General features: G+C 36.5%; 1 protein-coding gene, 1 non-coding gene and 1 pseudogene across 3 annotated transcripts; 1 reads left to right on the top strand and 2 right to left on the bottom strand.

Annotated features, from left to right (window-relative positions):
- Positions 1-35,658: 35,658 nt before the first annotated feature.
- On the bottom strand, positions 35,659-134,036 carry LRCH2 (leucine rich repeats and calponin homology domain containing 2). Of its 2 annotated transcripts, XM_060086622.1 has the most exons (23): positions 133,676-134,036; positions 101,585-101,729; positions 97,627-97,753; positions 93,807-93,912; positions 93,587-93,723; positions 88,426-88,559; positions 84,240-84,327; positions 83,823-83,934; positions 83,522-83,619; positions 83,367-83,425; positions 81,606-81,713; positions 77,729-77,785; positions 75,849-75,914; positions 67,126-67,174; positions 66,931-67,047; positions 57,819-57,863; positions 54,712-54,762; positions 52,398-52,455; positions 51,522-51,634; positions 51,205-51,342; positions 50,974-51,051; positions 37,925-38,404; positions 35,659-36,613 (listed from the first exon to the last, which is right to left on the bottom strand). In XM_060086622.1, the coding sequence occupies exons 1-22, from the start codon at positions 134,034-134,036 to the stop codon at positions 38,285-38,287; spliced, it is 2,367 nt and encodes a 788-aa protein (XP_059942605.1). In that variant the 3' UTR covers positions 35,659-36,613; positions 37,925-38,284. The 2 variants fall into 2 exon arrangements, with proteins under 2 accessions (XP_059942605.1, XP_059942606.1); XM_060086623.1 differs by lacking the exon at positions 77,729-77,785.
- Positions 54,252-54,382, bottom strand: LOC132482804 (small nucleolar RNA SNORA35). The gene has a single exon (XR_009530970.1). It is a non-coding gene; the product is annotated as a small nucleolar RNA SNORA35 (small nucleolar RNA).
- Positions 60,679-60,912, top strand: LOC132481816 (ATP synthase subunit f, mitochondrial-like; annotated as a pseudogene).
- Positions 134,037-144,179: the final 10,143 nt, after the last annotated feature.

Raw genomic sequence — 144,179 nt, 5'->3', positions numbered from 1 at the left:
ATTTCTTTGAACAACTGGAGGAAACTGTCAGCATTCCAAAGGCAAAACACACTAAAAGGCATTTATTTTAATTTTCAGGACATAGTTAATATTTTTCTCCTCTGTCATTTTCTTTTTTAAGTTTTTGATGATATTAAGCTTCCAAAGTAGTTTATATTTGAAAAATAGTATAAACACATCAGAGCTGTACATGGCTTTAAATTTTATATTTATTTTTACATGTGAGTTTCATAAGAAACCATTGAGATACGAAGAACAGGAAGTATTCACCCCATTTTCTAGATGAGGAAAATAGTGCATTTTCCAAGATCACATAACAAAAAATTGTCTCTGTTAACAGAGATCAGGCTGCCTTTTAATGTTGTCTGTATTCCTATATTCTTCTATTTCCGTTTAGCAGATATTAATTGAGCACCTAGCACTTAGCACTAAAAAACCAAGAGCTACATACTCTAGATACAAACATAAGACACAGTCTCTCTCCCCTCAAGGAAATTAGTATTTAGTATAGAAAACAGACATGTAAATAAATATTGCTAATACAGTAAGAGGTTGTATTAAAATGGTGGTCTCCAAACTTTGTAGATAATAAAATTCACTGTTTTCTTATTTTGAACACATCATCTCAGTAGATGTATGTTCATTTATAAATTATACACCTACAGTGTCATAATTAGCTAATATCTTAAGGCAAAAAACATTTTCAAGGTGAAGTTCACTATTACTATACAGGATATAAATTCATATATCAAAGTCTTGTTAACTTTGAACACTGTAGGCCAACATTTTAGTAGGTCTTATTAGATCATCATGTTTTTTGGATTTCTTTTGTTTTGTATTTAAACTAATAATGTAGTTTGCAAAGAATGCTGTCAATTTCTTATTCAGTCATTCTTACATTATTAGTAATATCATCAATATTCTTTGCAGGAATCTTTTAGAGTCATTTTGTGAGAGTTAGTTTAAAATTTGATGATGTGATTGAGAAATCTAACTGGGAACATGTAAACTGCAATATCTTGCACTATGGTGAAATTTAATAAATGAGTGTTTTGGTCCATTCCTCTACACTTTTGCTCTGGGATACCTCAGAGACATTATATGACATCACATGTGACCCTCTGTTATCAAACAGGCTAAGTGATGACAACATTGTTTATATATATATGCAATTATATATAATATTTTGTTATATATAATAAAAGATTCATTATTTTTGATTAAAATAAATATAAATAGACATTCTTACATGTATACTCAACAACAATGTCCACCTAAAACAACCCCTAGAGTGTATTTTTCTAGCTTGACATACCACTGCACCAGTCCGTGCAATGGTCAGAAAATGAATTTATAAATTTTGAAGTATTTTCCAACAAGGACTAAAAATGTTTTCTGTTGCTTTCTGATCCCTAACCAGAAAATTGTCTAGCCATGGTGTCTCAAATTCAATCCCCATGCCTTCTAGCTGAGCTTTTACTATATTTACTCTATAATTTTAAAGATCACTTAGGAAGAAAGAGTGTAAGAGACGGTTGTAAACTGGTTACCAGACTAATTAAATGGTTCTATTAATAGGCTAAGATTATCTCATGTGTTATTACTTTATTTAGAGACTAAGTTCCAAGTGATTGTACTTTGCTTTGAATCATATTATATTCTCAAGATTATAAATCTAAACAACAAACGTGGTGTACTAAGCCAAACATATTTAAGGCAGCATGATGTAATGGAAAGAGTTTTGAAGTCAGACAGGCTTGAATTTAAATTCCAGCTCAGCCATTTAGGAGTTATGTGGCCTTGGGAAAGTAGCTTAATTCTCTGAACCTGTTTCCTCAGGTGTTAAATGGAAGTAGTATCATCTCCCTCATCAGGATTTTTTGTGAGTAATACATGTCATTCAGTTAAGTGCTCAATAACTGAATATCAATTATAACTTAAAATAAATGAAATTATATGCAAATGGTGCAAAATTTTCAGCTTAGTGTTGCATGGTAATTATACCTTCTGGGAGAGTTTTCATGAATGGGCTAGTGTAGTGGCTCATTCATTCAACTAATATTTATTGAGTACCAACTCTATGCTCAGCACTGTGCCACATTTTGTGGGGAATACAGTGCTCTCCTACAACATAGTAGGGTAGGTTAGACTCCTGTTAACAAATAAACACAAATATGCAATTGCTCAAATGCAACAAAGGCTTACTTCTTGTTCACTTAACAATCCAGAGTGGGTATTCAGGTCACCAGGTAATCTTTCTACTTTCAACATATGGTTTCCAATGTTGCTTTGGTTGCCATCATTCCTTTCCATGGAAAGGGAAATAAAACTTGGAAGTGCACATATGGAGGTTCTATGGGCACGTCCTGGAATTGACATATGTAACCTCTGCTCCCATTCCATTGGAGAGAACTTAGTCAGATGGCCTAACCTAACTGCAAGGGAAGCTGGGAAATGTAGTCTAGCTGGGTGCACAGGAAGTAGGGCAGAACAGACTTTGGTAGACAGTTATCAGTCTGTAGTTGATTTTTGAACTGACATAAGAAAGACAACAATGTCTGTATGTATAGGAAATCAGAGTTTATAGAAAGGATGGGGGAACACATACACCACTGCTGTTGGAGAAAAGGTTCACAACCAATCACTGTGTTTACATACCTTCCAATTTATTATACAAGCATACCTTGGAGATATTGCAGGTTTGGTTCCAGACCACCACAGTAAAGCAAATATTGCTATAAAGCAAGTCACACAAATCTTTTAAATTTCCCAGTGCATATAAAAGTTACATTTACACTATAGTTTATCAAGTGTGCGATAGCATTGTCTAAAAAAATATATACATACCTTAATTTAAAAAATACTTTATTTGCTAAAATGCTAGCCATCCACTCAGCCTTCAGCAAGTCACAATCTTTTTGCTGGTGGAGGGTCTTGCCTTGATATTGACGGCTGCTGACTGATCAAGGTGGTGACTGCTGAAGGCTGGGGTGGCCGTGGCAACTTCTTAAAATAAGACAATGAAGTTTGCCGCATTGACTAACTCTTCCTTTCACGAACAATTTCTCTGTAGCATGCAATGCTGTTTGATAGCATCTTACCACAGTAGAACTGCTTTCAAAATTGGAGTCAATCCTCTCAAACCCTGACACTGCTTTATCAACTAAGTTCATGTAATATTCTAAATCTTTTGCTGTCATTTCAACAATCTTCACAGCATCTTCACCAGGAGTAGACTCCATCTCAAGAAACAACTTTCTTTGCTCATCCATAAGAAGGAACTCCTCATTTATTAAAGTTTTATCATGAAATTGCTGCAATTCACTCACATCTTCATGTTCCATGTCTAATGCTAAGTCTCTTGCTATTTTCACCACATTTGCAGTTACTTCCCCCACTGAAGTCTTGAACCTCTAAAAGTCATCCATGAGGGTTGGAATCAACTTTACCCAAACTCCTGTTTATGTTGATATTTTGACCTCTTCCCATGACAGGAATGTTCTTAATGGCATCTAGAATGGTGAATCTTGTCCAGAAGGCTTTCAGTTGACTTTGCCCATATCCAACAGAGGGATCATTATGGTAACTATAGCTTTACAAAATGTATTTCTTAAATCAGAAGACTTGAAAGTGAAAATGACTCCTTGTTCCATGGGTTGCAGAATGGTTGTTATGTTAACAGGCATGAAAACAACATTAATCTTACTGTACATCTCCATCAGAGCTTCTGGGTGACCAGGTGTATTTTCACTGAGCTGGAGTATTTTGAAAGCAATTTTTTTTCTGAGCAGTAGATCTCAACAGTGGGCTTAAAATATTCAGTAAACCATGTTGTAAACATGATGTGCTGTCATGCAGGCTTTGCCATTCCATTTATAGAGCACAGGCAGACTAGATTTAGCATAATTCTTAAGGGCCCTAGGATTTTTAGAATGGTAAATGAGCACTAGCTTCAATTTAAAGTCACCAGCCACACTGGCTCCTAACAAGATAGTCAGCCTGTCCTTTGAAGGCAAGCATTGACTTCTCTCTGGCTATGAAAGTCCAAGATGGCATCATCTTCCAATAGAAGGCTGCTTCCTTTACATTGAAAATCTATTGTTTAGTTGAGCCACCTTCATTAATTATTTTAGCTAGATGGTCTGGATAACTTGCTGCAGCTTCTACATCAGTATTTGTGCTTCACTTTGCACTTTAATGTTATAGAGATGGCTTCTTTCCTTAAGCCTCATGAACCAATCTCTGCTAACTTCAAACTTTTCTTCTGGAGCTTCCTCATCTCTCTCAGCCTTCATAGAATTGAAGAGAATTAGACCCTTGCTCTCGATTAGGTTTTGGCTTCAAAGAATGTTGTGACTGGTTTGATCATCAATCCAGCCACTAAAACTTTCTCCATGTCAGCAATAAAGCTGTTTTGCTTTCTTATCACTCATGTGCTCACTGGAGTAGCACTTTCAATTTCCTTCAAGAACTTTTCATTTGCATTCACAACTTGACTGCTGCAGGAGGCCTAGCTTTTGGCTTATCTTGGCTTTCAACACACATCTTCCTCACTAAGCTTAATCATTTCTAGCTTTTGATTTAAAGTAAGAGAAATGTGGTGGTCCAGTGGTTAGGACTCTGCACTTTCATTGACGAGGGCCCAAGTTCGATCCCTGGTCAGGGAACTAAGATCCCACAAACCATGCAGCCAGCAATCAATCAATCAATCAATAAAGTGAGAGAAATGTGACTTCCTTTCACTTGAACACTTAGAGGCCACTGTAGGGTTATCAATTAGCCTAATTTTAATATTGTTATAGAGAGGAATAGGGAGGCCTGAGGAGAGGCAGAGTAATGGGGGGAATGGCTGGCCAGTGGAGCAGTCAGAACACACACAATGATTATCAAATAAGTTCACCATCTTATATGGGTGAAGTTCATGGCGTCCCCAAACAACTGCAATAGTAACATTAAAGATTACTGATCACAAACCACCATAACAAATGTAATAATAATGAAAAAGTTTGAAATATTGTGAGAATTACCAAAATGTGACACAGAGACACAAAGCGAGCAAATGCTGCTTGAAAAATGGTGCTGATAGACTTGCTTGAAGCAGAGTTGCCACCAAGAAAGAAATGTATGAAAAACACAGTATCAGCAAAACACAGTAAAACGAGTATGCCTGTAGTCCCATTTGTACGTTTATTCATTCAAACTGTCTCTTCCCCTTTTCCACAGGGATCGTAGAAGAACATCATACTAAAACAGATAATTTTCTCATGGCTTGGCAAGGTTTACAATTTTTCTTTTCTTCCCTAGTCCATCTTTATGATCAAAGTGGCCTTCAAAAGAATTAAGCCTCTACATATTCCCTTTTCCCTCCCATATTCCCCAAGGCCATCTTGGCTATGTCCTATGTTCCCTAGAGCAACAGGGAGTAGTTTCTATCCCTGCAAATACATACTGTTCCCATGGAAAAGGAGAGAAAAGCTAATGCAAAGGGAATACAGAGAGAGAGAGAGAGGAAAAGAGAGACACTTGCTAAATAATTTCAGAGTAACTAAAAAAAGCTTATTTTCAAGTCTGTATCACAGATCTGATAGTCATAGTTCACTGGAAAGCAATCCAAAAATAATAACAGATACAAGAAGAGTTTCCTGAAATAGATAAAATCCTCTTTCCCTGAATGCAGTTGTCAAGCAGATGTGCCTTGTGAAAGAGGTTCTTATGTTGATTGGAAGAGTCTTCATTCCGCAGAGACTGTAATTATAGCTTTCAGTAAAGCTTGCAAACCTGTCCCTCCATGTGTGTGTGTACATTTAGGTATTGTCCACTCTCCTCATACACACAACCACCACACTTCACTTAGACTCTCCTGGTGAAAGTAGCAGTATCTTCTGGGAATTGAACATGTACAAAGCCTAGTGAGACTGGGGTAGCTGGAAGAATGAAGTTCAGGAGGGAAGCAGACATGAAAGTGAGAAGTATGAAAGTTAGGAGCACAAAGTACACCCATATACAATGGTGAAGCAAATTCCATTAAGTCATTAGGAACTCCTTATTGAGCCTAGAGGGAATTCTACTCTGTAATAGACTTTTAGTAAAATGCAAATACTTGTGTGAAGGATACTTTTAGATGGCTCCATTATTATCTTAGAGGAAACAGCTGACAAGCTAGCAAAGGGCAAGGCCGTATAGGAAGGAAAATCAAGCTAGGTGGGAAGGGGATGAAAGAGCAAAAGTAGGATGGTGGAGATGGGGAGAGAGGCTGAACAAGGAGAACAGAAGATACCAAAGATATGTGCTTGTCTGCTTCATAAATTGGATTAGGTCCATCTCCAGATCTTCTGGTTCCCCCTTTATTTTTCTTTTTCTGCAGATTCCTCATTCTATACTTCATTTCCTAATCACTGTTCTTTAATTCCTAATCCAGAAAGGGTCGATCTAGCAGATTGGAAGATAAAGAATCAGTGTGAAACTTCTGGGCACAAATAGAGGAAGTATACAAGAAGAAAGCCAAATTATAAACAGGAAAGTATGACGTACAGGCAAACATGTATTACGGCTTTTTTCCCCATTAGAGTGCTTCAATCTCAGTTTGTTTTCTCACCCCAAGTAACGTTCACAATCAAAATTATATTAGACAATCTTTAGACTAGAAAAAACTGGGAGACAGTCCAGAGAAAGAACATTAAATTAAAATACATCTGGGAAGACTGAGTTATAAACCCTGCACATTACACAACATAACCTAAATTAAACAAAAAGGAAATTGGCAGTGGAACTTCCAAAAGAAGGAACTTGTTTTGCATTGGGGGGAGGGGAAACACCCACGCCTTGAAACTCCTGAGCATCCTAGAAATCTTGAGGTTTTATTTAAAATTTCATAAATTTATCATTTCTATTTCAAAATGTTTTCAAAATTATCAACCTTTTACAGCTTAAAGATTTCTTATCTTACCTTCCTAGGAATATATGATAAACATTTTTATATACATGTCATGACCTGAAAAATTCCAATAAAAATAGAGACCTTGTTACTAATGTCTTTTCTACCCGTGTTAAAATACTGCACATACTATATTATTCTTGGAAGGCACAGATCATGACTATAATTAAGGAAATGTTCTTCAGAACCCAGTCTTCTTGGACATTGTTTATTAGTGTGCAGTCAGCTGTTTATGCAGCTCCATGTCATAATGTTGGCTTATTTTCTCTCTTTGTTCATTTTTTTTTCTCCTCTAGGGGATTTATTCCTAGCGTCTATTGAAATTAGAGAGTTTAGTGGAATTAGATAATAAATAAAAACAGCTTTGTCAGAAAAACAAAGAAATTCGAGAAAAAAAAACCACTTGATTTATCTTGGTTGGGACTAATATAACAAGCCCTTGGCTTCTAAGGAAAAAGGAACATTTTATCTAATTAACCCTTGCAAATCTTTCAAAGTTAAGGGTCAATCTGTGGGTTGATTTTCTCATTCGACTGAGAAATTAAATGGCTCAAGTTACTTGATAAAGCATATCAATGAGTAGGTACACAAATCCTTTGAGAACAGGTCTTCCCTAGAGCTTTAATCCAAGTTTGTTCAGATATAACGACTGCCAATGTATAGCCCAGGAAACAATTGATTGATTCCTTCCTAGTTATCTTTAGGTCAAAGGACATATTTTGCTTTCTGCATGCCTACTTGGGACTTGTATACATCACTCCAGTTTACTCCCTGTGATCCAAATAGGAAAATGGGATAAAATAGAGGAAAAAAGCTTTATAAAAAAGAAGAAAAAATCAACTGAAATTACAACAGAAAATTGTACACTTTGGGTAACTCAAATTCAATATATGTAGAACTTAACTGCCCTATTCCAAATCTGCTTCTTCTACTACCTTCCTTATATTGGTAATGGCATCACCATTAATATGATTCAAGTCAGAAAGCCTAGAATATTCTTGACATCCCCTCCAATGCCAACATGTAGCCACTCACCTTCTGTTGATTTTGCCCCTAAAATATCTCTTGTATCAGTCCCTTCCTCTCCTACCCACTGCCGCTGACCTAGTCTGTGCCCTCATCATTTCTCACAAAAACCTGTCTGTCAGACTTCTTGCCAATCTTCCCTCTTATTCTGCCACACTGCCATCCACATGTCTCTCTAAAAGCCCAATATGAATATTCCTTTTCTTAGAAACCTTCCTTAGCATCATTACTTACAGAATCATGGCTAAATTCCTTAGCATGGAGATCAGGGTTTTTCATAACCTATCCTAGTCTACCTTTCCAACCTTATCTCCCAGTCACTTGTTTCTATGCATCATATATGCTAGCACTCAGGATTTTTTTCTCCCAGTTGAGCCATATAATTTCAGGCCTCTATTTTTGTTTTTGTTTTTGTTTTTTCCCCTCATGATTTTTCTCTCAGCCTGGGATGTCCTCACCACTTTCAACCACTAATAAGCCCTAACTCGTCTTGAAAGATCCAACTCTCAAATATCACCTTTGCTCCACAGCTGTCCTTTATTTCCTCCACAACCACCATCCCCACTCTAAGCACACAGAAAAGATTGCTCCCTCGTGTATGTTTCTATAAGTAATTTTCTTACAGTTCTTACCAATTTATATCATATGTGGATTATTTGTGTATACCAGTCATGGCTTATTGCCTGTTTCTCACAACCCTGCTAGGTATATGTCACCATGGTCTATAACAAATGACCCTGTTCACCCTCAAGCTATGGCTGATTAGACCAAAGAGGAAATAGTGCTTTACAATGGACAGATCTGGAGGTCACCACATTAACCTAGTGGTCAAGCTTGACCTCAACAATAACGGAATGGCTTGACATGATATGTATCCTAATGTGATGCTGTGGGAATTATACACACTCCCATGTTATCTTCTTGTTAGATATGTTTCACCTGAAACTCATCATAAGGAAAACTTCAAATAAATCCAGAATGTGTGACATTCTGCAGAACATCTAGCCTGGACTCTTCAAAAGACTTAATGAAATGAAAAAGAGGTAATGGGAGCCTCAGATCTACTCTGAATCTTTAGAGCTATGAGCCAGACCCCTTAGAATTCAAGCCAGATAATAACCCCCTCCCTTGAATCCATCAAAGACTCAAATCCTCTCAGAAGTGCAATGGACCTACACCTGCTTGTCACCATCCACTAAGGGAAAGCCAGGATTTCTTATAACTATCAACCAGCTTAATCCACACATCTGTCATCTTTGTATGACTATAAGTTCATTCAGCTGTCCATTCTCCTTCTAACAATTCTTTTCCCCTGATTGAATCTACCACTGGTCTCTTTAATCTCTTACCTCTCCTTTTAAACCTCCAAAATATTTTAACAAACTGTGATACAACTTAAGCTCCTTCACTGACTGCAATTTCCTTCTCTAACCTTAATTTAAACAGGTTTATCTCTGGATAATACTTCTCTTGCTATACAGCCAGGTAGAGGCTGCTATTTCTCCCACATTCAATTTAGCTCTGGGTAAGTGATGGGACCAGTGTTCTCTTCATTTCATATTACTTTTAGAGCCTCACACATCTAGTTGCCTGTGAAAACCCTGGTTTATGCCATCTAGCTCTAACCACACCTTCTTTGGTTGTGGAACTACCAATTCCTGCTAATATTCCTCAATTCAATGAAGATTTGACTTATGGTTAGTTCAGAACACTTTTCCACTTCAAGTCCTGACATTTTAGGGTATTTCAAATCTATGTTAATGACATATCCATCATTCTGAACTTTCAGTACCTTAATCTCTACCTCCCATGACTTCTACCCCATTTCAGCCATATACTTCCACGGCAACACTCTGGACCTTGTAGTCACCCAGAACTAATTACTTCTGAAATAAATTTGGTCACTATACCATTTGAGAATATTTTTAGGACTCTCACCCTACCAATATCAAGACATCAGTTCTTCAACTACCATCTCACAGACCCATCTGCTTAATCCATATAAACCTTCTTTTGTCTTTGCTTTTCTTCCCTATCATATTTAGATTTCATGTTCTATCACTTCAATCTTCTGTTGTCAGTATCCTCAACTCTCATGTTTTGTGGCCTTACGCTTGCTTGGTGCACCATTCTATATAAAAGTGATTTTAATCAGATATGTTAATTGTGCTGTCAAAATTTTCTCTATTCTTAACTCATTTTTGAGGGGTCTTCTTAATGAATCAAACACTAAGAAAGATATATTAAAATATCTACAATGGTAGATTTGTTAATTTTTAAATTTTCTATCTAGAGATTTTGCTTTATATATATTAAGGCTAAGATACTGGGTACACACAAATTTGGACTTACTATACCTTCATGATAAGTTGAGACTTTTTTTTTTTTTTTTTGCGGTACGCGGGCCTCTCATTGTTGTGGCCTCTCCTGTTGTGGAGCACAGGCTCCGGACGCGCAGGCTCTGGATGCGCAGGCTCAGTGGGCCTAGCCACTCCGCAGCATGTGGGATCCTCCTGGACCGGGGCACGAACCCGTGTCCCCTGCATTGGCAGGCGGACTCTCAACCACTGCGCCACCAGGGAAGCCCCAAGTTGAGACTTTTATAATGTGTTAACTGTTGCTAGGACTGTGTCATACTTATTGTCTATTTGCCTCAGTATAATACATAAGCTCTTTATTGTTAAAAGTTGCCTGCTAACTCTACCATGATTTTATGACCTCAGTGTATCTTTTTTTTTTTGGGGGGGGGAGGCATGCCGTGCAGCCTGTGGGATCTTAGTTCCCTGACCAGAGATTGGACACGGGCCCTCAGCAGTGAAAGCTCAGAGTCCTAACCAGTGGACCACTAGGGAATTCCCTCTCAGTGTATCTTACAGACAGCATATAATTGTCTTTTTTCTTTTATATATTGATTCAATCTGACAATCTGTGCCTTTAACTGGAAATTTAGCTTCATTTACATTTACTGTCTAAAATTATTTTCTACTTTTTGTCTTGCTTTTCTCCATATTTTATCTTTTAAAATAACAGCATTATTGAGATATAATCACACATGATAAAATCCACCCTTTTAAAGTGTACAGTTTAATAGATTTTAGTATAGATACAGAGTTGTGCAGCCATCAATACCATGAATTTTAGAATATTTTCATCACCACAAAAGGAAACCCCCACATGCATTAGTATGTACACCCAACCCCCTTTTTCACCCTGTCAGTCCTACGAAACCACTAACCTATGTTTCATAGGTTTGTCTATCCTGGACATTTCATGTAATTGGAATCATATAACGTATGGTCTTTAGTGACTGCCTTCCTGGCATTTTTTCAAGGTTTATTCATGCTGTGGCCTGTATCAGTTCATCATTCCTTTTCACTGCCTAATAACATTACATTGTATGAATATACAACTTTTTGCTTATTCATTCATCATTTAATAGGCATCTGGGTTGTTTCTGCTTTTTGGTTATTATAAATAATGCTGCTATAAACATCCATGTACAAGGTTTTGTTGTGGACATGTTTTCATTTCTCTTGGGCATATACTTAGAAATAGAATTGCTGGGTAATATAGTAATTCTATGCTTAGCCATTTGAGAAACTGTCAGACTATTTTCCAAAGCATCTGCACTACTTTAAGTTCCCGTCAGCAATATACGATGGCTCCAATTTCTCCACACCCGCACCAACACGTGTTATTATCTGTCCTTTTGATTATAGCTATGGGTGGGTGTGAAGTGGTACCTTATTACGGTTTTGTATTTATAAATGTAAATGTAAATGCAATGTTTTCTATATATCTTATGTCTTTTTGGTTCCTCTATTCCTCAATTACTGTCTTCTTTTCTCTTAAATAGATATTTTGTAGTATACCATTTCATTCCCTTGTTTCTTTTAATCTCTTTTTAGTTATTTTCTTAGTGGTTGTCATGAGTTACAATTAATATCTAACATTAAAGCAATAAAGTTCAGATTAGTACCAACTTAATTTCAGTAGTATTCAAAAACTTTGCTCCAATATTTCTCTGCCCCTCCCCCATCCTTTGTTCTATCATTGTCATACAAATTACATCTTTATACATTATAAGCGCATGAGTGCAGTTTTCTAATTACTGTTTTACACAGAAGTCTTTTATGTCAGATAGAAGAAAAGAGTTACAAACAAAATTGCATTTACACTGACTTCTATATTTATCTATGTAGTTACCTTTAGGGTGCTCTTTATCTCATGTGGATTCAAGCTCCTATCTAGTGTCCTTTCATTTCAGGTTTTAGTATTTCTTGTAGGGCAGGTCAGCTAGTGACAAATTCTATGTTTTTTTTTTTTTTGCGATACGTGGGCCTCTCACTGTTGTGGCCTCTCCCGTTGCGGAGCACAGGCTCCAGACACAGGCTCAGCGGCCATGGCTCACGGGCTCAGCTGCTCTGCCGCATGTGGGATCTTCCCAGATCGGGGCACAAACCCATGTCCCCTGCATCGGCAGGCGGACTCTCAACCACTGCGCCACCAGGGAAGCCCCAAATTCTATGTTTTTAATCTCAGAGTATCTTAATTTCTCCTTCACTTTGGAAGAATAATTTTGCTAGTTATAGAATTTTTAATTGAATCTTTCTTTTAGCACTTCATCATCTCACTGCCTTCTGGCTCCCATTCTTTCTGACGAGAAATCAGCTGTGAATCTTATTAAGCATCCCTTGTACATAATCAGTCATTTTTTTCTTGCTGTTTTCTTTTTTCTTTTTTATGGTCAGACCAATTGGTCTGACTTTATATAAACCATTTAATAAAATGAACAATTAAAAAATGAAGCATATGATTCATTCCTTTATAGTTGTCTTTTAGTAAAACAGGCATGTGATATGCTCCCTGGACCTAGAACCATACAGATACTCCTTGGGACCACAAAAGACGAAATCCTAAAATGCGACTGTGGTCCTTGCTCATAGAATTGCCTGTGTCACTAATAGAAGGCTGGAGAACCAGGATTCCCTTCAAGTCTCCAGGGCAACAGGCCAGGTGACCAATCAACTCCTAGGCCTAGGCTCATTGTTGGAGGTGTAGATGTTGCTATGACTACTGAAACCTTGGTGACTGAACTAAACAAAAAGTAGAGCCTGCTTAGTCTCCTAAAACTATATCAAGCAAGTTTGTAGACATGTCTGTGGAAAAGATGGTAAAAGTAGAAGAGGTATGCAGAGTTGGAAAGGGGCTGGGTTGGATGTGTTTCCCTGGATGAGACTTCCAGATCAATTTACCAGAAATGGACAGTTTCCTGAGAGAGGCCCTTGAAGTAACAAAAGGGTAGTAGCAGGAGTGGGAGATTACGTCTGGCACATAGTAGGTATTCAAATTTTGTTGCATACTAACCCCTGAATGTTTCCTTTGATCCATTCTGAAAGTAGGACTTTCTCCCCACCTCACCTAGGAAATTGGCTACTACCTGTCTCTAAAGAGAAAGGTCTATGTGTCTCCCAGTGTGCTAGGTACTGAGTGAGGTATTGGAGATCAAGGCAGATCAACAGAACTCCCTTTTCTTACAGAGTTTTCAAAGGGCCCTGGGACTTAAGAAGATGGTGGACAGGTGATCTCTGTTTCTATCCCTTCCCTTAGCCTTCAGCTTGATCTTTTCACCCTCCTATTCTCCTGAAGTCACCTCTGAGATCTGCTCCATCTTGTTAGGGGCTCCTCAAGAATGCAAACAGGTATGGAGGGAGCAAGAAGCAGCCCTTGTTCTCACAAGCAGAGATCAGCCTCCTAGTGCCCCTCTTGCTATTTTCAAGTTTCCCTCATTGTCTTTTGACAGTTTGACCATAATTTGTCTTGGAGTAGATCTCTTTGAGTTCATCCTACTTAAGAGTTTGTTAAGCTTCTTGGATGTGTAGATCAATGTTTTTGTCAAATTTAGGAAGTTTTATGTGTAAGTAAGTGTGTTTGACGGTGTTCCACAGGTTTCTATTCATTTTTTTTTTCATCTTTTTTTTTTTCCTGTTCCTCACACTGGATAATCTCAAGTGTCCCATCTTCAAGAATGCTGATTATTTCTTCTGCTAGCTCAATCTGCTTTTGAGCCTGACCCTAATGAAATGCACTTTCCAACTGTGAAATTTCTATTTGGTTCTGACTTATAAATTCTATCTCTTTATTGATATTCTCTATTTGGTGAACATCATTCTCATACTTCAACTCTTGAGACATGGTTTCCTTTAATTCTTTGAACATATTTATAATTGCTTATTTATATTCGTTGAGTAGTATATCAAAATTAGGGCTTCCTCAGGGATAATTTCTATTGACTACAATTTTTAGGTATATGCACCATACTTTCCTGTTTGTGTGCCTTCTAATTTTTTGTTATTGAAAATTGGATGTTTTAAATAATATAATGTGGCAACTCTGGAAATCAGATCTTCCTTCCCCAGGGTTTCTTGTTGTTGATTATTGTTTAGTGACTTCCCTAACTAATTCTAATTCTTTTTTTTTTTTTTTTTTTTTTTTGCGGTACGTGGGCCTCTTACTGTTGTGGCCTCCTCCACCACGGAGCACAGGCTCCAGACGCGCAGGCCCAGTGGCCATGGCTCATGGGCCCAGCTGCTCCACGGCACGTGGGATCTTCCCGGACCGGGGCACGAACCCGTGTCCCCTGCATCGGCAGGCGAACTCTCAACCACTGCCCCACCAGGGAAGCCCCTAACTGTAATTCTTTAGAGTCTATATTCTTTGGCTTTTGTGGCCATTGAAGTCTCAGTTCAGATACCTGAATGGTTAGTTAATGATTGAACAGAGATTACCTCCATCACCTCAAACTAGTAAGCTTCCAACACTTGGCTGAGGTGCTGTTTGTTGAAAAATGCCTTCAATACTGGCAGTTTACAACCCCGCCTTAGCCTTTATTTCCTGTTTTTTACAGAGCTTCAAGGTCAGTCAGATAAGAGATTAGGGTCTTCTCAGTTCTTTCTTGGGTATTTGCTCAGATGTGCACATGTTCATGGCCACCTAGATCCTCAGGGATATGTCAGAACTTTTCAAAGATCCCTATGGACATTTCATTCCCCAGATTTTTAAGGTTTTTGGCCTGCTGTCTGTTTGCCCCAATTATTAATGGTCCCCTCAGGAGACTGTGATATTAAACAATTGCCTCTATTTTTTTTTTAATGAAAAATGTCCTAAGGATAAGGTTTTCCTCATCGAGCAAGCCAAGAGTAGGGTCAAACAAAAGCCAGTCCTGATAATGAGGATTTCCCAGGGAACTGCCAAAAAGGTCAAATGCTGACATTTCTCTGGGTATGAGGCTCTTTGGGGAGCTCGATATCCAATCTTCCCCCTTCTGTGTCTGCTAGGCTACAGTTATTCACAGCTACACATGGTCCTGAGACTGTTGGTTTTTAAGGCTACCCCAGAACTCAGGAAAGGAGGATAGGAATAGGGCAAGTCAAAACTTCATAATGTTGTTTTACTGAGATTCAGCTGTTTTTTAAAAAATAAATGCTCCTTGGATTTTCACAAGCCTTTGGTAAATTTTCAGAGTTGTGGAAAAGTTAATTTTGACAGTTTCTGCTTTATTCTTATTTCTTCTGTGAAGGAATGGATTTTCAGAGGTCCTCACTCTACCAATGTGGAAGTGCTTCTCTCATCATCCTTCCATTTTGATTGACTTTCTTTCTCATACAATTTCCTTCTCTTATTTTAGAATATTTTTCTTTAATCTTTTAGCTTTTACTCTAGGCATTTTCTCATGCATGCTTAAAGTCTAAAGTTAAAAAAAAAAAAACTTACCTTCTCCTGAAAAGACAAGCATCACAGAACATTAGCTCAAATCATACCTCCCTCTCAAGGTTTGTTAAGTATGGTCTGGTATTTTAATTTTATCCTATATAGTCTTTAAATTAGCCATTGTTGTTATCATTTAATAGAGTCAATGTTAGTTTTGATTTACCCATATATTCACCTTTACTCTTATTTATCATTTGTTCTTGAATCTCAGATGATCTTGGGTCATTTTCCTTCTGCCAAAAGTGCTTCCTTAAAAATTTTCATTAATGTGATTCTATGGGTGGTGAACAATCTAACTGTTACATGTCTATAAATATTATTTTGTTCTAGCTTTTAAAAAACGGTCTCACTGACTATACAAATCTAGGTTGATAATGATTTTCTATCAGATACTCAGGATATTATTCTACTGTCTTCTAGCTTTCACTGTTATTTTAGAGAAATAAGCAATCAGCATAGTCACTGATGCTTTGTAGCTCTTTTCACTCTAGGTGCTTCATCTTTTGCTTTTCCTCTGGTATTCTGTATTTTACCACAAGATTTATAAGAGTGGATCTCTATTTACTTTGCTTGAGATTTGTTGGGCTCTTTAATCTAAGAATTGTTGTCTTTTATCCATTTTGGAAAATTTCAGGTTTCATCTACTCAAATGTTCCCTCTCACCCATTTTCTTTCACCACTCCTTTTGGAAACCCCATTACATAGAGCTTAGATCTTCCCCCTTTTATCTTCCATGTCTAAATTTCTCTTTTTCTCACTATGATGAATTCCAGGTAATTTCTTCTTCATTCTCTCTTCAGCTACTTCCAATATGCTCAAAATCTGTTCACTGAGTTTTAAAATTCAGTGATAACTTTATTTCTAGATCATTTTGATACTTTTTGGAAAATCTGCTTGGCCCTTTTTATCGTCTTTGGTACTTTACTCATACTGTCAATTTCCATTTTTAATTTCTTCAAACATTTTCAAAAATCTTATTTTATATTCCATGTCCAATAATTCCAATATCTAAAGTATTTTCATGTCTTAGTCTGTTTTCTGTTATCTCTGCTGAACCTTGTTTTCTTGCGGGTTTTTTTTGAAATCTGATTGTGAGCTCATATTCTATAGAACCCTATCTGTGGGAATTTGAGATTGAAGACACACTCCTCTAGAAGAGATACTCTTTTGCTTTGTTCAGTTACCTGGAAACACCACCAATCAGAGTATAATTTAATTAAATTCTATGCTTGAGGTTTTGGGAATATACACAAAAAAATGTGCAATAAGTCACAAGCCCATGCTGGAGATGGTTAATTTGAGGTTATTAATACTTATGGGAGGTTTTTTTTTTTTCTTTTCCACTCAATGTCAAAGTCAAGCCAGGCAAGTTTCCTCTTCCTTTTTTGTACATCAAACAACCCTTTGAAGACTAAGCCTCATGCCACATTCTCCTTTTCTGGCTTTTGGAATGCCAACTTTGAAAAATGTCAAATTTTATCTCCTATCCTTAAGTCCCATGCAACTGTCAAAACAGAAATTTTGTCAGAAACCATCAGGCTGATCTGCACTTCTGGATGCCTTATTATCAGCTCAGCAATGTCTTCAGCAATATATATTTTATTTTATTTTTTGTAGTATGATCCCTTTATAACTTTATTTTGGAGGATGGTTACTTTACCACTTTTTGTTATATATATATATTTATCCAGCACTTTTAAGGAGGTGGATGGTTCTCATGTTATTTCACTTATAAAAACATAGGAAACAGATATATTGAAGTACTGTTCTAAACATCTAAATATCATTAAAAATTTTGAATTGCACTGATACCAATATTCCAGGCAAAATTTTGATTGTTCTATTTTTGCTTAACATATTTTTTTCATAAATAATTGAAATGAATTAAGCTAAGCAAAAGTAGCCTTTCATGGCATATCTAAAATACATGGAAAGTATTTACAAGCACCCTAAAACACTTTAGAAAACACATACTTACCATTATCTAGATGATTTTAAATCAATCATATCTGTATACCAAGCATTCCTCCACATTTTCATCATAACCAGGAGCCTAGAAACATGCAGGTAAATAGATGGAAAGAAGTGAATGAGAATTACAATGTATTTTGGTCTAATTTGTCAGTCTGTCTGAGTATGCTAAAGACTTGGCAGAAACCAAGCTGGTCCAAAATAGGGTTCATTACTAATATCATTGTTACCAAAAATTGTACCTTCAGTGTTTTCAGGATCCTGGGCAATGTACAGAGAGACTAGCAGGAAGCTTCCTGTGGCAGTTTGTAGAGCAAATTTAATGTCTTTTTATTGGTCTTACCAGGTAGGCAAGTCAGGGAAAAGCTTATTCTTAATGTATCTTATTCCAGAAAAAGTTATTTATAAAACTGCTTATGATTATTTTATTTGTGATTAAGAAATGTGCCTAGATCCTCGCTACTCAAAGTTTGTTCCATGGACCATCAGCAACAACCTCACATAAAAGCTTGTTATAAATGCAAAATCTCAGGCTCTTCCACAGACCAACTAAATCAGACTCTTCATTTTAACAATATTCCCAGGTAATTTTTATGCACATTAAAGTTTGAGAAGCAGTGGCCTAGATGATTCTGGTAGGTTCATAGCTGGTTGACAAACTATACTCATAGTGTTGATTGCTATCAATAGTGAATAAGTTCTCAACCAGAACACCACATTGATAAAATGCTGAACACCACAATGTATAAAGACTTAGATGAAGACATAAATGGTGTGCTTATAAAATTTGGAGGTGATAATTGTTAATGTGTAGATGGCAGAATCGAGACTCAAAAATATTTTGGAAAGGTCTGACAACTAACAAATAAAATATATTGAGAAGAAATGTAAAGGTTCAAAAACTAAATTGGACAAATACAGAAGAGGAGACTCTGGTTTAATACTAGTTCATATATAAAATACATAAGCAAGACATCCAAAGATCCTGTCAATGATGGAAAATGAGCACAATTACTACCTTTCTTCCCAAAATTAATTTTAGAGAAACTATACAGGGAAATATAGAACCCCCAAAACTAATTTTAAAAATCCTTGAAAACACCCTGTGAATGTGTGAGAGGAACCGAAGTCTGGTGCAAAAGTTAGTTGGAGGCAGCAGTGAGGGGAACAGTAAGGAAAAGAAGGGACTTATGTTTTTAGTATTATGGATTTTTGCTATCATTTCCTTCATTTCTTTTTCATTTAATTCTGATCATTTTTTTAACATGTTTACTGTAGTATAATTGCTTTACAATGGTGTGTTAGTTTCTACTTTATAACAAAGTGAATCAGCTATACATATACATATACCCCCATATCTCCTCCCTCTTGTGTCTCCCTCCCATCCTCCCTATCCCACCCCTCTAGGTGGGCACAAAGCACCGAGCTAATCTCCTTGTGCTATGTGGCTGCTTCCCACTAGCTATCAATTTTACATTTGGTAGTGTATATATGTCCATGCCACTCTCTCACATCATCCCAGCTTACACTTCCCCCTCCCTGTGCCCTCAACTCCATTCCCTACATCTGCTTCTTTATTCCTGTCCTGCCCCTATGTTCTTCAGAAACATTTTTTTTTAAAGATTCCATACATATGTGTTGGCATATGGTATTTGTTTTTCTCTTTCTGACTTACTGCACTCTATATGACAGACTCTAGGTCCATCCACCTCACTACAAATAACTCAATTGTTTCTTTTTATGGCTCAGTAATATTCCATATATATATATATATATATATATATATATATATGCCACATCTTCTTTATCCATTCATCTGTTGATGTACGCTTAGGTTGCTTCCATATCCTGGCTATTGTAAATAGAGCTGCAATGAACATTGTGGTACATGACTCTTTTTGAATTATGGTTTTCTCAGGGTATATGGCCAGCAGTGGGATTGCTGGTTCCTATGGTAGTTCTATTTTTAGGTTGTAAGGAACCTCCATACTGTTCTCCATAGTGGCAGTATCAATTTACATTCCTACCAACAGTGCAAGAGGGTTCGCTTTTCGCCACACCCTCTCCAGCATTTATTGTTTCTAGATATTTTTGATGATGGCAATTCTGACTGGTGTGAGGTGATAACTCATTGTAGCTTTGATTTGCATTTCTCTAATGATTAGTGATGTTGAGCATCCTTTCATGTGTTTGTTGCCAATCTATCTTCTTTGGAGAAATGTCTATCTAGGACTTCTGCCCATTTTTGGATTGGGTTGTTTGTTTTTTTGCTATTGAGCTGCATGAGCTGCTTATAAATTTTGGAGATTAATCCTCTGTCAGTTGCTTCATTTGCAAATATTTTCTCCCATTCTGAGGGTTGTCTTTTGGTCTTGTTTACAGTTTCCTTTGCTGTGCAAAAGCTTTTACATTTCATTAGGTCCCATTTGTTTTTGTTTTTATTTCCATTTCTCCAGGAGGTGGGCCAAAAAGGATCTTGCTGTGATTTATGCCATAGAGTGCTCTGCCTATGTTCTCCTCTAAGAGTTTATAGTGTCTGGCCTTACATTTAGGTCTTTAATCCATTTTGAATTTATTTCTGTGTATGGTGTTAGGGAGTGTTCTAATTTCATTCTTTTACATGTAGCTTTCCAGTTTTCCCAGCACCACTTACTGAAGAGGCTGCCTTTTCTCCATCATATATTCTGGCCTCCTTTATCAAAAATAAGGTGACCATATGTGCGTGGGTATATCTCAGGGCTTTCTATCCTGTTCCATTGATCTATATTTCTTTTTTTGTGCCAGTACCATACTGTCTTGACTACTGTAGCTTTGTAATGTAGTCTGAAGTCAGGGAGCCTGATTCCTTCAGCTCCGTTTTTCTTCCTCAAGATTGCTTTGGCTATGAGGGGGTTTTTGTGTTTCCATACAAATTGTGAAATTTTTTGTTCTAGTTTTGTGAAAAATACCATTGGTAGTTTGATAGGGATTGCACTGAACCCGTAGATTGCTTTGGGTAGTATAGTCATTTTCACAGTGTTGATTCTTCCAACCCAGGAACATGGTATATCTCTTCATCTGTTTGTGTCATCTTTGATTTCTTTCATCACTGTCTTACAGTTTTCTGAGTACAGGTCTTTTACCTCCATACGTAGGTTTATTTCTAGGTATTTTTTTTGTTGTTGTTGCAATGGTGAATGGGATTGTTTCCTTAATTTTTCTTTCTGATCTTTCATTGTCAGGGTATAGGAATGCAAGTGATTTCTGTGCATTCATTTTGTATCCTGCTACTTTACCAAATTCATTGATTAGCTCTAGTAGTTTTCTGGTAGCATCTTTAGGATTCTCCATGTATAGTATCATGTCATCTGCAAACAGAAACAATTTTACTTCTTGTATGATTTGGATTCCTTTTATTTCTTTTTCCTCTCTGATTGCTCTGGCTATAACTTCCAAAACTATGTTGAATAATAGTGCTGAGAGTGGGGAACCTTGTCTTATTCCTGATCTTAGTGGAAATGGTTTCAGCTTTTCACCATTGAGAACGATGTTGGCTGTGGGTTTGTCATATATGGCCTTTATTACGTTGAGGTAAGTTCCCTCTATACCTAATTTCTGGTGGGTTTTTACCATCAATCGCTTTTGAATTTTGTCAAAATCTCTTTCTGAATCTGTTGAGATCATATGCTTTTATCCTTCAATTTGTTAATATGGTGTATCACGTTGATTGATTTGCTTATATTGAAGAATCCTTGCATTCCTGGGATAAACCCCACTTGATCATGGTGCATGATCCTTTGAATGTGCTGCGTCTATGTTCATCAGTGCTATTGGCCTGTGGTTTTCTTTTTTTGTGACATCTTTGTCTGGTTTTTGTATCAGGGTGATGGTGGCCTCGTAGAATGAGTTTGGGAGTGTTCCTCCCTCTGCTATATTTTGGAAGAGTTTGAGAAGGATAGGTGTTAGCTCTTCTCTAAATGTTTGATAGATTCCACCTGTGAAGCCACCTGGTCCTGGGATTTTGTTTGTTGGATGATTTTAAATCACAGTTTCAATTTCAGTGCTTGTGATTGGTCTGTTTATATTTTCTAGTTCTTCCTGCTTCAGTCTTGGAAGGTTGTGCTATTCTAAGAATTTGCCCATTTCTTCCAGGTCATCCATTTTATTGGCATTTAGTTGCGTGTAGTAATCTCTCATGATCCTTTGTATTTCTGCAGTGTCCGTTGTTACTTCTCCTTTTTCATTTCTAATTCTATTGATTTGAGTCTTCTCCCTTTTTTTCTTGGAGTCTAGCTGATGGTTTACCAATTTTGTTTATCTTTTAAAAGAACCAGCTTTTAGTTTTATTGATCTTTGCTATCGTTTCATCTCTTTTGCATTTATTTCTGATCTGATCTTTATGATTTCTTTCCTTCTGCTAACTTTGGGGTTTTTTGTTCTTCTTTCTCTAATTGCTTTAGGTGTAGGGTTAGGTTGTTTATTTGAGATGTTTCTTGTTTCTTGAGGTAGGATTGTATTGCTATAAAATTCGCTCTTAGCGCTGCTTTTGCTGCATCCCATAGGTTTTGGACTGTCATGTTTTCATTGTCGTTTGTTTCTAGGTATTTTTTTATTTCCTCAGTGATCTCTTGGTTATTTAGTAGCGTATTGCTTAGCCTCCATGTGTTTGCACTTTTTACATTTCTTTTTCCTGTAATTGACATTTAGGCTCATAGCATTGTGGTCGGAAAAGATACCTGATATGATTTCAATTTTCTGAAAGTTACCAAGGCTTGATTTGTGACTCAAGATATGATCTATCCTGGAGAGTGTTCCATCAGCACTTGAGAAGAAAGTGTATTCTGTTGTTTTTGGATGGAATGTCCTATAAATATCAATTAAGTCCACCTTGTTTAGTGTATCATTTAAAGCTTGAGTTTCCTTATTTATTTTCATTTTGGTTGATCTGTCCATTGGTGAAAGTGGGGTGTTAAAGTCCCCTACTATGATTGTGTTACTGTTATTTCCCCTTTTATGTGTGTTAGCATTTGCCTTATGTATTGAGGTGCTCCTATGTTGGGTGCATAAATATTTACAATTATTATATCTTCTCCTTGGATTGATCCCTTGATCATTATGTAGTGTCCTTCTTTGTATCTCGTAATAGTCTTTAAAGTCTATTTTGTCTGATATGAGAATTGCTACTCCAGCTTTCTTTTGATTTCCATTTGCATGGAATATCTTTTTCCATCCCCTCACTTTCAGTCTGTATGTGTCCCTAGGTCTGAAGTGGGTCTCTTGTAGACAGCATATATACAGGTCTTGTTTTTGTATCTATTCAGCCAGTTTTTGTCTTTTGGTGGGAGCATTTAATACATTTACATTTAAGATAATTATCAATATGTATGTTCCCATTACCATTTTCTTAATTGTTTTGGGTTTGTTATTTTAGGTCTTTTCCTTCTCTCGTGTTTCCTGCCTAAAGAAGTTCCTCTAGCATTTGTTGTGAAGGTGGTTTGGTGGTGCTGAGTTCTCTTAGCTTTTGCTTGTCTGTAAAGGTTTTAATTTCTCCATCAAATCTGAATGAGATCCTTGCTGTGTAGAGTAATCTTGGTTGTAGGTGTTTCTCCTTCATCACTTTAAGTATGTCCTGCCAATCCCTCTGGCTTGCAGTTTCTGCTGAAAGATCAGCTGTTAACCTTATGGGGATTTCTTTGTATGTTATTTGTTGCTTTCCCCTTGCTGCTTTTAATATTTTTTCTTTGTATTTAATTTTTGATAGTTGATTAGTATGTGTCTTGGTGTGTTTCTCCTTGGATTTATCTTGAATGGGATTCTCTATGCTTCCTGGACTTAACTATTTCCTTTCCCATATTAGGGAAGTTTTCAACTATAATCTCTTCAAAAATTTTCTCAGTCCCTTTCTCTGTCTTCTGGGACCCCTGTAATTCGAATGTTGGTGCCTTTAATGTTGTCCCAGAGGTCTCTGAGACTGTCCTCAGTTCTTTTCATTCTTTTTTCTTTATTCTGCTCTGCAGTAGTTATTTCCACTATTTTATCTTCCAGGTCACTTATCCGTTCTTCTGCCTCAGTTATTCTGCTATTGATTCCTTCTAGAGAATTTTTAATTTCGTTTATTGTGTTGTTCATCATTTCTTTTTGCTCTTTATTTCTTCTAGGTCCTTGTTAAACATTTCTTGTATTTTCTCCATTCCATTTCCAAGATTTGGGATCATCTTTACTATCATTACTCTGAATTCTTTTTCAGGTAGACTGCCTATTTACTCATTTGTTTGGTCTGGTGGGTTTTTACCTTGCTCCCTCATCTGCTGTGTGTTTATCTATCTTCTCATTTTGCTTAACTTACTGTGTTTGCGGTCTCCTTTTCACAGGCTGCAGGTTCGTAGTTACCGTTGTTTTTGGTGTCTGCCCCCAGTGGGTAAGGGTGGTTCAGTGGGTTGTGTAAGCTCTTGGTGGAGGGGACTGGTGCCTGTGTTCTGGCATATGAGGCTGGATCTTGTCTTTCTGGTGGGCAGGACCGCATCTGGTGGTGTGTTTTGGTGTGTCTGTGTCCTTCTTATGATTTTTGGCAGCCTCTCTGCTAATGGGTGGGGTTGTGTTCCTGTCTTGCTAGTTGTTTGTCATGAGTTGTCCAGCTCTGGAGCTTTTTGGTCATTGAGTGGAGCTGCGTCTTAGTGTTGAGACGGAGACCTCTGGGAAAGCTCTCACCAATTGATATTACTTGGGGCCAGGAGGTCTCTGGTGGTCCAATGTCCTGAACTTGGCTCTCCCACTCAGAGGCCCAGGCCTGACACCCGGCCAGAGCACCAAGACCCTGTCAGCCACACAGCTCAGAAGAAACGGGAGAAAAAAAAGAAAGAAAAAATAGTAAAATAAAATAGTTATTAAAATAAAAAAGTAATAAAAAAAAGAGCAACCAAACCATTAAATATATCCACCAATGATAACAAGCGCTAAAATCTAAACTAAGACAATCATATAAATCAGAAGCTAGTCAGTCCCATACAGCAAACCCCAAGTCTACAGTTGCTCACAATGTCCACCACCTCAATTTTGGGATGATTCATTGTCTATTCAGATACAGGGTACATCAAGTTGATTGTGGAGTTTTAATCCACTGCTTCTGAGGCTGCATGGAGAAATTTCACTTTCTCTTCTTTGTTTGCACAGCTCCTGGGGTTCAGCTTTGGTTTTGGCCCCGCCTCTGCATGTAGGTCACCCTCTGGCATCTTTTCTTCACCCAGACAGGAGGGGGTTAAAGGAGCAGCTGATTAGGGGATTCTGGCTCACTCAGGCTGGTGGGGAGGAAGAGGTATGGAATGTGGGGCAAGCCTGCGATGGCAAAGGCCGGCATGACACTGCAACAGCCTGAGGCATTCCATGTGTTCTCCCAGGGAAGTTGTCCCTGGATCATGGGACCCTGGCAGTGGTGGGCTGCACAGGCTCCCGGGAGGGGAGGTGTGGATAGTAACCTGCTTGCACACAGGATTCTTGGTGGCTGCAGCAGCAGCATTAGCACTTCATGCCTGTCTCTGATGTCCACGCTGATAGCCGCGGCTCACGCCCTTCTCTGTAGCCCGTTTAGGCAGTACTCTGAATCCCCTCTCCTCCCACACCCCAAAACAATGGTCTCTTGACTCCTAGGCAGTTCCAGACTTTTGCACGGATTCCCTCCCTGTTAGCTGTGGCGCACTAGCCCCCTTCAGGCTGTGTTCATGCAGCCAACCCCAGTCCTCTCCCTGGGATCTGACCTCTGATGTCCGACTGTCAGTGCCCAGCCCCCACCCAGACCGATGGGTGAGCAGACAAGGTTCTCAGGCTGGTGAGTGCTGGTTGGCACCGATCCTCTGTGCGGGAATCTCTCTGCTTTGCCCTCTGCACCCCTGTTCCTGTGCTCTCCTCCATGGCTCCAAAGCTTCCCCCGGCCCATCCCTGTCTCTGCCAGTGAAGGGGCTTCCTAGTGTGTGGAAACTTTTCCTGTTTCACAGCTCCCTCCCAGACGTGCAGATCCCATCCCTATTCTTTTGTCTCTGTTTTTTCTTTTTTCTTTTGCCCTACCCAGGTACATGGGGAGTTTCTTGCCTTTTGGGAAGTCTGAGGTCTTCTGCCAGCGTTCAGTAGGTATTCTGTAGGAGTTGTTCCAAAACGTAGATGTGTTTTTGATGTATGTGTGGGGAGGAAGGTGATCTCCACGTCTTATTCCTCCACCATCTTGAAGGTCCTCCTGCAATTAATCTTCAAACCACCTAGCCATTGGTAGAAAATTTTTCTACCACATTCTGCAAATGATAGAAAATTATTCTAAGCAAGTGCTCCACAGAACATTTGCACATTTAATTTATAGGAAAGGTTAATTGCATTGCTCTGTTAGCGTGGCCTACTTGAGTGCTGAATCCAGGGAGCAAAAATGATTTTTTAGTACCCATTTTTACTTTTTAAAATACTAATATTGTTTCAACAAATAGACCTATAGAACAAAATAGAGAGCTCAGAGATAGATATACATATATATGAGAATTTGAAATATGATAAAAGTGGTACCACAAATCAAAGGAAAAATTATGGATTATTTAGAAGGTGGTGCTGAGAAAACATACACTCAATATGAAGGAAAAAAATGACTATTGCCATTGTGTTGCAATCTTAAAGTCTGTGCCTCTCAAGTATGTCCCTGTAATCAGAACAGATCTACTCTGACCAATCTTTCCTTTTCTACAGAAATTGTCTTTATAAAAACATAATAATATGTCCCCAATCACAACACATTTAAAAAGCATGTTAAATATAAGGGATTTTAAACATAACTACAGTACAAGGCCAAATAATATTTCTGCTTTGGCGCCACTATTTGCAATAAGCAAATCAGCCCCCTTACAATCTCACAACTTTTATTACAGCACCTGCAAACTCTATGTACTACCATCGGTTAATATTTTTGAACAGAGTATCTATTGTCAATTGCTTGTAAAGCATATTATTTTAATGAAGAGAAGTGAACAAAATACTACTTTGATGCCTTACCAAGCTTCCAAATTAAAAAAAAAATGTAGATGCATGCTCGATCATATATATCTAATCACAACTTAATCTTGTCATATGATGGATAATCTGTCGGATAGGTCAAGACAGAAGCTCACTCACATTTTTAATCAAATGACAAAAATTATTAGTAATTATTCCTTTTCTACTTATCATTACTGTGATTACATTTCCCTTGATCTCATTCAGTGACAGACACCAGTGCCTAATGGAGACTGGGAGCTATTTCTCCTAGGTTTATAGCCCTATGTTTTACAGATTCCAGAATTCTATGAGAAAACTAATCATTCTACCAGTTACAGTTCATTTTATTAACTGCTTTAATTTTAAAGTTCAAATCCTTTAAAACTTGTGCTAAAGTTTAAAAACCCTAGGAAGATCTGTCATAAGAATTATTTGAATCATTGGAAATTCCAATCTTTGGAAAACATTTTACTCTAAATTCTCAGACATAATTTAGGCAGGATGGGATCAAAGTACCGTTTATCCCATTTCTTAAAGCCTTCTCTCTCCAAGATTACAATTCATCAATTTTCTAAATATCTCCTCAAAATTGTCCTCTCCTCCTCCCTCCTTTCTCTCCCCGTCTCTCAAAAATGCTCTTTAGGGCTTCCCTGGTGGCACAGTGGTTGAGAGTCCGCCTGCTGATGAAGGGGACATGGGTTCGTGCCCCGGTCCGGGAAGATCCCACATGCCGCGGAGCGGCTAGGCCCATGAGCCATGGCCGCTGAGCCTGCGCACCCGGAGCCTGTGCTCCACAACGGGAGAGACCACAACAGTGAGAGGCCCACGTACCGTAAAAAAAAAAAAAAAAAAATCTTAAAAAAAATGCTCTTTAAAAACACAAATGGCCTCCTTTTAACTATTACTTAACTCCCTATTTTCATGCAATTGACTTAACTACATAAGAATTTTACATAATTTAATGAAAAACTTTTGACCTGTGAATATATAGATTGGAGCCATCTATGAACTATGCTATATGATCTAGATATAGTTCCCAGGATTTAATATTTCTTCACAGCCTTTGTTCTAAAACTATCTTGAAATTGGAATAGGTAAGAATGACCCCATCTCTAAGTAATTTGATGTAGTCTTATTTTGATATATAATTCATTGACTGAACAAATACTAAGGAAATAATTTTTTTTTTTTTCGGTATGCGGGCCTCTCACTGTTGTAGCCTCTCCCATTGCGGAGCACAGGCTCCAGACGCGCAGGCTCAGCGGCCATGGCTCACAGGCCCAGTCACTCCGCAGCATGTGGGATCTTCCCAGACCGGGGCATGAACCCGTCTCCCCTGCATCAGCAGGCGGACGCTTAACCACTGCGCCACCAGGGAAGCCCCCTAAGGAAATAATTTTTAACATCATGTATGAGAATGTGTAAAAAGGAGCGTAAACTAATGGGGAGGGGGCAGTTGACAAAGGGAGCCTTAAGAAATCCTGCACCTAAATGATGACTTGGTATTTGTCAAGTTCAGTGAGTAGGGAGGAGAGGTTCACAGAGTCATTTCATTTAGTTATCCGGGGATATTAATTAAATTGATTTATTCATAACTCAAGTTTGTATTAAGTTCCTACTAGGTGCCAGGCACTGTGTTACCAGCTAAAGATACAGTAATGAACAAGACATATTAAATAGATCGCTGCCTTAATGAATCTTACAGTCTAATAGGGAAGTATTATTAACATATAAAATAAAATGTCACATTGAGAAGTACTATGAAAGAAATAAACAGCATGTTATGTTATAAAATAATAAGGGAGAACTTTCTGAGGAGGAGACTTTCAAACTGAGTAATAAGCAGCAGCCATGGGGAAACTGCATTTCAGGCAGCATACAAAGGCCCTGATACACTGGTGAGATCAATAAACAGAAGGGAGACCCATGTGGCTGGAGCATGGGGAGTTGTAAGAAGAGAGGTAGTGGAGTTGATGTTGGAGAGGTAACCCAGGGTTTATTATAAGTGAGATGCTTTAAGTACGAGGATGACATGATAATTTATGGCTTTAGTGGGTCACTTGAGTTTGCAATATGGAGTATGAACTGGAGAAGCAAGTGTGGAAGCCAGTTAGGAGTCTATTGCAGCAGTCCAGACAAGGGATGATGGTGGCTTGGACTATAGTCCTGGCAGTGTAGATGGAAAGCAAGAGACAAAGTTGATATGTATTCTAAAAAGTAGAAGTGACAAGTCTTATTAATGACTTGAACATGAAAAATAAGGTTAAAAGAATTGACAATGACTCCCTCTTTCTTGTCATAAGCAACTAAATCGATATTAACATTTATACTTCTATGGGTATGAATGTGTTTGAGGTGAGGGTACAGAATAAATAGTTCTTTATTGGTCATTCTAGGATTGAGACATCTGAGATACAGTTAAGTAGGCAATTGAATACATACATATGAAACTCTGTGGAAAGGGTTGAACTAAAGATAAAAGTTATACATCTGTAGAACAGTGGTTCTGAACCCTGGCTACAAATGGGAATAATGTGGGAAGCTTTTAAAAATATTAAAGCCCAGGTTCCATCTCCAGAATTTCTGATTTACTTAGTTTGGAATGGGCATTAACATTTTTCAAAAGCTCTCTAGGTGATCCTTTATGCAGTTAGGGCTGAGAAGCATTGACATATAGATAAGAATGGATTAGCTTTCCAAAGGAGAAAGTGTAGACAGAAGGGAGGCACAGGAATGAGACCTATGGAGCAAAGGTTTTCAAAATTGAGATTCATGAGCCATCTACATCATAACCTTTTGGGGTACTGGTTAAAGCTATAGATTCTGGGCCTTCCCTGGTGGCGCAGTGGTTGAGAGTCCGCCTGCCGATGCAGGGGACACGGGTTCATGCCCCGGTCCAGGAAGATCCCACATGCCGTGGAGCGGCTGGGCCCCTGAGCCATGGCCGCTGAGCCTGCACGTCCGGAGCCTCCACAACGGGAGAGGCCACAACACTGAGAGGCCTGCATACCGCAAAAAAAAAAAAAAAAAAAAAAAAGCTATACATTCTTAGGCTTAATTCAGAGGTGTTAAAAAAGAACCTGGGAGAATGAAGTCCAAGAATCTACATTTTAACAAGCTTTCAAAGCTATTTTAAAGTACACTAAAGTTTGAGAACCATTCATTTGGAAGTAGGGCTGGAGTAGCCAGGAGGATAGAAGGCAAACTGGAAGAATATAATGTTATAAAGAGGTGAGAGAGGACAATGTTTCAAGGAGGGAGAGGCCAACTATGATGAAAGCAGGTGAAAGATCAAAAGAGATGGGAACAAAGAACTGATGTTATCTTGCAATACGGAAATCATGAAAACAGCAATCAACATCAGTGAAGAGATCAGGTAAGAAGCTAGAAAAGGGTGGATTGAAGAATGAGTGAAAGGTGAGGAAGTGGAGACAGCATAGAGTACTCTTCTAAGAGATCTGGGCTTGTAGCCAAGCAGAAAAAAGGTCAGTTGCTGGGAGTATTGTGGGAGTTTTATGGTCATTTTCAAATGAAACTAGCATATGCTTTTATGTCGATGGTAACAATCAAGGTAGAGAGGCAGAAATAAAAAATGCATGAAGAATTATCACCCAAAAAAGTGAAGTATAAAAGAGGGTTTTTTATCGCAGAGAATATGTGGCCTTTGATAAGTAGAAAGACACATCTTCCACTGTAACAGTACTGAATAATCTAATAGGGGTAAGGGCAGCTAAGATTACAAGTGGAAAGATTATAGAGCCCCCAGTTGATGGTTTCTATTTTCTCAATGAAGTATTAAAACAGATTAATCAACTGAGACTGTGGGAATAAATTTGAAGAAAGGATATACGTTACTTCTGGTTGGCTCACTGAGATAGCATTCCAGCTCAAAACACAAGTGATCTGTAGGAACTGTATTAAACCCAATTTGTTGCTAAGGAAGATAATTAGTAACTCCTGGCTTAAAGCCATCTCTTCTGCTTTATGATGGGTATCTGGAATTTCAACTGAGCAATTGTTAGACTTTCAAATAGATGATATTCATTCATAAAGGAATTTTGGTACCTACCTACAGGTAAGCCTGTGGCCAACCAATATAAGGTTTCCATCTGAATTAGGATATAATAATTTTCACAACAAAATCTTTATCTACATGTTTAATATCCAAATGGAGGAAACATACTTCACATGAGGTGCTGTGGTAGGCAATCTACACAATTCCCATTTCATCTACTCAACTCTATGCAGTAGCCACACAGACAAGTGAAGTTGGCACATACAAAGTTCCACAGCTACTAAAGGAATTGGGAATTAAAAGGTCTGTCCTGCAAAGCCTGTGCTCAATACATAACAGAGATTACTACACTTAAGGTTCAGTGAATGCAGTGTTGACTGATCTCCAAAGCCTAAGGAAACAACATTTTTGATATATTCATGTATTTTCTTATCTGGCAGGAGGCTCAGAGCTAAGTTTTGAATAAAACTGTAGTAACTGACTTGAATCTGGATTTTCTATCTATAATTGTTCTACCATCCCATTCGTTACTTGGCTCTTGTTCTCTATTAACTGGATACATGAGAGTTTTTATTGATTACTTTTATTGCAAACCGTCATATTATTTTTAAGAGTAGGCTGAGGTATAAATCATATAGTAAGTGATAAACTCTGTCTTTATATTTCTAAGAGTCACAGAAGGCTTAGAAAACAGAACTCTTAAGGTACTCTATATAGAATACTGCGATTGTGAGCCCCTTCAAGGTATAGGTATCTGTCTTATTCATCAGTGCATACCTGGCACCCAGGACACAATGCTTGGCAAGTAATAGATACTCAGTATTTCCTGAGTGATTTAAAACTCAAGTGTTGAGACATGCCACGGTGCCTGTTATTATTTCAAATTTCTCATCAAATTTCTCCAATACAAGAAAAATAATTAAAATTCAAACATGTATATGGACTAATATTTTGTGTAGGCCTATACAGAAAACAGATATATACACATGCCACAGAAAAAATATAGTCTAAACTACAAAAATAAGCAAGTGAAGGATTCATAACAATTAATTCCTTAGGAGGACTAAAGAACTTTATTTCCTGCAGGTGATTTGGTTAAATAAAGTTTCTTTGATGTTGGATAGAATTAGAATCCTAGATTCTCCACCTGTGAAATGGGTAAACTTGGGTAAATCACTTAACCTCTGGTCTAATTTTCCTCATCTGTAAAACTAGGATAATTACAGTACCCATCTCATAGGGTTATTCTGAGAATTACATTACATAATGCTTGAAAACATTCAGTACAATGCTATGCACATAGTAAGAACTCACTAAATATTAGATCTTACTATTTAGAGTCCTACCTTATCCCTTTATCAGCAAAACCTCATTTTATCAAGTCTGGCTAGAAAACATGTGGGTCTAGGCCTAAGGGAAAAACAGGATCATTTGTGGTAGTCTCTTCTTTCATTCCTGTAGATTAACCAGGCTGAAAGTACAGAAGCAATTTTAAAGAGACACCTTGGTTTATGAAAAGATCTAGCAGAAAGAAAAACATTTCTATTTGCATTTATCACTTGCAACTTAGCCATAGAAAGAAAGAGAAAACAATTTGGAAATAACTGACAAGTCAAATAAATAAAAGATCAGTTAAAGAATTAGATCCCTACTGATATAAATATTACCAATAAGATTTTCAAATAATATCAAAAGCACCTAGAAGTGAGTATAGAAAACAGTGAAAAATTTCTTAGTACTTTATAATTTGTTTTAAAAAATACTTTTGATTAACATTTCCATAGGCCAAAATTACCAGAACTTCTGAGTTATATTAATGTTATATCTACAATAGAACCATAAACATAAAAACATTACATTTAAACTAACATGAATTATTCTAAAACTTAACACAGAGAAGGATTTCAAAGTTAACTGCTTTAGAAATAAATTATTTCAGAAAAATATAAAATTTCAGAAAATACACCATTTTCTACATAGACTATTTTACAAATCTGTGGAATGGATATATTAACTTCCTCCATGCAAATGTAATGTACAATCATTCAAAATAAACAGAATTACTTTTCAAAGAAACATGATTGTTCTGACCAACTAGCAAAAATGAATATTCAATGACAAATGTAGTACTGAGAGGTAAATTTTAAAAATTAGCTTGCAAAATATGAGCAGGAAAAGCAATAAATTTTAATAGGTGGTAACCTCATTGACATCAGCCTTAGCAATGTTTTTGTGGATGTGACTCCAGGTAAGGGAAACAAAAGCAAAAATAAACAAATGAGACTGCATCAAACTAAAAAGCTTCCACACAGCAAAGGAAACCATAATCAAAACAAAATGGCAACCTGCTGAATGGGAGAAGATATTTGCAAATCACAAATCTGATAAGGGGTTAATATCCAAAATATATAAAGAGCTCATATAACTCAACAACAATAACAAAAACAAAACTGAATTAAAAATGTGCAGAGCAGAAGATATACAGACTACCAACAAACACATGAAAGGATGCTCAACATCTTTACTCATTAGAGAAATGCAAATCAAAACTACAATGAGATATCATCTCACACCAGTCAGAATGGCCATCACCAAAAAATCTACAAACAATAAATGCTGGAGAGGGTGTGGAAAAAAGGGAACACTCTTGCACTGCTGGTGGGAATGTGAATTGGTACAGCCGCTATGGAGAACGGTATGGAGGTTCCTTAAAAAACTACAAATAGAACTACCATATGACCCAGCAATCCCACTACTGGGCATATACCCTGAGAAAACCATAATTCAAAAAGAGACATGTACCAAAATGTTCATAGCAGCCCTATTTACAATAGCCCGGAGATGGAAACAACCTAAGTGTCCATCATTGGATGAATGGATAAAGAAGATGTGGCACATATATACAATGGAATATTACTCAGCCATAAAAAGAAATGAAATTGAGCTATTTGTAATGAGGTGGATAGACCTAGAGTCTGTCATACAGAGTGAAGTAAGTCAGAAAGAGAAAGACAAATACTGTATGCTAACACATATATATGGAATTTAAGAAAAAAAAATGTCATGAAGAACATAGGGGTAAGACAGGAATAAAGACACAGACCTACTAGAGAATGGACTTGAGGATATGGGGAGGGGGAAGGGTAAGCTGTGACAAAGTGAAAGAGCGGCATGGACATATATACACTACCAAACGTAAGGTAGATAGCTAGTGGGAAGCAGCCACATAGCACAAGGAGATCAGCTCGGTGCTTTGTGACCGCCTGGAGGGGTGGGATAGGGAGGGTGGGAGGGAGACGCAAAAGGGAGGGGATATGGGAACATATGTATATGTATAACTGATTAAATTTGTTATAAGGCAAAAAATGAAAAAAAAATAAAAATAAAAATAAAAAAAAAGAAAAAAAAATGTGCAGAGGATCTAAATAGACATTTCTCCAAAGGAGACATACAAATGGCCAACAAGTACATGAAAAAATGTTCAACATCACTAATTATTAGGGAAATGCATATCAAAACCACAATGAGATATCACCTGCCTGTTAGAATGGCTATTATTGAAAAGACAAGAAATAACAAGTGTTGGTGAGGATGTGGAGAAAAGGGAACCCTTGTACACTGTTGGTGGGATAGTACATTGATGCAGCCACTATGGAAACAGTATGGAGATTCCTCAAAAAATTAAGAAAAGAACTACCATATGACCCAGCTATTCCACTTCTGGGTATTTATCTAAAGAACACAAAAACACTAACTTGAAAAATATATGTGCACCCCTATGTTCATTGCAACATTATTTACAATAGCCAAGATAAGGAAATAAGCTAAGCACCCATGATGGATGAATGGAAAAAGAAGATATGGTTTATATACACAATGAAATACTACTCAGGCATAAAAGAGAATGAAATTCTGCCATTTGCAACAACATGGATGGACCTTGAAGGTATTACGCTAAGTGAAATCTAAAAAACAAACAAACAAAGAAAATAAAACAAAACAAACTGATAGATACAGAGATCAGACTAGTGGTTACCAGAGAGGAAGGGGGTTGGGGAAGGGCAAAACAGGTGAAGAGGGTAAACTGTATGGTGACGGATGGTAACTAGGCTTGTGGTGGTGATCACTTTGTAGTGTATATATATAGATGTCGAATTATAATATTGTATACCTGAAACTTATATAATAAAAGAAAAGAATCACTGCCCTAAGGTATAATTTTAATTACTACTTTATAAATTATACAGCATTACTTTGTATTTCTTTGCAAAAGAAGTGACTGAGATATCTGGACAACAAAGTGCTAGAAAATTCAATTTGCTAACTGAAAAATCTATTTCTCTTTATGTACATACCTAATGCATTTCTCATCTACTTCAGTAGCTACTTGATGCATATTAATGGGGCACAGTAAAAATCAATGTATTCCTAACTTTAAATGACTGGAAGTGCAGAGACTCCCATACAGGATTAACCCAAGGAGGAACACACCAAGACACAAAGTAATCAAATTGACAAAAATTAAAGATAAAGATAAAACATGAAAAGTAACAAGGGAAAAGCAACAAATAACATACAAGGGAATCCCCACAAGGTTATCAGCTGATTTTTCAGCAGAAACTCTGCAGGACGGAAGGGAGTGTCCTACCTTTTATTTTATGTAAAGGTTTATCTGACATTTATGTTATATCCAGTCTATCTTAAATTAAGGTGACATCATTTTGTGAAGATATCTGAGGAAATCATTGTTTTTTTAAAGAAAACATTGTCTACTAAAAATATCATGATGTAAAGAAAATCTAGACTCAACTTACTTTGAATATCCTCTCGAAGTCTATTTTTCCATACTAGAGAACATAGACACAAGCTATCAAATACCTACAAAAAATGAATGCTGTGATGTTAAGAGAAGAGGTACAAAGGGAGAAAAGAAATCTCAGACTTTAATTTTTTCATTCAACTTTATCCACAGTTTGCATCAGTAATATACATTTAGTGTTCCATTTATTTTTAAATGCATCAGAAAATCAATCATGATAGATCTGTGACCAATACAAACATTTCTGAATTCTTCAAAAAATTCAGTTAGAAAAGTCAATAAACTAGCATTCTGTAAAGATAATTATGAAACAAATGGTAATGTATTTTTACTCCTTATTTCAGTTCTAACATATCTGACATCACCTCTTTCTTGTGCGATACAGGAATAAAATTTAGCAGAAGCAGCTATCTACTGCATGTTTTAGGTCCTAATAAAATATTTTAGTTTGATTATTTAACCTCCTTCAAATCACAAATCCAATTCAAATAATGATAATTATTCTTAATTCAATAACTGATGAAGTAAATATATAATAACCATAAAGACCATTTAGAATAATTTTACACTTACTCAAAAATACTAAAAGAAATACATCAGAGCCTTGGTATAATATGTGCTTGGGGACTATGCTGTGAAACTGCCATAGAGGTGATGTTGCCTTTTGCCACTACAGTAAATAAACTGCCATGGTATGGACCTCAGATAGACCCATCTTAAATGCAATTTTGCTTTGCAGTAAAGAATGCTACAAAGGTTCTGGTGTATTTTCTCTTTAAAGTAATAATTAATTGACAAGTAAGTGAAATGCAATAAGGAAATGGCCTATAATTTCACTAATATTTCAGTGATATGAAACATGAAGATACTTGTAAAATAATTAACATCTAGATTGATTAACAAGAGGAATCCTACAGCATGATAACTATGAAAGCAGTATGAATGATTGCTGTAGCTTTTAATGATCACTTTATTTGTAACATTGTCAAAATTTTACATTAAAAACTAACAACTAAGGTATTTGTCATTTCTTACCTTTATTACCCAAGTTTTCACTAGAGATTGATTATGTCAATGCCGTTTTTTTAAGATCCAACTGAAAAATAATAACTAATTAGCTCAAATATCTAAAGTAATAAATTACTAATAATTTAACTTTTAAACCTTTTAGTCATAAGAAGCTTTAATTCTTTAAAAGCTTCAATTTGACCCTTGGGGAATGTAAAGAACACATCTGTATCCTAAAGCCAAAACTTAATTATATGGCTTCATGCCAACTGATCAAAAAAAGTAGAGTTGTTCCGAAACCAACCCTTACTATACCATTTGGCACAATAGTTTTTACCTTTTATATATACCTTTGAAATACCCAGGCCAACATTTTTAGTAAGTTGCATCCATATTAAGAGGTAACAAGTGCAAATAATCACATATTTAAGATATGATACTTGCTTGACTACTACAAAAGTAATTATAATTATACTAAGGTTTTTCTACAGCAAACTGAGTTATTCATCACAGTAATGGTTTTGAAAAATTCCTGCACTACTACCAACGTAAATTTATCCATCTCTAAATTAAACAAGGACTTTATGTAACAGTATACTTATGAAAAGATTTATAGAATGGTTTGTGTTTATTTCAACATCATGTTGAGGATCAATTAAGATTTACAGGATCCACAAATGGACATATTTTCTAATAAAAACCTATTCCTCAATTGCTGCTCTCTGAATCTGAATGTAACCAAAGGCAGCACACTGATGTAATAATGTTCCTGAAAGTCAAGATATAAATCCAAACTTTGGCAGTTTTATCAAAATGTCCTTGACAATTAATTACTCTGCTAATTTTCAAAAACCTTACTGCTTTGTGTAACATTTTCAATACAGAAATAAAATACTCTTCAAATAATACATTTTAAAAGATGATTAAGTTTTGCAAAATTAAATAGCATAAATTAAGCATATTAACATTGTTTTTCTGACACATGAAATAACCAATTTACGAAAACTGCAATGGACTAAATAAAAAAACACAAATGTCACAACGTGAGGCACATTTATCCTCACATATTACTGAACTTACAAAATCTACTAAAATATTTTAAAATTCCATTGATTCCATTAATACATAAAAAGAAACTGCAAAAATGCTTAAGACTATATGAGTCATCAATTACACAGGCACTTCACATGTAAACAATCTACAGTACAACTGAAAATATTTTGGCACCAACCTATAATACTAAAAGAATTTAATATAAAGCCAGAGTTCTATAATTTCTACTCACTTTTTTTCTAGAAAACTAAGACCAAAGATTGAAGAAATTATGTATAAACTAGAATTACAAGCATATTAAATAACTCAAATATAGAATTGTTTTAAATTGGTAAAAAATGATTACCTTATCCACATGTTCACCAGTATGCTATGACAAAAAAATTAAACCTAATGTGATTATTGAATTGAAACCACATTTTAAATTTAGTATTAATCTGATTATTGAAAAATAATCAAGGTTATCAGCTGACTTAGTAAAAAGAGAATTTGAATTTATCAAAAACTCTTATTAAGTTGATCCAGTTTTCCCCCAAAAGAAGTTTGGGCAATGCAAAATTGAATTTTAATCTTTTAACATAATATTTCTTAAACCTAAGGCTTGATGTAATAAAATTATTTTTGATTAGACATCCTTATTCATCAATTTGAGATATTTGAAATCACTTCAAATGAAACTAGACACTGATGATTTTTAAATGTTATATCAAGCCGTAGAAAGCTGAGATGACTTGGTTGTAGGTAATTCAAGAAGAGCCTGAACTGTGACACCAACTTTCACAAGACCTCTTTCTTCCAAAATATGATGAGGCAAACAGAGTCTTTCCTGAAAAAACAAAACAAATGATATCTGAACATTTGCTTTTTAACAGTGTAGCAAAACCTGAAAAAGTCAGAACTGGGTTTTTAAAACATGCTTTTTATGAAACTTCAAGTAAAAAGTACACAATCCTAATTAAATTAAAATCTAATTTTAAAATGTCTGTTTCAATATATTTTTATGGTATGGAATTCTATTTTACAGGTTGTATTTTGACCTGAAGTTGATCTGATGCACACAATACACAAATATTTTAAAGGGAGATGGTGGTGCTAAATGTTCCCTAAGCTTTCGTGCTACAGCAGAAAGAGCACTACATTTCCAGCCAAGGGATCTAAGGGCCATATGAAGTACTAAAGGTACTAAAATTCCCTGAGACACTGTTTTTTCATCGTGAAAATGGAACTGTGTGAGAAACAAACAGAGCAGTCTATATATGGAACCACTTTGTAAACTGTTCAGTCCTATACAAAACTAGCCACTCTGGTTCTTTCTATCAGTTCTGAGGTTCCATGGTCTGTGATGTATACATCATGTCAGTACTTTTTTTTGTCTTAAGGTTACTTCCCTCCAGCTTCTAGTGATGTGTTGCTTCTTAGTTCCAATAGTCTAGAATTTAATAAATAACAACTGCCTTCTCTTCTAAGTCATCACGTGTGTCATTTGATCTTCACAACTCTATGAGAAAGAGGGTTCAGAGACAACTTTGCATTAGGTTTCATTAGCCTTCACTGATCCTCTTCTAACAATCTTAATGTTTCCAAGGGTTCTGTCTTCACCCTCTTCTCTTTTCAAACTATATCCTCTCCTTGGTATTCTCAAAGCCTCATCAAAACTACAAGGGTTTTAACTGAAGGTCTGCATGCATGTGCACAACATCAAATAAATTTGGTAGCATTTTTGAAGAAACAATGAAGTCTACTGCTTCAGTTGGGACACTCGCTCATCTCAGGAAAATAAGAATGGATACACTGGGTGGCAAACAGACCATCTACAGGTCCCATCTGGTCCATAATTTGTTTTAGTTAGCTACCACAGTGTTTTACAAATCTAGAAACATTACTTTTTTTTTTTTTTTTTTTTTGCGGTATGTGGGCCTCTCACTGTTGTGGCCTCTCCCGTTGCAGAGCACAGGCTCCAGACATGCAGGCTCAGCGGCCATGGCTCACGGGCCTAGCCGCTCCACGGCATTTGGGATCTTCCTGGACAGGGGCACGAACCCGTGTCCCCTGCATCGGCAGGCGGACTCTCAACCACTGCACCACCAGGGAAGCCCACTTTTTTTTTTTAATTCAGTGTTTCTAGAAACATTGGAAGCCTTGGCAAGACAGGGCCCTTATTCCCAAATAGTAACAACTATATTTTCCATCCTGATGACTTTCAAATCTTTATTTCCTACCAAGATCTCTCTATTGAGCTCCAGATACAAATGTCAACTTGATACAGCCAAATGGATATCCAACAGACATATCAAAATCAATATGTCCACAACAGAACTACTTCTTACTAAATTAACTTCTCCTCTGTATTCTATACCTCAGTGAGTAATACACTATTCAATCTCTCTCAATATAAACCTGGGAATCATAGTAGTCTCTTTCTTCCTTACTCCCATAAGTCAATCACCAAATACTACTGATAATATCCCATTTATCAAGAGTTCTCAAAAACTATCTTCTCACTCCATTTTCACTGCAACATTTGTTGCCCTAATATTTTGCTTATTTATTCAAAAAACCACTAAAATATATATTAGAAAAGAAAAACAGGTTTCAAATCAATGACCTCAGCTCTCATCTTAGAAACTAGAAAAAGAAAAGCAAATTAAACCAATGGTAAGCATAAAGAAGGAAATAATGAAGATGAGAGAGGAAAACAATAAAATTAAAAAACAGAAAATAATAGCAAAAAAAAATCAATGAAACCAAGCATTAGTTCATTGAGAAAATTTTTTAAAATTCATAAATCCCTAGCTAGATTAATCACAAAAAAAGAGAGAAAATACAAGAATTACCAATATCAGGAATAAAAGAAGTGACACCACAAGAGTCTACAAATACTAAAATGATAATAAGGGGGACATTATAAACAACATTATAACAATAAGTTTGACAAACTACATGAAATGGACAAATTCTTTGAAAGACACAGTATACCAAAGCTCACACATGAAGAAATAGAAAACTAGAATAGCCCTATATCTATTAAAGAAATTGAATTGTAGTTAAAAACTTTCCCACAAAGAAAAACCCTTGCCTAGATGGCTTCAAGGTTCAATAATGAATTTGACTAAATATTTAGTAAAGAAATAACAGCAATTCTACCCAAAATCTTCAAGAAAAGTGAAGAGCAGGGAATACTTCCTAACATGTTCCATAAGGTCAGCATTACTGGACACCAAAACCAGGCAAAAAAGAAAGAAAACAGAAGACTAATAACCCCACTAACATAGATGCAAAAGGGCTAAACAAAATTTTAGCAAATTGAATCCAACAATATAAAAATAACAACAACAAAATCCATCATGACCAAGTGGGGTTTATCCCAGAAGTCCAGGTTTGAGTTAATATCTGAAAATCAACCAATGTAATTCACAATGCTGTGAAAGAAAAAATATGTTAACTCAGTAGATGTAGAAAAAGCAGTTGACAAATTCAACATCTATCTGTGGTAAGAACTCTCAGCAAACTAGAATCATATATCTCATAAGGAACCTGTATCTGGAATATATAAATAACTTAATAATAAAAAGATGACTAATTCAATTAACAAATGAGCACAGAATTTGAAAAGACATTTCTCCAAAGAATATATACAAATAGTCAATAGGCACACAAAAAGATGCCCAACATCATTAATCATTAAGGAAATGCTAATCAAAACCACAATGGGACTTCCCTGGTGGTCCAGCGGTTAAGACTCCGTGCTCCCAATGCAGGGGGCCCGGGTTCGATCCCTGGTCAGGGAACTAGATCCTGCATGCTGCAACTAAGACCGGGAGCAGCCAAATAAATAAATAAATATTTTTTTAAAAAAAACAAACAAACCTACAATGAGACCACTTCAGACCCACTAGGATGACTAGAATCAAAAAGGTAGACAATAATAATTGTTGGTGAGGATGCAGAGAAATTAGAACCCTCATACATTGCTGGTGGTAATGTAAATCAGAAAATAACTTAGCAGTTCCTCAAAAAGATAAACACAGAGCTACCATATAATCCAGCATAGAGCAACCATATGAACTACCATACAACCTAGCTAACTAAGAGAATTAAAACGTTTTCAAACAAAAACATGTTTATGAATGTGCATAGCAGCATTATTCATAATAAACAATGAGTGGAAACAGCCCTAATATCCATCAACTGATGAATGGTAAACAAACTGTGGTATATACATAGAGCCCTAAAAAATGAAGTAGAGCCATATTTCAGAGATAGTGACTCCAGTTCTAGATCACCAAAATAAAGCAAATATTACAATAAAGCAAGTCACATGAACTTTTGTTTCCTAGTGAATATAAAAGTTATGTTTACATTATACTGTAGTCTATTAGTGTGCAATAATATTATGTCTTAAAAACAACCTTAATTAAAATACTTTCTCGCTAAAAAATGCTAATCATCATCTGACAATGCAGGGTTGCCACAAACCTTCAATTCGTAAAAAATGCAGTATCTGTGAAGCACAATAAAGTGAAGTGCAATAAAACTGGGTATGTCTGTACTGCTTTATGCTACAACATGGATGAACCTTGAGAGTATTATGCTAAATGAAAGAAGCCAGACACAAAAGACCCCATAACATATGATGTGATTAATATGTGATGTCCAGAATAGGAAAATTCATAGAGATAGAACAGGAGAGGGACTGTTAACAGATAAGAGGTTTCTTTCTGGGATGATAAAAATATTCTACACTTAGGGAATGTGAATTGGTATAGCCACTATGGAGAACACTATGGAGGTTCCTTAAAAAACTACAAATAGAACTACCATACGACCCAGCAATCCCACTACTGGGCATATACCCTGAGAAAACCATAATTCAGAAAGAGTCATGTACCAAAATGTTCATTGCAGCTCTATTTACAATAGCCAGGACATGGAAACAACCTAAGTGTCCATCATCGGATGAATGGATAAAGAAGATGTGGCACATATATACAATGGAATATTACTCAGCCATAAAAAGAAACGAAATTGAGTTATTTGTAGTGAGGTGGAGGGACCTAGAATCTGTCATACAGATAGAAGTAAGTCAGAAAGAGAAAGACAAATACCATATGCTAACACATATATATGGAACCTAAGGAAAAAAAAATGTCATGAAGAACCTAGGGGTAAAACGGGAATAAAGACACAGACCTACTAGAGAATGGACTTGAGGATATGGGGAGGGGGAAGGGTAAGCTGTGACAAAGTGAGAGAGTGGCATGGACATATATATGCTACCAAACGTAAAATAGATAGCTACTGGGAAGCAGCCGCATAGCACAGGGAGATCAGCTCAGTGCTTTGTGACCACCTAGAGGGGTGGGATAGGGAGGGTGGGAGGGAGAGAGACACAAGAGGGAAGAGATATGGGAACATATGCATATGTATAACTGATTCGCTTTGTTATAAAGCAGAAACTAACATACCATTGTAAAGCAATTATACTCCAATAAAGATGTTAAAAAAAAAATGAGCTTGTGAAAAAACTAGAACTCAGGCCCACCAGACCTACTGAATCACAATCTGCACTTTTACAATCTCCCCAGTGTACCTGTGTACCCATGAATAGTTGAAAGGTACACTTCTACCTCGACATGTCTTTTCTGTCTGAGAAATACACACATTTGATCCAGTTTGATATAAATAAAACATTCAGAAATGCAAAAAAAAATATTCTACACTTAGACTGCTGCCCAACTCTGTGACTATACTAAAAACCATTGAATTATATACTTTAAATGGGTGAATTTTATGGTATGTTAATTATATCTCAATAATAATGTTTAAAAAAAAAACAGTGTGTGTACCTAATCCCAGGCCTAAAAAAAGATAACTTCAATCCGTACTTTTCAACATATATAAAAATTAACTGGACCTGCACGGAAGGGTAGAGGTAGCATATCCAGACAGGGGCCTCAGGAGTGTGGAGTTCTGGAGTTTTGTGCCGTGTGGATGACAGGCTCTTAGCGCCCCAGCCAGGCATCAGGGCTGTGCCTCTGAGGTGGGAGAGCCAAGTTTAGGACACTGGTCCACAAGAGACCTCCCAATTCCACGTAATATCAAACAGCGAAAATCTCCCAGAGATCTCCATCTCAACACCAAGACCCAGCGCCACTCAATGACCAGCAAGCTACAGTGCTAGACACCCTATGCCAAACAACTAGCAAGACAGGAAGACAACCCCATCCATTAGCAGAGAGGTTGCCTAAAATCATAATAAGGACACAGACACCCCAAAACACACCACCAGACGTGGACCTGCCCACCAGAAAGACAAGATCCAGCTTCATCCACCAGAACACAGGCACTAGTCCCCTCCACCAGGAAGCCTACACAACCCACTGAACCAACCTTAGCCACTGGGGACAGACACCAAAAACAACGGGAACTACAAACCTGCAGCCTGAAAAAAGGAGACCCCAAACACAGTAAGTTAAGCAAAATGAGAAGACAGAGAAACACACAGGAGATGAAGGAGCAAGGCAAAAACCCACTAGACCTAACAAATGAAGAGGAAATAGGCAGTCTACCTGAAAAAGAATTTAGAATGATGACAGTAAAGACGATCCAAAATCTTGGAAACAGAATGGAGAAAATACAAGAAACGGTTAACAAGGACCTAGAAGAACTAAAGAGCAAACAAACAGTGATGACCAACACAATAAACGAAATTAAAAATTCTCTAGAAGGGATCAAGACCAGAATAACTGAGGCAGAAGAACGGATAAGTGACGTGGAAGATAAAACAGTAGAAATAACTACTACAGAGCAGAATAAAGAAAAAAGAATGAAAAGAACAGAGGACAGTCTCAGAGACCTCTGGGACAACATTAAAGGCACCAACGTTCGAATTACAGGGGTCCCAGAAGAAGGAGAGAAAAAGAAAGGGACTGAGAAAATCTTTGAAGAGATTATAGTTGAAAACTTCCCTAATATGGGAAAGGAAAGAGTTAATCAAGTAGAGGAAGCACAGAGAGTCCCATACAGGATAAATCCAAGGAGAAACACAACAAGACACATATTAATCAAACTATCAAAAATTAAATACAAAGAAAAAATATTAAAAGCAGCAAGGGAAAAACAACAAATAACACACAAGGGAATCCCCATAAGGTTAACAGCTGATCTTTCAGCAGAAACTCTGCAAACCAGAAGGGAGTGGCAGGACATACTTAAAGTGATGAAGGAGAAACACCTACAACCAAGATTACTCTACACAGCAAGGATCTCATTCAGATTTGATGGAGAAATTAAAACCTTTACAGACAAGCAAAAGCTAAGAGAACTCAGCACCACCAAACCACCTTTACAACAAATGCTAGAGGAACTTCTCTAGGCAGGAAACACAAGAGAAGGAAAAGACCTACAATAACAAACCCAAAATAATTAAGAAAATGGGAATAGAAACATACATATCAATAATTACCTTAAATGTAAATGGATTAAATGCTCCTATCAAAAGACACAGACTGGCTGAATGGATACAAAAACAAGACCGTATATATGCTGTCTACAAGAGACCCACTTCAGACCTAGGGACACATACAGACTGAAAGTGAGGGGATGGAAAAAGATATTCCATGCAAATGGAAATCAAAGAAAGCTGGAGTAGTAATTTTCATATCAGACAAAATACACTTTAAAACAAAGACTATTACAAGACACAAAGAAGGACACTACATAATGATCAAGGGATCAATCCAAGAAGAAGATATAACAATTGTAAATATTTATGCACCCAACATAGGAGCACCTCAATACATAAGGCAAATACTAACAGCCATAAAAGGGGAAATCGACAGTAACACAATCATAGTGGGGGACTTTAACATCTCACTTTCACCAATGGACAGATCATCCAAAATGAAAATAGATAAGGAAACAGAAGCTTCATTTGGTACATTAAACAAGATGGACTTAATTGATATTTATAGGACATTCCATCCAAAAACAACAAAATACACATTCTTCTCAAGTGCTCATGGAACATTCTCCAGGACAGAGCATATCTTGGGTCACAAATCAAGCCTTGGTAAATTTAAGAAAATTGAAATTGTATCAAGTATCTTTTCCAACCACAATGCTATGAGACTAGACATCAATTACAGGAAAAGATCTGTAAAAAATACAAACACATGGAGGCTAAACAATACAATACTTAATAACGAAGTGATCACTAAAGAAATCAAAGAGGAAATAAAAAAATACCTAGAAACAAATGACAATGGAGACACGACGACCCAAAACCTATGGGACGCAGCAAAAGCAGTTCTAAGGGGGAAGTTTATAGCAATACAATCCCACCTTAAGAAACAGGAAACATCTCGAGTAAACAACCTGACCCTGCACCTAAAGCAATTAGAGAAAGAAGAACAAAAAACCCCCAAAGTCAGCAGAAGGAAAGAAATCATAAAGATCAGATCAGAAATAAATGAAAAAGAAATGAAGCAAACGATAGCAAAGATCAATAAAACTAAAAGCTGGTTCTTTGAGAAGATAAACAAAATTGATAAACCATTAGCCAGACTCATCAAGAAAAAAAGGGAGAAGACTCAAATCAATAGAATTAAAAATGAAAAAGGAGAGGTAACAACTGGCACTGCAGAAATACAAAAGATCATGAGAGATTACTACAAGCAACTCTATGCCAATAAAATGGACAACCTGGAAGAAATGGACAAATTCTGAGAAATGCACAACCTGCCAAGACTGAACCAGGAAAAAATAGAAAATATGAATGGACCAATCACAAGCACTGAAAGTGAAACTGTGATTAAAAATCTTCCAACAGGGCTTCCCTGGTGGCACAGTGGTTGAGGGTCCGCCTGCCAATGCAGGGGACGCGGGTTTGTGCCCCGGTCCGGGAAGATCCCACATGCCGCGGAGAGGTTGGGTCCGTGAGCCATGAACGCTGAGCCTGCGCGTCCGGAGCCTGTGCTCCACAACGGGGAAGGCCACAACAGTGAGAGGCCCGCGTATCACAAGAAAACCAAAAAAAAAAAAAAAAATCTTCCAACAAACAAAAGCCCAGGACCAGATGGCTTCACAGGTGAATTCTATCAAACATTTAGAGAAGAGCTAACACCTATCCTTCTCAAACTCTTCCAAATTATAGCAGAGGGAGGAGCACTCCCAAACTCATTCTACGAGGCCACCATCACCTTGATACGAAAACCAGGCAAGGATGTCACAAAGAAAGAAAACTACAGGCCAATATCACTGATGTACATAGATGCAAAAATCCTCAACAAAATACTAGCAAACAGAATCCAACAGCACATTAAAAGGATCATACACCATGATCAAGTGGGGTTTATTCCAGGAATGCAAGGATTCTTCAATATACGCAAATCAATCAATGTGATACACCATATTAACAAATTGAAGGAGAAAAACCATATGATCATCTCAATAGATGCAGAGAAAGCTTTCGACAAAATTCAACACCCATATATAATAAAAACCCTGCAGAAAGTAGGCATAGAGGGAACTTTCCTCAACATAATAAAGGCCATATATGACAAACCCACAGCCAACATCATCCTCAATGGTGAAAAACTGAAACCATTTCCACTAAGATCAGGAACAAGACAAGGCTGCCCACTCTTACCACTCTTATTCAACTTAGTTTTGGAAGTTTTAGCCACAGCAATCAGAGAAGAAAAGGAAATAAAAGGAATCCAAATCGGAAAAGAAGAAGTAAAGCTGTCACTGGTTGCAGATGACATGATACTATACATAGAGAATCCTAAAGATGCTACCAGAAAACTACTAGAGCTAATCAATGAATCTGGTAAAGTAGCAGGATACAAAATTAATGCACAGAAATCTCTGGCATTCCTATACACTAATGATGAAAAATCTGAAAGTGAAATCAAGAAAACACTCCCATTTACCATTGCAACAAAAAGAATAAATATCTAGGAATAAACCTACCTAAGGAGACAAAAGACCTGTATGCAGAAAATTATAAGACACTGATGAAAGAAATTAAAGATGATAGAAATAGATGGAGAGATACACCATGTTCCTGGATTGGAAGAATCAATATTGTGAAAATGACTCTACTACCCAAAGCAATCTACAGATTCAATGCAATCCCTATCAAACTACCACTCGCATTTTTCACAGAACTAGAACAAAAAATTTCAAAATTTGTTTGGAAAAACAAAAGACCCCGAATAGCCAAAGCAAACTTGAGAACGAAAAACGGAGCTGGAGGAATCAGGCTCCCTGACTTCAGACTATACTACAAAGCTACAGTAATCAAGACAGTGTGGTACTGGCACAAAAACAGAAAGACAGATCAATGGAACAGGACAGAAAGCCCAGAGATACACCCACGCACATATGGTCAACTTATCTTTGATAAAGGAGGCAGGAATGTACAGTGGAGAAAGGACACCTCTTCAATAAGTGGTGCTGGGAAAACTGGACAGGGACATGTAAAAGTATGAGATTAGATCATTCCCTAACACCATACACAAAAATAAGCTCAAAATGGATTAAAGACCTAAATGTAAGGCCAGAAACTATCAAACTCTGAGAGGAAAACATAGGCAGAACACTCTATGACATAAATCACAGCAAGATCCTTTTGGACCCGCATCCTAGAGAAATGGAAATAAAAACAAAGATAAACAAATGGGACCTAATGAAACTTCAAAGCTTTTGCACAGCAAAGGAAACCATAAACAAGACCAAAAGACAACCCTCACAATGGGAGAAAGTATTTGCAAATGAAGCAACTGACAAAGGATTAATCTCCAAAATTTATAAGCAGCTCATGCAGCTCAATAGCAAAAAAACAAACAACCCAATCCAAAAATGGGCAGAAGACTTCAATAGGCATTTCTCCAAAGAAGATATACAGACTGCCAACAAACACATGAAAGAATGCTGTACATCATTAATCATTAGAGAAATGCAAATCAAAACTACAATGAGATATCATCTCACACCAGTCAGAATGGCCATCATCAAAAAATCTAGAAACAATAAATGCTGGAGAGGGTGTGGAGAAAAGGGAACACTCTTGCACTGCTGGTGGGAATGTGAATTGGTACAGCCACCATGGAGAACAGTATGGAGGTTCCTTAAAAAACTACAAATAGGGGCCTCCCTGGTGGCGCAGTGGTTGAGAGTCCGCCTGCCGATGCAGGGGACACGGGTTCGTGCCCCGGTCTGGGAGGATCCCATATGCCGCGGAGCGGCTGGGCCCGTGAGCCATGGCCGCTGAGCCTGCGCATCCGGAGCCTGCGTGTCCGGAGCCTGTGCTCCGCAACGGGAGAGGCCACAACAGTGAGAGGCCCGCATACCGAAAAAAAAAAAAAAAAAAAAAAAACTACAAATAGAACTACCATATGACCCAGCAATCCCACTACTAGGCATATACCCTGAGAAAACCATAATTCAAAAAGAGACATGTACCAAAATGTTCATTGCAGCTCTATTCACAATAGCCCGGAGATGGAAACAACCTAAGTGTCCATCATCGGATGAATGGATAAAGAAGATGTGGCACATATATACAATGGAATATTACTCAGCCATAAAAAGAAACGAAACTGAGCTATTTGTAATGAGATGGATAGACCTAGAGTCTGTCATACAGAGTGAAGTAACTCAGAAAGAGAAAGACAAATACCGTATGCTAACACATATATATGGAATTTAAGAAAAAAAATGTCATGAAGAACCTAGGGGTAAAACAGGAATAAAGACACAGACCTACTTGAGAATGGACTTGAGGATATGGGGAGGGGGAAGGGTAAGCTGTGACAAAGTGAGAGAGTGGCATGGACATATATACAGTACCAAACGTAAGGTAGATAGATAGTGGGAAGCAGCCGCACAGCACAGGGAGATCAGCTCGGTGCTTGGTGACCGCCTGGAGGGGTGGGATAGGGAGGGTGGGAGGGAGGGAGACACAAGAGGGAAGGGATGTGGGAACAGATGTATATGTATGACTGATTCACTTTGTTATAAAGCAGAAACTAATAAAAAAAAGATCAGATCAGAAATAAATGAAAAAGAAATGAAGGAAACGATAGCAAAGATCAATAAAGCTAAAAGCTGGTTCTTTGAGAAGACGAACAAAATTGATAAACCATTAAGCAGACTCATCAAGAAAAAAAGGGAGAAGACTCAAATCAATAGAAGTAGAAATGAAAAAGGAGAAGTAAAAACTGACACTGCAGAAATACAAAGGATCATGAGAGATTACTACAAGCAACTCTATGCCAATTAAATGGACAACCTGGAAGAAATGGACAAATTCTTAGAAATGCACAACCTGCAAAGACTGAACCAGGAAGAAATAGAAAATATGAATAGACCAATCACAAGCACTGAAATTGAAACTGTGATTAAAAATCTTCCAACAAACAAAAGCCCAGGACCAGATGGCTTCACAGGCGAATTCTATCAAACATTTAGAGAAGAGCTAACACCTATCCTTCTCAAACTCTTCCAAAATATAGCAGAGGGAGGAACACTCAGAAACTCATTCTATGAGGCCACCATCAACCTGATACCAAAACCAGACAAAGATGTCACAAAGGAAGAAAACTACAGGCCAGTATCACTGATGAACATAGATGCAAAAATCCTCAACAAAACACTAGCAAACAGAATCCAACAGCACATTAAAAGGATCATACACCATGATCAAGTGGGGTTTATTCCAGGAATGCAAGGATTCTTCAATATACGCAAATCAATCAATGTGATACACCATATTAATAAATTGAAGGATAAAAAGCATACGATTGGGCTTCCCTGGTGGCGCAGTGGTTGAGAGTCCGCCTGCCGATGCAGGGGATACGGGTTCGTGCCCCGGTCTGGGAAGATCCCACATGCCGCGGAGAGGCTGGGCCCGTGAGCCATGGCCACTGGGCCTGTGCGTCCGGAGCCTGTGCTCCGCAATGGGGGAGGCCACAAGAGTGAGAGGCCCGCGTACAGCAAAAAAAAAAAAAAAAAAGCATACGATCATCTCAATAGATGCAGAGAAAGCTTTCGACAAAATTCAACACCCCTTTATGATAAAAACCCTGCAGAAAGTAGACATAGGGGGAACTTTCCTCAACATAATAAAGGCCATATATGACAAACTCACAGCCAACATCGCCCTCAGTGGTGAAAAACTGAAACCATTTCTACAGTTACTTTAAAAGCAGCTTAAGATCATTCGTTAGATAGCTGTTACAGTTGAAGCTGGGACTCAGTAGAAGGTACCAAGGGAAGGTATTCATTTTCATGTTCAGAAAGCATTACTCATTCCTACTGTGAAGAAGAATCCAGTTTGCATGCAATAAATTAATATTTAAATGATCATGTTTTTAGAAAAATAATTACCTGTGAGACACCCAACTTTTTACAAGCATCAAGAAAATTTTCTACATTTCTTCGACATTTTGCCATGCTAAGTTTAGGCTGTAAAGTAAGAAAAAAAGGTATATTTTCAGGTATATTTATACAAAATTAATAAAAACTGAAAATTAAATTTATTGAAGTACATTATTTAAAGATTGTTTCAAGAAGCTCTACCTTCCTTTAGAGAACTAAGAAATTACAGACAACACTTACCACTGCTGGTGATGGCACATGAATACTAGCTACAGAGCGTGGCCTTATGTGATTGGCTAAATGGCAAAGAACAACCCCATCCATCAGTGCAGCTCCAATGTCATCAGGCAAAATTACTTTTAACCTGGATTCAAGATTCTACAAAAGAAACGGGTATAAACCACAGATATTCTATCTAAACATATGTTATATATTTATACAACTAATCATTACGTACTCTAAAATTTTAAAGAGTACTGAAAATAAAATATACCTTGTTAATTTTCCACGTTAAACCCATTTCTATAAAGCAGACCTGAAAGGTCAATATGACTTACATTGCGAAGTTGTCGTATTTGCTCTCGTTCTTCCCGTAGATGTTCCATCTTTCTTCTCATTGTAAAACCTGGATCTGCTGCCCCATATTCCTGACGAGATGAGCGGCTAAAAGCTATAAAACAGAAATTTCCTAGCTTATTACAAAGCTAACAGGAAGGATCAACCATCGGTGGGGAAAGAGACATGATAAAAAGAACCAGAACATAATGACATAAAACACTATTATTATTAATAAATTCTAAATATTTTTTACAGAATATAACTGAAATCTGCTTATCTGCATAACTGAAAGCAACAGGGAAGACAAGTGTAACAATTTCTACCACCTAGACATGTTCTTACTTAAACATATATTATTAGAAACTTATGATCCAGGTTAAGAATTATTACTGAACACACATCAGCCTTTATTATCTTTAAAGAAAAAGGAAATTATTCTTGAAGGTCAATACAGTTATTCATGAATAAAAACTATAATTCAATACCTTGCCAAGTAACATGGATCCATTTTCTTTTGGGCTTGCCAAATGCGAAAAGATCCCTTTTTAAAACCACAATATAATGGAGTGCTATAATTTCAAACAGTGTTTGGTCTGCTGGCAGAGTGGTCATTCTAATAGCAGTCACAGTAGAGTAGAAATAAGACTGCAGTATATCTAAGGCAAAAAGCTGAGGTTTCAGGAGCTTGAAAGTAAAGAGGAAGAAAGAAATGGGGAATGGGAATTGGAAAGACAAATAAGGTTAAGAGAAAATTACTTTTAGGAGAGGGGAAAGAATCTATGTGTACTTAAAACTATGGAATCAATCCCATTTAAGCTGAGAAACTCTAGTTTCATATATAGCCAATAAATTTTATTTGCAGAATATATATTTACCTGATCTAGGCTTCAAGCCAAAGGGACCATGTGAAAAAGCATCAGTTCTATCATACTCCTAAAAACAAAAAACAAATAAAACCTCTTTTCTTTCAAAATAATCAAGGTAGTTATTCATATCCATTCCAATTTTGAGAAGTATTTTTTTCCAGGATTAGTGTAGTAGAGAAAGGTAAACTGCATTTCAATTCAAATTGATATATTTCACTTTTAAAAGGTCTATAAATATTTGCTAATTGACTTCTCCCTCATAGTATAAGGAAAATGAAAAAGAAAATTATTGAAGCATATAAAATAGATAGTTTTTGAATGAAGAACCAGACTAAAGTCTCCCCCAAAATGAAAAAAAAGCTTCAATGAAAAGATAAGTGAAATTAGTAAAACTTACTCAGTACCTACTATGGACTTGACCCTTAGTGGATAATCTGAGGCAAATATACACATTCATACTAATAGGGGCTGCAGAGTGATAGATAATAAAGTATTATTTCTTCTATCTGAATGCACATTGTTTCAAAGTGCTTTCACACAGTAGTGTGCTTTGGAAAGAACTGTGGTATATTTTAAAAATCTGAACTTAGAGTCAGAAAGTTTAGGCTAAGCCTTGAGCAAAACATTTAATTTCTCTGTAACTGTTCCTTCATCTTTAAAATGGGATGTTGTAAAGATTAAGTAAGATAACTAAAAGAAAGCACTTTGTAAATTATAAGATGGAAAGATAATGTAATTTTAGCACCATCTTATTTAATATGTACAACAACTGAAGTAGCTAGAGTTTGGGCTTCAGTCACTTCTCTACCATTTATTGACTGGAGTCTTTAGGAAAAGTTATCAGTCTCTGCAGCTGTAAAATGATGAGGATACTACCCAGCTCATGGGACTGCTCTTAGGTTTAAATGTATAGGCAAGCAAGCACTTTGTTAATAGTAAAGCACTATACTAATTGTTTTTATCATTTTCCTTTCACAGATGAAACTAAAACAATCAGAATTCTGTTGACTCTCTTAATTTTCTGATTAACATATGATAAGCAGTTCAAGTTGAAAGTCAGTTGAGCTACTAAAATACATGCTCACCACCCTATCCCTCGACAAGCCTCAGTTTGTCTTGATTACTTCGGTTAAAGTGTTATGAATTTCCAGACAAAATTTTCACTTATCCAAATGTAAGGAAAAATGTATTATAAAAGCAATATAATTTATTTGAGAAAAACTGGCACTGATACTCTCCCCATGAGCATAGATCATAAAATCATAAAGTACCTAGTTAAATAAGGCAGAACTTACATTTGTTATAACTGAAAGTAAAAAAAATGATTTAGAAAAGCATGTGACAAAGGCTAACTTTAGGATATCCTAATTTAAATTATTTTCTAAAAGCATGCAAACCATTTTCCTGCCATATAAATAATTTAGAAACATGTTTATAAAATTAATGTCCATGTCCATTTAAAAGTTTTATAATGCAACTCACCCAAAACAATAGACAAAGAATCCTGGCTTTTTAAAAAAATTAACACCACCTATATAAAATGAAATACTGGCTAATTAAGCAAAGTTATATGGTGAATTTGGATCATCCAAACGTTTAGACAAAGTTCTGAATTCACCAAATGAACGCATAATCATCTATTTACTAATGCCAATACACTTTTAGAATACTAAAGTAATCTGAAGTAGAAGAGATACTGTTTAGAATTTTTAAAATTTATCTCTTATTGTGAAGCAATAGGTTTAACTAAATTAGAAGAGTTAATCATTCAAACCACCAGAGTATTTGGTTGAGATCTCAGAAACTCTAACTTTCATCTACCCCTTCTCCCCATGCTCCTCCTTAGGTCTAAGACGCTAGGAAAGGTGTACCCTCCTGTCGATAGGAACAACCCACTACAGGGATGTTTCTCGTGGAAAAAGGAAGTTTTTCTTGCATTGCTTTCAGACCTAATTGGTTATGAGAAAAACCAAAGGCCATTTTGCACAATGCTGAAGTACTTTTTTCAAATTTAAAATCTGAAAGCTGTTCTTATCATTGATTTCAAAATATGGATGAATTATAAAACAAAAAATTTATAAAGTGAATTATTTTCTGTGATCTATAGGCATTTTTCAATGACTAATTTAAGTGATATTGATTATGAATATTTGTTCAAAAATATGTTGTTCTTAGAATTTTTTATAGGCTAGGTTTGTATAAATTAACCTACCATGGAGTTTTAAATATGGGTGAATAAATTACATTTAAAAAAAAGAAAGATGAGGTTAGAGAGAAGAGACAAAGAAACCTATGTAAACACATTTAAAAACAGAACTTGTACCTCAGATGATACTGGAGATTGTGGTGACATATTAGCATTATCACTGTCTTGCTAAAATATAAAAACAAGAAGATGAAAGATGAAATTAAAACATGAATGATGATTTAGACATATAAAAGGAAAACTGAAAATTTTTTGATTAACTACTAAAGGAAGAATCTGGAAAATGCAATCTACCACCTTGCCAAAGTGTGGTCTGTGGACCAGTAGCATCAGCATCCTCTGGGAGCTTGTTAGAAATGCAGAATCCCAGGCCCCACCCAAGACCTACTGAATCAGAATCTGTATTTCAGTAACATCCCCAGGTGATTCATAAGCCCTTTAAAGTTTTAGAAGTAGTATCTACTTACATCAAATATTTTCTTATAAATGTATTTCCTTTAAATATCACAAATGAAAAACCTTTCTATATTTCTTAGAAAATAGCCATGTGTTAAGATTAATTCCTGATGGGAAATGGCAACAATATGTTACAATCTGAGACAGGTACATGGAAGCATGCAAAAATTCCATCACGCCAAATAATAACATTTGCCTGGAAAATTATGTGTATCTAACACAGGCTTAGAAATAATGACAAAGAATTAATTGAATTGCATAAAATACTACTAAATGGTCCATGTTTTTTCAATGACTACTACTAAACAAATACAAAATTCTTAACATTTAATCTTGAATATGCATAACACAGAGGACATGTATTCATCATCAACAAATGATTACTATCTACTATATGTCAGACACTGGTGCTAGACACTGGGAACACTGAAATTTAGTAAAATATCATCCACTCAAGGATCTCTCAGTCTAGGGGGAAAATAGATTCATTTACATGGGTAGTACAACCTTCTCAGTATAAAGATAGAGCTATGCATGATATATTATGAGGCACAGATAGGGGCACTTGGGGAAACAGTTGGGGTGGTGGATAAAATCAAGTTTCCTGAGAAACTAAAAAACTGAGTAGATGTTTAACAATATTCCAAGATGAGAGGACAACAAGGACAAAGGCACAGAAGCAATAACAGCCAGGACATGGAAGCAACCTAAATGTCCATTGACAGATGAATGGATAAAGAAGATGTGGCACATATATACAATGGAATATTACTCAGCCATAAAAAGAAATGAAATTGAGTTATTTGTAGTGAGGTGGATGGACCTAGAGTCTGTCATACAGAGTGAAGTAAGTCAGAAAGAGAAAAACAAATGCCATATGCTAACACATATATATGGAATAAAAAAAATGTTTCTGAAGAACCTAGAGGCAGGACAGGAATAAAGACGCAGACATAGAGAACGGACTTGAGGACATAGGGAGGGGGAAGGGGAGGCTGGGATGAAGTGAGAAAGTAGCATTGACATATATATACTACCAAATGTAAAATGCATGGCTAGTGAGAAGCTGCTGTATAGCACAGGGAGACCAGCTCGGTGCTTTCTGATGACCTAGAGGGGTGGGATAGGGAGGGTGGGTGGGAGGCTCAAGAGGGAGGGGATATACGGATAGATGTATACATATAGCTGATTCACTTTGTTGTACAGCAGAAATTAACACAACACTGTAAAGCAATTATACTCCAATAAAGATGTTTAAAAAAAAAAGCAATAGGGCTTCCCTGGTGGCGCAGTGGTTGAGAGTACGCCTGCCGATGCAGGGGATACGGGTTCGTGCCCTGGTCCAGGAAGATCCCACATGCCGCGGAGCGGCTGGGCCCGTGAGCCATGGCCGCTGAGCCTGCACGTCCAGAGCCAGCGCTCTGCAACAGGAGAGGCCACAACAGTGAGAGGCCCGCGTACCGAAGAAAAAAAAAAAAAAAAAAAAAAAAAAGCAATAAATGTAAGGATGAGTGCAGAAAACCTTGTAATTCCACATTTTTGGACAGTATGGTGAAAGGAAGGCAAATCGTGAGTTGAGGCTGATGTGGTAAGCAGGAGCTTAATGAAGAAGGACCTTGAATTTACCTTCTAAGTGATGAGGAGACAGTGAAGGTTTCTAAGCAAGGGAATGGCCTGATCATATTTGTGTTCTTTGAAACAATCATTTGCAGCAGAGAGGTGAATGGACTGGAGAAAGGGAGAAGATCAAGGATGCTATTGCAGCAATACAGGCAAGAAATGAGGAGGGCCTGTGTCAGAGCAGAAATAGCAGAAATGCAGGTGGGGAATGTATTCAAAATATTTCTGTATCGGGCTTCCCTGGTGGTGCTGTGGTTGAGACTCCACCTGCCGATGCAGGGGACACGGGTTCGTGCCCCGGTCCAGGAAGATCCCACATGCCGCGGAGCGGCTGGGCCCGTGAGCCATGGCCGCTGAGCCTGCGCGTCCGGAGCCTGTGCTCTGCAACGGGACAGGCCACAACAGTAACAGGCCCGCGTACCGAAAAAAAAAAAAAAATTTCTGTATCAAAAAAAAAAAGGTTTTGGTAACTGATTAGATATTGAAGCAGGCAGGATCAAAGTGGATATAATATATAAAGGGACAGGGAAAATATCCAAGCTGAACTTCTAGCTCAGGTACAACAACTTTTTTTTGGTGATTCCACTTCCTAAAATTAAAGGAGTTTTCAGAAGCCCTGTCAAGTATCCAACATCAAATGAATTACTAATCCTTCCAAACAAAAATACACAAAGCTTAAGTATTCATGGTGATGAGAGTGTATCATTTCAAAAATGCCAGACTGCTGTACAGCTTAAAATGATGAGGTAGAAAAATTTATAGTAATGCACAAACTGTAGAAATCTAATTTTAAGTGTTGAAATAGTATACAGAGCTGTGAAAAGAGATTAATAAATTCCAAAGGAAAAATCTCAATTGATCACCAGGTTGATTTAAGAAGATAAAGTATAGGAAAATGTAAAAATTTTAAATTAATTAGTTTCAAGATGAATGTTAATAAAATTCTAAAGCTGAACTACAAAGGACAGATGGAAATTACATGATTAAATTAATAACTGTCTAACGATGCTCAGTTTTTATTATTGGAGAAAACTTGCACATTAAATCAATAACAAGCTGAAAGATGAATTACATTTTACTCTGATTGAGCCAACTACATGTGAAAGTAAATATTTTAAACAATTGCTAATATTACCCTCTTTTCTCACCTCATCGTTTTCATTGCCACTTGAACTCTTCCTTGATGATTTATACTGAAAAATATTTAAATCACATTATTTTATTTTTCCTTGAACAAATAAATTCTCTAACTAGTAAATTATATATGAGGTTTATTCACATTTTGGTACTTTTATTAAATTATCTAAATTATATATAAAATGTAAATTATATGTAAAGATAAATAAACTGTTTAGTTACATAACCAGTTTAAACAGTTCTACTACTTACTAATAGCTAACACAAAACAGTACTTTCTATGTGCAAGGCATTGTTCTAAGTACATACATCAAGTAACATTTCCTTCCTAAACCAATCCATTTCCCATTCATTCAGGTTTGCTATCTGAGTGCTGTCTTAAACCCTCCTTTTTCTTAATCCACTATTTACAAAACATCAAGAAGTCAGTTCTTTCTATAATCTCTCTCAGACTTACTTCTTCTGAATTCTCTCAAATATTATTCTATTCTAGGCCCCACTATCTCACGCCTAGCCTGTAATCTCACCATTCAAAAATGTCATCCATTTTTAAGAAACCTACTGATTTTAGGTTAAAAAAATACTACATTAAATGTATATATTGACTATACAATAACAGTAACAGTGATAATAACACTTATACTAGTGCTTACTACGCCAGGCACTGATTGAAGTATGTTACATATATGAACCCATTTAATATTCTTAACAATCCTGAGGTAAATAGTATTGGGTTGGACAAAAGGTTCATTCAGTTTTTTCCGTAAGATGGCTCTAGCAGCACTTAGTTGTCTTTAACTTCATTCAAAACAATTTTGTTAGATGTATGTGACAGCTGTTATATCAGCTTGCATTTTACAAAAGACTTATCAAAATTGGTAAATTTTTGTATAGCCATTTTAATATTAAAGATGGAACAGGGCTTCCCTGGTGGCGCAGTGGTTGAGAGCCCGCCTGCCGATGCAGAGGACACGGGTTCGTGCCCCGGTCCGGGAAGATCCCACATGCCGCAGAGCGGCTGGGCCCGTGAGCCACGGCCGCTGAGCCTGTGCGTCCGGAGCCTGTGCTCCGAAACGGGAGAGGCCACAAGAGTGAGAGGCCCGCGCACCGCAAAAAAAAAAAAAAAAGATGGAACAAAAGAGCAACATTTTCAGCATATTATGCTTTATTATTTCAAGAAAGGTAAAAACGCAACCAAAATGCAAAAAAAGGTTTGTGCAGTGTATGGACAAGGTGCTGTGACTGATCGAATGTGTCAAAAGTGGTTTGCGAAGTTTTGTGCTGGAGATTTCTCGCTGGACGATGCTCCACGGTCGGGCAGACCAATCGGAGTTGATAGCGATCAAATTGAGACATTAATTAAGAACACTCAACATTATACCACGCAGGAGATAGCTGACATACTCAAAATATCCAAATCAAGTGTTGAAAATCATTTGCACCAACTTGGTTATGTTAATCGCTTTGATGTTTGGGTTCCACGTAAGTGAAAAAAACCTTCTTGACCGTATTTCTGCATGCGATTCTCTACTTAAACGTAACAAAAACGTTTCGTTTTTAAAACAAATTGTGACAGGAGATAAAAAGTGGATACTGTACAATAACGTGGAATGGAAGAGATCATGGGGCAAGCAAAATGAAACACCACCAACCATGCCAAAGGCTGGTCTTCAACCAAAGAAGGTGATGTTGTGTATATGGTGGGATTGGAAGGGAGTCCTCTATTATGAGCTCCTTCCGGAAAACCAAACGATTAATTCCAACAACTACTGCTCCCAATTAGACCAACTGAAAGCAGCACTTGACGAAAAGCATCCAGAATTAGTCAACAGAAAACACATAATCTTCCATCAGGATAACACAAGACCACATGTTTCTTTGATGACCAGGTGAAAACTGTTACAGCTTGGCTGGGAAGTTCTGATTCATCCACCATATTCAGACATTGCACCTTTGGGTTTCCATTTATTTATGTCTTTACAAAATTCTCTTAACGGAAAAAATTTCAATTCCCTGGAAAACTGTAAAAGGCACCTGGAACAGTTCTTTGCTCAAAAAGATAAAAAGTTTTGGGAAGATGGAATTATGAAGTTGCCTGAAAAATGGCAAAAAGTAGTGGAACAAAAGAGTGAATATGTTGTTCAATAAAGTTCTTGGTGAAAATGAAAAATGTGTCTTTTATTTTTAATTAAAAACCGAAGGCACTTTTTGGCCAACCCATATTATCTCCATTTTATACTAAGGCACAGAGGTAATATGCTTAATATCACAAATGCTAGAATGTAAAACAGTGCTTGTTTTTAGGAGCAGGAATCAAGGAAATACAGTTATGACAACCACTAAAGTTCTTCTGATTCCTCCTTGCCAGTAATTATCCTGCAAATCAGTGGCAGATTGACCTTTTCAAAATACTATGTGCAACTCATGACTCTTCTGTTGAAAAAACCTACCTTTCAGATTATGTCCAAATTTCTCTGCCTGGCATTCAAGGTTCTAGTTAATGGCCCCCTTTACTTATGCAGCATTATCTTCCGTAACTCTTGGAAAAATAGATAACCTACCTGATAGCTCAACCACAAACTGGAGGATGAGCAGCATTAGGGATGACAAATACAAGACCTAAATTCCTCCACTGTCTCTCCTATGACTTATGACAACTATCACTAATCTACCAAGGTGCTCTTTCCAGCTGATTCCAGACATAGTCTCAATATACTTTCAATCCAATGTTCCAGATAGCCACTGAATAGAGTTGGCATGTGTGAATAAACCTATTTGCCATCCGTAGGCATGATGTCACTGACGACACTTGTTCTTGTTCTACTTCAACAAAAGAGTGACATTTAGACAGTTGGACACCAGGACCCCAAGATGGCATCAGGCATACTAGTGAAGGCCAAGAAACTCATGGATGTCAAAACAGGAGAGCTGCCCAAGCTTGATACTGATGCAGGATTTCACCCCTAAAGGCACTGCTGGAGAGCTTCAAAGAGGTTGCTACGAGTATTACAAGTATGTCACTGGAGTTTCCATGCTTATGTGCTTTTCAACTACTGCCTTTCTTACAAGGAACTCAAACATGAGCAGTTATGCAAGTACCACTGAAAAGGAGGACGCAGTCTGCATTCTTGACCATGACCTTCTTTGCCCAGCAGCCCTGATCTTTGCCGAATCCTTTCATATCCTAATTGAGAATTAACATCTGAAAAAAGATGACTAGTAGGGACTTCCCTGCTGGTGCAGTGGTTAAGAATTCGCCTGCCAGTGCAGAGGACACGGGTTCGAGCCCTGGTCCGGGAAGATCCCACATGCCACGGAGCAACTAAGCCCGTGTGCCACAACTACTGAGCCTGCACTCTAGAGCCCGCAAGCCACAACTACTGAGCCCGTGTGCCACAACTACTGAAGCCCAGGCACCAATAGCCCATGTTCCGCAATGAGAAGCCACCTCAGTGAGTAGCCCCCACTTGCCGCAACTAGAGAAAGCCCGTGCACAGCAACGAAGACCCAACACAGCCAAAAATAAATAAATAAAATAAATAAATTTATTTAAAAAATAGATGACTGGTAGAAAAACAAAAAACAAAAGAATGACATTTTAGTGAATAATAAGCTAATATTTATTAGTGTATACTCTGTGGCAAGTGCTGTTCTAAGCACTTTATATTATTAAATAATTCAGTAGTTATAATAATCCTATGAAGGAAGATACTATTAGAGTCATCTGAGATAAAAAAACCCAATAAGCTCAGCAAGATTAGATAATTTGCCAAAGTCACTCAGTTAGTAGATATCTAAGTAAGGACTGGAACCAAAGTGGTTTGATTTCTGAGGTCAAAGCTCTTAACCACTATGCTATACTCTCATCCCTAAATCCTAAATGATTAGTAGGGATTTTTCAGGAATAAAAGAATGGGTAGCTAGTAACGAGTGAATTGTGGCAGGTAATAAAACTTAGAGAAGTAGGTAAGGATGGCCGTGACGTTTTTTAAAAGTCCGAATTTTATGTAATTGATAATGGGGAGCCAATAAAGAATTTTAAGCCAGGGATTTCTCTAAGGACTGTGAAACTAGAGAAAGGGGGACCATTAAGAAGTTATTACAATTGCCCAGACAAGAAAGAATGAGGGTTCCAACGAAAGCAAGGGCAGTAGATATGGAGAAGAGGTAATGAATTGGAGAAAGATGCATAATTAGCATCCTGGTGACCAATAAGGTAAGAAGAAAGAAAGAGAGCAAGATCAAGGAGGACTGAGGTATAGAGCTTAGAGAACTAGGTGGGTAATACCACTGCTAACTAAAATAAAGAACAGAGAGGAGGAGCAAGTTCCATGGTGGTGGGGCAGGAGGGGGAGACATATTGATTTGAAATACATGGCATCCAGACAATTAAAAACACAGGTACAGAGAACAGGAAAAAAAAGTTATGAGATGTAACTTTAGACCCAGGAGAATATGAGACATCTGGACTCATAAAAGCTTCAGAGAGAGTAACAAAAGATGAGACCCCTAAAAACAAGCAGAAGAAAAATCAGAAGAAAAGTTAGCCAGGAGCATCAAAAAGAAAAAAGAAGGGCTTCCCTGGTGGCGCAGTGGTTGAGAGTCCACCTGCCGATGCAGGGGACACGGGTTCGTGCCCCGGTCTGGGAGGATCCCACGTGCCTCGGAGTGGCTGGGCCCGTGAGCCATGGCCGCTGAGCCTGCGCGTCCGGAGCCTGTGCTCCGCAACGGGAGAGGCCACAACAGCGAGAGGCCCGCGTACCGCAAAAAAAAAAAAAAAAAAAAAAGAAAAAAGAAGACTCAGGGAAGGAAAATCAGGCAGAAACCAAGCAAGGAGTTTTGAGAAGAAAGATGTGGTCATCACTGTCAAATGCTACACTAGATTTTGCCATTAGTAGGTACATGTTAGGCTCTAGTGAGGGGCTATTTCAATGGAGAAATGGAGGTAAAAGACAGACTGCAGTGGGTTAAGGAGTGATCGGAAACTGCAGATCTAGAAATGGCAAGTTTGGCCCTAGAAGAAAACAAAGAGATGAGGCAACAGCTGAAAGGGGAATCAGGGATAATGGTAGAGGTCTGAGCACATTTATAAGATGGAAGGTAAAGAGAAAGGACATAGAAGAGTGAACGGATAATTGATAAAGGAAAGAAACAGAGGATGATACAGTCGAGAACTTAGATAATGAGACTTGTATTATTGTTACTCAACAGCTGTTCTAATTTAAAATATCCATTATATGGCTTCCCTGGTGGCGCAGTGGTTGGGAGTCCGCCTGCCGATGCAGGGGACATGGGTTTGTGCCCCGGTCTGGGAGGATCCCACATGCCGTGGAGCGGCTAGGCCCCTGAGCCATGGCCGCTGAGCCTGCACATCCAGAGCCTGTGCTCCGCAGTGGGAGAGGCCACAACAGTGAGAGGCCCGCGTACCGCAAAAAAAATAAAAAATAAAAAAATAAAATATCCATTATACATGAAAACTTAGGAAGATACTTAGTTTTGCATTACTGCACATATTTAGGGGTCCTAAAATCCAAATCTGAATATATACATAGATTTTTAAATATTCTATAAGTCCAACTTCTTACTAATTCAACTCAGCTGTCCTCAGTTAACATTAGTTGGAATAACTGAAGTTTTATTATATCTAAATTCAAATACTACAATAAAGGCCTGTTCAGAAACACAAAGATCAGTTCATCTCTGAAGCTTATATTAATTTCACAGAAGGGACAGTACTTGTGCACAAACTCTGACTCAGAACAAATCAGGTTATTTCACAAGCCCAGTTGGCTTCCCTATTCCAGTATAAAATTAACCATGGTCAGGGAAAATATACAAAAATATTTTCCTTGGGGTTAGCCATTAAATTAAAATATTGTACTATATTTATGAAATCAGATATGTATTTTAAGAGTCATTATAATGTTTTATCACAAAGGTAGTGAGATACATTTGATGACAAATATATATGGCATTTAAATAAATAAAATAATCCTTAAAACTAATTTGGTATAGTTATTCTGATGTTTTTTAACTTTATTTAGAAATGAATCATCAAATGCATTTAGAAATTTGTGTTGTCATTCTTACAAGAAATTAAAGCTACTAATTTACATTGAACATTATCCAAAAAAAGGTTAGATTTTCATACTTTGTTGTATATCTTATTCAAATTATATTAATAAATTTCTGTAAAAGATTTTTTTCTTTTTTTTTTTTTTTTTTGCTGTACGCGGGCCTCTCACTGCTGTGGCCTCTCCCGTTGCGGAGCACAGGCTCCGGACACACAGGCTCCGCGGCCATGGCTCGCGGGCCCAGCGGCTCCGCGGCACGTGGGATCCTCCGGGATCGGGGCACGAACCCGTGTCCCCTGCATCGGCAGGCGGACTCTCAACCACTGCGCCACCAGGGAAGCCCCTGTAAAAGATTTTTAATAAAGTAATATATTTTTTGGAATACCTTTACTTTGAGAAATGCAGTGATTTTACTTCAGCAACAATGACATTAAATTTTATTTACTAGAATAGTAATCTACACAAGAGCGGCCGGGAGTCTAAAAGAGTTAATATAACTCTCCTACAATGACTTACTTATATAATCTGACCTAAATTATCTTCTTACTCACATACTCTGGCCAATTATGTTGAAACTTTTTAAAATTTAGTTTCAGGGGCTTACCTGAAAAATATACCTCCCAAAATCAGTCCTAGCAACTATGAAACTGGAGAGCTAGATTTCACACACACACACACAAACACACTTTCAATAAATCTTCTAAATAACAGCATCATGAATAATTTACCATGGGACACAAACAAAGTAATCCTGTGGTTCAGTCATTTACATATGTTAGGATAAAGTTGCACAAAAGGTCTGTATGTTTCATAACAAAGCAAAGCTAAAGGAGCCATCACTGAGTGAGCTTAGTGATAATCCGATATGTATCTCTAGAGTAGTATGCTTTAACTATAAATCCAAATTAAGTTCAATACTATTATCTTATGAATAAGCCTTTTTATTCTTGAGATAAGTTATTAAGAGAAATTTTCTTTTTGAAAGAAAGATACTTCATAGATAATATTTTAATCATGAAAATACTGTCAAATCTGAATAACCATTTTGACTTCACTTAAGAGAGTAGTATCTCAGTTTTATAATTTTTTTTTAACACCTTTGGAAAAAATTGTTGACTATATTTTTACAGTGTCCTAACACTGACATCTTCTGACTATTGAGGAGAACTACATGTCTCCTTAAAACATTTCCCAGTTACTGAAGCTTATCTTTGCACCTACTTTATTAACTATAGTAGAAATTAACATTTGTTGAATGATGATTATGGACTCTTCAAATATTATCTCCTTTGATCTCTTAGCAACTTATAAGACAGCAATATTATGGAAGGTATAGTAAGCCATAAAAAATAAAATATCAACAAATGATACTATTAAATCAAATAACTATTTTTTAAAGGTTCACTGAAGCTTCTATTAAGCCTTTACTGAGAAGTTTACTTGAGTTACAATAAAATATTTAAAAGACAATAAAACTGTATTTATCTGAAAGTGTGTTCATTTGATATTAGGCTATCCACAGCAGATCAACAGGCAGCATAGCATAGGTTCTCGGTTCAAGTCTTGACTCAGCTGTTTATTAGCTAAGTGGCTTGAAGCATTTTACTTAGCCTCTCTGTGCCTTAATTTCCCCATCTATAAAATAGGAATGACAATAAATGCACTTACTTCTTACTAAGTGCCATGTAATTATTTTGAAAAACAGTCAGAATTTGTATGCTTTTACTATACTAATAGATCAAATAAATATCAAATCTCTTTTATTAGTTAGAAATACTAAAATTTCTACCACATCATCAGTTATTCATCAAGTTTTATCTGTTAACAAATTTTCTTTAGTGAGTTTGTTCAAGTGCCATAAACTAAAAGAAGGGACTTACAAATTAATAAATGCCAGAATGCAAATATAACTGAAGATTTGTAAAGGGTACTGACCAGGGTTCTGCTAAGAATGTCTTTCCTTTTTTCCCTATGTCTTTTATTTCTTCATTATCCCTCATATTGACCAGGTAACATAAGGCTCATTAAAAGGATTAATTATTTGTTGAAGGAGTAAACGTATCACAGACTAGGACATATAACATTTTTGTTTTGGTCATATACTACTTCCAAATGTATGTTACACTCCCATAATAAGGAAACTGATCAATGTGCAGAGACCCACTTTTACCAAACTGAGAAAAGCATGAAATATAATCCTATTTATTAGTGATATAAACTTCAAATTACCTATAATTTAACCTAGAACTATGTATTTAGATATGTATTTATTATTAGGTAAAAATTAGGTTTTGGGAAATAGAAAAGGTCCACAAAAACAGTAAAATTTGCTATGCATAGAGCAGGAGCTTGGTTGCACTGAGTCAGAAATTCCAATAACAAATTCTAACTAGTATTGAAGATTACTCCAGTTCTAATGACTGGCCACTACAAATACAGCAGACCTTAATCACAAATTAGACAATATTACAATATTTACAAAGGTGTACACAATGAATTTCATTAAAACCCTTCTAACTAGAAATTTGAGATAATTCAGATGGTCTGAGCTTTTAATTTATCTAAGATAAAATGCCATCCTAAGAAATATATTAAGGTAATAAGAAAAGAAAATGGGAGGAAATGCTTTCAGGCATTTTTAGAATCATGTAAATAGCATTTATTTACATAGAAACAGTTAAATGCTAACTGTAAAAATGTGTCAACTCTTTACTGAAACAGATCCAATGAAAGACCTTTTTTGGGCAATTCTTTTAAAATACTGTTACATATTGCTACAACTAGCAGTGTAGCAAACATTCATGTTTCTTGTAAAGTATCTGGCAAATCACAATTCACACTGATCTACTCTTAATTATTTTGAATTACTGAAATTTTATGGAAATAACTGGCTCATATATGTATACCACATACATGTAGGAAACCAAGATTAAATAACACATCTACTATATCTAACTAGAGAGTTATATTCTGTCATATTAATGTAAAACAAAATGGATAAAATCAAAACTAATAATTACAGAGTAAATTTTAAAACTTAATAAAGTACCTTGAAATATTCTTTTCTAATCTGTTTGCTCCGCCTCCTTTCTTCACTCTGCCAGATTATAGGCTGAGATTCTGGCCACTGTTGTTCATCTATTTGATCCTTTTGACTTTCTAAGGGCTGTAATAAAATAATTTCTTTTAACTAAATAAATGAGAACAAAATATTAGATACAACAGTAATTTAATTTCTTCTTACCTGCCATGTGAGGGGTGATAATGGTGAATTAACTTCATCTGCTGAGACACTAAAAAATTAAAGATGCCTTAATATGTATATCTTAAGACATGGTCAGAACACAAATAGGATATTTATTATATTAAAATCATTACCAAAAACTAAAAAAAAAATAATAATTTCTTTAGATGATCTGTATGAAACTTCAAGTGGCCTAATATACATATAATTGGGGTTCCAGAATAATATAACTCAGGTGACAGAAAAGATAGTTAAAGATAGATAAAGACCACAAATTTTCAAATTTCATGAAAACAATAAACCCATAAACTTGAGCTCAATGAACTCCAAGCAAAAGAAATATGAAGAAAACTACAACAATATACATCATAATCAAATTAAAAGCAAATGATAAAGAGAAAATGTAAAAAGCAGCCAGAGAAAAAAGACACAATAGGTCCAGTGAAACGAATACTGACAACAGAGTTCTCACAGGAAACAATGCAATCCAGAAGACAGTAGAAAAACCTCTTTAAGGTACCAAAAGAAAACAGAAGTATCAACCTAGAATTTTATATTAGCAAAGATATCTTTCAAAAATGAAGGTGAAATAAAGACTTTTTTTTTTTTATTTTGGCTGTGCTGCACAGCTTGTGGGATCTGAGCTCTCTGACCAGGGATTGAACCCAGGGCCACAGCAGTGAGAGCGCCAAGTCCTAACCACTGGATCGCCAGAAAACCCCCAAGACTTTTTTTTTGTGTGTGGTACGCGGGCCTCTCACTGTTGTGGCCTCTCCCGTTGCGGAGCATAGGCTCCGGACATGCAGGCTCAGTGGCCATGGCTCACAGGCCCAGCCGCTCCACAGCATGTGGGATCTTCCCGGACCGGGGGCATGAACCCATGTCCCCTGCATCGGCAGGCGGACTCTCAACCACTGCGCCACCAGGGAAGCCCAAGACTTTTTTAAACATTACAGACCAGCAGTAAAAGTAATGTTAAAATATCTCTTTCAGGTAGAAGGAAAATGATATACATGGAAATACAGAGCTATACAAAGGAACAAAGGAGATGGTAACTAAAGGGGTAAAGGGGTAAAGATAAAAGACATTATTCGGATTATTTAAATCTCTTTAAAGAAACAATTGACTATTTAGAGCCAGAATAATAACAACGTAATATGTAACACAGAAGTAAAATGTATGGCAACAATACCACAAAGGCCAGGAGGGAAGAAACAGAAGTATACTCTTGGAAGGTTCTTATAGGACATATAAAATGACATAATAGCACTTGAAGGTAGACTGTAATAAGCTAAATACTATACTTTAAACCCTAAAACAATCACTAACATAACAACAAGTTGTAGCTAAATAAGCCCGCAAAGGAGATAAATAGGAATTTAAAAATATAATTCTAAAGACAGGAGAAAAAGAGGAAAGATGGCTACAAAGAATGGATAAGAGGGCTTCCCTGGTGGCGCAGTGGTTGAGAGTCCGCCTGCCAATGCAGGGGACACGGGTTCGTGCCCCGGTCCGGGAAGATCCCACATGCCGCAGAGCGGCTGGGCCCGTGAGCCATGGCTGCTGAGCCTGCGCGTCCGGAGCCTGTGCTCCACAACGGGAGAGGCCACAACAGTGAGAGGCCCACGTACCGCAAAAAAAAAAAAAAAAAAAAAAAAAAGAATGGATAAGATAAAAATTAAACACACAATAATACAGTAGATTTAAATCCATGAATACCAATAGTTCCAATTAAATATTAACAATCTTAACACCACAATTAAAAGTCTGATTGTCAGATTTGATAGAAAAGGAAGATACTACCATATGCTAACAACAAGAAACTCACTTTCTCCATAAAGACACAGATAGGTTAAAAATAAAAGGAAGAAGAAAGATATATCATGTTAACACTAATCAAAAGAAAGCTGAGGTGACTGTATAATATCAGAAAAGTACACTTCAGAGCAAAGAATATAACCAAGAATATTTAAAAAGTCATTTTATAATGACAAAGGTATAAATTCACCAAAAGGACATTACAATCCTAAACATTTATGCATCTAATAACAGCTTCAGAATATATGAAGGAAAAATGAAAGAACTTTAAAGAGAAAGACAAATCTACAATTAGTGTTGGAGATTTCAAATAGTCTTCTCTTAATAACTGATAAAACCAACATTGTAGTGCGCCCAGGTGGTGGTGGGGTGGTAAAGACAAGAAATGAACAAATAAAGAAGTATATATTGAGAATGTCAGATGGTAAAAAAGTATATATTTACAATGTCAGACGGAATTAAGTTCTGTGGAGAAAAATAAAGCAAGGTCTGGGAAAAGGGACAAAGGAGTGGAGGACACATGCTCTTTTATATAAGTTGTTCAGGTAATCCATGGCTGATGAAGTGAAATCTGAGCAGAAATGTGAAGACAGGGGAATAAGCCATATGGTTATCTGAGAGGAAATCATTCCAGGCAGAGGCAAAAGCTTTGAAGGGGTGGGAAATGCTTGGAGTATTGGGAGTCAGCAAGGAGGCCAGTATAACTAGAGAAGAACTAAACAGCAGGAAGAGCGTGGCAAGAGGAATACAGTAGGGAGCCAAATAATGTAGAGGTTCACAAGTCCTTAAAGGACTCTAGTTTTTACTCTGAATGAAATGGGAGGTCATTAGAGAATTCTGAAGAATGACATGATCTGACTTACATTTTAAAAATACCAATCTGATATATTTTTTTGAAAACAGACTAAAGGAAAGCAAGGGCAGAAAGGAGACCTGTTACCAGGCTGTTATAACTGAAGTAAGAGATTGCTAGGGCTAGGGTGGTAGGCATGGAGGTGGTAAGACATGATCAGATTCTGGGCATAATTTGAAGGCAGAGTCAACAAGATTTGGTAAAGGATTAGTTATGGGGTGTGAAAGAAAATTACAAGTTAAGGATGACTCTGAGGTTTTTGAGCTGAGCAACTAGAAAGATGGAGTTGACATTTTCTGAAATGGGGAAAAAGGCAGGAAGAGCAAGTTTAGAGGTACAAAGAGAAAGATTAAGAGTGTTATTTTGGAAAGTTAAGTTTCATATGCCTATTATACATCCAAGTGGAGGTGCTGAGTAGGTAACAGGTAATACAACTCTGTAGTGTGTATGTACATACACACATGTACATGCAAATGTTCGTGCACATATATAGAAAATTGGTTTAAAGGGGAAAATACCAAAATATTAAGACTTCTCATCTCTGGGGAGTAGGATAATAGATGATATTTATTTTTATTTTGTGATAAAATTTTCCTATTTTTTAAACAATAAAGCTACATTATTCTTATAATCAGGAAAAAACTAAAAGATTTTTCATTTTTTTTAAAGAAGAAATTGGTGATTGTTCTGAAAATGAGAAAAGTGGAAGTAATAATTCTGTAAAAAAAAAAAAAAAAGGCCAGGATTGAATATCACAGTTTTGAAGTTTGGGTAGCTGGGGCTTTCTCAAGAGAATGTTATAAACCTGGTGAGAAAGCTTAAGACAGAAATGAAAGGAACTGAGAAAGAAGGTAATAACAGAAAGTTCAAGGACAAGAAAATATGTAAGATAAAGAATCAGTATTCAAAAAGGGAGAGAGTGGGTTAAATCCAGTTAAATGAAATCTGACACAGATGAATGTTTTTAGACTTGGGTATGAAAAATTATCTTATGCCTGAACTGAATTCTAAAAGCCTAAGTGAAAAATGGAAGAAGAAAGGGTAATCTCAGCAGAGATACCAGGATATAGAACACAGAGATGTGAAACTATTTTGTAATAAAGAAAAGAGTACTACTGTTCCTAGCCAGAAAAAGTGCCAGTGGAACAGTACATTGGATGAGGCTCTCAAGCTAGGCAGAAATTCACTTCAATCTTGTGGGTTAAGCCAAACATTTTAAGCTTTATCCTAAAAGTTAGAAAGAACTATTAGAAGATAATAAATGGGAGTCACATAGTCAGGCTTGTGTTTTAGACCATCACTCTTACACCACCAGTACAGAAAACAGATTTAAAGGTAGGCCAAACTCAAGAAAGGAGATATGTCTGGGGCCTGTTGCAGTGGTCCAGGGGGAAAGACAGGGCCTGAACCAACACAACTGTAATAGGAATGGAGAGATTGGGACAGACGCAAATAATGTTAAGATGCTATAGTTTTGTGTGACTGAATGGATTGGGAAGGGTGCATAAGAGAAAGGAATTTCCAATTATTCCAAAGTTGACTATATAAATAGTGGCACATTCACTCAGGCAAACTATACTAGAGAAGAAACAGATTTGGGAAAAGTAAGTTCAGTTTAGACTGTGAGGTAGTTAGGAATACATATCAGTGAAATGTATGCATCTGGAGCAAGGAAAGTGCTCTTGTTGCCATATATTAAGACTTGGGGTTCTGGAGACAGACAACCTGGTTTTAAATCCTCACTGTACCATTTACTAGCTGTGTGACCTTGAACAAGCTAAGGTAATTTCTGAGCCTCAGTTTCTCACCTATAAAATGGGGATGACAATAGTAACAATAACTCAGAGTTATTTTTTTTCCATAGAGTTATTATGAGGATTAAATTACATCATATATCTAAAGCATTAAAAACAGTATACATACAACAAGCATTCAACAAATGTTAATTCTCTCTGTGTGTTCTTCTGTACCTACGCCCTAGCCTTGGACTTTTTTACTCCCAGAGGAATGACTCAGGAATTGAGTCTGATGCAAATTTTCAAACCACCAAAAAGAATAAATAGAAACTTTCGAGGTCTTCTAGTTCTCTGGAATTCATATATGTGGATTAGACTACATATTCATATAGAAGAATTTAATAAAACCCGATTGAAAGGAAATAAAAATGACCCAAAACCTATGGAATGCAACAAAAGCAGTTCTAAGAGGGTAGTTTAGAGCAATACAATCCTACCTCAAGAAACGAGAAAAATCTCAAATAAACAACCTAACCTTACACCAAAAGCAACTATAGAAAGAACAAACAAAATCCAAAGTTACTGGAAGGAGAGAAATCATAAACATCAGAGGAGAAAAAAATGAAACAGAAATGAAGAAAATAATAGCAAAGATCAAAAAAACTAAAAGCTGGTTCTTTGAGCTGGTTCTTCTTTAAACAAAATTGATAAATCTTTAGCCAGATTCATCAAGAAAAAAAGGGAGAGGACTCAAATCAGTAAAAGTGGAAATGAAAACAGAGAAGTTACAACTGACACCACAGAAATACAAATGATCATAAGAGAGTACTACAAGCAACTATATGCCAACAAAATGGACAACCTGAAGGAAATGGAAAAATTCTTAGAAAAGTACAACCTTCCAAGACTGAACCAAGAAGAAATAGAAAATATGAACAGACCAATCACAAGTAATGAAATTGAAACTGTGGTTAAAAATCTTCCAACAAACAAAAGCCCAGGACCATGGTTTCACAGGTGAAATTCTATCAAACATCTAGAGAAGAGTTAACACCTATCCTTCTCGAACTCTTCCAAAAAATTGCAGAGGGTGGAACACTCCCAAACTCATTCTACAAGGCTACCATCACCCTGATACCAAAACCAGACAAATATATCACACAAAAAAGAAAACTACAGGCAAATATCACTGATGAACACAGGAGCAAAAATCCTCCACGAAACACTACCAAACAGAATCCAACAACACATTAAAAGGATCATACGCCATGATCAAGTGGGATTTATTCCAGGGATGCAAGGATTCTTCAATATAAGCAAATCAATCAATGTGATACACCATATTAAAAAATTAAAGAATAAAACCAGGGCTTCCCCGGTGGCGCAGTGGTTGAGAGTCCACCTGCCGATGCAGGGAACATGGGTTCGTTCCCCAGTCTGGGAAGATCCCACATGCCGTGGAGCGGCTGGGCCCGTAAGCCATGGCCGCTGAGCCTGTGTGTCCAGAGCCTGTGCTTCGCAACGGGAGAGGCCACAACGTTGAGAGGCCCATGTACCGAAAAAAGAAAACAAAAAAACCCCCATATGATCATCTCAATAGATGCAGAAAAAGCTTTTGATAAAATTCAACACCCATTTATGATAAAAACTCTCCAGGAAGTGGGCATAGAGGGAACCTACCTCAACATAATAAAGGCCATATATGACAAACCCACAGCAAACATTATTCTCAATGGTGAAAAACTGAAAGCATTTCCTCTAAGATCAGGAACAAGGCAAGGATGTCCATTCTTCCCACAATTATTCAACATAGTTTTGGAAGTCCTAGCCATGGCAATCAGAGAAAAAGAAATAAAAGGAATCCAAATCGGAAAAGAAGAAGTAAAACTGTCACTGCAGATGACATGATACCATACATAGAAAATCCTAAAGATGCCACAAGAAAACTACTAGAGTTAATCAATGAATTTGGTAAAGTTGCAGGATACAAAATTAATACACAGCAATCTCTTGCATTCCTATACACTAACAACAAAGGACAGAAAGAGAAATTAAGGAAACAATCCCATTTACCACTGCAACAAAAAGAATAAAATACCTAGGAATAAACCTACCTAAGGAGACAAAAGACATGTATGCAGAAAACTATAAGACAGAAAGAAATCAAAGACGACACAAACAGGTGGAGAGATATACCATGTTCTTGGATTGGAAGAATCAACATTGTGAAAATGACTATACTGCCCAAATCAAACTACAGATTCAATACAATCCCTATCAAATTACCAATGGCATTTTTCACAGGACTGGAACAAAAAATTTTACAATTTGTATGGAAACACAAAAGACCCCAAACAGCCATAGCAATATCGAGAAAGAAAAACGGAGCTGCAGGAATCAGGCTCCCGGACTTCAGACTATCCTACAAAGCTACAGTAATCAAGATAGTATGGTACTGGCACAAAAATGGAAATATAGATCAATGGAACAGGATAGAAAGCCCACAGATAAACCCATGCACATAAGGTCACCTTATTTTTGATAAAGGAGGCAAGAATATACAATGGAGAAAAGACAGCCTCTTCAATAAATGGTGCTGGGAAAACTGGACAGCTACATGTAAAAGAATGAAGTTAGAACACTCCCTAACACTATACACAAAAATAAATTCAAAATGGATTAAAGTCCTCAATGTAAGGCCAGACACTATAAAACTCTTAGAGGAAAACCTAGGCAGAACACTCTATAACATAAATCACAGTACGGCAAGATCCTTTTTGACCCACCTCCTAGAGAGATGGAAATAAGAACAAAAATAAACAAATGGGACCTAATGAAACTTAAAACCTTTTGCACAGCAAAGGAAACCATAAACAAGACGAAAAGACAACCCTCAGAATGGGAGAAAATATTTGCAAATGAAGCAACTGACAAAGGATTAATCTCCAAAATACACAAGCAGCTCATGCAGCTCAATATCAAAAAAACAAACAACCCAATCCCAAAACGTGCAGAAGACCTAAATAGACATTGCTCCAAAGAAGATATACAGATTGCCAACAAACACATGAAAGGATGCTCAACATCACTAATCATTAGAGAAATGTAAATCAAAACTACAATGAGGTATCACCTCACACCAATCAGAATGGCCATGATCAAAAAAATCTACAAACAGTAAATGCTGGAGAGGGTGTGGAGAAAAGGGAATCCTCTTGCACTGTTGGTGGGAATGTAAATTGTTACAGCCACTATGGAGAACAGTATGGATGGTCCTAAAAAGACTAAAAATAGAACTACCATATGATCCAGCAATCCCACTCCTGGGCATACCCAGAGAAAACCGTAATTCAAAAAGACACATGCACCCCAATGTTCACTGAAACACTATTTACAATAGCCAGGTCATGGATGCAACTTAAATGCCCATCAACAGATGAATGAATAAAGATGTTGTACATATATACAATGGAATATTACTCAGCCATAAAAAGGAATAAAATTGGGTCATTTGTAGAGACATGGATGGACCTAGAGAGTGTCATACAGAGTGAAGCTAGAAAGAGAAAAGCAAATATAGTATAGCAACACATATATGTGGAATCTAGAAATATGGTATAGATGATCGTATTTGCAAAGCAGAAATAGAGACACAGATGTAGAGGACAAATGTATGGATACACAGGGGGAAAGGGGTGGGGTGGGAGGAATTGGGAGACTGGGATTGACAAATATACGTTATTGATACTATGTATAAAATAGACAACTGATGGGAACATACTGTATAGCACAGGGAACTCTACCTAATGCACTGAGGTAACCTAAATGGAAGGGAAGTCCAAAAGGGAGGGGATATCTGTATGTGTATGGCTGATTCATTTTGTTGTGCAGTGGAGGCTAAAACAACAGTGTAAAGCAACCATACTCCAATAAAATTAATTTAAAAAAAGAAAAAAGTAAACAATACAGAGAGAATAAACGCAATCAATGATGAAACACATTATTCTTGACAGTAACAGTAATACGATATATGTTTGCTAAAGGGATAAATGAATCTGTCATCAAGAAAAAATGCAGGTATGAGTACAAAAAGATAAAATCAGCATTTTTGGATTTGTTTACATCAAAAGTCAATTAAACCTGTGCTGTATAACACATTTCTTTAAAAAAAAAAAAGCACATTTCTTCTCTAAATTATCTAGTTATATTAAACTGATATCAATTATTCAATTAAAGCCCACATATAGGATCATTACTGTTAAAGGATCAACTTTCATTATAAAATATTAACTATAAGAACTAAGATATTTTTATACCTCTTTTCGCATTCCACAGTTTGTTTTGGCTTGTTTCTTGTGACAGAAGTTGAATGATTAAGAATCCTAGAAGTAAATCAACACATTAATTCCATAGTATATTAAAGAGAATAGTGTATATACATGATATAAAAGATGTCCATAAATAACTGCATCTGGTCCATGAAGATCTTTGCTAGAAAACAATATTTAAATGTTATTTAGATCAGATGCTCATAAGACCACTGGCTATTATGACGGAATGAAGTTCACCAACTCTTCCATGCATCTTCTCTTATAAACCCTTTCTCAAGGCTTGGATATCTTCTAGCCATGCTATTTCCCTGTGCATATCTAACTTTTGGCTGAGACAGAAGATAAAGAGATGCAGATTGTTTAGGTACCATCATAACTGATTTAGTTTTCCCAGGATAGCAAATGACAGGATCATGCTGATGTAATAATCATTTTGCCAAATGCCAATAAAACTTAATTCAAAATGCAAAGCCAGTGCTAAAGTTCAATTCTTTAAAAAAAACTCCACAAGTTTATTAAACTTTTAATAACCAAATGAAACAGTATTCGAAGAAAACCAAAAAAAGAAAAGAATGATAAACCACTGTATGAGGGAACTATTTGTCCATAATTTTATGTAATTCTAAGTGTTAATCTCAAAGTCAAAAGTAATGAATTATTAACTACCTTTCTTTAATATAAGTAACATATTTAAAAGTTCTTAATATTTATCCATTTAGTATAGATATAAATGTTATCTTAATTTTCAATTTTAAGTTTAGTTTTATAAGGAGTAGAATATCTGCCTTTTATTCAAAATAGTATCATCAGATGTCAACTATCAAAAGAGTACACAGGAGAAAAGAAATTCCAAATTAAAGCTACATATTAACTATTAAAACACATAATGAAATAAATATAAGTGGGTAATTCCAGAAAGATGGATAACATAAAGAAACCAATTTCCATTGCCCTAGTTTCCTCACTAGCTTAGATCTAGTAGAGCCTCACCAGGAAGAAGTCCCAGTGAGGGGCAAAGGTCAACTATCACAAGCAAAGCAGTGTAGCTTTGCACCAAACAATTTCGAGATTACTGACACCTTTGTGTGGGCAGGCACTAAAATTGTACTGAATCCCCAAATGCAGAAGAATTTAGATAATAAATTATCTCAGACTATGAGGAAAAATTATATCATTAAAGAGTGATTTTTAAAAAAGGAAGTAAATCCTAAGAGTTCTCTTCACAAGGAAAAAATGTTTTTCTATTTCTTTAGATCTGTATCTATATGAGATGATGGATGTTCACTAAACTGCTTGTGATAATCACTTCATGATGTATGTAAGTCAAATCATTATACCGAACACCTTAAACTTATACAATGCTGTATGTCAACTGTATCTCAATAAAACTGAAAGAGAAAAATATCTTAATTTAAAAAGGATATAGCAGTGTGAAGTATCCTGGGGGGCAATGTCAGAATTATTCCCTGGGAAGGGGAGGTCAAACTACAGTGCCCTTCACTGCAGTAAATTCTTAATTCTCCCCATACCATACTCACTAGTGTTGTGATTATTTATGTGTATAAGTCATATTGGAGCAGAAAGAAAAAAAGTTGAGATCTACTTACCTATAAAATATTTTTTATGTACTTGAAAATTCTCATATGAAAAATTTTGTGTACAATTGATATTTAATATTTTACTCTGTGACACTCAAAGTTAAAATAAATGTCTGTTTTATCTAAATACCTCTTCTAGATTATTAAGACACTTCCCCAATCCAGGTACCAGTACTGAGTTTTAAGTAAAAGACTATATAATTCTATATAATTCAGCTGCATCAACCTGGCCCCTTAATACTTAAGGCGTCCACAAACTCTAGATACCTTGATGCACGTCCTGCTGCTCTGGTCCTCTGGAAGAGTTTTTCACTGAATGATGCTCTATAACATAAAGGTCTCCGTCTGTATTCACATTTCACGTACATCAACCAAACCAAAAGATGGAAGAAGTAAGATGTTTTGGGAGAGGATAGGGAAGTCATTAGTAAAGCAAGCAGAAAAGGAAGAATGGATAGATTTTAAGGGTTGCGAGAACTACCTGATTAGTTATAACAAGCTAGAGATTAACATGGTGCTCCTCAAATTAGAATTCACATGATCAGAAAAAAAAAATCACATGAAAAGGTAATGTACATAATTTCTATAATTCTAAACCAAAATAATAAACTGCTCAAAATCTGATTTTGTTTTCCATGATCCTTAATTAATTATACTTCAATATAACTTTTCATAATTACTTTTTAAAATTTAGCTATATCTCATAGTACTCAGAAGCACATGTTTGCACAGTAAGTAAAAATTCTCAGGACACACCTAAAAGCAAATAAAATAATTATTAAAAGTAAAGACATAATAGAAAATACTATAGAATAAGTTTGTAGGAATGAACATGCAATGGGAACCAGTCAACTGAAGCTATTCATTGCTTGCATGTATTATAATCCTTTCTTTAGGATGATAATCAAACAAATTTTAAGAAGCCAGTTAAACGTCTACTTAATCAGACATGTAATAAGAAAATCAGTATAAGAAGAGCAGTAACCACTTCTCTAATGTTAACATACATAAGTAGAGTTGGTGGAAATTTGAAGAATTGGCTAAGTAATTTACAGAGCAACATTATTTTAAGACAATAGTTTTTTATTTAGCTTCCCAAATTATAGTGAAGATAAAATTATGATTTGTGGAGACAAAATTATGATTTGTGGAGATCTAGTTTAATATAGATCTTAATATAGATCTTTAATATAGATCTTTAATATAGCTATTTTAATATAGACAAGTCATTGATTCAGGGGGACTTCAATACACTCAAATAAAGTAGAAATAATCCAATAGTTTGACAAAGGGGATAAAGATTAGCTTTTAAAAATTTAACAATAAACTGTCAATACAAAGTAGTTTAATCTATGCATCTCAAAGAAGGGGCAGTCTTCTAAATAACTAGGCTTCAGACTTTGAACACTTATGAGTTATCTACTTGATGGTTTATTTGGTGATCCTTTTCCCCACCCTTTTTGATTATTAATTCTGTGTGATATCTTCTTGTTACTTTCCTAGGATAGTTTCATCCACCAAGTACTAGTATAAACCTTCTTTAAGAATCACAGATATTTTAAAAAACAGTACGAACTAAACAAGTCAAAGCTGCTCTAAGAAAATCATCACTAAACTCAACATAAGCAATTTTTAAATTGCCTCTAATTTTGGAGTACATGCATGGCTTCTTTTAGCTGAGAGCTAACACTGCATTTACCTTTGACTAGTAGCTAGCTAAAGAGCAGTTAAATAGTAAGCATACAGTCAAAGTAGGAGTCTTAAGTGGTACTTCCTGATATACAAAGATAATCTTACCCCAGATAAATTATTTTAAATCAAGACTAACAATAAACAAACAAAAACATTACAATTATTATGTTAAAACTTAAAAAGAAATTTTACAACTCCTGGTTGACTTGCAATTTTAAATAGCATTTCAGATTCTTCATTAATAAAGTTGGAATCTAAAACAATACAGTGTGAAAGGGAAAAACTACAACCAGAGAAGGTATACAAACTCAAATCCTCTAAGGCATATATTCTTATACAAGATTACTTTTGACTTTTTGGACTCATTCAAATTTTAGTATTGTAACAGTAAACAAAAAATTTTAATTATCTACATCTAAGACATATAAGCAATAGCAACATATTTTAGAAGAAAGGATGAGATCATTTAATGGAGAAAACACTAGATTCAGCATAAGAAAATTCTGGGATCTAATTTAAATCGTCTACAGATTACAAATTTTAAAAGTAAAGTGTACTCCTTACTTTATGAGCAGATATTATAAAATTTTAATGCCTTCAAAAATTAGACATAGTTATAATGTTAATGTCACTGCATATTAATATTTAATCCAAAAAGCTCTTATATTTGTATGCACTAACATCTGAAAAGGAGGATGAAGTAGAGAAACAGTTCAGAGAGAGAGGAATTAATTTTGTATAAATCTCAAAAAATAACAGAAATTATGTAGAGAGAACAAATTAACTAAATTAATGGTTCCTATTAGCTTTAAATTTGTTGATTTCATTTTCAAGCAATTAATTAACCAGTAACAGTATTACTGAGTACCTACTATGTACAAGGCAGTGCTAGGCGCTGCTTTGTACTGATTACAAAACTATCACAAAAACAAGACCTATGAAACATCATCTGATGTTGTATCTAGGCTAGAAAGAATAATTTGTCAGAGGGATAGATGAAAAACTAATACAACAATAGGAGAAAATTGAAAATATAGAAATGTTATATATGGCAATGTTAAAATCTAACATTATGCACTCAAATGCTATTCTTAACACAATGAGAGAAATGGATATTGTTGTGGGTTCTTATAAAATCAGTATTCTCTGTCCATAAAGATAAATGCAATTTTTTCACCTGCCAAGTAGAGAGGTAGAAACTCAACTATTTTTTAAGCTACACAGAGCAGGTGGTGGCTTGCTTCATCAAACCTCTTAAACCAATGGGGAGATCAATACTTTAATTATACTGAAGGGGGAAAACACACACAACCTCATAAGTAGCCAATTTTTAAAAAGCCCAGTTAAAAATGAATCATAGGAAAAGATTAGAAGATAAGATTCGCAGAAAAGGGTGACAGAAAGTTATGGCAGAAGAAAAATGTCAATTGAGAGTGAGGATACATTAGATATAGAAGGGATAAAGATGAGTGATATTTTCTAGTATGGTTTTCAATTCTATAAATGTAGTAGCAGTGCAAAAAAAGATACTGAGTGATTATTTTTAAAAAATAGTGGCCCCTAAAACCACACATCTGTCATTGAATAAATTTTAATAGTAATTATTTTTCAAAGCATCTTTGAAATGCCAGTATACTTTTTTAAGCTTCCCAAAACATGGTCATGTGATCCATAAACATTTATTGCTTTGAATAAGTAAAATGCTTAATAGTTATCCATGTTAAGTGCACCAAAATTATTCTTTTAATTTTCTCAAAACAAAAAAATCTCAGATATGCTTTATTATTTCAAAACTATAAATGCAGTACTCTCAGTACATGAAGATAGCAATAAAGCTGGCCCTCAGCAGCACATAGAACTTTTTCTGTATTAAAAATGGACCTGCACTGATTTTACACTCATTAACGCAATGTCCTCCTCATTGCCAATAACACTCATTTGGAGAAAGCCCAGCCAGAGGGAGAAATGCTCCTTGACCAAGAAACAGACTAAAGTGAACCTGTGACTCTCAAATCGTCACACTGATTTAATCAACGATTATATAATTCAGTTCAATTTTAAGGAGTTTACACATATCCCAAAAAACTCAAAATCTGATAAAAAGCACATTATATACTTGTGACACGTACTTGGAAAAAAATGCTCATAACATATCTAATGCTACTGTGAGCTAAGGTGAGTATCAACAATTATTATTCTTTAGCACCAGGAATAAAAAAGAGATACTAAAGCAATAATTAAATATAATGACTAGATGAGTATAAAGTATTATGTTAATTGTATATGTAACTTTATATTTCTCTAACTATTTCCTATTGTCTTTTAGTAGTTAGTCCCTTGAAATAGATCTTAAAATGGTCCTATTGTTTACTGTTTATTTGATAATCTTTAAATACTCAGATTTAATGATTATAAAAGTTGCCCACTTAAATCTCATTATTGAAAAAGATACCTGTTCTTCTGCTCTTGCTGCAATAACTGAGCGGCTATTTTCCTCAAATCAGTTACTTCTTTCAAACCATCATCTTCTTCCTCGGCAAGTAATTGCTCTTTCCCAAGCCTGAAAGGTGACACAAACATGGTTATCCAAAAAGTAAGGCAGATGATATTTTATGCCAGCTTCCAAACGTAGAAACCATTTTTTATTTTTAATAGCATGTGAAAGCTAAAGCCCTATAACGTCCTTGTATTTAAAATGTTAAAATAAGAAATAAAGAATATTTAAGGAATATAAAAACATATCTATCCTCTCAATAGGAAACGTGGCATAGTGGTCATATTAATATAATTAATGGCTAAAAGGTAAACTGCACCACCATTTTGTAATTTCTGAAATGTGTAATGGCCATAGTAATTTAACAATGCATATTCTCCATCTTGAGTGTAATAAGGACCACAGAGCTCTATTTGGCCTGTCTTTAGAGACAGAAAATGTTATGAAAATCTCTCATTTTATCAAGCCACTCTACTCTTATCAGTTTATTCATTTTGATTTTCAAAATCTCTATGTAAGATGTTTAAGTAGTGGAAATGCAAAATAGATTCAGAGAGATTGGCAATTTGCCAAAAAAATACTCATTAAAATATATAGTTTTATCATTCAAAAAGAACAAAGAAATTTTAAAATTGTCCTCCAAACTCTAGTAATTTTACCCCAAAGGTATTTCATTTAAAAAATGGTACCAAGCCTAAGATTCTGTATCTTTACCATATCTTGCATGCCACTGGAGACTCTCAAGTATAGGCAACTGTCCTCATGAGACAAGGTGAGAAAGTAAGAGACGAATGAAATACAGGGTACAAGACAAAGCACTGTATCTCCTTATGGGGTACCAGAGATGATTAATTAATGACTGTTAAAAAGTTACCAATGAGGTCATTTGGGGGAAGCACAATGCAGAGAAAATAGAAAAACTTGGGGATCAGAGAGAGAGAGCTAGGTTCACACCCAAGGTTCTAGTGGACACTAGCTAAGTAGTTCTAGACAAGAAACTTTAGCCTCTGAGCTTCACCTTCCTCACCTGTAAAAATGTGGACAATATCCACCCCACAGGATTTAGTGAAGATTAAGTAAGGAACGTGGCAAAGCACATAGCACAGATCCTGGTATATGGTAGGTATTCAACAAATGTTCCTTCCTTCCTGCAGCTATGAAGTAACTTGAAGGAGTGACTGAAAAATGTGGTAGGTCATATTCCATCATTTCATAAGATAAATGATACAGAAAAGATCCAAAGTACAATTATTTTAATAAAATAGAGAAGTAAATACCCTTAAAATTACCATAACCAGTCTGATGAAACGGAAAGTGTATTAGACCAAGAGTCAGAACACCTGAGTTCCAGACATTTGAAACTCCAAGCCTCAGTATCCTTATTGGTCAAATTATGCCAATACCATCTGTTTTAAAGAGTTGTTAGATAGCTCAAATGAGGCAATGTATGGGAAGGTACAGTATTCTTCAGTAATAAAAATAGGTGATATTATAATTACACTTATAGGGGAAAACAGTGTATATACTACACTCAACTTGTATGTTCAGTATAATTTTCAGTTTAATTGAGGAATGCAGACAGATGAAATATTCACAAATTAACTATCTGAACTTAACAGGTAAATGAACGAAAAAAATATTCGTTCAAGTAGAAATATCTAAAGAATATTTCAAGTATTAGTAAGTAACATTTCAATTTGAGAATTAGTGTGAGCTTACCTCTTTTCATCTCCCAATTCTTCATTTTTCTGAGATTTTTCAGGGCCTTTTTCTTTTCCCTTATATAAAAGAAAGTTATCATTTTCAAATGTATTGTTCACTTTTGTGAGATTAAGGAGAACATGTTATTGATACTTGTTCAAAGTTTTCTTTACCTTAAGGAAAGCGACAAATGATCCAATAGGTGCATCTCCCTGTTCAGGAACTGCTACATCATCTGTGTTGGGGTCAGTAAAATCATACACCTCCTGGTCTAAGTGGAGATTAATATTTATTAGAAAATATGAAGAGTAAACAGTATTCTCTGACACTGCAGTGCTTAGAAAAAAGTATATTTTCCCAATAAAAGAGTTGGCCAAAGATACTATAATTTTTTAAAGGCCATTTTTAATAAAATATTCATTTTAATAAGAGCTATGTACATGATATAAAAATAGCAGACACCATATGAATTACCTTTCTGAGAATCAGGTTTACTTCCTACTGAGTGACTGTCATTTCTTGATGTCTGCTCTCTATTTGATTCTGAGACTTGAGAATGAAGGCTGATTGTGTCGTCATCTGATGGCTGAACAGAATAAGCAAAAAGTAAAAATGAGGTGTTTTAAACATATGATAAGGATTAAGTTGCTTTAATATCACATCTTAAGTATAGAACATCTGATTTAAATCTCCAGTTTTCAAACCAAAAATTAATATGAGGTTTACTGTTCTGCTTTTTAAAACGTGCATGTCTTTTTTTCATCTGAAGTCATAAAATGCATGATGATCATATTTTTAAGCAAAAGAAATCAAGTGTGTGCAAGTGTCTATCTATTTCAAAGCTCTAATAAAATTTTAAAATAAAACAGTTCAGCAATAGAGAAGACTCACTTCCGTTGTAGACAATCGTTTCTCTCCATTATCACTTCCAATTCCAGAGTCAGGGCCATGATTTTTATTTGGATAAAAATCTTCCATACTATGGAAATACAAATTCTAAGGGCAGTTAGGGTTTTCTTCTTAAATAGATAATACATAATTGACCTAAAATTTCCCTAGATAATACAGTCTTACACATTTTTGATATGTAGGATCCTTAAAGACATGAGGAGAAAAATATCAGATCATACAAAACACTTTATTCATGTCCCTCATGTAATATTTTTCTTTCATGTGCTCTGTTGTAAAAACTTAACAATAGCTTATTATTTCTCCTGAGATTCAGAAAAGCAGACAGCCCTGCTAGAAAATCATCTTGATAAAGACCTATTTTTATCAGTTTGACAAATTTCACCACAGAACGCTGAAATGTTTTTTAACTTTAATTCATAGTTTTTTCTTCATTATCTTTAAAAATATATTTTAGCTTTGTAAATAAGGCCCATTTAGTAATTAAGAAAAGAGAAAAAAGGCAAAAAAAAGTCTGTGATGCATTGAATAAGCAATTGTTTTGGTGTGAGGATAGAGCTGTCCTTGCAAATTTCTGAATTACAGTATGCCACCCGGGTTGCAAAATATTTTTCACTTTAATTTGCAAATTTACTATACAGTCTACACTGACCACTGATTATGTGCCAAGAATTGGGCTAGGTGCTTTAAAGGTAATACCTTATACATTCCTTGTGAAAACTCTAGCAGGTTATTGGTGCTTTCTCATTTTACAGAAGAGGAAAGTGAGGCCAGGAGGGGTTGAAAAAATTGCCCAATGACATGCAAATTGCAAATGGCAGTCTAAATTTGTTCCCAAGATTATCTAACACTGAAGTCCCTGATCTTAATCACTATGCTATACTTCCTCCCCAAATACTGATTTTATACTTTTCAAAAGTATTCAACAAACTTGGGGAAGCAATTACCAAGTGTCAAGGCACTACGCTGAACACCTGAGATGAGATGAATTTTAAAATGTTTGGCTTCAAAGGGCTCTCAGCCCAGAGGGGAAGGGAGTATGTTTATATGTTTTGAAGAATATGACAAAGGTAAATATAAAGTGCTGTGAGAAAAGAGAGATTAACTAATTCTCCTTGGTAAGGTTAGGAAAGGCCTCATCCAAGAAAGTGGCATTTGAGATGAACCTTGAAGGATGAAAAGAGGCAACAATTGCTAGCATTTGTTGAGTGTCTACATTGTGTTAGATACTATGCCAGGTACACATAATATTTTATTTATAATCCTTACATTATACAATTTACGCATTATTTCTTTTTACAAATGAAGATAATACAGCTTATAAAAGTTAACTTCCCAAGGGGAAAAATTATGACATTTACTGAATATTATTCATTGAACTAGTTGCCAAGCACACATTTAATTCTCACAACAAGCTTATGAAGTGTGTATTGCTAACATTTTAAATAAAGAAACAGGCTCAGAGAGATTAAATAATTTACACAGCCCATAGAGGAATTAAGAGAGAGGTTAAACCATGATTAGAACTGAAATCCATCTGACTCCACTGCACAATAATACATCCATGTACTATACTAAAATACACTGGTGTATTCATAATAGACGATAATAATAAGCTATTTGTTGAGGAATTATTATGGGTAAGACATTGTGTTAAGTACTCTATATACATTATTTCATTTAATCCTGACAGCATCCATATGGTTATTTCCCTTTTCACATATAATAAAGCTGAGAACCAGAGATATCATGACACAAGGACATACAGTTATTAAGGGTCGGAGAAGAGCTTCACAGGCATATTATGTCTGACTCCAAAAGCTGATGATAAGTATAGCTACTGTAATGCCTATGTAAAATAAAGAGTTCACAAAATAGTCAAGGCACGGAAAGTAGTAAGAACCATATAGCCAAGAACATGAGTGTGAAACTCAAAGTACGAGAACTTTCTAAGTAATTCAGTACCAGCTGTGAGTGAGAGACAAGCACACCCAAAAGCCAACTCATAAATAAACTCTATTGACCTGCACTGTCCAATACAGTAGCCACCAGTCATATATGGCTATTGAGCATCTGAAATGTGACTAGTCCAAATTGAGACATGCTATAAATGTAAAATACATACTAGATTTCAAAGATTTAAAAGGAAGAAAAAGAATGTGAAATAACTTACTAATTTTTTACATTTAATTATATGTTGAAATGACATATGATATACTGGGTTAAGTAACATACATTATTAAAATTAATTTCACCTGCTTATTACTTTTTTTAAGTGGGCTACAAGAAAATTTAATATTACTTACATGGCTCACATTGCCTTTCTATTGGACGGCACTGCTAGAGAACATCTCCAAAATATATCTCAATTCTGTCCACTCCTTTTAATCTCTACTGCAATAACCCTATTCAAGACCCCTTGATCTCTTGGCAGTACCACAACAACCTAACTAGTCCCTGTACTTCTACTCTTGTATACTTCCAATGTATTCTCTCTGTAAGAGCCAAAATAGTTTTTTTAAAACATAATTCAGATCATGTTATTCTCCTGTTTATAACTGTCCAATGACTTCCCACTGTACTTTAAATAAAATTCAAACTCCTTACCACAGCCTCCAAAGCCCCCACATGACTTCAGCCCTGACTACCTCTCCAAAATCAACTTGTACCACAATGTTGGCCTCCTTTCAGTTTTTTTAACACACCAAGTTTCTTCCTAACTTAACGCCTTTGCACATGGCATTATTTCTGCCTGAAATGCTCTTCCCCTCACTCTTGCCACAGCTAGCTTTTCTCCTTCCATGTCTTGACTTAAAACCTCACCTTCTCAAAGAGACATTCCCTGACCACACTCCTGAAACCTGTTCCTTTCTTTCAAAGCAGTCACCACAATTTGAAATTATACGTGTGTGTGTGTGTGTGTGTTCTTGCTTTATTTACTGACTGACATCCTCCACTAGAATGTGAGCTTCATGAGGGCCAAGGCCAATGTGTATATAATTCAACAAAACATACCCTGAACCTGCCGGTAAGCATTCAACTAATTTTTTTTTATTTTATTATTTTATTACTTATTTACTATCTATCTATCTATTTATTTATTTATTTAGCGGTACACAGGCCTCTCACTGTTGTGGCCTCTCCCATTGTGGAGCATAGGCTCTGGACACGCAGGCTCAGCAGCCATGGCTCACGGGCCTACCCGCTCCGCGCCATGTGGGATCTTCCCGGACCGGGGCACGAACCCGTGTCCCCTGCATCGGCAGGCGGACTCTCAACCACTGCGCCACCAGGGAAGCCCCAACTGATATTTTTAAAATAAATAAATGACTAATACAATGAATGCTGTTACTAAAGTAATTTTTAAATAAATATAAAGCATACTAAATATAAGTATATAAATTAATTCTAATTTTTATAGAATTGTTTGGTCTACTATTATTTATAATATTAAACAAAATAATCTTTGGGAACTAAATTTAATGTTCTGATATTTAATTCTACTGAGGCAACAAAAATATTCAAGAAAAAGTCCTATTTGTGAATTCAAGAACTTGCACTGTTAACAACAGTATACTCTCATCCAACTCCAAATTATTTTCCATGCTACTAGACGGAATTATGTTTTCATAAAATTGTTCAAACCAATCTACATCTCGAAAGGATGAATTAAAAACAAAATATCAAATCTAACATTTCAAAATCTCATGAGTAGAAAAACACCAATATCATAGAGAACATCAATGGTAACTCAACTTTGATCCTGACATAAAGAATATGAAGGTGAAAGGTATCCCCAAATGTCTTGCTCTTCCGCTAACCTCAGCTCAAAGTCAAATTCTACTTGTTATTTGAAACGTACAACAGAGTGATCACAGGAGTAAATTAACAGTTGTCAAGTGCTGAGAAATTAGTGTTTCTGTACTATAGTGTCAAATCTTTACCTTTTACTACTAAAAGCTTTAATAATAAATTTTTGAGAAAATTCCAAATGTATTCTAGTATACCAAAAGTTCATTCTATGATGGTGATATTTCACTTCAGCCAATTATTTAACACTGGGCCAATCAGTCTAAGTATATTCAGTACACTTGAGATTAATAAGTATCTTTTATATAGAAAGAAGACACAATCATCATGAAATGAGACTGTCAGAATATTACATTACCTGTCTGTGAGAGGTTGGGAGGGCATTCTTTTACTCAGTGATGGAAGATCCAGAGAATCTGGTTTCTTATCCATTCTGCAACATGCTTGGATATTTAAGTATTTAAATATGTGTACTTTACCTTTTAAACATATCTGTCAGTAAATAATAAAGATTTAATTATATAGGTCCAAATATAAATGTCATCTACCAATTTATTGATAAATTTTAATAATCTCAAATTATTTGGAGACATAACAATCATGAGAGATACTTTGCATATTTAAATAATTTGTACTTCTGACACTAGGTGAAAAAAATCTGACAACACTGATATCAACTAAAATTCTATTGCAGTCTCTGTTCTTATTAGAAAAAATAAGTTAATTTTTCTGTATTTCACTGGGTTTTTTTTGTTAAAAGCACAATGTACAAACCAGTAAACAATATAAAATTTATAATTCATGAAAGTTGCCTTTATTTGAAAAAAATGAAAAGAAATATATTCACTGTAGTGGTGAGAACAGAAAACAATAATAATCCATGTAATTCTTTAAAGTAATCTCATCAGAATCACTAAGTCATTTGGGCTAAACACTGGAAGAGAGCTAATCAAAAGAATGTAAATATAGGAAAAATGAATTTGTTGAAAGGTGTGACAGTAGGCCAGTTAGAATAAAATAAAGCTTTAAATGGTCAATTCAACTAAGACAATATCCTGAAAAGTTATTTTCATTGGTGATAAAGAAAAGGAATAACGAAGGGAAAAATACTATGTGAAAGAAGATATTCTATATAAAAAAGATAGACAATGCACAGTAGGAAAACAGTAAGTCAGCTTTACAAAGGTTAACTACAGTCACCATAAGTGTTATCGAATAAATATTTCTCAAAAATTAGAATAAAAATGTTTTGTTTTATGGGCACACATAACCTAGCAACACACAAAAACAATGAACAAAGAAAACAGTAAGAAAAGTACATTAAAATGTAATTATCATTCCACGTAGAAAGGATAAACCTAATAGATACCAGATCTGACCTGACCACTGAAAAACTTCATTTAAAAGGAAAATTTAAAACATCTGAGCTATTAGAATATAAATACATTACCAATTAAAATGTATCCTATTATCTGTCCAAACTATTTTTAAAAATTATCTATTTCCAAATTAAATGATGGCAAATTACTTTCTTTTGTAAATTTAATTTATATCATAATAATTCATGTACATAGTTTTAAAAATCAAAGTGAATTACAAAACTGATAACAAAAACTTAATCCCCCATTCCACCCCTTTCAATCTCTAAGACCCAGTCCCCACATTCAACTCTTTCAGTTGGTTTCTGCTTTTTACCTTCATATTTATAAATAACATGGGTCTAATGCTATTTTTTAATTTTTCAATTATATATTTTATTTATTGAGGTCTTACTAAGGAAGATGAGGACTTAGATTCCTTATGTTACCACTACCACTGAGGCATGAGATAGATGAGCCCCTGGCTGAGCAGCTGGAACCTGTCCCCTGTGGACAGATACTCCAAGATAAAGATAATGGCAGGAGCAAGGAGGAGCTGAGTCCTGCTTGGATGAAAGATAAAGAGACCATGTATTTCTCATTCTTGAGGTCAAGGAGACCTCCCCAACTACACACGCGCAGAAAGGTTCCTCAGAGGTCAGAGAAGGGATGGGGCGCCAGACCATAATATGTTTGGTCAACTTCCCAGAAATCCTTGCACTGGAATCCATCTGGCTGAAAGAGGCATGTGCACACAGGAGAAGACCCTGAGTTAAACCAAATGTGGACTCAGAGCCAGGCAAAGCGAGATGATTGGCCAGAGGAAACCCGGAAGAACTGCCCTATATAAGTGATTTGAATCACCTCTCTGGTGCGCTCCTGCTCATTAGGGAGGACGCCCACACCCTTTCTCTCCAGGTGTGTATCTCAGCTTTGCTTCTGTCTTAACAGTTTCTCTGTGTGCTCTCCCACTTGTGTTGTGTCTCTAAACTTTGTACCTGTTTTTACAGTTTTTGCCTCCTTGAAACATTCTTGCTTTCAAACGTGGCAAGAGCCAGGGAAACTTTGTTTCTAGCCTCTAGCCCCTGGTGGTCTAGTGGCTAGGATTCCTGGTTTTCAGCCAGGCTACCCAGGTTCAACTCCTGGGGCAGGGAATTAAGATCTCGCTTCAAGCCATCGCTCACTGCTGTCTCCACGAGATCACCACCACTATCACATATCATCAAACCACCTTCCTCCCATCCCCAATCCTTACCAACTCATATAAACATACTTCCTCCCTCTTCAGAAGCATAACATAGTGGTTAGAGCATGGATTCTGGAGTCAGACTACCTTGGTCTGAAACCGGGCTCCACCATATGCTAGCCATGTGACCTTGAACAAGTCACTAAACATCTATGCCTCTGTTTCCACCTATATAAAATGAGGTATAATGACAGTACCTGTTTTATAGGGTTGCTATAAGAAATGAATTAATGCATGTAAAGCATTTTCAACAGTGCCTGGAGCATGGTAAGTGCCATATAAATCTCTGCTATTATTGTAACTATGTCACAATTTTTCATTAAATCAAAATCCAGTATGTACAATATTATGACCAAGAAAATATTCACAGATGAACTACATAGATTAGTTAGATTATACTTCCTTTCTCCTGTAAGTTTTTGTTTTTCCTAAAATGACTACTTGTCCCATTTTTTTCCTTTGCATAATTTTATGTATGCCTATTACTAATTCATTCCTGACTCTGACAGAACTGTAAAACATCGCTCCATATTGACAAACACATCAAGTCAGGTATCAATTTCTTTCTTCTTTTTCTATTTTCTTTTTGGAGACAACCCCCCTATTCCAAACTGACTTGTTGCTCTCTAGGTCTATGCATACCTGCTTATCTTGGACATGAATTCTTTCTTAATTTACTCCCTCATTTTGATATAGTATACCCTCTGCTAGCTTCCTAGTAAAGGGTGCAGGAGAGCTAAAATTTCTGAGATCTTTCATGTTTGAAACTTTTTTCTATCTTACATTTAACTGATAGTTTGACTTTATAAAGTTGGAAATAGTTCCTCAGTCTTTGAAGGCATCATTCTAACATCTTCTAGCTTCCCATGCTGCTGCTGAGAAGTCATTCTGATTACCACCGCTATGAATGTGACCCATTTTGTTTCAGTGGAAGCCTTTCAGTGTTTTTGGTCTGTCTTTCATGTTAGAAATTATTTCTGCAATATCTAGTGATCCACTGCTGTCTGTTCACTTTCAAAAGTGAAACAATAAGAAGCCAAATGGAAGCTCTATGTATGAGGGAGAAGTTTATCAATGGTGAGCCTCACTGTCAAGATTTCAGATAGTGACTGCACACTTCTTCAGGGGCCTGCCAGCGATCAGTATATCTATAGGTCTTTTCTCCTAGTTCAGTCAGTTTACCAAGAGAGAAATCCACCAACTCTGCCTGAGATATATAAGAGAGGCTGCAAGTATTCTGGGAGCCAAGCAAGAGACATCTACTGGAGAGTCCCAGCATTCAGTATGTAAGCATTCACTGTTTCCAGTATGGGGTCTCACCCCTACCCACAGCTGTACCTGGAGTCCCTGACTCTGGTTGAGTCTCTCTATAGCTGTGCGGTCTAATACAGTAGTCACTAGCCACATGTGGCTATTTAAATTTAAATTTAATCTAAATAAAACTAAAAATGCAATTCTTCAGTCACACTATGTACTTTCAAGTGCTCATTAGCCACTTGTGGCTACCAAACTGCAGGTTTAGAACATTTCCATAATCACAGAAAGTTCTAATAGACAGTGCTGCTTTAAAGAGTAAACTCCAGGCTTATATTGAGGCAAAGAATGATACTCATTTGGCTGCTGAGCTGAGGAGGAGAATCTGAGAGAATCCACCTACTCCTCAGAGTAAACCCTAGGCTTCTGCTAAGGCAAGGGAGGGGAAGTCATGTAGCTGTGGAGCTAAGGACAAGAATCAGAGTGTCAACTTAGACCTGTAATATCAAATATGTTAACCACTAGTCATGTAAACCTATTTAAATTCCAATTAATCAAAATGAAATTAAATTGAAAATTTGGTTCCTTAGTCGCACTAGCCATATTTCAAGTACTCAATAGCAAGTGGCTATGGTATTAGACATCACATGTTATAGAACACTCCAATCATTCAGAAAGTTTACTGGATATCAAAGCCTTAGATATTCTACAGACCTTCATGTTTTCAGTCTTTCATACCTATATTTGTAGTTACATGATTCCTTCAATAATCACGAAAGAAACACTCAAGCCATTCCCAGGTTTAACACAGTAAAATCAACTTGCTTCTTGTTGCCTTCTCCCACAGCAGACACAGTTTCAGCTTCCCCCATCCTGCTAGGGCAGCTACTACCAGGACCCCAGCCAGCCTAAAAAGGTACCTCCTTTGCAATGAGTGGAATGCACCTTTGTAGGAAGAAAAAGGCAACCTGTCTTCTGGATGTATACAAACCCAGTGCCAGGGCACGTGGCTTAGAAATAGAGTGCAGGCTGGCATTTCACTGCCATGTGCCTCCTCAGCCTGATACTCTTGTGCCGTGTAAGTAGAGATCCTAGTTACCACTATTTCACTTATTTTCCATTTTCCAAAATTCTGTTGCCATCTCTCCCCTGCTGTCCTCTTCTGTCTCATTCTTTGTCCTCGTCGGTTTACAGCTTAGTGTATTCCTATGCTACCATTTTAGTGGATTCCACGTGGATTTAATTCTCAAACTAAAAGTATGAATTAAAACTTTTCCACTTGTATATTTTTCTTTCTGTTATGATTCCACCTGTCAGTGCTAAAAATGTATTCCAATCAATCACACAACAAATCTCAAGTAGATATATACCTGAGTAGGACAGAGGTAGAGACTCCATAGTCTATCCTTTTAAAATAACACAGACAACCAGAATTATCAGTTCACAAGCAGAAAGGTGATATCTGGGTGATCCAAATCCTATTCTCTAGAAAGTACGCTAAACCTCCTGCCAAAGTGAAAAAGTCACTTCTCAGAAAAACTCTGTGAGACAATACCTCAAAAACAAATTGACTTAATTCTGATGCTTTTTGATTTACCAGTAACAGATATAATTCTTAATAAAAACAGAAGAAACAAGTATCATTTTTTAAAATTACAAACCTGCGCTGGTGGTACTTGCAATGGATTGTTATCCAAAATTATTACTTGTAAATGATGCAGCTTCCTGTAACAAACTGGAATTTCGGTCACTTTATTACAAGAGAAATCCAGCTTGACTAAGGGAAGATCTCCTAATTCTGTTCAGGAATAAAAAATAATTAAATTAAATTCTACATAGGTACTCTCTTATTCACGTGAGTAAGAACATTGAGCATCTTACCATCTGGCAATACATGAAGATTATTTCTTCTTATATTTAGCTCTCTAAGTGATTGTAATTTTCCCATTTGTTGGGGAAGAACTTGAATCTCATTGCAGCTAATATCCTAAGGAAAACAAGAAAATAAAGTTATAACAAACTAACAGAGAACTAGAGAGGTATTTCAACTTTTAAATTAAAGCACATGGCTAATAGCTAGTAAAAGTCACCTCTAATGTCATTTCTCTAAACACTGATTATCAGGCAGATTTCCATTTATATTACATCGCGAAATCAACCCAGCACAGTTAACATATATTTTTCTGTGCAAAAATGTCAGGTTACAACTTAGTACTACATAAGTCAGCCTTTTGAAAATCTCAACTAAAGACCACTCTTACCAACTAAAAACAGAAGTAAGGATGATCCAGGTGCTCTTCATTCATAGGTAAAATGAAAGACAACTATCAATCATTGTGATAATTTGTCAATTATAGTAGTTGTTTTGAGATACTTGGTTGGGCAGAAGCTGAGAAAGTCAAGGATTTACAGATGTGAGCTGAAGAACCAAAGACCATGGTCAGAATCGATTTAACTAAACTATTTCTCAAAGGGATACAAAACATGAGGGATTACAAGCTCAAAATTTTGTGGCTCACGTCATAACCAAAAAGCATTCTAGGAGATCTAATCAGAAATGTCTCAGGGTTAAGTTAAAATGCAAACCCCAATTTAAAGGTAAACAATACCACCTTTCCATAATAAGAGGATAAAGGCACAGCTTAAGTTATTCACCTGTGGTCCCTCTCCCTCCCCTTTCTTACTATCACATCAAAAAAAAGGGAAGAAAAACCTGCAACAAGATCTCAGGCAGCAGTCATTCCAGACACACTGCAAATGAAATTCATGTTGTACTGCAACTGCCCCCAATTTCCAACTTTCTGGAACTGACATTAGCTTGGAGGGAGAGGAGTGGCACATACATATAGTTTTATCAAAAGTAAAAAAGGCAGGAGGGTAAATTCAAAAGAAGATAAAGAATATTAAATAATATCTAATCATCTAACCCACAGACGATTTAAAAAATGTATCCTATATACTTCTTTCAAACTATATCTAAGGCATCTTCATTCAACAACAAATATTTATCAAATACAAACTATTTGTTAGGCACTGTTGTAGGTGCTGGGGACACATCAATGAATAAAACAAACAAAAATTCCCGCCTTCATAGCTCCTTATGGAACTTGCATTCTAACAGGGGGAGTAGATTATACAATATGCTAGAAGGTGATAAGTTCTATGGAAGCAAAAAACAGAGCAGGGTAAAGGAAAATGGCAGTACTAGTAATAGTGGGGAGGGATATTAGCAATTTAGATTGTTTCATGAAGAAGTTGATATTTGAGCAATATTATCAGAGGTGAGAGTATGAGCCATGCCAAAACATAAGAAAGGAATATTCCAGACAGAAGGAACAATAAATGTAAAGGCTCTTAGGCAAAGCATGTGTGACATGTACTAAGAACAGCAAGGAATCCCATGTAGCTAGAGGGAAGTGGGCAAGGGGAAGGCTAGGATGGATGGAGGCGTAAGACTTCGGCTTTTACTCAGAGACATGGGCAGGTACCAGAAACTTTTAAACAGAGGTATGACATGATCTGACTTATGTTTTGACAGGATCACCTTAGCTGTTGTGTTGAAGATAGGCTACTGTCCAAATGATGGATAATAAAATTTTGGAAAAATGCCCATTAAAGCAAATACTATGGCTTCCTCCCGAAGGTGCCTAATACTGAAGATTTCCATACAAAAAATCCATAAAAATTTGACAGGTAGCTGCCACTTCCCAGAAGAAATAAACCCAGGCACAGGATACTGACCCACTCCCCAATGGGTACTCTACAAAATACTCTGCTGGGGATTGAAGGCCTGAGAGTATTTCCTAGATCTAATGACAGAACTTCACTATAGCTGGCTACCACACTCTTATGGAATAGTGTCCTGGGAAAACATTCCAATGACAGGGAATATCCACAAATTCATTGTGTGATTTAAAATGGTCAATTAGCCAGCCTAATGCAACCTACCCACCATTACTAATTTTGAGAGTTTAAAGCACAATAATTTTATAGTGCCTACTAAAATAACGGTTAATATTTTTTTCACATTCTATTTAAATAAAAATACTACACTAAATCTAAAAATCCTAAATATTTTTGAAATTTCATTTATCCAAAAACTATCTCATGTAATACAATTTAGAACATAGGGCCAAAAACTAAATGAAAAAGAAATTACAGAGCCACAGAATCTTAAAGTAGAATATATATATAAAATCTTTAAAAACGTTAACAGTGTGCAGGGCAAAGTAATGGGTCCCTTGTAATATGAATTTGTTAGATCACATCTGGCATCTTCTGTTCATTTGTGAGTGTAACATTAAAAGAGACCTTAATAAAAGGGAGCATTTTCAGTATAGACATAGTTAAAAATAAAAAGTAATAAAGAATAGAAATACAGAAAATATGAAAAGGAATAAAATAAAGATGTTTAAACTACAGAAAAACAGGTCTTAGAGTTTGGTAAAATGGACAGCAGACATACAACAGATTACAAATATCCGAAGGGAAGAAAAGTTGTCATTTTCTATACTTCTTCACATGGTAGTCCCAGGACCAATGTATAAAAGTGATAGGGGCATGTATCTTAATTCAAAATAAGAAAGATAACGAAGTTCTGCGAAAGAGAATTAGGGCTGCCTCAGATACACACACGCGAAGATTTGTCCACCATTGAAAATATACAACTAGATGTGTCAGGGATTCCTGCGTTAAGAAGTGGTTATATCTGATCACTTATAAGACCTCTTACAATATTAAAATTCTGTGGTTCTACAACATAACAAGACTAAGTTCAAGGAAGTTTCTTAGCATTACAATTGCACATGTAGGTATTCTCTAATGAATAAAAAAAAGACATTCCTGAAATTTCTGTTCCTTACATTCTATTTGCACATTAATTTCCCATTATAAAACTGTACATAAATTCCTCAAGAAAACTTTTGGCCCTCCACACATTAAAAAGTCATATTTATGAACACTTTTTAAAAGAATCTATGTATTGGGAAAGCATTACTCAAGATAAAACAGAAAATAAAAATAAACAGCATGGTATATTGTATGAGGTAGAAGTAGCAGAAAAATGTGAAAACAGCTCAGTGCTTTGAAGATTTGATTATGTTTCTCTCAGAGTTCAATGTCCTTTAATACCTACAATGGTACGTTCAAAGTAATTACTTTAAATTATTCCTATATTTCTATAATCAATTATATCAATTTCTATAATCAATTATATAAATGGCCTCTTTCCATTTTATCTTGGTTCCATTTATCTTGGTGTCATAAAATCACACAAGGATATAGGAGAGGAAGGTCATTTTATTAATTCTACTGTTTGTAGGCATTGTACTCTCCTCTCTCCGACGCTTTCATAGAAGCCCTGAAAAACCTTAAAAAAAACCCCACCTTATCTCTTCCTGGTCTAAGACCTTTACCGTCCACAAGATGAATAGACAAATGCTTATTTGTTTGAAAGCATTTAAGACTTGTAATCAAGCCTTCTAACCTCACTAGGACTGAGGAACAACCAGGCTTTTATTGTAGCTGTGAGCTAAAATCAGACATAAGCAATGGTATCTCAAAATTTCACTAAAGTGAACTTAGGCATATACCAAGTTATTTTTTTTAATTACAGTGAAATTCCATAAAGGAATTAATCTTCGGAAATATAAAGGTATGTATTATGCATATTATATACAATCGATGCAACTATTTTACTCACCAATTCCATTAAATCTTTTAACTTCCCGATTTCTTCTGGAATGGATACCAGTTTATTATTACTGAGGACCAAAACTTTAAGGGGAAGATCAAATAGGTATTTTGGCAATGTTGATAAAAGATTTCGACTGAAAAGAATAAGAAAGTCTCATTATGAGAAATATGTCTGAAACTTGACATGTTATGTTGAAAAAGAACAAATCACCTCAAAAGTAAATAAATTTTCACTAAATAGTAACTATCATTTAATGAGTGCTTACTTTGTAACAGGCTAAAGTCTTTACATGCACTATCTCACTTAATCCTCATAGAAACCCCACAAGACTATTATCTCCATTATACAAGTAAAAATAAAGGTTAAAATTGCTTAAGTGACTTGCCCAGGCACAACCGACTGCAAAGCCTGTGCTGTTACCTATGATACTGTCCTACACACCACCAGCCCTCAAAACCTAGAATCATTCTTCTGAGCTAGAAATTACTAGAACCTTGCTCTCTGGCATAATTTCACTATATTCAATACCTCTACACCTCTAGGGAAAGGCTCCAAGGATAAATTTGCATGTGCTGTGTTCAAATTTATGAAAGAATGAATAGAATTATATCTTTAAAAACATGTAGTAACCCTAACCCATTTGCTTTTGTTATGGGTTTATGGTAGAAGTCTACTAGCACCTTTATCGCGGCTCAAAGTTGATACAACATTCCTGTCTCTGTGCATACATTTAAATATAAGGACAACTAACATTTATTGAGTGCTTACTATGCGGCAGGCCATGTTCAGAGCACCTCACATGAATTAACTTGACTAACCCTCAAAACAACCTACTTTAGGAAGATAGACACTATCATGATGCCCATTTTACAGATGAAGAAAAAGTCTAAAAGAGATTAAGTAAACTGCTCAAAGTCACAGAGCTGGTAAGTGGAAGAGTCAGGATTCAAATCGAGGCAATTTGGCTCTGGGTCCCTTACCCTCAAACTAATTTTGGTCAAATTTACATGCCAATGCAGACTGACCCAAACGATCCCTGATGTAGACTAACTGTTTGTGTCCTCCCCCATTCAAAACTATAATGTTGAAACCTAATCCCCAATGTGATGGTATTTGGAGGTGGGGCCTTAGGGAGGTGGATCAGTGGCCTTAAAAAGAAATCCCAGGGGCTTCCCTGGTGGCGTAGTGGTTGAGGGTCCACCTGCCGATGCAGGGGACACGGGTTCATGCCCCGGTCCGGGAGGATCCCACATGCCGTGGAGCGGCCGGGACCGTGAGCCATGGCCGCTGGGCCTGCGCATCCGGAGCCTGTGCTCCGCAACGGGAGAGGCCACAGCAGTGAGAGGCCCGCGTACTGCAAAAAAAAAAAAAAAAAAAAAGAAATCCCAGAGAGCTCCCTTGCTGTTTACACCATGTGAGGACTCAGCTAGAAGCCAGCCATCTATATGAACCAGGAAGCAAATCTTCTCCAGACACGAATCTGCTGGCACTTTGAACTTGAACTTCCCAGCCCCCAGAACTGTGAAAAATAAATTTCTGTTGTTTATAAGCCACCCAGTCTATGGTATTCTGTTACAGCACCACGAGAACGGACTAAGACAATCCTACTACCAAAATATATAAAGTGCATCATTATATTTACATACTACCAAGCATTCATTAGCAATTTGCTATTATTTTTCCTGCCTTTCAAAGTGATATTTATAGACTTGTACCTAGCATTTTGTGTAACATGCAGAGCAACAAAAGCCCAATGTTACCCCACTGGGGGGACTTAAAGACCTTTCACCTCATTTTATGCCTGCAGAAGATGTCCAGAAACACTAGACTAGCTTTAATCACATGGCACAGACTTTAATAAAAAAGGATAATGCCTCAAGACCAGCAATCCTAGCCAGACTGGTGGAATGTCAAATATGCCAGGTGCTTGTCACAACCTTTGCACTTTAAGGATCAGGTAGGATCCTTGGGAAAGTGGTCTGTCTAGAGCACACAGGGATCTTCCTGAGGATTCCACTGAAAAGGAGAGTAGAATCCAGGAAGAAAGAAAGAGCTAAAAAATTATCTTACAACTTTCTCAAGATCTTCTCACCAAAATAAAAACTAAACAGGAAAAAGAATGGCACATACAAACTCATTCTAATCTCCCTCAGACCAAGAAAGTTTAAAAATTGGCTTCCTTTCTTCCCTTAAGAAGCAGGTTTATCGAGTTAGCAGTCAGCTTTCCATTTCTTTATACACAGCTAATAAGTCATCAATCTTCACTTTTCTGCCACACGTTTTAGATAGTCAAAGGAAGTCAGTCACTAGAACAAATGTTATTTTAATACAGTGTATTCAAAAATTACTCCGACTGTAAACAAAAACCAGGAGTCAACTTTTAGAGATCAAAACGGGAAAGAATCACAGAAAGTTTTAGCAGAACTATTCTAAGATATACCATACATGTTAATATAGAAATGCAATTCAATTTTGACAAATCACTTTTTCCATAAAAGAACAAAATAAAACAAAGACAAAACTTAAAAATACCTCACTTTCGGGCTTCCCTGGTGGCGCAGTGGTTGAGAGTCCGCCTGCCGATGCAGGGGACACGGGTTCGTGCCCCTATCCCGGAAGATCCCACATGCCGCGGAGCGGCTGGGCCCGCGAGCCATGGCCGCGGAGCCTGTGTGTCCGGAGCCTGTGCTCCGCAACGGGAGAGGCCACAGCAGTGAGAGGCCCGCGTACAGCAAAAAAAAAAAAAAAAAAAAAAAAAACCTCACTTTCCTCAAACCTTTCCCAAGCGAGGCCAAGGAGATTATGTACCCAATTAGAGAAAGGAACAACCCAAATGACCAACCTCTTATGAAAGGAAATTCCTCTCACACATTTTAAGGTGTAAAATGGTTTCAGTTGAAGTATTATATTCAGTTATAGTATGTACTGACAGGTTACACCACTGGGGGAGACATAAATAATATATCACAGAGAGAAAGAAATGCTATTATTTATGTATATTAATTATATTTACTATTTCCCTATATGAGAATTTAGACAAGTAACTTTGTTAAGGAGGGGGGAAGAAATTATTCCTTATAACTAGAAACATAAAAGAAAAATAAGAAAAAGATTCTAAAGTTAAGTCACAATATACCAGTTTCCATTCAATGTCACTCATTTGATAGGGCAATTTTTTCTTATACTTATTCAATGTTCACTCTATTATAAATATAGGGTAATAGCTAAGAATGAGAGTTCTATAGCCATACTGCTGCTTTGATTTGAATCTTGGCTCTACCACTTGCAATATATATAATTTTGGGCAAATAGTTAACCTCTCTCTGTGCTTCAGTTCCCTCATCTGCAGTACAGGGATAATAACCACGTATCTCAAAATGCTGTTGTGAAGATGTGATGAGGTAATATGGGTAAAGTATTTGTAACACTGCTTGGCACACAGTAAGCACTTATTATTAACATCAATTACCCGCTTCCTAACCTTCCAATACTCCCATGCCAATCTATCCATCTTTGAAGTAGCAACCAGAAGTCACGAGAGTGAAAAATATAAATCAAGAACTGTTTCTTTATAATGTTCCACTTTAACTGAGGATGCATATAAATAAATCTGTGTTGTGGTGCTATGGTTTCAGTAAAATATTTCTGATCTAAAGCCTTGCTACTCAAAGTGATCTAAGAACCAGCAGGCATGGGCATTACCAGGGAGCTGTTAGAAATGCTGGCCCCACTGCAGACCTATGGAATCAGAATCTGCATCTGATTGCTGGGCACAGTAAAGTTTGAGAAGCACTGCTGTCAAGAACAAGACCAAAAGCCTATCATGTGGATATATAAAAAATACAAATAAGATACTCCTGAGATATAGGCTACATAGCCAAACCAAATACATTCCTTTTCAACTAAAAAGAATCAGAACTGTAATAAAAAACAAAATCTACCCCCCCCAAAATTGTTTCCTTACCTAATATTAAGGTATGTTAACATCTGTAGGTTTTTAATGGCTTCAGGAATGGTTTTGATGCAATTATGATATAAATTTAACGTTTCAAGAGGTGCAAATAACCAGACATCAGAAGGAATTTCTGTAAAACGATTTCTTGAAAGATCTGAAAAATAAAAGTAATGTTTGAGTGTCAAACATACACCTGTATTTACGGAATTAACAGAACGATTTTCACACTTGCTGAATCACTTAGAATCCAAGCAACTATTTTAAATATTGACCTCATGGAAAGTCTGTTCATTAACAAACCGTACTTTATATACTTCACTGTCTTTAAACACTATCTTTTAAAGTATCAGTGAGGAATTCTCTCTGATATTTAAAAACATGAAAAAAACCTCCCCTGATCCCACATCAGCCTCCATCCACCTCTGCCTCCTTTACAGCCAAACTTACATAAATCTACAACATAACTGTCTTACTTACCATGGACTTGTCAACCCACTCTAATTTGCTTTCTATTCATTCTCATGCCCACCAAGGTCACCAACAGCCTCCATTATCAACCACCAGTCAACCATCTGGAAATATTTCTCTTCCCTTGGCTTGGAAGACTACATTTCTGGATCATTTCCTATTATCTCCCTGGCTACTTCTTAGTCTCTTGCTAGATTCTTCTCTACCCGTACTGTGAATGTTAGTGTTCCTAAGGGCTGTGACATAAGGTACTCTTTCCTTAAGATATATACTCTATCAGGTGATTTTATCCAAAACCGGGGTTACTATTCATATACTGACAAATTTCAAATTAAATATATGTTTGAACACCTATGTCCTAATCTTTAGGACTTCCTCTGGATATCTCTCAGGTACCTCAAACTCTCCAAGTGTAAAATCAGAACTGAAGATCTTCTTCCACATATCTGTTTCTCTCATCTCTCACCAACATCCTGCTCACGAGCTGCTCAAACCAGAAACTTGTTGGCCCTTGATTCCTTCCTCTCCTAAATTATTCCAGGTACACACAAATATACTTCTATTCATTTAAGTTTTCATAAAAATAAAATCATGGAATTATTATAACTATTATACCTCTATTGACAGTTTATTTGTTAAATGAAATTTTGAAAAATATTTAGGATATCATGTGGCAGGTTGAAAAAAAATACCCTAAAAGTTTTGGTTTCTCAACCAAAGTACTATTCACCTTTTGGGCTGTATAACTATTTGTTGTGTGAGGCTATCCTGGGCATGGTAGGATATTTAGCAGTGTCCCTGACAACTACCTACTAGATGCTAGTAACACCCTCTAGTCATGAAAGCCAAAAAATGTCCCCTGGAGTACAAACCCTCCTACCCCTGTTGAGAACCACTGCCTGAACAACTATCAAATTAGCTATCTTACAGTAGGAATATACTTTGCTTACACAACTTCATTATACTTATTTGGTTAAAAACATAAGACTATCATTCACCTCTGTCAAGAAGAACATCTATAGTTTATTTTAGCCCACTGTACCTCACTTAGCATCTGGTATGCCCTCATAAGAACAGCTTCCTACCAACACTCAACTTCCTCACTCTGAGGGACGAGACCTACGTATTTAGCAGTATAATAAATTCCCTATTCAGAATATTAATATACATTATTAATGTTTTTATGTATGTGTGCATACACACACTCACCTAATGCAAAATTTCATAATTGGCTAAAGAAAACTTTAGTTATGATTATATAATATAAAGATTAATTTGGATTCTTCTTCCTCCCACCATAAGATTCCGAATAACTAAATAAAAGGATAGACAGAATTATTAGAAACAAATTCTGAACTTTCATTTTCCTGGCTCACCTCCTCTGAGCACCCAAGCATCGTGCAGTTCTATTTAGGGGGAAAAATTAAGTCTTTTTTTTTTTTTTTTAGTTGAGAATGTTTCTTTTACATTTGACTTTTACCTCTTATTCTTGTAACTTCAGAATCCTGGGAGCTGGGCTTCCCTGGTGGTGCAGTGGTTAAGAATCCGCCTGCCAATGCAGGGGACACAGGTTCGAGGCCTGGTCCGGGAAGATCCCACATGCTGCGGAGCAACTAAGCCCGTGTGCCACAACTACTGAGCCTGCGCTCTAGAGCCCGCAAGCCACAACTACTGAGCCCACGCCCCACAACTACTGAAGCCCGCGCACCTAGAGCCCGTGCTCCACAATGAGAGAAATCACTGCAATAAGCCTGTGCACTGCAACAAAGAGTAGCACCCACTCACCACAACAAGAGAAAGCCCATGTGTAGCAATGAAGACCAAACACAGCCAAAAAAAGAATCCTGGGAGTTGGGAGTTGAAAATTACTGATTACAGTGAATTTGAAACACTAAAAACAAAATTATGCCCAGTTTGTTATTCTGTATATCTAGTAAGTACTCTTAAATAATACACTGGTCCTAGAAACAGATGATGGTAGCTTGCATTGAGACTGCAAGAATAGGGATAAAAAAAAGTAGATAGAATTTGAAATATATTTGATATTAGTACTTCCAAGAATTGGGCAAGTGATTGTTTATGTGGGATAAATAAGAGGTAGTAATCGAGGATGGCACCCAGAATTCTGGCCTAGGCAACTAAATGATGCTACTTAATAGAAGAGTGAGAAGTGGAACAGGATTTTTGTTCTTGTTTTTGCTGGTAGGGTTTTGTTTTGTTTTTTGAAACAGAGGTTAGAATCAAGGGTTCAATTTTATATTTGTACAAACTGAGATAACTGAAAGATATCCCACAGGGGACTGTGAAATGGACAGATAATCAGATCATTCTGGATCTCAGACGTGAGGTCTGGGATGGATATATTAAACTGAAAGTTGTGGGAATATGGTTAGTACTCTAAAATCATAGAAATGGAAGACATCACCTAAAATCAGAGTACTGAGTCAGAAAGAAAGTTCAAGACTGGGCCATCCAGAAGACCAAGATTTACAAGCTGAGCAGAAAAAAAACAACAAGCAGAGAAGACTGAAAATAATAATCAAGAGAAAAAAACAAAAACCACAATAAAGAGAGTGTTCAAAGAAGTATCCAGAGAAAAAGCCAAAATATCAGTATTAATAATTTAAATAATATCAGGATATTATTTTAATAATTTATATATTATTATATGATGCTTCATGTTCTTTCCCCTCCAAAAACAAGACTATTTAGTTAAATTACAACATAGCTACAATCCTGAAGCCTGTGGAACAAAAACCACATTCACAGAAAGATAGACAAGATGAAAAGGCAGAGGGCTATGTACCAGATGAAGGAACAAGATAAAATCCCAGGAAAACAACTAAATGAAGCAGAGATAGGCAACCTTCCAGAAAAAGAATTCAGAATAATGATAGTGAAGATGAGCCAGGACCTCGGAAAAAGAATGAAGGCAAAGATCAAGAAGATGCAAGAAATGTTTAACAAAGACCTACAAGAATTAAAGAACAAACAAACAGAGATGAACAATAAAATAACTGAAATGAAAAATACACTAGAAGGAATCAATAGCAGAATAACTGAGGCAGAAGAACGGATAAGTGACCTAGAAGACACAATGGTGGAATTCACTGCTGTGGAATAGAATAAAGAAAAAAGAATGAAAAGAAATGAAGACAGCCTAAGAGACCTCTGGGACAACATTAAACGCAGCAACATTTGCACTACAGGGGTCCCAGAAGGAGAAGAGAGAGAGAAAGCACCCAAGAAAATATTTGAAGAGATTATAGTTGACAACTTCCCTAACATGGGAAAGGAAATAGCCACCCAATTCCAGGAAGTGCAGAGAGACCCGTACAGGATAAACCCAAGGAGAAACACACCGAGACACACAGTAATCAAATTGGCAAAAATTAAAGACAAAGAAAAATTATTGAAAGCAGCAAGGGAAAAATGACAAATAACATACAAGGGAACTCCCATAAGGTTAACAGCTGATTTCTCAGCAGAAACTCTACAAGCCAAAAGGGAGTGGCATAATATACTTAAAGTGATGAAAGGGAAGAGCCTATAACCAAGATTACTCTACCAGGCAAGGATCTCATTCAGATTCGATAGAGAAATCAAAAGCTTTACAGATAAGCAAAAGCTAAGAGAATTCAACACCACCAAACCAGCTCTACAACAAATGCTAAAGGAACTTCTCTAAGTGGGAAACACAAGAGAAGAAAGGGACCTACAGAAACAAACCCAAAACAATTAAGAAAATGGTAATAGGAACATACATATGGATAATTACCTTAAACGTGAATGGATTAAGTGCTCCAACCAAAACACACAGGCTTGCTGAATGGATACAAAAAAAGACCCATATATATGCTGCCTACAAGAGACCCACTTCAGACATAAGGACACATACAGAGTGAAAGTGAGGGGAATGGAAAAAGATATTCCATGCAAATGGAAATCAAAACAAAGCTGGAGTAGCAATACTCATATCAGATAAAATACTTAAAAATAAAGAATGTTACAAGAGACAAGGAAGGACACTATATAACAATCAAAGGATCAATCCAAGATGGAAATATAACAATTATAAATATATAGGCACCCAACATAGGAGCATCTCAATACATAAGGCAACTGCTAACAGCTATAAAAGAGGAAATCGACAGTAACACAACAATAGTGGGGGACTTTAACACCTCACTTACACCAAAGGACAGATCATCCAAACAGAAAATTAATAAGGAAACACAAGCTTTAAATGACACAATAGACCAGACAGATTTAATTAATATTTATAGGACATTCCATCCAAAAACAGCAGATTACACTTTCTTCTGAAGTGCACACGGAACATTCTCCAGGATAGATCACATCTTGGGTCACAAATGAAGCCTCAGTAAATTTAAGAAAATTTAAATCATATCAAGCATCTTTTCTGACCACAGTGTTATGAGATTAGAAATCAGTTACAGGGAAAAAAACGTAAAAAACACGAACACATGCAGGCTAAACAATACATTACTAAATAACCAAGAGATCACTGAAGAAATCAAAGAGGAAATCAAAGAATATCTAGAGACAAATGACAATGAAAACACGACGATCCAAAACCTATGGGATGCAGCAAAAGCAGTTCTAAGAGGGAAGTTTATAGCAATACAATCCTACCTCAAGAAACAAGAAAAATCTCAAATAAACAATCTAACCTTACATCTAAAGGAACTAGAGAAAGAAAAACAAACAAAACCCAAAGTTAGTAGAAGGAAAGAAATCATAAAGATCAGAGCAGAAATAAATGAAATAGAAACAAAGAAAACAATAGCAAAGATCAATAAAACTAAAAGTTGGTCCATTGAGAAGATAAACAAAATTGATAAATCATTAGCCAGACTCATCAAGAAAAAGGAGAGGATGCAAATCAATAAAAGTAGAGCTGAAAAAGGAGAAGTTACAACAGACAATGCAGAAATACAAAGCATCCTAAGAGACTACTACAAGCAACTCCATGCCAATAAAATGGACAACCTGGAAGAAATGGACAAATTCTTAGAAAGGTATAGCCTTCCCAGACTGAACCAGGAAGAAACAGAAAATATGAACAGACCAATCACAAGTAATGAAATTGAAACTGTGGTTAAAAATCTTCCAACAAACAAAAGTCCAGGACCAGATGGCATCACAGGTGAATTCTATCCAACATTTAGAGAAGAGCTAACACCCATCCTTCTCAAACTCTTCCAAAAAACTGCAGAGGAAGGAACACTCCCAAACTCATTTTACAAGGCCACCATCACCCTGATACCAAAACCAGACAAAGATACTACAAAAAAAGAAAATTATAGACCAGTACCACTCATTAATATAGATGCAAAAATCCCCTATAAAATACTAGCAAACAGAATCCAACAGCACATTAACAGGATCATACACCATGATCAAGTGGGATTTATCCCAGGGATGCAAGGATTCTTCAATATACGCAAATCAATCAATGTGATACACCATATTAACAAATTGAAGAAGAAAAACCATATGACCATCTCAATAGATGCAGAAAAGGCTTTTGAAAAAATTCAACACCCATTTATGATAAAAACTCTTCAGAAAGTAGGCACAGAGGGAACCTACCTCAACATAATAAAGGCCATATACGACAAACCCACAGCAAACATCATTCTCAATGGTGAAAAACTGAAAGCATACTAAGATCAGGAACAAGGCAAGGATGCCCGCTCTCACCACTGTTATTCAACATAGTTTTGGAAGTCCTAGCCAAGGCAATCAGAGAAGAAAAAGAAATAAAAGGAATACAAATTGGAAAAGAAGAAGTAGAACTGTCACTGTTTGCAGATGACATGATACTATACATAGGGAATCCTAAAGATGTCCCCAGAACACTACTAGAGCTAACCAATGAATTTGGTAAAGTTGCAGGATACAAAATTAATGCACAGAAATCTCTTGCAGTCCTGTACACTAATGATGAAAAATCTGAAACAGAAATTAAGGAAACAGTCCCATTTACCACTGCAACAAAAACAATAAAATACCTAGGAATAAACCTACCTAGGGAGACAAAAGATCTGTATGCAGAAAACTATAAGACACTGATGAAAGAAATTAAAGATGATACAAACAAATGGACAGATATACCATGTTCTTGGATTGGAAGAATCAATATTGTAAAAATGACTATACTACCTAAAGCAATCTACAGATTCAATGCAATTCCTATCAAATTACCAATAGCATTTTTTATAGAACTAGAACAAAAAAATCTTAAAATCTGTATGGAGACAGAAAAGACCCCGAATAGCCAAAGCAGTCTTGAGGCAAAAAAACGGAGCTGGAGGAATCAGGCTCCCTGACATCAGACTACACTACAAAGCTATAGTAATCAAGATAATATGGTACTGGCACAAAAACAGAAACATAGATCAATGGAACAGGATAGAAAGCCCAGAGATAAACCCACGCACCTATGGTCAACTAATCTATGACAAAGGAGGCAAGGATATGCAATGGAGAAAAGACAGTCTCTTCAATAAGTGGTGCTGGGAAAACTGGACAGCTACATGTAAAAGAATGAAAATAGAACACTCCCTAACACCATACACAAAAATAAACTCAAAATGGATTAGAGACCTAAATGTAAGACCGGACACTATAAAACTCTTAGAGGAAAACATAGGAAGAACACTTTTTGACATAAATCACAGCAAGACCTTTTTTGATCCACCTCGTAGAGTAATGGAAATAAAAACAAAAATAAACACATGGGACCTAATGAAACTTCAAAGCTTTTGCAGAGCAAAGGAAACTACAAACCAGACAAAAAGACAACCCTCAGAATGGGAGAAAATATTTGCAAACGAATCAACGGACAAAGGATTAATCTCCAAAATATATAAACAGCACATGCAGCTCGGTATTAAAAAAACAAACAACCCAATCCAAAAATGGGCAGAAGACCTAAATAGACATTTCTCCAAAGAAGACATACAGATGGCCAAGAAGCACATGAAAAGCTGCTCAACATAACTAATCATTAGAGAAATGCAAATCAAAACTACAATGAGATATCACCTCACACCAGTTAGAATGGGTATCATCAGAAAATCTACAAACAACAAATGCTAGAGAGGGTGTGGAGAAAAGGGAACCCTCTTGCACTGTTGGTGGGAATGTAAATTGATACAGCCACTATGGAGAACAGTATGGAGGTTCCTTAAAAAACTAAAAATAGAATTATCATATGACCCAGCAATCCCACTACTGGGCATATACCCAGGGAAAACCATAATTCAAAAAGACACGTGCACCCCAATATTCATTGCATCACACTATTTACAATAGCCAGGACATGGAAGCAATCTAAATGCTCATCGACAGACGAATGGATAAAGAAGATGTGGTACATATATACAATGGAATATTACTCAGCCATAAAAAGGATAGAAATTGGGTCATTTGTAGAGACGTGGATGAATCTGGAGACTATCATACAGAGCGAAGTAAGTCAGAAACAGAAAAACAAGTATCATATATTAACGCATATATGTGGAACCTAGAAAATGGTACAGATGAACCGGTTTGCAAGCCAGAAATAGAGACACAGATGTAGAGAACAAATGTATGGACACTAAGGGGGGCAAGTGGCGGGGGGTGGTGTGGGGTGGTGTGATGAATTGGGAGATTGGGATTGACATGTATACACTGATGTGTATAAAATAGATAACTAATAAGAACCTACTGCATAAAAAATTTTAAAAAATAATAATATTATGAGTTCCCTTAGGGAATTTAATTAAATTCATAAACTATTTTCTGAATGAGTTAATATATTTATTTAGTAAATACCACTTAAAATTACAGTTTATTATCTAATTTAATTGAGTAAAGCATAATAAAGTTAAAATTAAAACTGAAGCCATTACAAAGCCTCTAATTAAGGAAATCTTGTTCTAAGCTTTTTTAGGTTTTAAATATGTATAAACATCTTTTCCAAGAATTGGTTAAACAGAAAAAGAGTGCCAAAAGAAAAATACAACCATAGAGGCAAAGATAGGCAATAACACAAAACTGTATTTTAATTTCTTGATCTCACACTAACAGCATCTCATATTTTCCTTCAAAAAAGTGAAAATTAACTTTTACATAGATATAATGGATAAAATTTAAACTCTGATTTAAATTTTTTTATCTTCTGATGTACAATTAAACCATAAGGAAGTTTTTATAACATTAAAAATCATTTAATGAACACGTGCACTGGGGCAACTAGAATAACATGACTAAAAAAGAACATATTCATACTCAAGAAGTATATGCAAAATTGGTATTTTATTTAATATGGTTCCATCTAAAGATGGGAAACAAACTTAATTTACTCCTTATGGGGAGATTCATTTCACAACAGCTTTAAAGTCTGCCTTCTTAGGGGACAAGTAGGACTTGGGAAAAGACAATTAAAAAGATGTTTCACCTTTCCCACACACAAAAAAAAGGAAATTAAAATTTGCTCCTGGGCTTCCCTGGTGGCGCAGTGGTTGAGAGTCCGCCTGCCGATGCAGGGGACACGGGTTCGTGCCCCGGTCTGGGAGGAACCCACATGCCGTGGAGCGGCTGGGCCCGTGAGCCATGGCCGCTGGGCCTGTGCGTCCGGAGCCTGTGCTCTGCAACGGGAGAGGCCACAGCAGTGAGAAGCCCGCGTACCGCAAAAAAAAAAAAAAAAAAAAAAAAAAAAAAAATTTGCTCATTATCTTCCTGCAGTAAGCTGAATGGTGGCCCTCAAAGATATCAGGTCCTAATTCCTGGAACCTGTGAATGTTGGCTTATAGGGTAAAAATTTTTGCAGATATAATTAAGTACCCTGCAATGGAGATTATCCTGCATCACCCAGCTGGGCCCTAAATGCCATCACATGTATCTCTATAGGAGGAAGACAGAGGGAAATGAGACAGACACATTGAGGAAAAGGCCATGTGAAGATGGAGGCAGACATTGGAGTGATATGGCTTAGGACTGCCAGCAGTCACCAGAAGCTGGAAGAGGGAAGGAATGGATCCTCTGCTAGAGCCTCCAGAGGATTTACAGTCCTGCTGAAACCTTGATTTTAGCTTCAAAAGACTTATTTTGGACTTCTGGTCTCAAGAACTATAAGAGAATAAATTTCTGTTGTTTTAAACCACCAAGTTTGTAGTCACTAGTTACAGCAGCCACAGAAAATAAACAGATTTCTCAAAAATCAGAATTAATGAGAGAATGCCTGCAAAAAAATATTTAATTAAATAGTTGTACATTTTTTTTCTTAAACAGTAAGGTGGGGCTTCCCTAGTGGCGCAGTGGTTGAGAATCTGCCTGCTAATGCAGGGGACACGGGTTCGAGCCCTGCTCTGGGAGGATCCCACATGCCGTGGAGCAACTAGGCCCGTGAGCCACAACTACTGAGCCTGCGCGTCTGGAGCCTGTGCTCCGCAACAAGAGAGGCCGCGATAGTGAGAGGCCCGCGCACCGCGATGAAGAGTGGCCCCCGCTTGCCACAACTAGAGAAAGCCCTCGCACAGAAACGAAGACCCAACACAGCAAAAATAAATAAATTAATTAATAAACTCCTACCCCCAACATCTAAATAAATTTTAAAAAAAGAAAACCCAGCTCTTAAAATTATATTAAAAAAACCAGTAAGGTGATATCTCAGTATCCTTGAGGATAAGTGCCTTTATAACCACTGAACTATTTTTCTTTTGTCTTGGTTTTTATTATAAAATCATATCAAGCAGTATTGGCAATAACTCAACAGTAGACAGACTGCTGTGTACTGTTTCCTGCCTCCTTCAAATTGCTCCTTGTAAAACTGCTGGGAGCCTGTTAGACGTTAATAGATCATTTAAAATAATCTGATCTAAATTATGTTCTGTATCACTCTTGAGCTTCAGAGGTCAAAGAAGCTAGAGAAGGGAAGAGAGGAGTCAGATGGAATGGAAATCTGTTTGCTGCCTCCCAAGCTGCAGCCACAAGAGCCACAGACGGGTCCATCTGTCACCCAGTGCATTTCTTGGCCCACTGGCTAGCATTTCTGCCAAGATATAGAAAATGACTTTCAGAAAGTATACTATTATACTGTACTAATTATAGTTTTATTTTACTCAGTGTTCAAAAGGCTGTATGACTTTTGTCACACATTGTTAAAATGAACTAAGATACATGAGTCTTCTCTGGGTGATAATTAATAATATAGATTGCTATAGTCCCTCTCATTTTAAAAAAATGCCAGATTATGTTTGAAAATCTGTCACATTTTCACCTATGGAAAAACTTCTAACAATGATGTGTGTTTTAGAAAACACTCATCATTAACAGAGATAGAGAATTTTCTGCTTAAAGAAACATGACAGTTAAGTAGAGAAATAATTTGAAGTCAGAACTTTAAATTCACATCAACAATAACCTAAGTGGAACTGAAGCAACTGTCTCACGTGTGTGCATGTGCGCGCACACACGCGCCCTCCACATATGCTAGGTCAGAAGGCTATGGGCTTTGCATAATCATTTCTAATCCTCATAACAACCTTAACAGGTAGCCACTATTCCTCATTATACATATGAATCAAAGACATATTGAATGGCATGACTAATGTTAAAAAACTAGTAATAACTGACAGCAGAGGGGTTCCAAACTCAGATATGACTTCAAAGTCCATGTTCTATGTGTGCTTTTCCACTCCCCTAACACACTATCGTGACTTCCTGTCCCAGATTTCAAATATTCTGGTCCACTGGAACCACAAAGCAGGGTCAGAGAAATTCTAAATCTCTTAACTACATTCATATCCTAGATTTCTTCTTGCAATAAGAAGCAGAACATATACCTTCTTACTTCAAGTCCCAATTTTTAGTTAAGAAAATAATGAACACCATTATAAAGCTCTCAGCTGTTCCCAATTTACCATTTCAGGACTGTTTAGTCTGAGCCGAAACATAGCTTTCTTGGCTCCTTAAAGAATGGACTTTTATTAATTTTTCAATATTTTAACCAACTCAATAAACAAAGATTAAAGAAAATTAAAAAGTAAAGGAGTTTCTTCAAAAGATTTGTAACATTTTATAGGCTGAGTACCTGTCAAGAACTCTAAAGGATCTGAGACTTTAGCCTACTTGTCAGCCAACAAGCTAGCCTACCACAGTTGAATGGAGGCTGGCAGAAGGCATGAGACTCCTGTGTGTCAGAGGACTTTATTACTCACAGCACAGCAGGTGGAATGAGCAGCAAGTCTGTATCAGTTCCTCTTGCCCCCCAAATCTCACAGGGGCAACATATATGGGTATAGATGGATACCTGCACATACAATACATCACATTAAAGGAGAGGAAGTCTAAGCTGAGGGAACCCAAATCTTTTATAATAGACAGTACACATGCCTGCACTTTGTTCAAAGGGAGACATTATTTTACTGGATAATAAGCATGATTGTCCTTTCTTCCAAAAGATAGTCCTGAACAAAGGGCAGTTAGTGCCTCACTCCCAAGATATGCAGAAACATGAGACCCATGGAAAATTATCTCCCAAGGTGTACATTCCTTATTGACCAAGGATCAGAAGTTGCAGCCTCACCACAGAAAATACACAAGGTAAAATAATTAAATATCATAAGCATCAAATTCTCTGTGGTTCTGCCCTTAGAGTCTGGGACAGAGGCAGGCAAATCCTGATTCTCACATTCCAAGTCTCATTCTTATTTCCCAGGCAGCATTCTGACTTGACTCATAGGCTGTGCCGCTCATTCAAAATTCCATTAAGCACCATCAATTAGGTACTACGTGTTAGGGTAGCTTAAAAGCCAGTCAGACACCAAGTCTAAGCAATCCCAATTATTGTTCCACCCTAGCACCAAATATTATCAGCTCAGATAATAACACTTCAGTGAAAGGAACTATGCAAAAAAAAAAAAAAAATCACCCCCACTTAGTTCAACTAAAAGTGTGATTTTTTACAAAGCTGTTGTGATGGGACCAATACTTCATAATCCTTGGGGTGTATCTCACAGTTTACAGAAGTCCTACAGACTGAAAAATGAGGTATAACTGTTATTTAGTAGATGAGCACTAGACTGTATCTGAACTATATTCTAATTCTACTGATGATTACCTATAAAAGATTGCCAAAATCACTTAATTACTACTCCTCATTATCTCAGAGCTACTGAAAATGAGTAAACATTCTGTAACAACCTAAAATCCTTAGAGGAAGTAAGCAAAAGAAACGACAGGAAAATTATCAATTTGTACCTAATGATATATAATGTTCATAAAGATATAAAATAAAATGATGGAAATTGACAATTATATTCAGTTCTTATTACATGGAAAATATATGCTAGAATTATGTCTTTAGGAGAGTGCATAAAATCAACTAACTAAAATACTTATTTCCTAACATGAAAATGAAAAAAATTTTCTGTGCTTTTCAGTAATTGATATTACTCGAATGTGAGCAGTTACAGCACATAAAATCTGATTAATACACTCTCAAATACTAACGCTTCCTTATCTACTTTTCCATCTAAAGGAAGTGTTAGGACTAGAAACAAAAGCAACAAGAAAACAGGAGGCACCACAGCTGTCTGTCAATGCACGAATGGAGAGTGTCTTTGAAGTATTAGACTCTGATGTTGGAACCTGATGGGAAATGACAACCCCATGGCTCTGGCATCTGCTTTCAACAGATGCCCTCAGCAAAGACAGGTGATTTCTTGATTCAGTATTCCCTATAAGGGTATTGTGCTGTCATTCAGGAAAAGATAATGAAAAGTCAGTCTATAACATTAAAGCCTTGTTGAATGAGTAAAATGTACAGCTCAAGAATTTCTAAGCTACTCCATGACGTTAAAATATCAACCATAAGTACAGTGGAGAGGAAAAAAAGTATGAAGTAGATATTAGAAAAAGTGAAGAAAAAAATGCTTTAAAGCCAACAGTAATGAGAAACAATAACAAGCAGACCTTAGTGACCTGCAGCAACCAATAATGGAAGGCTCCTTTTGAGCACAGGCACTTTGAGAAGCAAGGCGGCAAACAAAAACAGATGCTGCAAGGAGAAACCACAGCTGCTAACCAGAGGGTAGATTATGCATGCTCAGTGAGAAAAGGACTGTGAGTCATACAACTATTAAGCCACGTGGAAGGACAAGACTTAATTTTTTTAAAGGGGGAGGGGCAGCTCTATGCACAGTTGTCTGTAGGAAATTCTACAAAGTGTTTCAGTTTCACCAAGAAATAATGCAGTATAATGACATTCAAACATCAAAGTGATATTTGAGAATGACACTATACTTCAACCCCTATAAAATTTATTAGACTATAAATTTGGCATTTTGAATTCATGTAGTATTATTAAGTGGTTCTTGAAAAACTTTTATTTTCAAAAGACAAATGTTAGAGCCTCATCACATAACTTTCACTAAAATATATTCCAGATGGAAGAAAAAGATAAACATGAAAAATGAGTCATAAAAAACTAGCAAAACATTCTAGTGAATAGTCACTCAATTCTAGAATGAGGGATGGACTTTCAAAGCATCAAATAAAGAAATAATTCACAAATGAAAAGATTTCTAGATTTAGCTACCTAAAAAGGAAAACTGCAGTCTATCAAAAAGCAAAATGATAACAACAACTGATAAAGCCTGGCCCAAGGACATAAACAGATTCAAAAAAGAAAATTATCAATGACCAAGATGTATATGAAAATATATTCAACCTCACTGTTAATCAAAAGAAATGTAAAGAATAAGACACTGTAATTCACCCATCAAATTTAAAAGTTTTCAAAGATATTACTCAATGTTGGCAAGGCTAGTTTGAATTGGGCACTTCCCCATATACCACTGATGGAAATTCAAAATGAGGTAACCTGTCTAGAAGGAAATTTGGCAATATGAATCAAGAGCCTTAAAAATGTTCATACCCATTGATCCAAGAATTCAATCTCTAGCAATTCTTAAAACCAAATAAAGATGCTTAAAAAATGATGTACATTTCAGTTATTTAATAGAGTAGAAAATTAGAAACAACTTCAATGTCCAACAATAGGTAAAGGCTAAATAAAATACAGTATACCCTCGAAGTGAAATATCCCGCAACCTTTAAAAATGATATTATAGACTTGATTCCTTAATATGGAAATAAGAATGCTCAGAGGGTAAAAACTAGAACACTCAAAATATTAAACTATATACACAGTATGAGCCAATTGTTTCCTTTTAAAATGTACATTTTATACACTCAGTATATACACATACAAAGACCTACAGGTATGTACAAGGTGATGAGTGTGGGGGTATGAAGGAAATACACCAAAATGTTAATTGTTACTCAAGGTTGGTAGAATAAGGAGTGTTTTGTATTCTCTTCTTTATGCTTTTAATATTCTAAATTTTCTACAATAAGCAAGCATGCTTCTGTTATAAGAAAACACTATTAATATTATACTACTTTAAAAGTATTGCATTTCAGAATGTAAACTGAATTCTAACCATATATATTTCATTCATAAGAATGATGTATCCAGACAGCTATAGGCTAATTATAAGTTGGCATTATATACAATTATTTTGTTTTTATGGGGCACAACTTGGTCTGCTACCAAACATCTATCACTGTGCTGTCATGTTTTATTGCTAATCCAATATTATATGTCATAATTTTTAAAATGCAAATTACTATGAAAGTATGCAAGTTTTAATGTCAAAAATCATGCTTTCATGTAAACTATTTTCATAAAGCAAACCCCCAAAACTATACAATTTGAATTGTTATAATTAGTCTGATAATGAAGTAAGCAATAACAAAACATGTCACCTTGACTATCTCTAAGATATCTGAACTGATGCATGATTAATCTAACGTTGATGTACTTTCGCCTAGATCAATGTCAACTAGTCACTGAAAATCAAATGGATATGTTTATACAGTAGGCCCTCCTTATCTACAGATGGGGAACCCACAGATATGGAGGGCCAATTGTACTAGGCCATTTTACATAAGGGACTTGAGCATCTGTGGATTTTGGTATTCGCTGGGGTCCTAGAACCAATCCCCCATGGATACTGAGGGACAAGCACACAGTATACTTTTTATTTGCATTAATTATGATACCTTAGTACACTTCTACTGCATGAGAAAGGAAAGTCTAATGTAACATAAGAACAGTCTATGTCAAACTGACTTCCCAAGATAACTCTAGTAGGCTTTGGATTCCAAAACAAAAGCAGTCCTGGAGGAGGGTAAAAAAAGAAAAAAAAAAAAGGGCTTCCCTGGTGGCGCAGTGGTTGAGAGTCCGCCTGCCGATGCAGGGGACAAGGGTTCGTGCCCCGATCCCGGAAGATCCCACATGCCGCGGAGCGGCTGGGCCCGCGAGCCATGGCCGCGGAGCCTGTGTGTCCGGAGCCTGTGCTCCGCAACGGGAGAGGCCACAGCAGTGAGAGGCCCGCGTACAGCAAAAAAAAAAAAAAAAAAACCCCAAGTGCAAGCTACTATGCTAAACAAAACTAACTGCTTCATCTTTGATGTATCCAGATTAAGACAAATTTTACAGCCGGTGTACTGTGCCCCTTAAAAAAATACTGTATTTACAGAGCAAGGATCATCCTTACTTGAGCTATTTAACAAGGCACTAAATATTGGATCCTGAAATTAAAAGCAAGTTACAGTAAACTAATTACAAAGAAATGACAAATTCCACAAAACAGGCCAAAGAAAACCCCATTAGTATATCTTAAATGTTCAAGTGGCTCCTACACAGCAGCACACTGGCAGCTACCAATAAGACCAAATGGATTCAGACAGTTTATTACTAACACAGACAGAGAAACCATGATCTGTATGGTGTCAGTTCCCCATGTCCCTAGTCCCACAGGACAAAACCAAACTGGAGGGAAGGACCAAATAACAGACAACATGCACAGAGGGTTGCTCTGTCATGGAGGAGCCAACTCTAGACTGCAGCTTTGCAATTTTATACTCACAACTGTATCTGAACGAATGTCCCATGTCTCACCAGAATGAGGGAAGGAGATAATAAACTGCCTTGAGGCAGCCTCCCACAAGATAGGGAGGTGGACACAAAATGACCTTATGTCATCTATCTTGCCATGTACCAGAGAGGATCAGAGAGTCTTTCCCCAAGATTTGAGTCAGATTGTGGTTCAGCCTTGCCTATGTGGAGATGTGCAAGATCACCAAGATACCATGGCAAAGCCATTCCTCTAGTTTATAGTCACACAAATAGAATAAGAAGTCAGTACATAAAATTATCATGCTCCTTCCCATAATTTTAAGTTTAGAAATTTGACAAGCATTTACTATCAACTGTTGCAGAGAGACACCGCAGTCAACCAAACACTATAGGGTATTTTTGTATAGAAAGTGTTATCTGCCCTCAAAGAGTTTAAACTCCTCTTGAGGGAAACAATGTAAAGCTAAGAGCACAACTGCACCTGGCTATGTACTGATATTAAGTAGTAACTTAAACAACTAACAATAGAGGAATGATTAAATAAAATATGGTGCATACATGCAATAGACTATTAGGCAGTCATTAAAAATCATGTTATAGGGCCTCCCTGGTGGCGCAGTGGTTGGGAGTCCGCCTGCCGATGCAGGGGATGTGGGTTTGTGCCCCGGTCTGGGAAGATCCCACATGCCGCGGAGCGGCTGGGCCCGTGAGCCATGGCCGCTGAGCCTGCGCGTCCGGAGGCTGTGCTCCGCAACGGGAGAGGCCACAACAGTGAGAGGCCCGCATAACACAAAATAAATAAATTAATTAATTAATTTAAAAAAAGAAAAAAAAATCATGTTATAAAACATTTTTCTTCAGTGGAACAGTGGCATAAACAAAACTCTCAGAAAGAACAATTTGGAAGAAAAGTATACAACAGACTATAATGGAAAGACTTTTAAGGCAACAACATTACATAAGTTAATGTTGAGAAAACATTCAGTCATGAGTTGATGAGGTTTTTTACAAGAGAAGCAGTGAAAATATATACAGCAATTATTTCTGAGAGCTTATGGCAAATGGAGGACAGCAGACCAATGTAAGAAGAGAAAACTAGACCAAGACACATGAAAATAATTTTAAACAATTTAGAGCTATACTACTGGAAAAACTGCTAAAGCCAAGCACAAAATAGGCAGTCATCTCACAATTTTTCCTGGACTTCATCTACAAATATGATTTTCAAGATGGGACTGGTTAAAACAACAGATTAATCCTCAAAACATTTTATAATAATTTTAATGCCAAACATGTTATTTAATGTCATAAACATTACTTACAAATCAATTTTATTAGCTAACCTAAATATTTAAAAGCAGTCAACTATTCTAAAATAAAAACATATTCAGTGATACAATATAACAATATATAAAAACTATAGCTAATTTGTAACTGTTAAAGTTTAATAATCATATCTCTGCTTATGAAGCAATTAATAAGTTATTTCTTTTTGCTTTCTGATAGCTTTTCTTTTTTTAAATAATATAACAAAACAATAAAAGCAAAAATCAGAGAGACAGTAAGAAGTCCAATCTGACTGAAGAACAGGTACATACATGAGAAGTATTTGGAAAACATAGCGGAAAAGGAAAGAGACAAACTGTGGAGGGACCTGAAAAGGCACCCAGGGTAAGAAGCAGGCTAAATTGAACAAATGTGCTAAACATCTACTGTGTACCACACACTATACTAAATGTTGGAGTGGCAACAAAGCAACTATACTCAAAAACCTCCAAAATCAATAAAAAGAGAAATGTAAACAAATACCACATTTCTTTGATTTTACAATGCACATTTTCGTCTAATGTTAACATTTCTAAAATCCATGTATGTGCTTACTGTGGTAGTGTTTCTTTTTTTCTGGAAAAGTTATTAAATTGATGATGAATGTTACAATAGGGGAAATATATTAATTGCAATAAAGGATCACAGCAGCTACATTAGAGGGATAGAGTAATCCCTATATGTAGAGGATGGGGGAAAGGTTTTTACCTTAATAAAGAAAGGCCTGACCTTGGATACAAAAGATCAACAGGAGTTCACAAGGCAGAAAAGAGGGAGAAGAAGGACATCAACAGTAAGGGCAAAAATAACATGAAAACATGGAATAGCATGATACTTTCAAGGAACAGCATGGAATTTGGCAGGCTGGAATGTAGAGTTTTGGGACACTATGAGTCTAAACTGAAAAGCAGGTAGGCCAGGAATGCAAGAAGGATATAACATCTAAAAGCCTATCAATGTAATATACCATATTAATGCAATAAAAGACAAAAAACTAGATATAAAAAGGAATTTCTTCAACTTGAAAAAGGGCATCTATGAAAAAAACCAGAGCTAATATCATATTTAATGGTGAAAGACTGAATGCATTCCTCCTAAATTCAGGAATAAGACAAGAATGTCCACTCTCACCATATCCACTCAACACTGTACTAGAAGTTCTAGCCAGGATGATTAGGCAAGAAACTGAAATAAAAGGCATCCAGATTCTAAAGGAAGAAGTATAACTATCTCTATTTGCAGATGACATGATCGTATATACAGAAAATCCTAATGAATCCATTAAAAAACTATTAGAATGAAGAAACAAGTTCAGAAAGGTTGCAAGATAAAAGACCACTATGTAAAAGTCAATTATAGGGACTTCCCTGGTGGTCCAGTGGTAAAGAATCCTCCTTCCAATGCAGGGGACGCAGGTTCAATCCCTGGTCGGGGAACTAAGATCCCACATGCTGTGGGGCAACTAAGCCTGCGTGCCACAACTACTGAGCTTGCGTGCCTCAACTAGAGAGCCTGCATGCTGCAAAGTACAGAGCCCATGCATTCTGGAGCCCACGACACAACTAGAGAAGAGGAAACCCACACGCCACAACTAGAGAGAAGCCCATGTGCCGCAACAAAGAGCCCGTGCACCGCAACGAGCACCGCAATGAAAGATACCACATGCCACAATGAAGATCCCACATGCCACAACGAACACTTGACGCAGCCAACTAAATAAATAGATAAATAAATATATACTTAAAAAAATAATAATAATAAAGTCTACTAAAAAAAGTCAATTACATTTGGGTCCAGTGGTTAGGACTCCATGCTTTCACTGCCTAGGGCCCAGGTTCAATCCCTGGTTGGGGAACTAAGATCCCACAAGCCACGTGGTGCAGCCACAAAAAATAAACTAGCAATGAATATTCCAAAAATGAAATTAAGAAAAAATTCTATTTTTTTCTATATATGATAGTATGTCAGAAGATAAAGACTGAGGAAAACTACAAACTATTATTGAAAGAAACTAAAGATACAAATAAATCAAGAGACATCCCATATTCATGGACTGGAAAACTTAATATTGTTAAGATGGTAAAATTTCCCCAAATTGACCTACAGATTCAACACGATCCCTATCAAAATCCCAAACTGCATTTTCTGAAGAAATTGACAAGCTGATCCTAAAATTCATATTGGTCCCAAAATAGCCAAAGCAATCTTGAAAAAGAACAATGTTGGAAGAAGACTCACACCTCCTGATTACAAAACTTAATACAGAGCTACAGAAATCAAGATAGAGTGGTACCAGGATAAGAACAGATATACAGGGCTTCCCTGGTGGCGCAGTGGTTGAGAGTCCGCCTGCCGATGCAAGGGACACGGGTTTGTGCCCCGGTCCGGGAAGATACCACATGCCACGGAGCAGCTAGGCCCGTGAGCCATGGCTGCTGAGCCTGCGCGTCCGGAGCCTGTGTTCCACAATGGGAGAGGCCACAACAGTGAGAGGCCCGCATACCGCAAAAAAAAAAAAAAAAAAGTACCAACACACCTGAGGGGTAAAATACAGCATTTACTGGTAAAAAAACAAGTTATAATTGAAAAACAAACAAACAAAAGAACTCAAGATGCATAATATGTCTAATGTAAGTGCTAAAACTATAAAACCAAAAGAAAGCAAAAGAGTAAATCTTCATAACCCTGGGTTAGGCAATGGCTCCTTAGATATGACACAGAAAGCACAAGCAACATAAGAAAAAAACAGATAAAATGGGCTTCATCAAAATTTTCAAATTTTGTGTTTCAAAGAAGACGACCCACAGACTAGGAAAGAAACATGTGCAAGCTACATACTTGGGTAAGGGTTTTATGTACAGAAGAAAAAGAAAAAAAAAACTCTTATAACTCAGTAATAATGAAAAGACAACCCAATTAGAAAATGGACAGAATCTAAACAGACATTTCCTTAGGAAGATATACAAATGGACAATAAACACATGAAAGGAGGTCAACATCATTAGTCATTCGCAAAAATGCAAATCAAAACCATAATGAGATTATACTTCACACTTACTAGGATGACTATAAACAAAAATACAGATAGCAACAAGTGTTGTTCAAGATATGAAGAAACTGGAATCCTCACACACTGCTACTGGAAATGTAATATGGTGCAGCCACTTTGGAAAACAATTTAGCATTTCCTCAAAATGTTAAACATAGAATTAACATATGATCCAGCAATTCTACTCCTACATATATAAGAGAAATGAAAACATACATCTACACAACTTTTACATAATGTTCATAGCAATATTATTTATAATAGCCAAAGAATGGAAACAACCCAACTGTCCATCAACTGATGAATGGACAAACAAAATGTACAGTAGAATATTATTCAGATATAAAAAGGAATGAAGTACTGATATATGCTACAACATAAATGAACTTTAAAACATGATAAATGAAAGAAGACTATCACAAAGGGCCACATATTGTACGAATCTATTTATATAAAATGTTCAGAATCAACAAATCTATAAACACAAAAAGCAAGTTAGAGGTTGCCTAGGTCTAGATTGGTGGCGGGGTGGGGGGATATGCTAATGGGTATGGGGTTTCTTTTTGAAGTGATAAAATATCCCAAAATTAGACTGCAGTGATGAGTGTACAACTAACAACCAATAAACTATATACTTTAAATGAGTGAAATTTTGGCATGTGAATTATATCTCAGTAAAATGTTAAAAAGAAAAGAAGTAGGCAGGGATATATCTGGAAAAAGATGATCCATGTACTAAAACACAAAATTGGACCTCTACCTCACACTATACATAAAAATCAATTCCACATTGATAAGGAACTGAAACACCCAAAACAAACCTCTAAAACCTTTAGTAAAAAACATACATGAATATATTTTACACATTATTAAACAAGACACAAAAAATAGTGACTATAAAAGACTGATAAATTTGACTGTATTAAAATGTAGAACATTTGTTCAGCAAATGACTCCTTAAAATGCAAAAAAAGACAAGTTATAAACTAGGAGAAAATACAATATACAAAACTGACAAATGATTAGTATAGTATTAGCATTTGGGGCCAAATAAATAATTTCACAGTACAGGAAACACATATGGCCAAGTAGGTAAGACATTTGAAGATATGTTAACGAAACTGGTGATCAGGGAAATATAAATCAAGAAAGGTATCACCTCGAACCTGACAGAATGGCCATCATCAAAAAGTCTACAAGCAATAAATGCTGGAGAGGGTGTGGAGAAAATGGAGCCCTCTTGCACTGTTGGTGGGAATGTAAATTGATACAGCCACTATGGAGAACAGTATGGAGGTTCCTTAAGAAACTCAAAACAGAACTACCATATGACCCAGCAATCCTGCTACTGGGCATATACCCTAAGAAAACCATAATTCAAAAAGAATCATGTACCACAATGTTCACTGCAGCTCTATTTACAGTAGCCAGAACATGGAAGCAACCTAAGTGTCCATCAACAGATGAATGGATAAAGATGTATATACAATGGAATATTACTCAGCCATAAAAAAGAATGAAATAATGCCATTTGCAGCCACATGGATGGACCTCGATTATCATACTAAATGAAGTAAATTAGACAGAGAAAGACAAATGTTATGTGATATCACTTATATGTGGAATCTTTAAAAAATGACACAAATGACCTTATTTACAAAACAGAAACAGACTCACAGATACAGAAGACAAACTTACGGTTACCAAAGGAGAAAGGAGGGGGGAGGGATAAATTAGGAATTTGGGATTAACAGATACTATATACAAAATAGATAAACAACAAGGACTTACTGTATAGCACTGGGAACTATATTCAATATCTTGTAATAACCTATAATGGAAAAGAATCTGAAAAAAATATATATATACACACATACACACATATATATAAATAACTGAGTCACTTTGCTGTACACCTGAACCTAACACAGCATTGTAAGTCAACTACACTTCAATAAAAAAAATAGTTTCATACTATAAAAAAAAGACTTCATTGAACTACCATTTTAAACTCGTTTGGGGGAATTCCCTAGCAGTCCAGTGGTTAGGATTCCGCGCTTCCACTGCAGGGGGTGCGGGTTCGATTCCTGGTCGGGCAACTAAGATCCCGCATGCCTCAGTGCAGCCAAAAAAATTAAAAATAATAAACTCGTTTGGCCAAAATGTTTAAATCTGACAACACTATGTGCTGGAGGAGATATGAATTCATAGTATCTCTTACAGAGGTTGATGGAAAGGTAAACTGTAAACCAGTTGGCATTATCTCCTTAATTTGAACATTAACATACCATACAATCCAGCTATTCCACTCCCAAGAATAAACACAAGAGAAATTCTTGCACATGCACAACAGAAGACATGTATAATAACGCTTATAGCAGCACTGTTCACAAGAGCAAAAATGTTAACAACCCAAGTGGCCACCAGTGAGACAGTGGATAAATAAACTATGCTGTAGTCACACAATGAAAGATAATGGAGCCACCAAAAAGAATGAACTACAGGGACTTCCCTGGTGGCGCAGTGGTTAAGAATCCGCCTGCCAATGCAGGGGACACAGGTTCAAGCCCTGGTCCAGGAAGATCCCACATGCCGCAGAGCAACTTAAGCCCGTGCGCCACAACTACTGAGCCTGTGCTCTAGAGCCCGCAAGCCACAACTACTGAAGCCTGCACGCCTAGAGACCGTGCTCCACAACAAGAGAAGCCACCGCAGTGAGAAGCCCACACACCGCAACGAAGAGTAGCCCCCACTCGCCAAAACCAGAGAAAAGCCTGTGTGTGGCAACGAAGACCCAACGCAGCCATAAATAAAATAAATAAATAAATAATTAAAAAAACAAAAAAAGAATGAACTACAGCTTCATACAACAATTTGGATGAATCTGAGCAACTTAATATTAAGTAATATAATATAAAAATTACCAGTTATATAAAGCAGAGTTATGTATTAGCTTTTTCACATTTTTTTAAAGTTCAAAACAAGGAATAAGCAATGTATTATTAAGGAGCTGGCTTACTGGATCGAAGGTGTTTTAGTAGCAACAAGTGACAATCAGATCTGCATATTAGAGTGCTCCAGCTACAGTGTGAAGGACTAATTGGACTTGAAGCAAACTGAACATGAGGCAGAGAGATCATCTGGGAAAACTGTTGATAGGTCCAGTTAAAGGTGAGGAGAGGAGGACCTGAACAACAACAGTGACAGTGAGAACAGACAGGAAGGAAACAGATCTGAAAGCTATTCAAAGAGTTATGATCAAGAGGCCTTAGGTCCTAACCAGATATAGAGGGTGAGGGACAGTGAAGAGTCAAGAATAATTCCCAAGTTTCTGGTCTGGGAGATCAGGGGGCCTAGGGTCAATAACAAAAGTTGATCTTTTTTTGACATTTTGAGTTTGAAGAGATTCTAGGACGTCAATATTCATATAGTATCCTCTTTTTATGATTAAGTATAAAATCTGATCCTTCCCCCTTCAAAGCCCATCCTCCATCTCCATTATAAAGCCCCCTCTGATGTTCTACCAACACAATCATGTCACCGCTCCCTCTTCAAACTTGCACATCACTCTGCTTTCACTTAAGACATTTATCTTACTCTAGCCCAGTACTGCTCAATCTCAATCACCACTGACATTTTGGACCAGGTAACTCTTTGTTGTGTGGGCAGTCTTGTTCATTGTAGGATGCTTAGCAGCATCCCTGGTTTCTACCCACTAGATATCAGTAGCATCCCCAAGTTGTGACAGTCAAAAATGTCCCCGGACATTACCAAATATCTCCTGGGGGCAAGTTCCCCCATTCCTTGAAACCTTGATCTAGCCTATATAATAGATACATGAGTACTTATTTTATACCACTAGGAAATCATAAGTTCCTTAAAGGCAGCAACTTTATCACCCTGTCCATTTATATAAAATAGATATAACAAATCCATTCTTACATACTAATCAAGGTAAATTAAGGAGATAGCTATGTTCAATTTACTATTTTTAATGTATAAATATCTTTAAAAGTAATTGATTTCTCATTGACACAGACATCCCCAACCAATTAGCTCAAAGTATTAAGGATTTATATATTGTAATTACTTTTTTAAGAGGGGAAAATTTCTATGCTGCACATTCTAGAGTCTCTCAGGGACATAATAATTTAGAGAAGTCATTTTTGAATGAAATCCAGATTCACAAATGCTCTAGAATTGGTTAGTCTCAACAGAGTTCAAATAAAATTTTATGGCACAGTTATTTTATTTCTGTCTCTTGTCACCTTGAATCCCTAATATTATACATAAAATTCCACTGAAAGGAACTTAAACAATTAATTTAAAAGTGACAACAATCTCTGTCACAAATTATAAGAGTACACAGATTAACAACGTCCACAAATAGGGAAGAACTTACTTTCTTACTTGGAAAAAAAACTTTAAAAAAATTTGGGGATCAAAAAATATGAGACAATATCCATTGTTTAATTATCCATTACAGTCCATTGACTGGTATTCTGTAAGTGGAATGCTATCAATTTATAATTTATTTGAAACAGGAGAAATGTAAAGATTAAAAGTTAGACCTTTAGCAGACTGAATACACTAGTTTAAAGTGAGACTAAACACAAATTTAAATTATTGTTATAAAACTCACTTGTACAGTTTTCTTTTATTACATTAAATGGTTCTCTGGAGTATAAGGTATTTTTTCCTATAAAAGGGAAGCAGAGAAAACTTTCTGAAACTTTTCAGAAAACTGATTATAAGAGTGTTACAATGCTTCAAGAACTACCTAAATACACACAAAGTGTAGAGAAAAGAAAAAGGTTTCCCCTTCTACATCATGATGATGAACAACCTCTGTACGATGGGGGTGGGCATCATACAGTTTAAGTATCCCTTAGAGTGTACTGCTGGGATAGGCTAGGAGAGTGATATGCCCTTTTGCAAAGTTTCACTGTATGCCTTGGAACTTAAATATCACCTCCCAGGAAATCAATATGCTCTAAGTATTCAATTACTTTTATTTGTGAAGTGTCCTTAACATCATCTCTCATGCTGTCAGTGAGGTTCTGGATCTTGTACATCTTTATGCTCTTGATGATAAATAAATGCTTCAGAGTTTATGTTACAAATAATCTAAATCAAAATATTAAATTTTAAACTTAAGCAAGTGTCACTATAACCCCAATTCAAAAATATCCCAATCAACCACCTCTGTTCTTTTACCTGTCATGCAGTATATATAATTTTTTTCAGAAAACATGGTAAGCTCATGTTGTTCAAAAGCAACTAATTTAGCTGCTTAACACAGTCCTAATTCTAAACTATGGCTTACTCTCCATAATGACTCCTTAAAGCATTTTGCTCTATTGAGTACTTATTCCTATGCTTGTAACTTTGTTCTCCCAGATGACACTGCCTCACCTAAGATTAAAATTTAAGACAATCATGTCCCCAAACATCTACCTTCCCCTTCACCTTAGCAAAAGCCAGGTAACTCCTCCCTTCCATTGTTAACAACTCTCCACCCACTCCATGAAGATCCTCCCTCCCCCTCTTGCATTTTAACACTGAACACTCGACTAGTTCCCTCCTTTCAGCCTCCAATATGTTTGAGAAAATATAGAGTGAACCTGCTGTTAACATCTGCCCTTAACATGCAATGCCATTCTCAACTCCGTATCAGTGCAATTTCTCCCCTGACAGTCTGCAACTGTCCCTCCTGCTTAATCATAACTTGATCCCACACTGATCATTTACCTCAAGATTCAGCTATACCTAACTCTATAGGAAACTTTCTCAAACTAACTTAACCCCCAATAAAATTAAGCCTTATGCTCCAGTTCCATATCACTTAATTGTACAGTTTATTAAAACATACAGTTTTGAACATTATATATTATAACTCTTTTCTAATTGTTACATATATTACTGTACATATTCACCTAGTTTGTAAACCCTTCGAGGATCATGTTTCCAAAGTTAGAGTTCAACAAAAGCTTGCTTAATGAATGTATTCTAAAACCAACAGAGGGGCATGAAGACAAGCTACGCAAATACCATGCACAAAACAAAACACACCGCACCACAAACAAAAACTATATATAATCTATGAAACTAAATAAGCATTCATCTTTCAGATTAAATAACCTATTTATTAGCACAGTGTTTATTTTAATAGTAGTTTTGTTATAAGAAGAGGAAGTGTTGCAATGGAAATAACACTGGAATAGTGCTAGAGTTAGAAAACCTAGCCTCTGACCCACACTCTGCCATACACTAGCCATTTAACTTCTGGCAAATCACTTAACCTCTCTCAACAACAAAGGGTAATTACTATGCACTCTACAAAGCTCAAAGGGTTATTATTAGGATACAATAGGGTAATATATATTAAAGTGCTCAGAATTTATAAAGAGCTGTATAAACGGTATCATTTTAATGATAAACGTACCCTCCAATTTAAGATAACATTTTATTTTAAAGTGTGAACTTGCAAAACAAAGAAATTAAGAGGCAACTATTTATGCTATAGAAGAATTCATCACTGAATAAAATAAATCACTGCAAGGTTCAGCAATTCAAATTCAATCTGAAGCAATTAAAATGAGTCAACCATCAAAAGTGTCCTTCACATTCAATTTTTCAGTAAGATATTTATTACATAAAGCAAGGCAGATATTTGAATCAGGCCGCAAAATCACAAGCTTATTCCACTGAATGCACTAAGATGGCCTTCACCTATGTTACAAAATCAGATGCTGCACAGTTTGACTGGCTCCATTTTACAAGCCGATACAATGCACCATGCCCCACAGTTGAAGAGGTGAACCAGCACATGTAGGAAATACTAGAGTTGACTCCAGGTTTACAGGAAAACACGTGATTAACCAGGACACAGCACAATCTGATGTATGTAAAGAATTCCTAAATCTGTTTCACAGACCTATTGTTTATGGACATAAAGAAGTATGAAGAAGCAGAGGGAGCAGCTGCAAGTAGACTGAGACTTATTTGTAGCACTGGTGACAAAGTCAAATACGAAAAGTTTCAGGATTTGTTTGGGTAGCCATTAAAATCATTTCCAAGCTCTCTTAAAGTCAACAAGTTATCACAGTATCCAGACAGACTTTAAAGTTCTAGGCAATTTCCCTTTGTCTTGCCAAATCTACCCACAGACCAGCAAAGATAAGCCATTACAACCAGCGTTAGCTACTTTGCTGAAATGGGTAACCAACTTTCTGATCCCTATTTTTATGTTTTCATATGGGTGAGGATTTTAATCAAGAAGTACCTGGAGGTGGGCCTCCCTGGTGGCGCAAGTGGTTGAGAGTCCGCCTGCCGATGCAGGGGATACGGGTTCGTGCCCCGGTCTGGGAGGATCCCATATGCCGCGGAGCGGCTGGGCCCGTGAGCCATGGCCGCTGAGCCTGCGCGTCCGGAGCCTGCGCGTCCGGAGCCTGCGCGTCCGGAGCCTGTGCTCCGCAACGGGGGAGGCCACAACAGTGAGAGGCCCGCATACCGCAAAAAAAAAAAAAAAAAAAAAAAGAAGTACCTGGAGGGACTTCCCTGGCCATCCAGTGGTTAAGACTCCACGGGAACTAAGATCCCACATGCCACGTGGCCAAAAAAAAAAAAAAAGTATCTGCAAAGCATATCAATTCAAAAAAGGTCGCGAGCACAAACCACCAAATGGAGATTCAAGTAAATTGGCAAACTCTCCCTTTTAAATGTTAATCGCCTGGAAAGGCTGCCATAATTATTTAGCGTTGAGCTCCATCCCAGCAAAGGAAGAGGAGTGAGGCTGAAGAGGGAAAAAGAAATAAGGAGGGCGGCAGGAGGAAGGGGACAGGTGAAGAAGAACAGACACCAGAAATGCAAAGAGAAATAAAAAGGTACCAAAGATAAACTTTGCCATCAGCAACCTATTATCCACTTTCCCTCACAGGAAGACTATTAATAGACAAAACAAGATTTTGCTGCTACATATTCTAGGGGCATTATTTTCTTAACGCAAATTTATCCAACAGTAGGGAACTGGAGAAATTATAGTTTCCTGTTAAGTTTCTAGTCACTACAGACATAGTATGATGAAAAAAATGGGTCTGCTTCACTCAAGTCTATCAAAAAGAATACTGAACTAGAACTTGAACACTTGGTTCCTAGCTTTGGTTTTGACCCTCTTGACAAGTAGCTTTAGGTTAGTCACCAAACTTTTATCAATGTTCTTATTCACTCAAACGATAAATATATCTTGAGTGCCTAAAAATGAGCTATTTTAGAGTTTCCCAACCCTGACTGCACATTAGAATCACCTGGGAATTCTCAAAAAAAAAAAAAAAAAACAACCAACAAAAAAAACCCTCTCCTTGCCCCTGAGACTGACTAAATTGGTCTAGGTGGGGCCCAGGCATAGGTTTAAAAAAAAACACACTCCCTTGTGATTTTAACATGCAAGCAAGGTGGTAAACCACAGGTCTATTTCATCTTATGTACACGTAGGGAACAGCAAAATAATGTGAAAAGCCCTCTCCCTGCCTGTGAAATTTATCAAGCAAAATAATGTGAAAAGCCCTCTCCCTTCCTTTGAAATTTATCAAGCAAAATAATGTGAAAAGCCCGCTCCCTTCCTGTGAAATTTATCAAGCAAAATAATGTGAAAAGCCCTCTCCCTTCCTTTGAAATTTATCAATTTCCCCTTCTAATCCAATTTTGTTTCAACCTAGGTTCTCACCACCTCACACCTAGATTAACAAATAGCTTTCTACCTATTTTCCCTTCTTCCAATCTCTTCCCAACCCAATAAACCACTGCTGTCTAATCAATTTGGTACTGAAACAGTATCCCACTGAGAGTCATTTTAAGTATAACAATATCAACAAACAGAACTGTTTTCATCAAGCAGAAAATATACTGTATATACATATTTGTATGTCTGTATGTATACGTGTATGTGTGTACGGTTTGTATGTATAATCTCAAACGTGCTCTGTTTGTCTTCAGTTCCATTTATATATAATGGATACTAGTCTCTTTACATATAAGATTATTGTCTCTAGTTCATGGCTGAATTTGGTCAAAAATGAATGGCAAATGAGTCACCCACAGATTTTTCATTTAAATTTTCAAGTGTTGCCACAATTTTTAAAAAAGTAAAATGAGGTGGAATTATCTCAAAAAGTCCTCTGTTACTGTAGGCACTGATAAAGTTTATGATGAATGAATTTCACCAAGAACAAATACGGTTCTGGTTTGTGTTAAAACTTGCCTCAGAAAACAAACTGAAGCCTTAAAAGCCAGTGGTTATAACCACGTAAGATGATATTCAGATTTATGAAAAATATTATTAAGTACAATATAAGCAATATATAATGAGAAAACTGAACAAGTATATGACTTTTTCCCTGCCTTTAAGGAGCTCTCCATCTTCTCAGGGAAAACAAAACATAAAAAGAAAATAAAGCCAGCACTAGCAGGTAAGTGGTAAAGACAATAAGTACCACAGGAATTCAAAGAAACAGGAGACTGCTGTAGACTAAGGGAGTTGGAGGCAGCATCTTGGAAAAGCTGAAGCTTGAACAAAATTAAATAGGTGGAGAAAAGAAGGAAATCTCATGCATGTGGATGACCTACTACAAAGATGAGGCAAAAATTCATAAACTATATTTGAGGGACAGGGAGCTGACCTAGTTGGAACAGAGGGTTCTGTGTAGGAGCATTTGAAGAGTTATGGTTGCAATAATAAATTGGAGCCAGGAAGTGAAAGCCCTGAATGCCAAGAGAGGATGCTTCTTCAACTTTGTCCTATAGATAAAGAAATCTTTTATAGGTAACAAGCAAAACAACATATCTCTATAATGATGCAGTCTGAAACCATTTTTCTTCATGCCTTTGAAGAACATACCAAGTAGTATAATATCTTGCCAATGTATCATGAATATGTGAACATATTGTTTAGGAAGTCTGTTCAGAGTGAAGGAGTAAATACTCAAACATGCTTTCCAAAATACAAAATCACTGATCAATTACACATTTCACAGTTCTTAGGATAATTCCTAAGAGAATAATTGGGTAGAAGGCTTCAATTTTAGGTTTTCCTCCTCTCCCCACCCTCATCCAAACACACACCTTGATTTAGTATCTAGAAACGTAATACAATGAAACAGTGTTATTCTGAAAATAAGAGGTATTTTATTACTTCTCATTATGAGTGAATTTACTTATTATATTGCTTCAAAATCCCTAAATCTATTAAAATAAATCTGTCCATGACTTCTTTCAGCAAAGCAAATAAAAACAGACACAGAGATAACAAATTTAAAGATTATGAAAAGTAAAAAATCCTTCATCAAACCAAAACACACCTAAAATAATCGGCATTGGCTTATAAGGCAGAGGGGAAAGAGAGTGTGTTCATAACAAAAAATGCCATCCACAACAAAGAGTACCAGAGAGTATATGAAGAACATTACAATAGCCAATTTCTTGTCCAAAATGATAAACCATTAACCCACAACTCCAAGAAGAATGGAGTTAATTTTGTTTCTCAAAAATGCCCTTAAAATTTCTGGTTAAATCTGCAATAAAAATTAAGACTCCAACATAACTCAAAACAAGGACTCTTTCCCCTAGTAAACCAGACACATAAGTGATTGATGATTTAATTTTCCACTGCAGCAAATACTAATTTAACCACCACTATCTCAACACCAGGAAAATGACAAATCTCAGTCTTTAAAGGCATATGTGACAAGAAGGCAAGAATATTCCAGGATGATTAAAACACACACAAAATAAAAACACAGAAAAACCGTGGCAATACTGCTGCTGTACTAGGAAAAGGCATACACCATTCTTGCAGGCACGTATGGCTTTAAAGAATATGTATAGATTATGATGTTATGTATTGCCTTTTTTTCCTCCGGGAAAGATGGGAACATCCACGAGAGTTAGCAGTGCATTCAGGAAGGTGTCAATACCTCCCTCCCCACCCCTTACTGGGGAAACTCGCTTTAACAATAATGCTCTTTCACCCCTCACATCCCACCCGATTTCCATACACCCTTCAGTCAGCATTCCCGCCCCCCAACCTTTCCCTGCTCTTCCCCTCACATTCAGAACTGGCTGCTCTGACTTTGTCAGTCTCGCCGCCCCCGCGCACCCGCCCAGACCAGCAGAGTCCAACAACGCAGCCACGCAGCCACCCACTCCCCCCACCTCCTCCTCTCAGCCCAGCTTCCCCTCCCCCTCCCCGTCCTGTCACCTGCTTGGGTGGTGTCCGTCAGGTCGTAGCCGCTGCCCGGGAAGTCTCGGAGTTTCCTACCACTGAGGCTCAGGATGCCGGAGTTGCCCGCCTCCTCCAGGGCCCGGTCCAGGCTCCTCACGGTGTGTTGAGGCTGTAGGCTCCCCGGGTTCCACTGCGGCCCGTTGGGGAACGGCTGACCGAAAAGAGTCGGTACCGGGATGGGCACCACCAGGGTCCCGCCGCCGCCGCCGCCGCCGCCGCCGCCTCCCACTCCGGCTCCGCCACCTCCCCCTCCGGCCGCGCCACAGCCACCGCTACTTCCACCTCCACCACAACCGCCGCCCCCACTGTTACCACCACCTCCCTGACTCGCCGCCATGTTCCTGGGAGAGAGAATAGCCCCCGACAATACTCTCAGCTTGTGCCGCGAGTGTAGGGGTTTCTTAGAACGCATGCGCAGGCTGGGGGGCGGGGGGGCGAGGTAGAGGGTGGGAAGGAACTAGGGGGCGGGCTGGGAGGAGGTGTTGGGGATGAAGAGGCGATGTTCAAACGCGCAGAATGCTTGCTTTAAGAAACGTGTGATCAGAGGAAGGATGCTGAATCCCGGTTCCGCTGCTTTGGGTACCAAAATCTTGCGAAGCGACACCAGCTTGACTGTAAGTCATTTGGCGATATGCCCCCAAATCTCCGTGTTGCTTCACCTTTTGCGTCTGCAAAACAAAGGCAAATATATTAGATAGAGATGAAAGGGATTCGTTTCAGAATATTTTGAAACAGCGTTTAGAAGGACTATCAGGGACCTGACTGAAATACTTACGGCAAATGCCTCAGGAATCCTTTAGCAGTGTTAACACGGAGAGAAACTTTGGGGAGGAAAATGGGTGCAGAATTGAGTTTTAAGCCTATATGAATTTTGCCATAATTTAGGATTCCAAAATAGGAAAAGACTTTTAAAATGTTTTCAAGGAAGCCTCTCGTTTCAGTGCGTGTGGGTCTCAGCCAAACTGCTGCCTTCCAAAACTTGGAAAAGTTCTCGGCATTCTGTCCTCTAAGTCTTTGAAGTTGTGCCAAGATCTCCAAAATATCTCGAGTTTCTTATCATGTCAGCATGGCTGATGGAAAACTCTTTGATCATCAAACAACCTTAAAGTTTATTTTTGAAATACAGGTTTTGGTTTTCTGAGAATTCTGAGATTTAACACTGTGGATATGAAGCTAATCAATCTTGGATTTTAGGAGTTCATTCTTAGAACATGAACCCAACCACACAGGCCACTGCCATCCCTCCACTCCCACTCAGAGTTATTCAAATCTTTTTCACTAAGAGAAAAGTTACACAAGAAAACTATCAGAATACTTGGTCATATTCAGTTATCATTAATTTGAATATCCTGCGCATCTCTTTTACATCCATTTCAGTTTAAGCAATCTGTCAACAGTCTCATTTTCTTGGAGAAAGCTCCACAAAAATTTCTACTTTGGAAAAAAAATACGGGAAAGAATTACAACTTGTCTAAAACGCTTTGTGGCCATATAGGTTAACTAAGATAATTATGTTGCAAGAAATTACATTTGCCAGATGCATGACCCACAGAAGGAACAGAACTGAGAATCAGACCTCCACAATGAATTAGCAAGTGAAATCAAATTATTTAAACCCACTGGTGTCAGAAGAGAAAGTTATACCTTATATCTCATCTTTCTTACATCACAAATCAAATCAGGTATTAATTGAGAACTTCCAGAATCAAAAGGGATGGAAAGGGAAACTAATTCATTAGGTAGAGAAAAGATTAGGAAAAGAATGTTTAATAACTAGCCAGTAAAAAATTTAGCAATTATTTAAAACAACGTATTGGACTCCAGGAAAAGTATGTCCTCTGGATCAGGATACCTGTCAAGTGAAAAAGGCCATGTACAACCAAATTTAAGAAGGAAAGTAATCTTTCAAAGAATTTAAAAGATAATCTAAGTAGGAAAAATAGGAAGCCTACAAAATAGGCTAGATATACATGAAAATCTGACAAAATAACACATTCTAGAGCTCTTTGACAAGAACACCAAGGCCATAAGGAGTGTTAGAAGATAAACTGAGGCATATTAAAATTTTAAGAGTTTGAGCATTTATCTATTGGAATTGGGCAGTACCAAACAGGAAGCGATTAAGAGTACTCACCAACAGGAGCCAAGGGAAAGACTTATATAGAGAAAGTGAGGAAGCAAAAAAAAGAAATTATTTGATTGGCTGTAGCTTAAAGCCTAGTTGGCTGTTTGTGATTGGTTGTCCTTAGAATTTTGATTTCCTAACCTTGAGGCTTTTATAGGCTTAGATTCTGGTTTGCTTATGTAGGCCACCGTGGCATTGGAGCCACCTCAGTCTAATGGTCTTCTTGTTTAACTAATTTAGCAGGAGGTAAAAGGTTTAGAAGAAAGAGCATGAAATTTAGAAATTTGTTCCAAACCTTTAACTGCCAATGTAATACTCAGAAAAGTGACCTAAAATCTCTGTACTTCAGTTTCCTCATAGGGAACACTGGAAAATGACAGTCATACTTATAATAATAATAATAATATATAAATAGTGCTTACTATTTACCAGGAACTGTTCTAATTGCTTTATATATAAAGTCATTCAATCTTCATAACAATCCTGTAAAATAGGTACTATTATTCTTCCATTTTATGGATGAAGAAAAATAGCATATACCTCACATAGGATTGTTGTAAGAAGAAATAAGATCACATACATAAAGTGACACTGCAATACCTGGCATTCATTCATTCATTCATTTAGTAAACATTTATTGAGTGATTACTCTGTGCAAGGAACTATTCTCTGTGCAAGTAATAGTATAGAATTAGGTGCTCAACTAATGTTTATTTCTCTACTACACCCGTGAATCTCTCATGAAAGAAAATAAAATAATAAAAAATATACAAAATGGAGAAAGCCAAGGAAGAAATCAGTTAATTCCTTGATAATTGTGGGCAAAAAGATATTTGACATATTGCATAATTTTTTTGTTTCAGTCTATACGAGAGGATATTTTTACAGTGATTACCACTTTGATGTTATTCTCGATGTGAACACGTTGGTAATTGGTTAAATTACAGGCAATACTCAGATTTATCCAAGCCAAACTTACAAATTGAATGTTGACAAATCACCAGGACTAGATGACATGTATCAAAGATTACAGAAGGAAAACAAGGGGTTTTGAACAAAATATGCAGCCTCTATTAAATAAAGCACTGGCCAACTACAAACATGATTTGTATTCAGGGACTTCTGAAATTCCAGGTCAGGTTATAGTCAGCGCTATCCCAAGCAAATTGGTAGTTACTCAACTCTTTTTTTTTTTTTTTTTTTGTGGTACGCAGGCCTCTCACTGTTGTGGCCTCTCCCGTTGAGGAGCACAGGCTCCGGACACACAGGCTCAGAGGCCATGGCTCACGGGCCCAGCCGCTCCGCTGCATGTGGGATCTTCCCGGACCAGGGCACGAACCCGTGTCCCCTGCATCGGCAGGCAGACTCTCAACCACTGCGCCACCAGGGAAGCCCCTACTCAACATTTTTAAATAATATAGAGAAGGAAAGTCACAGTCCAAAGCTCTAAATTCTTCTATTAGAGATCAAGATTATTGGGATAGACTACAGGATGTTCTTGCCAGCCTATAAATAAATCAAAAGTGAGATGTGTTTTATCTCAGGATCTAGAACAAGGCAACGAACTTGGGGATTAACTAGATCAAACTATAATATGAATTTTTTTAAAATCCTGATCAGGATCCAGGAAAAAAGCCATGGGAGTCTCTGCAGTTTGTTTCCTGAAAACATCAGTATTTCACATCAGTTAAATACTAACCTCGGGGGTGGGGGGGTGGGGACAATGAAATGTTGAGTATCATCAAGACATATACCAGAAACCCTGAAAAATATTTACATCTTACTGAACTATTCCACAGCTGCTGCTGGAATGTGATGTGAAGTTCTGCTCACTCCACTCTCAGCACAAGTCCTGAATTAGAGAAAGCCCTAAGAAGTACACCTAAAATGATTAGAGAAATGATGGAAGGAGAAATTTACTTGGCCTTCATCTCTCTGGTAACTTGATCTTCAGTCCCTTCCAAAATCCCTGTTCTGGCATGGAATCTTCAGAGTAGTATATATTAACTTATTTTAGCATAATTTATAGCACACTATATATGACATCCCTGATCCTCCTTCCCCTGTCTTTTTTTTCTTTTTTCTTTATTTAGGCCACACCCAGTGATCAAACCCAGGCCCTGGCAGTGGAAGCATGGAGTCCTAACTATTGGACCACCAGGGAATTCCCCCTTTGCATTGCTTTAACCAATCCTAACAAACTCATTAATCCCAAAGTTAATATTTATTAACTCAAGAGGGATTTGGACAAATGTATGAATGATAACTATTACTTAAAAGAAGCTATTACATACCTAATCTTCAATGTTGATGACAATAAGCACTATTATGTTCTATCTTGGTTAGAATCCCTGCTATGATACTTACAAGATGCAAGATAGACAAGTCATTTAAGCTCTCAAACTCTCAGATTTCTCATCTATAAACAAGGGATCATGACATCATTAGCTATCTCATAAGATTGTAGTGAAGATTATGTGAGTTATTTACATAAAACACATAGTATATTATAACAGTTTGTTTTTTCTAGGTTCACTTTACCAATAGAACACTGAGCTGAGTGAACCATGAATTATCAGCATAGCAGTTCTTAACTTCCTCTGTACTATTGTGCTACCAGAACTAATAGACATTTTCCTCTGTGCTGCTCTTGAAGTTACATCCTTATTGACTCACCCCACGTTTCTGCCTCTCCTAACTCTTGTGTTTTCACTATATGATCCAGTAACTTGATTCCAATTCTTGCTTACTGTCTCTAATGCAATCTGAGATTTTGACCTCTGTGTTTCTAGTATGTTTACCTGATATCATGAAATCCATTTAAATATCTGTTCCAAATCCTTCTTAAAAAATATATCTTAGATGTTTTGCTTTGTGTATGCAACACAGGTCTGTTAAAAGTCCTGAAGAGTTTTTATTAGAGTAGTATGTAAAAGATACAGATTGCTGAATTTTGCTTAGTTTACCTTGGCCAAAGGAAAGTAAATAAAATATCACATAAAATTATTAAACCTGTTACGTCCAGTTAGACAATATAAAGTTGAGGAAGAGTTTTTAGTCTTCTTTAGTATTACATTGGAAAGTCTCCTCTTTATAGATAAACATGGAAACATGCCATATGCCTTTTGGGCAAGCTTGTCTTACAATAATTATTTTCCTCTTCTTGCAGTATGTGAGAGAAAATGATGAAATAGGGCCTTTTCAAGCAAAAGCCAAATTCCTAAAAGGAAAACCTAGGCAACTATCGCGTTACCTCTAAGCAGGCTATACCTGTGAGAGAAAAAAAAAAAACAATGTTAATGGCATTTCAGTAAAGCCTGTTAAAGGAATTACAGTATCAAGATAGATTAAAACCCCAGGAGAAAAGATAAATCCCCAAACGGCTTAGATTCTGTATTTCCTTAAACAGAATGAAATAGAAACATTTGGACCAAAATCTGTGTCTAAAACGAAGGTTGGAATGAAATGATAAAGAATCAAGTTGGACATCTACCAAAGTCTATATTTGTTTTCCTTAATTTTTGCTTAAATTTTGCTTCAAATCTTCATCACTATATATGGCAAAGTGTGGTTGTAACAGGTTTATGGGTTTTTGTTTCTCTCAATCAAATAAACGTATGATATAAATCTCTGTGGGACTGTGATTGAAATGACTCTGAGCCTGGTGGCAGTGTACCCAGATTATAAGGTTTTTTTTTTTTTGATTGATGATGAAATTTCTTTTAAAGACTGAATCTGTAAACCTGAAGCTCTCAAGTGATAACTGGATCACATGTGACCCTAAAATCCAATGCTTCTCTCTGTGTGGCAACAAGACTATTTCTTCTTAACCATGGTCATGATCATGACCCTAGTTAGCCTATTTGTGAGTTGTCAGAAGGACGGGTCAAAACTCTGTTCCCTAAACAAGAGAGTGTGATCAAATATTGCAGGATATTTTAGATGTGTTTTGCTTTGGTGAGGCAGTCACCAAAAAGTCACCTACTTTTTTTTTAATTGGAGTATAGTTGATTTACAATGTTTCAGGTGTACAGCAAAGTGATTGAGTTTTATACATATACATACATATGTATATATATATTCTTTTTCAGACTCTTTTCCATTTTACAAGATATTGAATATAGTTCCCTGTGCTATACAGTAGGTCCTTACGGTTTAACTATTTTGTATATACTAGTGTGTATCTGTTAATCCCAAACTCCTAATTTATCCCTCCCCCTTCCCTTTCCCCTTTGGTAACCATAAAGTTGTTTTCTATGCCTGTGAGTCTATTTCTGTTTAGTAAATAACTTCATTTGTATCATTTTTTTAGATTCCACATACAAGTGATATATCATATTTGTCTTTCTCTGACTTACTTCACTTAGTATGATAATTTCTAAGGTCATCCATGTTGGTGCAAATGTCATTATTTCATTCTTTTTAGGGTGGAGTAATATTCCATCATATATATATATATATATATATATATATATATATATATATATATATATATATATATATACCACATCTTCTTTATTCATCTGTCGATGGACATTTACACTGCTTCCATGTTTTGGCTATTGTAAGTAGTGCTTCTGTGAACATTGGGGTGTATGTATCTCTTCCAATTATAGTTTTATCCAGATATATGCCCAGGAGTGGGATTGCTCTATCATATGGTAACTCTATTTTTGGTTTCCTGAGGAACATCCGTACTGTTTTCTATAGTGACTGCACCAATTTACATTCCTACCAACAGTGTAGGAGGGTTCCCTTTTCTCCACACCCTCTCCAGCATTTATTAGTTGTAGACTTTTTGATGATGGCCTATTTTCTTATATGGACTTATATTTACTGGCTTCTTTTTTTTTTTTTTTTTTTTTTTTTTGCGGTACGCGGGCCTCTCACTGTTGTGGCCTCTCCCACTGTGGAGCACAGGCTCTGGACGCACAAGCTCAGCGGCCATGGCTCATGGGCCCAGCCGCTCCACGGCATGTGGAATCCCCCCGGAACAGGGCACGAACCCATGTCCCCGGCATCGGCAGGTGGACTATCAACCACTGCGCCACCAGGGAAGCCCTTGCTGGCTTCTTTTTCAAAATACCGTAAACCCAAATTATTACAATGGCATTTTTAAAGGTGTTTTTCTCATTATGAAAATTTACCCATAGTCCCAATTCACAAAGACAGCCAAAGGGATGTATTTAGTGATAAGATTTTTACATATTTGTTTCCAGGCTTTCCTACTAGCACAAATTTTTATTTTATTCATTATTTATTTCATTTATAAATATTTATAACATTTATTTATTTCATAATATCATATAAGCATTTTTATCATTACATACTCTTTACAGATATTATAACTGTATACTATATATTATATAGTATTCTATATTATATAACCACATACTACTTGATATGTACATCTGTTATGGGATAATTAGTTTCTTACCAATATTCCTTTATTATACATAAGCTTTCTATTAATATTATTATTAATAAAGCATTTTTCTTATTTATTATTTCCTTATTTTAAATTCCAAGAAGTTCATGTATTCAATCATAGGGTAGAAATATCTTAATTCTCTTAATAAACATTGCCAATTGCTTCCCAAAACATTTGTACTCATTTACATTGTCAGTAGTAATATAAGTAAGAATTTTTTTTTTGGCTGCACCACAAAGCTTGTGGAATCTTAGTTCCCAGACCAGGGATTGAACCTGCACCCTCAGCAGTGAAAGCACAGAGTCCTAATCACTGGATCACCAGGGAATTACTTAAGTAAGAATATTTTTGCCAGTATTAAGAATGTTCAGTTTTTAAATATCATTACTATATTATATATGACACAAAAGAGAATGTTGGTTCTTCTGCTTTAGGCCAACATGGCCTGAAGGAACCAGATTTACCCTCCCACCTGAAACAACCAAAAATTTGGACAATGTGTATAGAACTATGGCTTTCAAAACACTGAATATCAGTCAATAAGAACAGTAATAACTGGGGTATGAGACACAAAAGAAGTAAGACCTGCAAATGCCCAATCTTAGTGCTTTGAGAGAGTTTCCAGAAACTTCTTCAGCTGGAAAAAAGAGGATCTATGAAACACCTACAGCTAACAATAATCCTGATGGTGGAGGACTGAATGCTTTCTCTCTAAGATCAGGAACAAGACAAGGGTGTCCACTCTCACTAATTCATTGAACATTTTACTAAAGTTTCCAGACAAAATAAGAAGGCAAGAGGGAAAGAAAGAAAGAAAGAGAGAGAGAGAGAGAGAGAGAGAGGGAGGGAGGGAGGGAGGAAGGAAGGAAGAAAAGAAAGAAGAAAGAAAGAGAAAGGAGAGAAAAGAGGGAAGGGGGAGGTAGGAGGGTGGGAGGGAAGTGGGGAAGGAAGGAAGGAAGGGAAGCAGGCAGGCAGGCAAGCATCCAGATTGGAAAGGAGTCTTTATTCACAGATATGATCATCTATGTAGAAAATAAATGGAATCTATAATAACACTACAAGAACAAATAAGTGAGTTTGGCAAAGTTGCAGGATAGAAAATCTGATAAAGATGTGAAGGCCTGTACACTGAAAACTACAGACCATTGCTAAAAGAAATTAAATAAGACATAAATGGAGAGATACATCATCTTCATGGGCTGGAAGACAATATCGTTATGATGCCAGTTTTCCCCAAAGCCTCAGCAGGCCTTGTTTGGAGAAATTGACAAGCTAAATTTTTTTTTTTTGCATATGAAAATGCAAAAAGTCTAGAATAGTGGAAAAAAGTTGGAAAAAAGAAAACAAATTTGTAAGACTAAGACTATGAAAACTCAAGAGTTACTACAAAGCTACACTAATCAAGACAGTGTGGTAATGGTGTGAAGATAGAGAAATAGATCAATAGCACAGAATAGAAAGTCCAGAAATAAACTCCTACTTATGGACAAATGACTTTTGACAAAGGTGTAAAGACAAGTCAGTGGAAAAAAGCTTCAACAAATACTGCTAGCACAATTGAATATCCATATGCAAAAATACAAAGTTGGATCCATACCTCACATCACATATAAAAATTTACCAGTAGTACATCATAGACTTATGCAAAGCCTGAAGCTTAAAACATAGGAGGAGATATTTCTGGCTTTGATTTAGACAAAGATTTCTCAAATATGACACCAATAGCACAATCCATAAAAGAAAAAATTGGTAAGTTAGACTTCATCAAAATTATAAACCTCTGCTCTTTGAAAGACACTGTTAATGGAATGAAAAGACAAACCACAGAATGAGAGAAAATATTTGCAAACCATATGTAAGATAAAGACTTGCATTTACACTATGTATATAACTCTCCAGAGTAATAAGAGTCATAAGTAATAAAAAGAAAGCAAACATCCAAAAAAAAAAATGAGTGAAAGATTTGAACACTTCACTAAAGAAAATATCTGGATGGCAGACAAGCACATGAAAAGATGTTCAACATCATTAGTCATTACTGAATGAAAAATAAAACTATGAGACACTACTACACATCTATTAGAATTGTTAATATTAAAAAAAATTAACCATACCAAGTGTTGACAAGGATGTGGAAAACCTGGAACCCTCATACTCTGCTGTTGGAAATGTAAAATGGTAAAACCACTTTGGAAACAGTATGGCAATTTCTTAAAATGTTCAACATACACCTGCCGTATGATTCAGCTATTCCACTCCTAGGTATTTACTCAAGAGAAAAGAAAGCTCATATACGTACAAAGACTTACACATGAGTATTAATAGAATATTAATTTGGAGTAGCCAAAAACTGAAAACAACCCAAATGTCCATCAATAGGAGAATGGACAAACAAATTGGATTATGTCCATACAATGGAATACCTTTTAGTTATAAACAGAATGAACTATTGATACAACATAACAATGTGGATGAATCTCAGAATAAATATGCTGAATGAAAAAAGCCAGAAAAAAAGTACATAATGTATGATTCCATTTAAATAAAACTCAAAAAATGCAAACTAATCTATATGGATGGAAACCAGATTAGTGGTTTCCTGGGGGCATGTAGAGGTTGGGAGCATGGGGAGAGAAATCACAAAGGGGCACAAGAAAACTCTTGGGGGTGATAGGTGTATTCACTATCTTAATCGTGGTGATGGTTGCATGGGTATATATATATGCCAAAATTTATCAAATTGACACTTTCCATATGTGCAGTTTTTTGTATGTCAATTATACCTCTATAAAAATGTTAAAATTGACAAATTATTCATTGTAAAATGAACATGGAAAAGATTTTTAAGATTAAAATTTCAGTAAAATAAAAATTAATACAAAAAATATTTAAAGGTTTTGATAACAGTTAATATAAATTGATCA

This window comes from Mesoplodon densirostris, chromosome X (genome assembly GCF_025265405.1).
Source record: "Mesoplodon densirostris isolate mMesDen1 chromosome X, mMesDen1 primary haplotype, whole genome shotgun sequence".
Lineage (NCBI taxonomy): Eukaryota > Metazoa > Chordata > Mammalia > Artiodactyla > Ziphiidae > Mesoplodon > Mesoplodon densirostris.
Note: the sequence above shows the minus strand (reverse complement) of the source record. Positions and strands in the feature narration are given on the sequence as shown.

Coding starts and splice junctions, on each gene's coding strand:
- LRCH2 (XM_060086622.1), bottom strand. CDS start 134,036: ATGGCGGCGAGTCAGGGAGGTGGTGGTAACAGTGGGGGCGGCGGTTGT. Junction 97,754..101,584: donor TTAACATACCTTAATATTAG/GTAAGGAAACAA, acceptor TATTCTTTTCAG/TCGAAATCTTTTATCAACAT. Junction 93,913..97,626: donor TAAAAGATTTAATGGAATTG/GTGAGTAAAATA, acceptor TGTTTTCCTTAG/GATATTAGCTGCAATGAGAT.